Below are 121,896 nucleotides of genomic sequence, written 5' to 3' on the forward strand. Positions count from 1 at the left end.
AAGGATTTTAACTATTTCTATCCTCACCTAAAAGTATCTTGCAATTTCTTGGACAAGTTTCTATTCAATTCAATTCAATTCTATCTCAATAGAGAACAAGAATTTCAAAGCAACCCTAGATTCAATTCTTTTTGACTGAATGAACACATTAAATGCCTACTATAAAATACATTTCTGGGCACTAAGAAATCAGTGATTTTTTTAAAAAGACTTACTCTTTTCAAAAAGTTTATAGTCTACTAGGAATAGAGATACAATATGCACACAGACAAAAATGATATTAAGTAGAGCATGACAGGAACCAAGCAGATTTAAGAAAAGCACTTAACAAAAGACCTTCTTTGGGAAAAAAAAAAAAGATATAAACTGAATGGTAGTAAAATTAGTTGGATTTTGAACTGATTGACTGACAAGATTCAAAGACTAGTCATTAAGGGCTAAATGTCAACTTGGAAAGAGTTCTCCATTGGAGTTCTCCAGGCATCCATCTGGGCTTGACTCTGTGATACTGGGCATTTTTCTCAATGATAAAAGTGTAAAGGAAATGTTTGTCAAATTGTCAAATAACACACAGCTAAGAGGGAAAAGCTCTCATACTGAAAGATAGAATAAATTTCAGAAAGATCTTAAGAGGCTAGTATGTTGGGCTGAATTTGATAAGCTGAAGTTTCATAATGTCTAGTACATAGAAGGAACTTAATAAATGCTTACTGAATCAAAGGGGTTGTCAATGTCTTCTTTTGTAATTAGATAAGGTTCCTTTTTAACAGGAGACATGTTTTGTATCAGAACAATAGCAAATAAAAAGAGCTAGCATTTATATAATGCTTCAAGGTTTGCAAAGTACATTACAAATATGCCATTTTATCATTACAACAACCCTGGGAGATTATAGGTGTTACTCTTACAGATAATGACTTGTCCAGGTTACACAGCTAATTATCTGAGGCCAGATTTCAGTTCAGGTTGTCTGACTTCAGATCCAAAACCACTGTACTACCTGGCTAAAACAATGCAAACTGTTCAGATGCTAAAAAGTTTCTAAAAAAATTTTAGTTATAACTCCAAAGTTTCTCAGTCTTTTACCATGTTTTCTAAGGCAAAACAGGAGCATTATGTGGATTCTGTAGAGCTGCCCAACTTGCAATGTCAAGAATTTTGATTGTTCCTTTACAATGGATTTCTGGAAGAGGAAAGGAGAAACTGGTTTATCAACTATAATTCTGACATTATATTGTCCTGCCATTTTATAAGCCATTCAAGTATACCAAATGGAAAATGAGATTAAAGGTACTTTGCTTTGATTTGGCTAGAAAACAAAGACTGAATATCCAAGTTCCTGTATACAGGTCATTAGGCATAAACTTGACCCAAATCTCCACAGTAAAACAGAACTGACAAGGCAGTCTCTCAGATGTTCAATGAAAGGCAGTTTGGGGAATGAATTATTCAGAGAGTAACATCAGTTCTCCTTGAGAGAAAGAGAGAGAAGGAGTTTTGAGGAGGAAAGAGTCAGAGGGGAGAAGGAGAAGCAGTATGATATAATCGCTAGAGAGCTGATCTCTAAATCAAAAAGACATATGTGCAAATCTTGCCTTTGACATACTGCTTGTATGAGCCTGGATAAATCATTTTGCCTCTTTGTGCTCTGAGCAATTAATTCTAAGACTAAAAGCTGCAGAGAAGGTACCAACTTCTACAGTAGAAAGAGCTTCCTTATCTTTCTTATCTTGAAATCACAGGCGTAGCTCCTCTCCCTGTTCTTGCATAGTCCAAACATGGCTTAATTCCCTATATTCAATCTTTGGGCTGGTTTATTCAAGGCAACTTAACTTCATTCCACGAGATATAGGGTTCCCTAAAAAGGACCACCACCATATTGCTATGACTAAAACTTTTCTCTCAGGTTCCTAGGGGTGACAATGACATGGTGGCTCCTAAGCCCCTACCATTGTACTTCTGATTTATACACAATCAGTTATCATGATACCATTGATATCATGATAAAAATTAAAAATAACTTTTTATAAATATATTGTGTTCTTAGGTTGACAAGACTTCACTATGTATCCCATCCTTCTTTCTACAGAACTGTTCTTAATAATAAAAAAATTTTAAAGGAAAAAAGAGGAAGAAGAAAAAAAATCAGCGAAATAATCAATAGGCCTAATTTTATTTATAATGTTCTCCACCAGGGGAACCCATATCTCTACAAAGGATTAGGGAGAGATGTTTTGGGGACCAAGATTATTCTTTGTAATTTTTTAATATTCATTTTATATTATCTTGCAGTTTTTTTCCCATTCCCATTGGTGTTGTCATTATGATTATATTCATATTGGTTTTTTTGGCTCTACTTACTTTATTTTGCTATTATTTCATGTAGATCCTTGCATGTTTCTCTTCATTTATTATGTTTGTCACATTATAGTATTTTTTAAATCATTTACTATAATTTGTTTAGTCTCTCTCCACATGATAACTACTTACTTTGTTTCCAGTTCTTTGTTATGATAAAAAGTACTGAAATATATTTATGTAACCAGAATGTTTCTTTTTTTTTTTTTCAGTGACTTGGATATATGTCAAGCAACAGAATCTGTCAAAGAATATGAACATTTTTAGGCAATTTATTTGTATAATTCCAAATTGCTTTCTGGAATAGTTGTACTATTTCACAGTTCCATTGATAAACCATTAATGTCCCTGTCTTTCCATAATCTTTCCAACATTGAATGTTTCCATTTTTTGTCATCTTTGCTAATTTACTGATGCTATTGATTCAAATATGAAATGATTACTTAATAAGATAAAACAAGAATAATAACATAATTATTTAATATAAAGCAAATGAAGGAATGATCAAAATCTGCTTTCATCTTAAATCTTTTCCTTTTCCACTCTTTTTGTCTTCTGGCTGACTATATCTTTTTTATCTTCTTTGGGGGATCTTTCACCTGATCTTGAATGTCCTCCTCACCTAAGTCCTGAATTCTCTTTTCCCTCTATGCTACTTTACCTAATGAGCTCATCAGCTCCCATAGATTCAATTATTGCCTCTATGCAAATGATTCTCAAATCTAATTATCCAGCCTTAATATCTATACTGACCTCTATCTCATTTCCAACTGCCCATTAGAAATCTCAAACTGGATGCCCTGTAGACATCTCCAACTCATTTCCAAAAGTGAACTCATTAGCTTTCCTCTCCCACCACCACCCTTCTCTCTTCCTGATTTCTATATTACCATCAAGAGTACCACCTTCCTACTAATCACCTAGGCTTCTTTTTTGTCCCTTTCAACAGCCAAGCTCTTCAATATGAAAGGGATAAGATTTTATGCCTATAAATGCAGCATGTCATAATGGATAAGTTTGAATATAGGATGACCTGGTTTCAAATACTATCTCTGACTAACAAGATGTGTGACTCTTGGCCTATCATTTCACTGTTCTGTAGCTTAAAAGAAAATGCTGAGTAAATACAATAGGACAATACAATTATTTAAAGCACTTGTAGTTCTTTATGTTTTATAATTTAATTTGACCTCAATCCCTGTTGTATGACACAGACTTTTAAACATATGCTTAGAAGGTAAAATATTCTGAGTAATTAATAAAAGGAGAGTGAGGTGAGTCAGAATTTCCAATATCAACTCAACAGAGACATGTTTATCATTAAACAGATTATTTACAATAAAGCGAACAAGTAAGAGCAAGACAGCTTTATGGGGAGGGAGAGAGAGAGAGAGAGAGAGAGAAAGAGCTGGAAATAAGAGAAAGTACAAGTGATTTCAGTCAATGATAAATCATTATTAAAGTAGCCAATTCAACTCAACTTTTATTAAACATTTACTATGTGCAAAGCTTTGTGGAAGTTTCTGTAGTAACAGATAAAAATTAAACAGAAAAAAATCTAAAATTATCATCTATGTTAAGCTGCTTGACAATTTATCATACAAATCTTTTCTCCCTCCACTTCTCCCTAATCTGAAGTCCTAAACATTGCTGCATTTTAATAAAAGTTTCAAAGAGAATAAATCATTGCCCATATTTCCCAATAAGAAATAGGAATTAGGGGAATATTGGGAAAAGAGTTTTTCACCATCTAATTGATGACTAATCAGAAGCTGCTCTCCATTTGAGGAAATGCTTTCTGTACTGTCAAACAATTCAAATCATCACACCTTCTATAAGCCTATTTTTTTAAGTATATAGCTCACAGTTGCAATCACAGCCTCAACAAGACATTTCCTAAGAATTAATGACTACTAGATGTGGTTCTTTACCTTTTTTTATCATGGGAATCTTTGGTAATCTGGAAAATGCATAGTTTCCTTCTCAGAATAATGTTTTTAAATGCATAAAATAAAATGTAAATAATTATCCATAAAACTAACTATATCAAACTATTAAAAAATTTAATTTTTAGTTACAACTCCCAAGTTAAAAACCTCTGCTTTTAAACACACACTAAATCATAGAAGTTTTTCTTTGATAGTTACTTGATATTGCAATTTATTAATTTTATTTGAAATTAACATCAATACACCATTTTTAATTCACACCCAATTCAGATTTACAAGGGTACACAATCCATATGACTTCAGAGATTCAGAACATTTATACTTCAACAATTTTCAATTACTAAAAGTCAGATCTTGATATATCATCCCAGACTTAGAGTCAGAGTTCAAACTTAAGTTCAAATCTGGCCTCAAACTTTTATTAACTCTGGGTAAGGCACTGGATAAGTGCCTCAGTTTCTTCATCTATAAAATGGAAATAATATTAGCAACTATCTACTGGGGTGGTTATGAGGATATTTGTGAAGCATTTAGCATAGCATCTAGCACATAGTAGAGACCTTGTAAATATTATTTATTATTATTAAAAATAATTGAGAAAATGCTAATAATGCAGATTAAATTTTTTAAGTATGTTACACATATATTATTTGTCTGTTGTTGGGAAGAGCCATTTCTAAAACATTGCACAATACATATATTTCCCATAGAAATGGAATTGTAATCTTATTGGGCTATTTCAGATTTTCCTTTAATTTCCAAATAAGCTCCACCACCTCACCAATCGAAAAGTGATTCTCAAGAAGACATTATCTAATTGACTTCTATTTTTATCCTGGAATTAACTTCTGTTCAGGGTGGGTTCCTGAGCTAAAGCACAGTAATGCTCTCCACCTTTTCAGCCCATTTAATGGCAATTGGGAAAATGATGCTGCAGAATTATCTGATGGTGGGTCTCTATAGGTCACATGGGAACAATGAAGGGAGGTTTGGAGAACCACATGAAACCTAATGAGCTTGCTCAGTGGGTAGCTGGCCTCCATTTGCCAAGTTCCTTCCTGTGTCACTAGTCTTACACTGTTACTTGGGACTGGAGCACCTGTCACCCTGTGATTTCACTCTGAAGGGAGCAGAGGCTCAGGGAATGATCCATGTGTTTGAAGTCATCTGCCCTCCCACACTTGAGTTAAGGCAGGCGGCCCCACCATCCGAAGGCCAGAGATGACTGACAGAAAAGTCAAAGTCCCCAAGTTTCCAAAGTCGTTTTAAATTTCAGGGAAATAGCTGCGAGCTGTTAAGGAAATGCAGGGTGGCCAGACACCTGATGTGCAGCTGATCAGGCTTTCAAGAGCGTCATTGTGATGTGTCATCTAAGGAACAGTTCTGAAATAGCTAGACTCCCTGGAACCAGAGGGTCAGGTCCTAGCAGAATTAATGCAGTTTTCATCAGCATAAAAACTATAATCTTCTGAGCTCCCTTAAAGCTTTACATTCAAAGACCTTGTGGCTTGAGAGCAATTTATCTTATAGCAGATTTCTGAACTGAGACTTCCCTAATAATGTGTGCTGGCAATGGCTAGCCTTTATATAAGGTCCTGAGGTTTGCACCATTATCTCAATCTATAATATGCATGAGGCAGTCACTCAAATGTTATCCTATGAGTCAGGAAGATGAGAATTCAAATCTCTCCTCTGGCCCTAACCTTGTGACTATGGACAAATCATTTACTTCTCTGAGGATCAGTTTCCTTAACTGTAAAATGGTGATAATAGAACCTATAATTCCAACATCACTAGGTTGTTTTAAGACTCCAATGAGACCATGCATGGAAAATGTTAAGGTGCTCTAGAAATGTCAGTTATTTTTGTAACCCTATATCAGCATCATCACTGAGAGGAAAAATTCTTCCCCAGAATCCACCAACACCAACTTTATAAAATTAGGATTTCTGTGACTATTTCAGAGATTTCTGGGGAAAAGATACCAAAAGAAGAATGAGTCAGGTTAAAGTAGCAAAATCGTAGATAGAAGCTCCTGGATGGCATTGTGGAGAGAATTTGGGGTTTAAAATTAGCTGTGTGCCTCTAGGCAAACCATTTGAATTCTTTCAGACTCAATTTCTCCTATTGTAAAAGCAGCTAGATGGCATAATGGACAGAATTTTGGGTTTGAAGTGAGGCAGTCTTGAATTTGAAAACACTTACCAGCTGGATGCCCCTAGGCAAGCCATTTGACTTCTTTTTAATTTCTCTCAGTGTAAAATAGGCTTGGTATCCTGTTAGGGTATTCCCAACACTAAATTTATGATTCATGAACCTAGATTTGAAGGAGATACCCATCTTTTATTGCATTTTTATTATATCATGATTTCAGATATCTTCCTGAGTCCTTCACAGGACAAAGATTTGTCCTTCACTACAACAAAGATCCTTCACTAAGTTGCCCTTGAAGTGCTTACATGGTATGAAGGGGATCCTGGGTTCTTGAAGGCTGTGTGCAGCTTGAACTACTACCAGTAGTAGTTATAATGGCTGACTATGGCCGAGATAAATCGCCAGAATCACCAAGACAATAATAGTTTGAGCCATGGTACCTCATAAAGTCTATCTGTTAGGACAAAGAAAGATTGTATTATATGCATTAGGAAAGATAATAGTCTCACCAAAGAAATTCCAAATCCTCAAAGTATTAAACTACCCATTAACATATTGTATTTTTATACATTGTTTACCCAAATATTATTATATCTATTGTACGATGATAATGCTGAAAGATTATGACCAGGGGCAACTAGATGATGCAATGAATAGAGTACCCTGCCCTAGAGTCAGAAGGACTTGAGTCCAAATCCTGCCTGAAACATTTCATACTTCTTAACTTGGTGAACCTGGGTAATTCATTTAATTCCAATTGCAAGAGAAAAGAAGAAGAAGAAAAAGGAGGACAAGGAGGAGGAGGAGGAGGAGGAGGAGGAGAGGAAGGAAGGAAGGAAGGAAGGAAGGAAGGAAGGAAGGAAGGAAGGAAGGAAGGAAGGAAGGAAGGAAGGAAGGAAGGAAGGAAGGAAGGGAGAGGTTATGGCTTCTATGGCATCCCAAAGTGAAGAACAGAACAATAATGTTAATTTTAAAGTAATTTCTGTGCTGATAATGTAGAGAAAATTTGGGTTCCTCTAAATAGCATATTACAGGACATGGAACATCATTAACTAAATGCCCTTGACTGAATCCAAGACAGAGCCATCTTACATTGAATTTTCTAAATAGAGAAGACAATTTAAGTCTAGGATATACCAGAACTATATAACTAGAAGTTACCAGAAATGAGAGGTATCAGGATATAAGAATAACAAATAAGTTCACTATATATATAAAATATATATGTTTTATATATATATATATATATATATATATATATATATATATATAATGTCACTTTGCTAAAGTAGGAACAGTAATTATGGGCTATTTACACTAACCCCCTAATTTTATGGATAAGAAAACAGGTATAGAGAGGTTAAATTTATCACTTAAAGTCATATAGGCAGTAAGTGAAAGAGATGAAATTTGAACACAGATCCTCTGACTTTATATCTTAAAAATTTGAGGAGGAAAGAGTCTTTATTTCTAGTAAACATTCTTCTATACCTCTGTGATGCACCTATCATATATTTTATATTAGTACTCTTCTAGTTTATGACTTGTTTTCTTACATAGAATAAGCTCTATGAGAACAGGGTCTATATATTACATTTGCTTTATGTCTATTACACCACTCAGAGAACAATAGGTGTAAATATAAGTTGAATGAATGAATGGTAAGAATTTTTCTTGCTGAGAAATTAGGAAAAGATAGTTGGCAAGATGACAGAATAACAAAATGCTTCAAAACACAATTTCCAACCTTCTCCCCCTTGAAATAGCAAAGATCATTTCAAATAAAATAATATAAACAAAAGACAAGAAAAAAAGAAAAAAATTCTTACAACTTATAGGATATTTTCACACACACACACACACACACACACACACACACACAAAACCACATAAAGCCATATTACTAAATTACTCCAACAAACTTCACCATATGTATACCTCACACCATAAAACCCCACATCACCTCACTCCATAAGACCTCACACCACACAGGTCCCATATGACTGCTCTGCAATTTCTTCTTAGCATCTCCTCCCAAAAGTGATATATGCTTTCAGATCTGTCCATTCCTCATCAAATAGAAGGATCTTGAATTTGAATAATATTACCAGGATGGATATGAGTGCATATGTAAGGTAGAAGCCCCAAAATACATTCAATATCAATGATATCTCAGGCTCAAAGGATCATAGATATAAATCTGGAAGGGACTTTAAAGGTTAAGAAATCTAACCTGCTCATTTAACAGATGAGAAAACTATGCTTTGCAGGGTTTAGTAGCTAGTCTAAATTGATAAAAATAGTAAATGGTAAAGTTGGGATCAAAACCCATATTCTCCCACTCCTGATCTTTCTCACTATATCATGCTACCTTCCACTTAACAGGGCAAAGACTTCTGGCAGAAAGGCCAAATGAACAATTGGCTGTAAGTCCAGTCCTGTTTCTGTATCCCAAAAAAGCTGGAAGGGCACTATATAAATTAAAGAAAGAAAGAAAATTAGTAAAGGATGAGACTTCTTACAAAACGAGAAAAAGAAATAGCTGAAATCAGATCTTTTCTATCATTTAAAATAGAAATGAATGCTAATAATAACACAAAAGAACAAGTTCATTACAAGAAAACCAGCAGACTCTGATAACAAAATAAGTGGTAGCAAATATAATAAATATTGTCTGAATTAAAAGAAATAGACCCTTAAAAGACATGAGAAAAGGCAAAGTATTGAATCAGTGAAATCATTCAAAATGATAACTGAACAATTTATAAGAATGTATAGAATGTTTCAGATGCGCAATTAAAAATTGAAGCAAAAATTAATAATGTAATTATAGCTCACAAGGAAAAAATAAAAAGACAAGAAAATATGAACATTAGAATCAATATTGAAACCTTGCGTTCCTGATTGGCGAATTCGTAGGTTGAAAAAGGACCAAAAAATACAGAGAGAGAAAGAAAAAAATAAACAATTAAAATAATTTTGAGGAATTTGGGATTGAATAGGCTAATTGGTGGGATAGGGTATGGATTTTTTGAGAGGAAACCAGAGCATCAAAACAATATACAAAAATCAGATTTCAGAGATCACATACTGATTTTAAAAGAAGTAAAAAATAATGAGAAGCCAATGAAGGAAAACACAAACTAAAATTATAATTCTATATGAATGTTTTAAACTCTAAGTGAAAGAAAATAACAGAATGGATAAGAAAACTCAATAATTTGTAGCATATAGGAAATACATATAAAACATAAAGAAATACACAGTTTATAAATGAGGGGACAGTCCAAATGTATCAAATAATCTTTTTTAATCAGGGGTTACAATCATAATTTCAGATAAGGTCACAATAAAAATTAGTCATGTTAACAGAGATAAACATAGAAACTACTTTATGTTTAAGAGTATTATAAACAATTAAAGCATTACTTTAAATGTATATCAAATTGCAAATAGAAACTAACAGCAAGGCAATTGTTATAGGAGACTTTAATGTTTATCTTTCAGAACTAAAAAATTCTTATAAGGTAATCAAGAAGGAAAATATAGAGTCAAGTAGACTTGTAAAATTAATGTTTGAAATGCTTTGGTAATTATTGAATAGGAATAATAAAGAATTACTTATTTCTCAGGTATATCATTTACAAAATGATAATCATTTACAGGTATATATTTACAAAAATGTATCATGTTCTAGAGCATAAAGAAATCATAAAGGACACTTTTTAAAAATAATGTGTATGTTTATAAATAATAATTCTATAAAGTAATAACCAACATTGGAAACATTAGTAAAAGATATGGATACATGGAAATTAATAAAAAAGATGAATTCCCAAATAATAAATGAGTCAAAGAAAATATCCCAAATGTAATAAATAATTTCTTTAAGTAGATTTATAACAGTGAGAAAATCTTCCAAAGGTCATGGGAGGCTGCTAAACACTCCTGAAAGGGAAATATATGGCTTTTAAAACATATTCACAAAAAAGGAAGTTAATAAATTGAGTTGGAATTAGAAAAAAAAACAAATGAAAACAAGAACAAAAAAAAAGAAATTTGGAATATCGGAGGAGATTTGGATCAAATCAAGAGAAAATTTATTAGATGATTTTAAAAATACAAAGATGTGTCCTTTTAAAAGTCTAACAAGATCAATAAATTCAATTTGAATAAAAAAATAGAGAAAGATATCAAAAAAATCAAATTATCAAAATTTCATTAAGGAAAAAGTGACTTTTTAATATTTTCAAACTTTCTTCACATCTGTAAATACAGAAAATATAATTTTGTGAGCAAGCCAAATCAATTATTTTATGCTCCTAAGTGATAAAGAATTTTGTCTATAAAAAATACTAAAAAAATTAGTATTATTTATGTTTCAAACATTTCAACTATCAAAAAATCAATACTTAAGAAAATCAGATTATAGAAACTAAACATCTCACCATATAAACATATTAACACTATTCCAGAGAAATCATGAGCTGCTTTTCTATTCTAGAGTCTCTGATATCTTCATTTTATCATGTATTATCTATTGGGCAAATATTCCCTCTATAATTTAACTATATAGGCCCATATTCTACCTTAATATATTCTAAGAAATGGAAACAACCTTTATCCTTCCAAGCCTTTCAAATAGTTAATCACTAACTCTTTGTTATTCATTCATTTCAGTAGTATCTGATTCTTTTTTATGCCATTTTGGGGGTTTTTTTTTGACAAATATATTAAAGTGGTCTAGATGAGGACCGAGGGCAAACAAGGTTAATAGATTTGACCAGGGTCACACAATTGGTCAGTGAGTGAAGCCAAATCTGAACTCAAAAAGATGAGTCTTCCTAATTCCAAACCCAGTGCTCTATTCACTGTAGCAACACAATTAATGATAGAAGAAAATGTTGAATTTGAGTCTCAATAACAAAAAGAGTAATTTAACTATCCTTAAGCCATTCAAAACTCACAAGTAAATTCATAAAGTAATACATTCACATTAAATAATTTGTCAAGTTTTCTTTGGATATTTAGTGACCCTTGATAATCACAAACTAAATTAAGTAATTAATACAATTTCCCAGAAATGGTGACTTACTCTCAGATCAAAACTTATATACTTAGACTTGCTGACTCATCAAACTCAATATCCAGATAAGAAAAGATAGCAGAGCTCATCCAATCATGGCTAGTAAGTATAACTGGTACTCAAAGCCAGGTCATCTGTTTCCAGTTTCACTTGGAGAAATGGTAATAGTATTGAATATTAAAATATCACACTACCAAAAAAAAAATTCCCTCATGTTTTGTTTCCAGCTTTTCTAATTAAAAATACTTGTTTATTGACTCCAGGGCAATATGTCTCATTAAATCACTGTACAAAAACAAAGATCTAGCTCAATTGTGGAAAAAGCTAAAAACAGGAAATCTTATCCCTCTTGTCCACAGAAGTGGCTACATGTCAGCATTGTTAAAAAAAAAATTTTTTTTAATTAATTTTCCAGAGTACTTGAGCATCCTAAGGAACTTAAGTTCTTTAAGAAAAGAATTCTGATCATATAGAGCTGAGTATATTGCATCTCGTTTCTAAAATCAATTAAATTTTTTAAAATTTAATTACTTGAATTAGCTATTTATCTTTGATAGTGATAGATTTTTTTAAATAAGTTTTGGAGCCCAGGAGGAATTAAGCAAAGAAACTGTTGATTCTTCATTTATTTATTCAATAAATATTTATTGAATACCTACTATGTGCAAGACATTAGTGGTAAGTACTACTAAATAAATAGTAAAATAAATAAAGCAGTCTTGCCCTCAGGAAGTTTATATTTTACTAGGGAATATGGCATATACGCAGACATATACAAGGTAGTATGTAAGAGTTAAATATAAAAAACACAAATTAAGTGGTAATTAGGTATAGAACACTGCATTACTAAGGTTGAACTAGAACAAGGTCCTAGTGTTCATGGATTTTTTAATCAGGTAGAAACAATAAGCAATATACAAACCCTCTCCTCCCCCCAAGATACTTTAATACAAGTTAGAATTACTAAATATATACGAATCAAAAAATTATGCCATTTGAGAAGGAAATGATCGTTTCTTGAGGTGGAGATCATGGAAAGAAAAAGAAGATAAATTACAGAAGTCTTTACTGAGAAGGTAGCACTTTAGCTAGATCGTAAGACATAAAGCACAAAATCTTAGAGTTAGAAGGATGTCAGAGGTAATAAAGTTCAATTGTACCTATATAAAAATCCCATATACATCATCCTGGACATTCTCTGTTCAAAGTCCTCCAATGAAGGAAAATCAGTTTTGTTACAAGGTACCCCATCTCCTTTTGGATAGCTCTAATTGTTAGGCAGAATTTCCTTCTCTTCTCAGAGTTAATGTTTTCAAGTTCTTCCAACCAGCATGAGCTCAAGGTCATTAATTATCCTGCTCCATCCTACTGAATATCCATTAGCTTGTCAAGGGCATTTCTAAAATGTGATGCCTAAATCCAAGAAATGTTACAGAATTATGGAAATAGTACTGGTTTCAGAGATAGAAAACCTATGTTCAAATCCTGCTTTTGTCACTTACTTTATCTGTAATCTTGGGTAAATCATGTGACTTTATTTAGACTTTAGTTTCTTCATCTATAAAATGAAAAATTAGATTAAAAGGCATTCTTCTACTTCTAAATCTGTGACCCCATTATCCTTCCTTAACTGAAATCATATCCTCTCTTTTTCACTATTTGTTTGACCTTGACCAAATAAATTATTTCCTAGGCTTAAGTCTCAAATCATCTATAAAAAATGACCTTTAAATTCCCTTCCCTTTTGGAATCTATGATCTGATGAGCCAATGAACTGAATCTAATATTTTAAATGTGGGCTAATCAGGACAGAGCACAACTGGGTTATCACATCTACAATCCTAGACTCTATGCAACTTGGAGGCAGAATGTAAGGAACTCTGAATGTCATTGTAAATGGGTATTTCAGAGCTGCTCTGCCTGCTTTTGGCCAGTAGTGTGCTAGATCAGTACATGGACACTTTAGGGATAAAAAATTCCCTAGCTGCTTATAGCTGACCATATGTAATTTGTTGCTGAAGATGATAAACATCTTTGGTATGACAAAATAATCCTACTATTGTCTATTAAACAGGAAGAGCCCATGGGGTTTTTAATGAGGAGAATTACTCTTAAGTTTTGTTTTCTTTTCCTGGCCTGAATATTTGTAATAAATGATCCTTTCACCAAGGAAAAAGAAAATAAAAATATTCATCTAAATTAGAATCAGTCATTCACCTACTCAAAAATATTCAGTATCTCCCCATTCCCTTCAGGATAAAATACAATTCTTCAATTACCAACAATGTAGCTCTTATCATCCTTTCTAAGTCTTTTTCATATTCATATAAACATCTTCTATATGTTTCCCAAACATGATCCTATAACTCTTGCCTCTGTATACTACTCTCACATAGTTTCCCCCATGCCTGAAAGGAACCTTTTTTCTGTTCTCAGAATTCTTGTCTTCTTTTAATGCTCAGTTTGTCCTAATTTTTCTATGACTCTTTCCTTGATTTCCCATTTCAGATATTAATGCTCCTCTCTCTGAAGACGGCGTATTTTAAAATCAGCCGGAGTCAGGAATTCAGGTTAGGGGAAAATCGTCAGTCTTTATTCTCAGTGAAGAAAGATCGGAGGTGGAAGAGAATGGGCAATAGCAATGTGTGTAGCTGAGTCAAGAAGCTAGCTAGACCAGCAGCCACACGACCAGCAGCTAGGAGTATGGACCCAAGATCAATCTCTCCCAGCTTCTCTTCCTGTCTCTCTCTCTCTGCCTCCACCCACCAAAATCATCATTTCCTATACAACACATCAGGACTTGCACGGAGAGTGGGCAGGGACCATTCTTTATCCAATCATGTATATTAATGAGTATAGTCCAATTACTATTTAGTGAGGCTAAATAGCCCCAGTACTTGGGACCTCAGTGCATCAACTCAAACCTCAGCCCATTACACCTCTCCTCTCAATTTAAATTGTATTATACTTATACTTACTGCATTCATCTTTTAGCCTCTCAAGCAGAATATTGTTGAGGAGTGAGAAATGAGTGTTGAGAGATCCCCTGACAGCAGTGGGATCCCCCTGGCCAGTTGCAGGCTTTGAAAAAGAATTCACAAACCCCAATGAATACAGGCAAGAATGGATTTATTATGCTAAAAAGATAATTTTCTTAGTGGGCAAATTCCTATTAGGACTTTTGCTAAAATGGGTTTACACTGAGAAGCAACTTAGTGGGCATTCTTGATTAGGAATTAGCAGCGATGGATTGGCAGATCCCTGGTTATATAGGGTTTGTCTTGGCCTTGAGCTGGGGAGCAGTTCGAGGGAGTAATCTTCAACTCAATAGAAGACACTCACCACACTCCAGGCTGAAATTTCCAATTGAATGAGATTAATTATCTGGGAGTTTCCCCTATAGGAGGATGGGACTCCTCTCAGAAGCTGGGAGGGTTTGAGATTCAGGACCACCCTTCCCCCAAAGATTAAAGGGGACACAGTTTACATCGGGGACTTTCTGACCCTTCTCCCCAAATATCAGAGGGACAGTTTACATCATTCCCCCATCAAGCAGTCACCCCAAATTCATCTAGGGCAAAAGGACGAAGATCTCAGTCTTCTGTAACTGCTTCAAACTGACTAGATCATAGAGTTGACCCTATGTTCAAGGGAGGCTCAGACTAGGAAGGGAAGTGTGAGATCTGAAGATAGCAGCAGCTCAGACCAGGAGATATAGAATGTCCCATGATCTTCAAGCTGAAGGAGTAGTTAGAGGTTCGATTGGAGCCTGGAAAAGACAAATCTTAACGATCAGATTAAAAGTGGGGTGTCATCCAGGTTAGAGATGGTGACATTTGGAAATGGGGCCTTTGCAAATAATGCATCAGGTCCCATCTGTGGGCTGCCTTGAGGATGCTGATGGCCCATCCAACAATCCTTTACACCCTCACTGTCCATGGAGCTCCCTAGCTGAAAAGCTAAGGAGTTAACTACAGGCAGGGTCCATAGAATGACATTAAGAAAAACTGAAGTGAAAATGCTAGGAGCAAAGTTCTCATCTTTGGAGTGAGAAAGAGTTAGGAAGAAGAGTGAGTGAGACTCTGGCAATTTTACCCTTCTTTCTCCAGAGTGTTCACAGGAGTGCTCTGAAATATCTGAGATGTAAAAGCTGGACCATTTGTCGCTCTGCAAGGAGCTAGGCAGGCTTAAGCAAGGTATGATCTCTTTTAGAAAGCACCTTGATACCTCTTGAGCCTGCAGGGAAAAGCTTCTACCCAATTAGTAAAGGTGTCAACAAAGATCAAAAGCAACTTGAAAACAATCTCTCCTACTTATGTGCCCCTTCTCAGAACAGACTTCAGGAGAGGAGGAGGTTTAACAGCTAAAAGTTGGCTTGAGGGTGTCTGAAACCATCAGAAGAAAGTATTTGTTCTTATGGGCTATAAGAAGGGATTTAAAAATCAAGGAACTGGGAGGTTAAAGGTGCCATAGTCAGGGGTGAATCTTCTTTCTGGTGTCCTTTACAAAATATGACTGAAATCTCTCTAGGTGTATGGACAGCCTAGTGTTTTGTTTTTTTTTCAGTTGTTATTTTACTACATAAACTAATATTTATGCAACCAGAACAGAGGCTGTAGATGATTCATATTTTCAATTGGGTGGAAGCATTCTCTTGATCTTGGTAAGCCAACCTGTGAATATGACTTTCATTCGGAATCAGATGGAATTTGGAATCCTTATCCTTTCTGTTTCTCTCAAGATGCTTTTGAACAGCAACAGCTTTCTTGATCAAGTGATAAAGATCTTCAGAAAGGTCAGGGGCAAATCCCTTGGACTCTAGAATTCTCAAAATTTTGTTGCCAGTTACAAAGTTGTGCTGCACCATGAGAATCCCTAAGGAGCACACCAATCTAAGAGGGCATCAGGTTTTCCTGGCCAGCTTGTAGATCTGTTCCTTCCCTTCGTCCAAAATGAGCTTCAGCCACGTGGGCTGAATCCTTCTCCCCTAAAGGTTAAAGGGGACACAGTTTATATCAATATGACCTCCATGAGGAGCTGTTTTATAGGTTTTTTATTCTTTATTTCACCAGCATTCAACATAATGTCTTGTGCATGCTAGGTATTTATTCTGTTAAATTAAATGGAAAATTATAAAATTCTGATGCACATTTTCCCATAAATGAGCACATGGTGACATTTAGCAAATGTTATCAAAATTAAATGAATTGAATGGAATGAAATACAATCTGCCTAGAGCTGCTACCTGCTGCCATCCAAAATAGAGAATCAAGCAATCAAATAGGACTTTCAGAAAGCCTAGATGGCTCTACTCCCAGAAACTGTGCCCTTAAGCATTACGTTGACTTTGCAGGCCATGAGCCTTTCTGGGTGTTCACTTATCTGTCTTAGAACTTTTGTCATGTATAATATAACAAAGGCTAAAGAATAACTTTTCCATTTTGAATCCTTCAAAAAGAGCAATTAAAGGACCTATATCCCAGTTCTCTACTGTAAGACTAGAGTCTCAAAGTGTGCTTCTCAAAATTCCTTTCACTTATAGTGCCTGGCACATAGTAGGTACTTAATAAATGTTTATTGATTGATTGTTGTTGCCTTTTTGGTTTTTCCTTATTCTTACCTAAGATTAGAGAATCCCTGCTCATCCCTATCCCCACTTGACAAAATATTGAACCGAGGCCACTATGTCAATCATCCTGGTTTTCTTCTTTTCTGATTAAATACACAATTTGGAAGTGTTACCCTTCCAAAAGAAAACTGACACCTTGTTCAAATTATAATCTTTCTTAAGCAAGCTTTATAAAAAATGTTTTTATTTATCTAAAACAAATAGAAAATAGGAAAAGAAAAAAGGCAGAAAAAGAAAAAACATTGTCATGTACACAGCAGAACATAAGGCAGTATTCAAAATATGTAACAATAAATTCCATTTCAAGAAAACATACGTAAAAATATAAGACATTGTATTCAGAATTATCCATCTTTTCTTCCTTGTAGGGGTTTTTTTTTTGTTTCAGCTGTGTACTTTTTGCTTTATTCTTTTTTCCCCTTTCTTCCCTCACTCATCTCCATACAAAGAAGCTATAATTAAGCATATTTATGTGTATACATATAGATATAGATACATACACATGTCTATATATACCTATATATATATTCATACATATATATATATTTATAAAACATACTTCTAAAAATTAACATGGCTAATATATAATGTATATTTCTCTTGATTGAATTTTTTAACTTTGATTTTGTCTCAGATCAATGATTACTACCCTTATTTTTTTTAATTTCTAAAAATTCTACTCCTGATTGTTATTGTATTTGTATATATCTCATTTCCTATTCTAATTTTCTTCTATACATTAACTTGCCTTGCTATTATTTAACCTCCCTCTCCCCAAAGATCCCTCCCTTATCTCCTCCTGCATCTTTTCCCTTCCTCTTTATTCCACACCCATTAATCTACACACCTTATCCCACTTCTATTAATATACACATCTTATCCCACTCCCATTATTCTATACACCCTTCTGTACCTGATTTATCCTATTCCTTCCTCATCTTATTTCTTTATAGCTTTTGAAAGGTATATATATGTTGATTCCCCATTAATTCATTCCTGATGTGAGTATAATTCAGAACAATCAGCCTTTTTCCCCATCTAATTCCTTTGTATCAGTTTTTGCTCTTGGATGTCTTAAATATAGCATAATTAATGATTTTTACCATTTCCTACAGGGTTTTGCTTTTTAGAGTCACATCATACTCAGCACTATTCCAATCTTTCTTTTGGACTATTCAGTTACTAATAACAGCCTGAGACATGTGGTTTACATTTCCATATATAAAACATAAATAGTTTGTCCCTATTGAGTTCCTTATAATTATTCTTTGATGTTGGCTCTTCTATTGAATTCAGGTATGTTTGATATAAAATCCTGAAAATCTGATAGTTCATTAAATGTTTACTTTTTTTCATTCAGTACTATACTTAATTTTACTGGTATAATATTTTCACCCACACCCATAGTTCTTTTGTCAATACAAACTATTCCAGGACCTGTGGGGTTTTTTTTTATTGTAGGCACTGATAGATCTTGCTGCAATTCTAACTGCAATTGGAATTTTTTGCTACTTGTAAAATTTTCTCCTTGACTTGAGGGCTTCAAAACTTAACAGTGATATTCCTGTGTGTTTTCCTTTTTTTTCGGGTATTGATTGGTGGGGGTTTTTTTCTATTTCTACTTTCCCCTCTTGTTCCATCCATTTCAGGATGATTTTCTTTAATTATTTCTTCTATTATTGTGTTAAGATTCTTTTTTATCATAACTTTCAGGTCCAATTATTCTTATGTTTTCTCTTCTTGATCTGTTTTCCAGATTTATTATTTTTCTTATTCAATGTCTCACATTCTCTTCTATTTTTTCATTCTTTATATTTTATTTAAATGTTTCTTGGTCTCTTGATCTCTATAACCTCACTGACTTCCTCTTGCCCAATTTTAATTTTCAAAAGAGTCATTTTCTTCCTTAAGACTCTAGATCTTCTAATTGGTTGACTTTCTTTTTGTAAACTTCTTGGTTTTCTTGAATTGGATTTGCTTTTTGTTTTCATTTTTCCTTTATCTTTCTCATTTGATTTTTAAAGTCTTTTTTTAATTCTATGAATTCTTTTTGGGCAGGTAACCATTTAACATTACTCTTTGAGGTAGAAGAGACATTTAACTTCAGTATCCTCCTCTAAAGAGAAACTCTAGTCTTCCTTATTCCAGTAGTATCTTTTTATAGTTGGGTTCTTTCTCCTTTGCCTGCTTATTTTTTTTTTTAATAAGAGCTTGTTAATTAGTCATGCCTAGTCCTGGGGGTGGAGAAGTTAGAATTTTCTGACCTACTCTGACATCTTCCCAGAATCTTTCTTCTTAAAGTTTTAAAATACCAACTTTAACAACATAATCTTCTGTAGATAAATACTAGGAGTAACAAAAAAAAATTTCCAGAACCAAGCTCTAAGAGAAAACTGACTTCTCATATGCTAAAGTCTTTGGATCAATAACTCTAATGAAAGAAGTTGAATTGTTGCTGTTATTGTTGTTATTGTTCTTCTTCTTCTTCTTCTTAATGTTCCACATAATTCCAGAATCATTAATTCCAGAAATCAGTTAATATCATTAATAATGATGAATGAATAATGAAATTATGAATGAATATTATTATGAATGAATTATGAATTATGAATGAATAAATTATAAATTATGAATGAATAAATTATGAATGAATAATGAAATTCAAATAATGAAATCATTAATTCCAGAATCAGAAGAAACTCAAAGACAAAATTCATCTGTCTTGTTATTTTACCTGGTTTTTTTATGTATGTATTTATTTATTTACAACTTAAATACAGAATAGAAAAAGAAAAAATTGTGATTCAGAATATGAAACAAGTTTCCATTTTAAAAATGTATATAATAAATACTACACATTGTATCCAAAACAATCCAACTTTTCTTTGCTTCCTTGTGTTTGCTTTTGTTCTCTGTTGCACATTTTTTACTTTATTCTTTTTTTCTTCTTTACTCTTCCCCACTTCCCCCAGTTAAGCATGAATATATTCATATAAACATATATACATATATATGTATGAGTATACATCTTTCGTGTATATGTACACATATACATGTATGCATATGTGCATAAACATATGTTTGCTGTGTGTATACATATATATATATACGTATCCATAGAAGAGCTATTTCTAACAAGTACTTTTTGGGACCAGCTTGGTCATTGTATAGATTACTAGTGTCCATACTATAGAATCAAGCTACCTCAACTTATAAAAAACTAAAGAAACGCAAGTGAATTCCTAGACTCATAGGTATATTTTTAAATATTTGGGTTGATAATTTTGACTCCAGAAGATAGATAAGATAGCATATCTTCCATCTTTTGGTAGAAAGGAAGTAGATTCTAGTTGGAGATTATCGCATATACTGCCAGATATAATTGATTGTGTTGATTGATTTTGCTAAAATAAATTTCTTTGTTAAGATGAAAGTCTCTGTGAAATATAGGAATATATCAGGGAATAATAATGGTGAAATAGGGGGAAATACATTTTTTTATTAAAAAATTAAAAACATGAGTGGAAGGTTCCAGGGTAGGTAGTTCAGTAGTTGTAGAAAGAGTATTGGACCTTGAACCTCAGACACAAGCTGCATGATCCTAGGCAAATCCCTTAACTTTGGTCTGCCTCAGTTTCCTTAACTGTAAAAATTGGTACAATAATAATACCTAACCCAGGGTTACAATGAGAATTGTACAAAGAGAATGAGAAAACAGATTAACAAATGTAAAATGCTTTGCAAACTTCATAAATACTAGACTAGGAGAAGCCTCTATTATTCACCTATGAGCTTTCCCAGACCTTGTCTGCCTAAACAAGGAAGAAAAAAGGAGCTGAGCTTTAAAATGTTTTCCAGCCCCTTTCCTTCTATCTCACCTACTTTTCCCTAGATTTTCTCTCCAACATTAAAGCTTAATGCCTATTATGTGCAGGGTACTGTGGTAGTATTATGCCTGGAAAGCAATTCCCTCTTCCTCTCTATCTGATAGCATCCCAGTACCTCTTTCTACATGAAACCTTTTTTTGATCTCCCATACCACCAAGGCTCACTTTTCCAAATCACCTTGTATTTAACTGCCTAGTACTGATTTCTCTTTACATGTACTGTGTATATAATTATATGTGTACTTTCCCCCATTAGATCATAAACTCCTTAAGGTAAGGATTGCTTCATTTTTTATATCTGTATTCTTTGTGCCTGAGACATAGGCATTTAATAAATATCTATTAATTGATTGATGGTATGAATTTTATTTAACATATAGTTCCTGCCTTCATGTCTCTTACAATCTAGTGGGGGATATAACCCACAAAAAATAACAATAATATAAAATGACATATGACAAGTACATAAGAGAAGTATGAAAACATGAGATTCTTTCATGTTGCCCAAGAATAGAACATTGTTATTAACAAGGTGAATTGGGGAAGGCTTTGTGGACAAGGTAACTTTTGAATTGAGCTTTCAAATAAGGGTAGAAAAACAATAGGCAAAAAGATAATCTGGAAGAAGATTCCAGGTAAATTTAGCTGGATTAATTTATATGTAACAAGGCTCCTAAGCAAGTCACATGATGGCAAGTGATTTTTTGTAATAAGTAATTTAATAATAATAAAATTAATAACTTATTAAAGTGAAATCAAGAAGAAGATCAACACAACAGACTCCCACCATATGTCAGTGCAATTCAAGCTGTGGATACAGAAGTAAATCAAGCATATCACATTCCTCACCATGTGTACAATACAGTAAAATTGTTCATTCAAGAGACAAAGGGGGAAAAAAACATGGGCTTTGTATTAACTAGGTTTAGATTAACTATTTTTTTTAAAATTAAGGAATGATAGGGAACCTACTCATATGAGACACATCAATTACTTTGGACTGAACAAAGGAATATGATCATGGCATCAAATATCTACAAAATATTTGAGTGTAAGCATTGAATGATTGCTGAATGTCAAAAGGCTCCATGCAATGTAAAGATGTAGTTAGCTAGGAAATATTTACCAACCCCATTCAATAGATGAGTCCAGACTGGGCTTCTTAAACTTTTTTACACTCATAACCCCTTTTAGCCAAGAAATTTTACATGTCCCTGGCTATACAGGTTTATAAAATAGGTATACAAATCAAACATTTATTGATAATAAATCACAATTCAGTTATGAGACCCCATATGGAGTCACAAGCCACAGTTTAAGAAGCTGTGGTCTAGAGGATGTAAGGCAACAAAGAACATAAAAGTCAATTGATTTCCCCAAATTACTCAAAGTGAGTAACAGAGTCAGGGTCCCAGATTCAAAGTGAATAGCACTGATTTTTATTAACATAACTTTGATATGCTTCAGAATTCATCTGTACCTGGGATTAGAAATGTCTGCTGAGATTCTACTGTGCCAAAGTTTTCATTCCACTTTTCTCATTGGAATTGGCCACCTTGTCAATTTTTAGAAACTATACCTTTTGCTATCATTCATGTTCCATGTCCCCCTAGCCTTAATAATGATATAATAATTGTCATGAAAGACCATTTATATAAAAAAATTATGTAAATCCAACCTCCCACCTGTTCTTTGCCTTCAGCCAGAGAGCATAGCCCACTGTTTTCTGCACCACCAACAGCATTTTGTCCCATGGAACAATATGGGTAAAGGTGACCACAAGCAACTCTTTTACTGACTCACTTCAATGTATCCTATGCTATGAATGTAGGCTGATGTGCTGATAAATATTTAATAAACAGCTTTCCAAAAACAAAAAAATATATATTCAGAAGACACTTTTAAGTTGAATTTGTATTTTTAACATTTTCTCTATCATTTTCTTAAGTATTAGACAATCAATCCAACAATAAATCAAGCCCTGATTTGTAATTTTTATTGATTTCTTAAACACAAATGCTCAGTGAAAATTTCTTAATTAGCTCCATAAACTAGTTAAAACTAACTCCAACACAACACTGCTGCTTGCATGAATACAAAAAAATCTCAGTTTCATGTGATTCACTAGAATTAAACCCTAAATTTATATGACACAGGTAGACGGTGTTATTTATCTCTGTCTTTTGAAACCTTGTCCTCTCTCAGTGTTCAGCTCAAAGGTTTCATCTTTGGTGAAGTTTTCTTGTTCCCTCTAGTTGCTAGTATCCTCTCCCTTCTCAATTTACCTGTTTATTTTTTAAGTAGACTACAGCAGACTATTTGAAGGGAGAAAGAGGAATGGCTAACTATGATGGGAAGTAGGGGACATAGACCAGGAAGTTTCATGTTTTAATCTGCCTGCAAACCTGTTAAATTTCAAGTCCTTGTATACCCACTACTTTGTCTAATGACTATTCCCTGCTTATATAGCTTCAGTAGCATTGTGCTGCATCAAATAGGCATTAGCTTTGGAGTGAGAAAACCTGGGTACAAAGCTTCTAACAATGACAAGCAAGTCAATTAATCTCCCCAGGTCTCAATTTCCCTAGTTGTTAAGAACAAAAAATAAGGCTTTGGGCTTACATGCCTCCTACAAGGCCCCGTGATCTATGTTCCTGGGATCTTAAAATGAAACAGATAATGAAGATAGAGGAAATATTGAGGGTGCTGACCTTAAGAGGGTTTAAGAGTTGGAAATGATTCTGACTAGGAGGCAGTCCTAGATGAGACTTAAAGAGAAGTTTATATCCAGGCTCAGACAGCATGTAGGTATAGAAGAAATTCTGGAGCCCACTAATCCAGACCTTCATTTTACTAATGAGAAAATTAATTCACAGAGAGGAGAAATGGTTTCTCTCAGGGCAAATAAGTGACAAACAGCAGAGCCAGGATTATACCCAGATCTTTATACTCTAAATAATTAAATTTTCTACATTCACCATATCACATCTCTTCAAAATTCTCCTTTTAGGCCCTTCTTTCCCTTTCTTATACAGCCAATCTTAAGGGTCTTCACACTATACAGTACCACATTTCACTAGCTATGACCTTACTAGGCAGCAGTGATCCTAATCCTTCGCAAAAATATGTCTGTAATATATTCATTCTTTCAAGGCTTTAAGTTGTCATTCACCAAATAAACATTTATTAAACAACCACTCTGCCAGTTAAGATACAAAGACAAAAATGGAAATCTCTGCTCACATGGAGTTTACAGTCTGTCAGTGGAGACAAAATGTCCTCAAAGAAATATGCACAGGACATATACAAAATAAATACATGACTAAAAAAATTTAGAAGAAGGAGAATTATCTACTAGCAGGTCAGGAAACCCTTCATGTAAAAGGCAGTGAAAGAGCAGGTTTTTTGTTTGACTTGGGTTTTTTTCCCCTCAAGATCCTAACATGTTTGACTTTTCATTTTTAATAGTATTTTATTTTTTCTAATTCTATGTAAAAACAATTTTAACATTATTTTATAAGATTTTGAGTTCCAAATTTTCTTTTCCTTTTCCCTCCTCCTTAAGATGGTAGGCAATTTAATATGTTATATATGTGTAATCATTTAAACCATATTCGTGTTGTGAAAGAAAAATATAACAAAAAGTAAAAACCATAATTTAAAAATAAAGTGAAAATAGTATGCTTCAGGCTACATTTAGACTCCATCAATTCTCTTTCTGGATGGGAAGAGCATTTTCCATCATGAATCCTTTGGAACTATCTTGGATCATCATTGCATTGTTGAGAAAAGCGGTCAATCAAAGCTGATGATCTCACAATGTTGTTGTTACTGTATACAATATTCTCCTGGTTCTGCTTATTTTACTTAGCATCAGTTCATATAAGTCTTTCCAAGTTTTTCTGAAGTCTGAAGTTTGAAGGAAATGATGTATTCTAAAAGATAGAAGTAAAGATGCAGCATTTCTTAGGAACAGGGCACAAATTGAAAAACAAACCTGATAAACTAATTTACTAAGGTAGGGCATGGAGGGGAGGGAACCTTACTGTGCTTTTTCTCTCAGAAGTGGTTCAAGGAGCATGAAACGCAGAAAATCATCTTATCTACCCTCTTATTTTGCAAATTAGGCGACACAAACTTGTTTAAGAGATTTAGAAGCTTGTCCAAAACCACCTAAATTAATAGTTTGAAATAAAATTAGTAAGAAGGCTTCTACTTCAATCTGACAGATCTTTTTCTTCTCTTTAGATGGGAGATGTGGTAACAGAGAGAACATTGAACTGGGCATCAGACTGAAAGCCCAGATCTGATGATCATTAAAGCTGTGTGACCAAGAGCAAGTCTCCTTACCTCTCTAAATTTCATTTTCATCATTTCCAGAATGGAGATGATAATAATTGTAGCACCTCCTTCAGAGGGTGGTTTTGAGAAAAGAAAGTAGTTGGTAAGCACATCATCTTGAGTTAGACATTAGAGGTTATACTTGTTAGGACCTGTTCTATCACTCAGTTGCTGTGTGATCCTGGGCAAGTCACTTAACCTCTGTCCAACTTAGTTTACTTACCTATAAAAAGAGCAAATAACACCTACCACATAGGGTTATTTGAGGATAAAATGATAAAATATTTATAAAGTACTCTGAAAACCTTAAAGTATTATAAACATTCTATTATAATTCAGGAAAGCAAAAAATACACTAAAAAGGTACTTTTAAACTTTTGACATTTTTAACACTATTAAATTTATGCATCCAAGGGATTAAAAAAAGAAGAAAAGACCAAAAAAAATTTTTAAAGTATAAGAATGTTTATAACACCTCTTTTTGAAGTAGCAAGGAATGAAAATTGAAGGTAAGACCCCAATTGGGGATGGGTTAAACAAATTATATTATGTGAAAGTATTGTACTGTAAGAAATTATCAGTGGGACTGTTTCAGAGAAACCTGAAAGGAGTTGTATGAACTGATGAAAAATGATGTAAGAAGAGTCTGGAGATCAATTATCCAATAACAACACTGTAAAGATAATACAGCTTTGAAAGACAAGAATTCTGATCAATACAATCACAATTTCAGAGAACAAATGATGAAATAGGCAAGCTAAATCCTAACACAGAAGAACAGAGAGATGCATATGTATGTGCTTAAATATGCGTGTATATATATACAGATATTTGTATAATGCATGTGTATTATATATATATATGTATATTTTTATACATATATGTGTGTGTATGTATAAATGAATGAATGAAATAAGGGAGTCAGATTAGATCTTAGCAAAGTCCCTTTGAGGTCTGACATTCTTATTTTTTTTAGTTAATTCTGCTACATATTTCACACAATATGCAACCATCCTTAAAAGAAATATACTTCAATTGTAGCAATTTTTCCTATAATAAGTATAAGAATATCAATTATATTGGACAATATTGAAAGAATTTTTCTCATTATTAGTATTTTAAAGGGGTGAAGTAGAGGAGGAGAAAGAGGGAAATGTTTGTATTTATTTGTCACATTGTGCACTTTCCTATGCTAAGTCTTTAAGAAATATCTAAATAAATCATTATGTGTAAAAAATATATATATATTATCTATATAACATACATGTATATATAAATACACATGGGAATATGGGAATTTGTTTTAATAACATATTTGTTCCAGGATTATGTTTTTCTTTTTTTTTAGGAGAGAGGGGAAAGTCTGGGAGAGAGAGAAAATTGATACATTGAATGAAACCTTGAAAAAAAAAAGGAAAAAACCTTAAAAGAATACTCTGAAAACTAAGAAGTGCTCTAATAATATGAAGTATAGTAGTATTATTACCCCCATCTGCTTCAGACAGTAGCTATATCCCTCCCTTGTTGATATTCTTGTTCTCAAATAGCTTTAAAAGCCCCCTTTCTTCTTTTTGCCCAATATCATTCTGGCCTTCAGCCTTGCTGACACCACTTTTATAAGCGCTTGCCTCCAATTTCAATTTATTCTTAGTTACGCACCCCTCCTTCCATCTTTTGTTGGTATCCTAACAAAATCCATACTCAACAAAGGGCCCCTTGTGTGACCACATTGAGTTCTTAGATATCATCCCAATTTCTTGCTCAGTGAAGATATTTATAATTGTGTGTTCAGAACATTCTTTATTAGGGGCTTTCTATTCTTCTTTAGTTCCTTTTCAAGATCATGCATTTCTTTTCTCTGAACTTACTGAAACCCGCTTTCCTAAAGTCCTTAGCCTTCCTCTGACTATTCTTGCCTTCCTTTCCTATTAAGAACTCTAAGATGATATGATTTTTTTCCCCAAGATTTCTGTAACTTCATTATAACCAATAAATTCATCCTTCATCCCAGAAATAAATCCAGAACAGCAATTCTCTCAGGGTTTTTCCAATGTTGTGAAAACTTTCTTGTTAACAAGTCTGGAATTAATCATCTATTCTGCTTTGATCAGAATGAGATTTCCAACAGAGAATTAAATTGTTGAATTTTCCTATAATCATATCTTGCTTCTATCATAGACCCTTTGTAATATAAATTAATAATGATGAATATAAGTATAACCTGTGGTCCAGAACATGACTAATTCTTGAAGTTCAATTCTCTTAAAATTGTATCTTTCTGGTTCATCTTTTCCCCATTCAGATTTTCTTCTAGGAAATATAACTTGAATCTAACTTGTGCTTATTATCTCCAAAGATGTGGATAAAAAATTTTCCACACAAATATTCAATGTAACAAGATATATCAAGTACAGGATCATCTTTATTTCACTCCATGGAAAAGGACAGAAACATTTAGTTACAGTAGCCCATAAACAGTCAATATAATTGTCTTTGAACTCCAATGAATCCCATATTCCCCATAGGGTCCTAGACTCAAAATACCATCTAAACATTTGTATCCTTCACAAGGGAAATTACCTTGCATTGCTAAAATGCAAGCTCCCAATATTCTTGTGAGATCCACTTTCACCCCAGAGATGTATATAAGCCTCCAATTTCATAATATTATAATAAGTGCTTAGATTGAATATTGAAAGAAGGAAACTTGAGATTTCTAGAAAGGTAATCCTGCTTCCATGGGATCTATACTGTGTAAAGGATCACAACAGAAACAAAGGGTAATGCCTAGGTCTTTCAATACTTTGTATTTTGGCTGAGTCCCTTTCAAAAACTACTTCATAATCGTCATTTTCCTCAGGAGATTGAGGCTTCCAGGAACTCTCCCTTTACTCTTCTCTCCAAGACTCTACTACCCAAGAACTCTACATTCTTTCTAAAAAAATAGGCATTTTTAACATGGGATCCCCTATTAATGGTGAGTAGATACATTTCTACAGGGTCATAAACTTCAATTGAAAACAAGTACATCTTTTTTTCCATTATAAATTATTTATTTTGTAATCATACATATTTTCTTTCACACATTTAAAAGGACTCCGTGGACACACTCAGATAAGAACCTGTTCTAGAAGGATAAGTCCTCAAACTCCCCAGGAATCCACAAATGATCAAGAAATTCCTCTTTTATGCCTAAAGAAATAAATGATTGTCTTCTCTCATGAAAATGAATCCTACTTGTTTGTTATCTGGTAAAGTTTCTTTGATTATATTTGTATTTCTTTTAAAATAAAGAAGAAATACCTTGTCCAAAGCCTATTCTAGAGGACATAAATGTTGTTCAGTCATGTGTGACTTTGACCCGTTCTGAGGTTTTCTTGACAAAGATACTGGAGTGGTTTACCATTTCTTTCTTCAGATCATTTCACAGATGAGGAAACTGAGAAAAACGGGTTAAGTGAGTTGCCCTAGATCATACAGCTAGTAAGAATCTGAGATCAGATATAAACTTCTAACTCCAAACCCAGAAGTCTATCCACTGTGCCACCTCACTGACAAATGTAAATATACCCAGAATTACTTGCTTATATTTTTTAAATATGCCCAGAATTATTTGCTTATATTTTACCTAAAAGTAATTATCAGGAACAGGACAGGAATGACTATAAGATAGCATGATTTAGTAAATTCAGTACTTGGTTTAATAGATTACAATATCTGGAGGCAAAAAGACCTCAGTTTGTCCCACTTCTGATAGTCAATGTTAGTTATTTCTACACAAGATAAGGTATATTTTGATGTGTTTCATTAATCTAGAGAACAAGGAGTTTTCAGGTGTTCAGTAGATGAGAGCATTTAGGAAATAGACCTGAATGGAGGAGGTGATATAGAATTAATCAGGCAGGCAGCTTCAATCATAGGCCCAAATGGCAGGTCTTGATGTGTTGGTATGACCTAAATTAGAAAGAAGTTCCAAAGGAGAGCAAAAGAGTTAGGAAGAATTTAGGAGTTATGGAGATCTTGCTGTATAGATCAACAACACTTTTTCTACTTTGCTCCTCTAATTCTCTGTCTGACTGATGATGGGAGTGGAGGGTGAAGAGAGAGATTGGGAGTAAGGAATAAGTTAGTTAGCATATTATCAAATCCTCAACCTCTCACCTGGCCAATTTTTCTTTCTCAGCATTAGAATGGACCTGAGGCACTTAAAGCTCCTCCTAAAAAAATACTAAAATTTGGAAATAGATCAAAGTAATTATGTTCTCTTTGGACAATAGAGGTGGATGGCAGAGCAGAAAGCTTAGGGTTATTTAGCAACAAGACGTTTTTCTTACCCAGGAGGTAGGAGGGGAATAACCCAGCTGAAGAAAGAAAGTGAAGTCATTCTATTGGAGTTCAGAGATTACAGAGAAGAGACTAAACATGGATTTGCTAACATGCAGGATATCTCTGTGGAAGCAAAATGTTCACCCAGATAGAAAAGACAGTTGTCTGCCCAGTGATTATATCTATTAAATAAGTAGGAATACTTTGTTCTATTTAATGCAATATGACATAAATAAAACTAACAGAACTGGCCGAAAAAGTGTGCTGAAAAGAGTATCAGTCTGAGAGGATCTACCACTTGTCTCAGGCAAAGTGACCTAGATCATTTCATATACAAATGGAAAAACTCAGATAAAATAGTGTGTAAGACATCTTCTACCTCTAAAGTTTTATAATCATTTTAAATTGTTTTTATGATTTTGTTTTCAAGAATAATATTAATAGCCACAGTAGTTAACATTTATATAGAACTTTTTATATATGTATGTATGAGTGTATATATATATATATATATATATATATATATTTCTCAAGTACCATGCTAAAGATTCTAAATTAATATTCCATTTGATTTTCACAACAACTCTGAAAGATAGGTGCTCTTATTATTCTCCTTTTATAAATGAGAAAACTAAGGTAAATTGAGATTTAAGTGACTTAAGGTCACACAGCTAGTATGTATCTGAGACTATATTTGAACTCAAGTCCTCCAGACCCAAGAATTTATCCACTATGCTGCCCTGTTATCTCTATATCGCCAATGATTTCCTCTTGTATTTTATCCATTTCCCTCTTTAAGAGAGTCATCTCTTATAATCAATAATTTCTGAAAGAAAAAGAGGAGGAAGAAGAAGGTCTGTCCTTCTCATAGATTCACTTAACTGACTTTACAAAAGCTTTCTGTTTATAATCTACACATGCATCAGTGAAATACTTGTGGAAGGTCTGAGAAAGAAACAAACAGGTTTTTTCAAATTGTATTCTATATCATGCCACATTTTTGCAGTAATTCAATCGACTGAGGGAGTCAGAGACTTCACAATTCTACTGGCCTTACAGTTTGTTGATTATAAAGAATATTTGATTTTGGAGAGCAAAATAATACCTTAAGGGCCATTCCTCCTTTAAAGATGATTCTAACAAAATATTTCCTATGCATGTTTCATATAAAATCGTACAACTCTTACAGCAATGCAGATACTTGTTTGATATTCCTCTATGAATATTGAGCAAAACAATGGGGCATTTGATATTGGCCATTCTCATGGAAGATATCTAGTAAACAGCCAGTTAATAAATATTTGCATGCCATGTACCTGCCATTATGTTAATCTCTACAGATATAAATACGGTTTAAAAAGATAATTCCTGCTCTTAAGTACATTACAATCTAATAGGAGAGATTTCATTGGTATAGGGCATTTTCAATGAGAAAACTGCTCATCTTAATTTGGGGTGTTTAGTACAACAAAGGAGGACATGCTAGCCACACCCAGTCCAATACCCAGTCCCCCAAATATGTTCCCACTGATTAGTGAAAATTGATCTGGCTACCTTAAACAGCTCTCGGAACCCCATCCTTTATTATTATTATTATTATTATTATTATAGCTTATGTATTGGCAAACCATATGCATGGGTAATTTTTCAACAAGGACCCTTGCAAAAACTTCTGCTCCAAATTTTCCCCTCCTTCCCTCTACCACCTCCTCTAGATGGCAGGTAATCCCATACATATTAAATATTTTAAAGTATATGTTAAATGCAATATATGTATGCATATTTATACAGTTATCTTGCTACACAAGAAAAATCAGATTTAAAAAGAAGCTAAAAATAACCTGAGAAGAAAAACAAAAATGCAAGCAAACAATAACAGAAAGAGTAGAAATGCTACATTGTGGTCCACACTCATTTCGCAGTATTCTTTTGCTGGGTGTAGTTGGTTCTGTTCATTACTGATCAATTGAACCTGATTTGAATCCTCTCATTATTGAAGATAGCCACTTCCATCAGAATTGATCCTGATATAGTATTGTTGTTGAAGTGTATAATGATGTTCTGGCTCTGTTCATTTCACTTAGCATCAGTTCATGTAAGTCTCTCCAAGCCTCTCTGTATTCATCCTGCTGGTCATTTCTTACAGGACAATAATGTTCCATAACATTCATATACCACAATTTATTCAGCCATTTTCCAATTGATGGGCATCCATTCAATTTCCAATTTCTAGCCACTACGAAACAGGCTGCCACAAACATTTTTGCACATAAAGATCCTTTCCCTTCTTTAATATCTCTTTGGGATGTAAGCCCAGTAGTAACTGCTGGATCAAAGAGTATGCACAATTTGATAACTTTTTGAACATAGTTCCAAATTGCTCTCCAGAATGGTTGGATCCAGTCACAACTCGACCAACAATGCATCAGTATCCCAGTTTTCCCACATTCCCTCCAATATTTGTCATTATCTTTTCCTGTCATCTTAGCCAATCTGAGAGGTGTGTAGTGGTATCTCAGAGTTGTTTTAATTTGCATTTCTTTGATCAATAATAATTTGTAACACCTTTTCATATGACTAGAAATTGTTTCAATTTCTTCATCTGAAAATTGTCTTTTCATATTCTTTGACCATTTATCAATTGGAGAATGGCTTGATTTCTTATAAATTAGAGTCAATTCTCTATATATTTTGGAAATGAGGCCTTTATCAGAACCTTTAGTTGTAAAAATGTTTTCCTAGTTTATTGCTTCCCTTCTAATCTTGTCTGCATTAGTTTTGTTTGTACAAAAGCTTTTTAATTTGATCTAATCAAATTTTTCTATTTTGTGATCAATAATGACCTCTAGTTCTTCTTTGGTCACAAATTCTTTCCTCCTCCACAGGTCTGAGAGGTAAACTATCTTATGTTCTTCTAATTTATTTATAATCTTATTCTTTATGCCTAGATCATGAACCCATTTTGATCTTATCTTGGTGTACAGTGTTAAATGTGTGTCCATGCCTAGTTTCTGCCATACTGATTTCCAATTTACCCAGCAGTTTTTGTCAAACAGTGAATTCTTATCCCAAAAGCTGGGATCTTTGGGTTTGTCAAACACTAGATTGCTATGGTTATTGATTATTTTGTCCTGTAAACCGAACCTATTCCTCTGATCAACTGGTCTATTTCTTAGCCAGTACCAAATGGTTTGGTGACTCTGCTTTATAATATAGTTTTAGATCAGGTACAGTGAGGTTACCTTCATTTGATTTTTTTTTTCATTAATTCCCACTCCATCCTTGATTAGTGAAGACATATTTCCTGCACAAACAAGAGAAATTCAGAAAAGAGAGATGGCATCTGGCTCTCCTTAACCCCCAAAGGGACCCACTTTTATTCCGTTCATATCCATTAAGCTGTTTCTAAGAGATATGCCATTAAAGGATAGAAATAAGAATGCAGCTTGATAAAAACCAAATGTCAGATGGGCAAAGATTAGTAAGCTAATTGGGACCAGAAAAAAATTAGCAGTTGATTTTAATCTAACTTGTCTTTTATTCCCCAACCACCAAATAAACATACTTATTGGATCCAGTGACTCCCAGAAAAGGGCTTCTTAACACTAAAATTCAAAATAGAGTAACACCTCTTCTGAAGGAAGATATCTATGTGGGGAGCATGACTTTTAATGGTTTTCTCTTAGGGGACAATTTACATTTGATAAACTAATAAATTTCTCTCATGAATATACCTTTACGTTTCAAGATTATAACTAATATCTATGGAGAGGAGTATTTTTGGAACTGAGGGGGGTTGGGAGAGAGTGGGTGGAAGGACAGCTGGTGCTGGTGTGATATGGCAGGTATATTTCTTTGTTGCTATGTGGACTGTACTCTCCAGGCACTTAGATCTTACAGGAAATGGGGGCAATACTAAACACCAGATCTAAATGTGCTTTTTGAGACCTGTTTGTGACTACTGTATTTCTTGGAACACAGTGTTCTTTTAAATTCTCACCCCACCCACATCCCTACTTGACTGCATAAAACAATTCTTTCAGTCTTTGCCCTGAGCATACATTAGGCAATCAAACTCCTACAGCCAGGGAAAAAAAGCTGTGGCCAAAAAAAAAAGAGGAACAGAACAAACAAAAGAGGTGAACCCCCAAGAATGTCACTTGTGTGACCGGCTAAATGACAACCCAGCAGAGACATTTTTCACAGGACATTAACATCTAGCAAACCTCCTAATTGAAAAATGTTCATTTTTGAGAAGTATAAATGTCCATCTGTGGTTTGCCATTGAAACAGACTCTTATAAAGCTCTCCAAAAGGATTTGGTTTTAAATTTACAGAGCCATTAAATATTTTGGAGGACAACTATTTTGGTTAGTATCTTTCAAAATAAAAAACCTATTTCCAGAAAGCTGTACAATTGTCTGGAGCTCAATCTGTCAGTAAATGAAACCTTAGTTACTTCAATCTTATTAGGGAAATGGAGCTAGGGGCAGACAGAATGACAGCTGGCTCATTTCTTGCTTCCCCATGAATATCCAGTTTAAAATAGTATTAGCATAACTGGCACTGGCCCTAGCTTTCAAAGTGATGATTCTACCTAGCAGTGGGCCTAATTGGATAAACATATAGAATATTTCCATAATAGCATAGCATTATACCAAGTATTACAAGATTTCCAGAAGTACTATGGTGGAAAAAGTGCAGGAAAGGGAATAAGACAAATCTGATTATATTTCCAGCTCCATTACTTTGTGTTGGACACTCTGAGCAAGCTATTTAATCTCTTTGTTTCTGTGTTTCTGCATCTGGAAAATAATATCTGCCTGCCTATTCCACTCTATGCCTTTTTCACAGGTAGTTCTCCCCTCTGTGTAAATCAGTAAGTAAATTATGTATTAAGGTGAATTTTGCATACTGCAAAAATAACGTAATAAAAATAATGGACCTGAAAGATTTATTATACTTCCCTAAATCTATCCTAATAGTTGGTGTGAAATTGACTCTAATTCACCAATGTTATGTCCCTGGAACAAAAACTCTGACAGATCTCAATGAACCAAAAAGACTAATAGTATGGCTCAAGTGAAGGAATAAGCCAGAAGTTTCATATTCTGGGAAGTTCTGCCTGTAAAATTTCCAAAAGTTGGTGTGCTCACAAAATTTAAGAAGAGAACAAAGAATACAGAAGGGGATTGGCTCATAGCTAAGAATGGCTGAGGATGCAACACTTAAGCAGCTAGAAAACAAGAGGGTGAAATGGAAGATACAAGAGTGTTGTTTGCTCTTCAGTCCATTCCTCCAAGCTAGAATTGGCAAACAAGTAGTAAGGAATGATCAGGTCCTGTGCAATATAGATGAGGAGCCAATCTAGGAAACAGGCAAGAGATTTTAGCCAGTAATGAAGCAATGAGTGAGAAAAAGCCACAGAAGAATCGATTAAAACAAGGTTCTAAATCTCCTAAACTGGAACTCCCTAAATAGAAAAGCATTAGACATGCCTGCTGACTCAAAGAATGAATGACCAGGTAAGCATAAGCACCCAAACTGTGCTTCTGGAACTTCCAGATTTGAGATATGCCTCATAATGGCTCCCAATGTAGACAGAAAACGCCACAAGACACTTGTTCCAAGGATACTGTTAGGATGCCGATGAAAAATCAAATCTTTGATCCTTGGAAGTCAAGGACCTTGGAAGTCTGACCTATTAGTCAAAGGAGTATGTGAAGAGACTACAATACTTTTCTCCCTCTCTCACCCCAGATTTGGTCTAAGAGGCTTGGCTGAAAATGCTCCTCACCTCCTCCTACTCTTTTGAAGAAGCAGGTACCTGAGAATGGAACATTGCATATACATTCAGATTTTTTGAATGTCCTGAGTAGTTTTGCTTTTTTTTTCTCTCTCTCTTCTTTCTCTTTGGATTTTTAAGAATTATTGTTTTATAGAATGACTTTCTGGGAGAGGAGAAAAGGAAGAATACCAAGGAAAATTTAGATAATGTAACAACAGAAGATATCAAAAAAATTCTTAAAAAGAAAGAAAATCTAATAGAGGGATGAGGTACCTGAAGAATAATTGAAGCAAAAAAGTTCACTAATTTTCCAGGTTCATAGTAAATCATGGATTTTAATCTGGAAGGGCCCTTCAAGATCATCTGTCCTGGATAAAAGGTCTGATACCAGTCAGGCTGCTAAAATAGAGAAGCACCCAATGACATGCATGTCTAGAGTTAAAATGGCACTATTTCAACCTTTCTCTGGAATTGTTTTGATTGAATAATACAATATCATAATTATTAGTCCTAGCAGGATAAGTCTACCAGTTGTTAGGGGGAAAGAAAATACAAGTGGTACATAGGGAATTGTAGAGTTAGAGGAATAAAGTCATTTATTAGTTATTTATTAGTATTTAATAGAGGAAGAAGTCATTTGCCTAATCTACCTAATTTTATTGATCAGAAAATAGGCAATTGATCAGAGAAAGGCAATTTGTCCAAAGTCCCACAGGTAGAAATTGTCAAAATCGAAATTTGAACCCAGGGCTTTTAATTCCAAATTTAGCACTCTTTTTTTTAAACTACTTTAAATACTACACAATCTGCGTCTCTTATTCTTTGATTTTTAAGTCCCAGGAGTTACATATGGCTAAGGGGAGAAAAGGTAGCCTTTAGAAATAGGTAGAAAAGCCAAAAGGAGAGAATCACTAATTTTCTATACCATTCAATTAAATAAATGTTGACAATATTGAAATCATGGGCTAAAAGATTAAATGACCTTTGTCCCAGGACCTTTCTCATAGTTCATAGTCACACAGATAAGGTGAACATAATATGAAAAAAAAAAAAAGCACAGTGGAAAACCTACTTACCTCCATTATCTCTAGGATGAACTATTGAGTTGTCACAACATATCCCTTTATCATTTTCATTTTTCTACATATTACACATTACCGAGGCCTACTTGCTTGAACTGTCCATGCTTGCACTGGTTATAAATCCTAAAGGGAATGCTCCTTCCTCTTGGAATCCCTGACTTCCTTCAAAATTCAACTCTAGCCACCATCTTCCAAACGAAGTAGGGGGACTTCCCTGACTCCCTCATCCCCACTTCCAGATACAGCTGCTAATGCCTTATGCTCTCTAAAATTATTTTGAATAGTCTTTAAGTGGCATAGTGGATAGAGCATTGGGTCTGAGTTCTGAATTCAAATCTAGCCTAAGATACTTACTAGGTGATCCTTAGCAGGTTACTTAACTCTATTTGCTTCAGTTTCCTTGTCTATAAAATGGGCTGGAGATAGAATAGGAAAACGATTGTAGTATCTTTGCCAAGAAAACCCCAAGAGGGATTGTGAAGAGTATGATAGTGTCTACTTTGTATATATCTTCTATCTATTAATGCACACATTGTTGCCTACACTAGAATATAAACTCCTAGAGGACAGGAACAGTTTCACTTTTGTCTTAGAATCCCCAGGGCTAAGCACTTGAAAAACAAACAGTAAATGGGTATTGATTTCTTTCAAAAGTCATCTCAGAAGGGTGCAGACAAATTAGGAAGGAGGGGTGATGACAGGGGAATGGCAGTGTCCTGGAACCCTTGGAAGTGGTACAAGACTTTGATGAGGAGCTGCTAGGTGGCACAGTGGATAGAGCACTAGCCCTGAAGTCAGGAGGACCTGAGTTCAAATCTGACCTCAGACACTGAACACTTCCTGGCTGTGTGACCCTAGGTAAGTCACTTAACTCCAATTGCCTCAAGGGGGAAAAAAGACTAAAATGAAAAAAGGCTCCCCAGGAACCACCCCAGTTACCATCCCAGGCTGATTTAAAGCTTCTTCCTCTATAATTGTGAGGAACAATCTAACCTTTGAGACCCCTATGCATCTGCCCCAGAAAGCCAGTTTTGGCCTTTTAGAAACCGCATACCCAGGCTAGTTTCAAAGGCAGATATTTATTGAGTGACAGGAAATATGCTGGACTTGTGCCCTACCAGAAATGATTTTGGTATCATTTAGTCCCATTTATACCCTCACAAGATTATTCCCTCTACATCAGGCTCAACAAGTGGTCAAGCATAGTCTGCTTGAAGATCCAGCCAAAGGCAAACTAAGGGGTTTTCCCCTTCGCCCAAGCCTATATGGCTTTTATCACTTTATTCCAGAGTCTGACTTTCTTGAAATAAATCTATTCTCTCTTTCTCAGTCTGCTTCCATAGTTTGTACAAATTCCACTGAACTTCCTAGAGCCACGTCTGGTGCTGATGTTTCTCTTCCTCTCCACAACACAACCCAAACTAATCGCTTCCCTTCCCCTACCCAGTACAGGTAAAAATGGCAGCAATGAAATTCCCTGGTCTATGGAACCACTGTTGGCTGTTGTTCATCCTTCATGACATCATGAGTGAAGCCTTCACTTGCACGTGAATTAGATTTAAGCGAGGGAGGGTTGAACAAAATCATCAGCCTCTCTGGTTCTTCCTGAATCATTAAAGCCCAGCAATAGGACAAAAGTCAAGACATGGTGATGGTCCAAGGTACAATAGATGATCTTGTGTCACCAATGGGGCCAGGTCATTGGAACAAATTGATCTCATCTGTCCATTCTGCCATGGAAAGTCTTCACATGCTTGGAGTAGACATGGATCTGAGACCTATTAAGTACCCTCAGCCTGGTTTAGCCCATCTGTCAAGATGATTTACTAGGATGTGATTATTGTGCATACTTCTTGAAGTCACAGATTAAAGTTGGATGAAGGTGAGCACCAAAGAAGGATAAGCAGCCCTTAAATGGGCTCTGCAAGTCCTCACAGCAGAAGTACGAGTCCTTTCTGTAATTTTGTAAGCCCCAATTCTATTATCTTCCCATCTGTTAGTACTTGCCCCCCACCCAAAATAATTGTATATCTTTTTTGCTCTCCCCACATGCACCTCTCCATCCTCCCACTCCAACCCTAAATTTTAAGCTACAATAGGACCAGGATCAATTCACTGTTGATTTTATTTTCCTAGCACCTGGCATGGTACTCAACACTAGTAGGAGCTTAATAAAATCTTACTGTTTGTTTGATTGATTGATTAGGTTATCACTTAGTGCTATACCCAAGATTAAACCCATCATTTCTATCTAAACTGAAGCCACTTTTTGTCTTCCTGGTCTAGTTCATTACCTTCCAGTTCTATCTTCCTCTCCTTCCTTTTACTTTTAACCTAGGTCCTGAATTCCTTTATCTTAGGGAAATGCAAACTTCAGGACTAAGGATATCAAAGGTCTGTACAGAAATGTTTGTCTCTGATAATGAGACATGAGAATATTCATATGAAGAGTACATCTTTGTGCAAATACCAATGCATACATAAATGCCTTATTTTTTTTAATTTTTTTATTATAATAACTTTTTATTGACAGAACCCATGCCAGGATAATTTTTTACAACATTATCCTTTGCACTCACTTCTGTTTCAATTTTTCCCCTCTCTCCCTCCACCCCCTCTCCTAGATGGCAAGAAGTCCAATACATGTTAAATATATCACAGTATATCCTAGATACAATATATGTGTGCAGAACCAAACAGTTCTCTTGTTGCACAGGGAGAATTGGATTCAGAAGGTAAAAATAACCTGGGAAGAAAAACCAAAATGCAAACAGTTTACATTCATTTCCCAGTGTTCTTTCTTTGGGTGTAGCTGCTTCTGTCCATCACATAAATGCCTTATTAAGAGTATAAATGGGTATCCATGTATTTGCCTTCCAAGTCTGGTGGTCCACCACCAGTATCATAGATACGCAACTTCACCTCTTTCAAAAATTTTCAGAAAACAAGAAACAGTCTTAGCTTTATTGGGTATGTTATAGTCCTTCCTATTCTTACCTCTTAGAGTAGACTTCTTAGATACTGAGGTAGGGAGAGGGGAGGGAGACTGGGTGGGTTGGAGAGGTGTCAGTCAAAACCAGCCTCATGGGAGACTAACAAAAGAGTCTTAGGAGTTAGCAATCCAGCCAATTCCAAGATGGTGAGAACTCAAGAGCAGCCCCCCAGTGTGGGAAGTAAATACATCTGTGCTTCTGGATTCAACTCAAACATCCCCTTCTATAGGAAGCCTTTTCTGAAACTCCCCCTCTGCCTTCCGCTTCCCCCTCCAAATGACTGTATTTATTTTGCAAATATTTTGTATTCAGCTAGAGACTTATAAGCTGTCTGTCCCATAAAATGTGAGTTCCTTAAAGACAAAGGATGTCTTACTTTTTTCTTATATCCCTAGACAATTAGGCAATCCATTGGCAGCTAGGAAATGCTTTGATTGATATTTCTCAGATGCATTTCATAATTGTACCACAACAGAGAAATTCATGAGGCAGGGTGAAATAAAGGTTAGAGACCCACTTCTTGGAGTGAGGAAGGCCTGCATTAAGATCCTATCTATAACATATACTTTCTGTGTGATACTTAAGAAATTACTAAGGCAAATAGCTGGCATAGCAGACAGGGGACCTGACCTGAAATCAGGAAGACCAGTTTGAATTCTAAAAGACTTACTAATTGTGTGATCCTGGGCAAGATATTTTAACTTTTCTGGGACCTTCGTTTCCTCATGTGTAAAATGCACTTCAATGATGCCCTTACACTGGAACTCTGTCATGATCCTATGAAGGAGGGTTGGCAAGATGGCAAGGTCCCCAGTCTCAAAATACCTTCTCCATCCAAAAGTCACAGTGTCTATAATTGTGACCATCAGAGACCTATCCATTCACTCCAATGCAGTTTTTTTCCTCCTGAGAATCAATTCAAACAAATATCAAAATAGTGAGAATGAAGTTATTAGTTAGATGTAGAATCTATTCTTGAGGCAGCTAGATAATGCAACAGATAGAGAGCCTGGCCTGGAGTCAGCAAGATCTTAGTTGAAATCTGCCTCGGGTCACTTATGCGTATTAGTAGCTGTGTGGTCCTAGGTAACACTTAAACCTATTTGCCATGGAATTGTAGGTTCTGACAATCCTTTCCAGACTACAGAAGGTAATATATGAGTATGTGTATATATGTGGTTGTCACTCACAAAATGTGCAGACATTCACAGATGTGTGCCCACTTGTTGCAATCATTGTTTTCTTCTGTCTTCAAAGTGCAAATAGAGATGGGTATCTCACCCTTGGCCATAAAGAGAGTATTCTTAAGCCTCAACTGCTGAATGGTCTTTGTGACCTCAAGCATATTAGGACACTGACAGGAGGAAAAGGGGACACTCAAGTGTGGTTATAGAGGGCAGAATCTGCCATCTCTGAAGACCAAATACAATGAGGCTCACTAAGATAGCTTGGTGATCATCTTGTTCAGGGTTGTTTTACAGATGAGGAAACTGAGGCCTAGAGGAGGGAGGGACTTAATTTAAAATGACACAAGCAATTTGATGATAATTACAATGTCCTTTCCACTCCACCTTAGATTTGAATCCTTTTCCATCCCCACCCCCATTCCTATACATATACACTGGGGAGAAAACTAAGTCAGAAGTTAACCTTTATTGATGTCAGTTTGGTGAACTTAAGGACCAGATCAATGCTTTTAAAAATATAAAATAAAAAACACAAGAGTATAAAGGAAACCAATTATATTGAGATACTTTCTAAAAAATGGTTTTTTATGTGTTCATGGACTCCAGGTTAACCCCTGATCTTAATAAAAAATAATATTTCTATAGTGCAAATTTTCAAAATATTTTAATTAGAGTTTCACAACAAGCTTGGGAAATAGATACTACAGCTGTTATCTCCATTTTGCATATGAGAAGACTGAGGCTTTAGAAAGTTAAGAAGCTTGCCTTGTATTAAAAGTGAGCTTCAAATCCAGCTTATCATGGTTTGAAATACAATATTCAGACTACTTAATCTTAATCTTTTTTCCTCAGATATTCTTGTTCCAAAAGAATATCTGTGTGTGTGTGTGTGTGTGTGTGTGCGCGCGCGCGTATGTGTGTTCATGCTGAGTGCCTACATCCTGTGTTATTTGGTTCCCCTGTGGGCTAAATGATTTATTCACTTTATAAAAAAGGAGAGGGAGGAGGAGAAAGAGGACAAAGCTGTTTGCCTACGTCAGAACTTCAATTAATTGAAATCTTTTTTAAAATTTTTGATAAGTGGAGGACTCTCCTGCTGTTGATCATTGGAACCTTTCTGTTTTGTAGGGGACTTTTTTGTTTGTGGGCAGCTAGGTCTTGGGACTTGGTCACACTGAATGTGTTCTGGCTTTTAGCCCTTGCACTCCAATAGCCAGCTGTCCAACCCATAACTGGGAATTAACCAGGGGTTTTTTCACAGGTAACTTATTCATCTCTAGCTTAGATGAAGAAATTTTTTGGAAAGCCAAATGATAACATCTCTTTTTAGAAGCAAGAAAGATTTGCTCTTCCTGGATGAGGTTTAAAGACAGAAGAGACCTTTGGCCATATGGAATATTTGGCCAAGACACATATATCAATGAACCAGTTTAATGGAATGTCTATCCGAGTACATATTGCAAAAGTAGTTTTCCTCTATCTGATTTTCCTTGTACTGTCACCCATAAAAAGAATAGACATAGGAGAAAGACGTTATTAGCTCACAAAGAATCAAAGAGAACTTAGTGTTTCCCTAGTGCATGATCTTTAACTATTGGGTAGGGTCAATAACCATTGAAGTTGGTATGAGACTGACTGTTCCTGGTCCTTATTACTGAACAGGAAGAGGAAAGTACCCAGCAGAGTTACCTTGTATAGATATAATAAGATAAAGATATCCAGTTCTGAACATGAGCATAGCTAAGTTTGAAAAGAAAAAAAAAAGGTTCATCATAAAAAGCTGGATACCAAGTGACAAACTTTTTGATTAGAACAATACATGAAGACCATCTACTCAACCATGAAAAGTTGCAATCTGTGTCATTACAGTACCTATTCATCTTACTAAAACCATGGTACTTAAAATATTAATGTCTTACTTAAATGTAACTAAAGTATACCAACTAAAAATCCTTCCAGAACGTTAGAAAGAGCACATTACATTATGACATCAATAGAAATTACATTGAATATCTCCTAAAATAATTGTAAAGGTTTATCTGATCCAGTTATAAACAATTTTGATAATTCTAATATTATATGTACATAAACTAACTAGGAGGTATCATCCCACATATTCATGGAGAAGGTCATTTGGTTTGTTCAAACTGATCTAGCAACCAGAGGAGGTGGTTACGTTAACATTCACAAGGCCTGAGTTTCTATTAGCAATACTTGTCACACATCATCTCACAGTTGACACTTTCCATTCCAAACTGTTTATATTAACCAATCTATTTCTGTCCCCTTTTCTAAGGATCCAAAGAGCATTCATCTTTCCTGATCCAATCTTAGTAGAATTCTACTATAGGAGAAGGAAAGCCTAGATATAAATCTCAGTCTCCAGCAAAATTAGAGAGTAAGAAAGCTGGCTTCTTAATGACTAATTATAATCACTCCAATAGCATTTAAGACCACAATATAGCCTTTTTCAAATATGCACATACACACACACACACACACACACACACACACACACACAACTAAGCCTGAAGCCTTTAGAGGAAGAAGAATGAAAGGAAATGGAAAAAATTTCCAGACTGTTCCTCAAGCAGATTGGGTCCCACCCAATATTTCTTTGTGTAAGTCTGGGTGATGTGGGAAGGAGGGGGGAAGGGAGTAGAGAGGAAACAGCCAAATGCTCAAACCTTATGTTGTGGAAGTCAGTTGGTCTTAAGAATAACTAGTATTTGGAGAAAAAAACTCTTTTGAAGATATAGTCCAAGTTTTTCAAATTCAGAAAGCAGCTGAGTACACAAAGTACACTATTTTGATAACTTAAACGCCAGAGCAGTTCACAGTATTTGATACACAAAATAGAGTGGATACCTTTCAAAATTCCTTTGATTCCAGAGAAAATTCCTGGTCAAAATGCTTTAACACTTCATTGGACTTAGTGGGCAAAAATGAAAGCATAAAGTGATTATATTACAATAGGGAAGGGTTTTTGAGAATTATACCAGCCTTGAAATAATATTGGGGGAAGGGTGAGTTCATTCCACTGCTAATAACAAGGGGAAAATAAGAACAAAATGGGTATGATTCAAAACTAGCACCTTCCCAAGCCAGCCAAGCCCAGTGGTCTAGCCCATGCTCTTCTGATTACATCTAGCTGGAAAGAAGTTCTCAAAATGGCAGATTTGGAAAACATGAGAAGTTCCTTGAGTTAGGAAATCTACTGTGCTAAATGGGACTCCTGGAAGGCTCAATACTGTGAAAAAAAATTTGATCAGTGGACTCAAACAACTTTCATTTCTACCCCAATTTTAACACAAGACTAATCCTTTAATGATAGTGATCACATAAGTGTTCATTCATTTCTTACAGCAGCAGCCCCTAAATTACCTTAACTATGTGGATTTGAGAAGGAAATGAATGAAAGGAATTCACACCCAGGAAGCATTCCATCATGATAAAAGCTTTGCATTTGTTTTCTTTTCCTTTTAGTTTAGACCTGTGATTTCATTGGTTTAGGGAACTACCAGTGATGAAATTCCCCCAAGAGTTTCAGATGAGCACTTATTTTATAACATGGTCTTAGAGAATTGGCTGGGGCATTCAGAGATGAAGTAATTTGCCAAGAGTTGTAAAGCCAGTTGATCTTAAAGAAAGGAAAGGGACCTATATGTGCAAAAATGTTTGTGGAAGCCCTTTTTGTAGTAGTAAAAAACTGGAAACTGAGTGGATGCCCATCAGTTGGAGAACGGCTGAATAACTTATGGTATCTAAAATGGAATATTATTGTTCTATAAGAAACGATCAACAGGATGATTTTAGAAAGGCCTGGAGGAACTTATATGAACTGATGCTAAGTGAAATGAGCAAAACCAGGAGATTATAATACATAGCCACAAGATTATATGATGATCAATTCTGATGGATGTGGCTCTTTTCAACAATGAGAAGATTGAGGCCAGTTCCAATGATCTTGTGATGAAGAGAACCACCTACACCCAGAGAGAGGACCATGGGAACTGAGTGTCATTCACAACATAACATTTTCACTCTTTTTGTTGTTATTTGCTTGCATTTTGATTTTTTCTCATTTTTTCCCTTTTTGATCCAATTTTTCTTGTGCAGCAAGATAACTGTATAAATATGTACACATATATTGGATTTAACATATATTTTAACATGTTTAACATACGTAGGATTACTTTCTATCTAGAGAAGGGGATGAGGGGAAGGAGGGAAAACTTTGGAAAACAAGGTTTTTGCAAGGACTAATGTTGAAAAATCCATGTATATGTTTTGAAAATAAAAAAAACTTTAATAAAAAAATTTTTACAAGAAAGAGTTTGGACGAAAACAGCCTGAGAATTTAGGCAATTGTAAATATTTAACAAACAGCTCCCGGAGGAAGAAGGGGATGTATATATGACATGCATTTAAGTTCAATCTGCACAATCACCATTTCTCCATCATTTTTTAAAAGTCTAGACAATCAACTAAGCAATAAACCAAGCTCTAATTTGTAGCTATTATTGATATCTGAGGGGATGCTTGCACTATAGTAGTACAAGTTGAAAAATGAAAGATTCATATAAGTCTGACTTTGTGTATATCATATATAATTAATAAATCAAGAAATATTTATCACGCACTTAATATGTACCAGGCACTGTGCTAAGCACTGGAGATACAAAAAGAATTCTAATAAGGGAGAAAACATGCAAAAATGCAAAACAAGCAATAAAGGATAAATAGAAACTAATCAACAAAAGGAATGCACTAGAATTAAAAGGAGTTGGGAAAGGTTTCCAGTAAAAGATGGGATTTGAGCCTAGACTTTAAGGAAGCTAAGCAAGTCAGTAGGTGGAGTTGTATGATTGATTTGATATTTTCCCTTATAAAATTGGCAAGTTATTTGAAATGACCAGTTGCTTGGGCATCTTGTAAACACAATCTGAGAAAGTTTAGATCTTTACCAAAAAAAAGAAGAATAAGAAACCCACCATGTAGTTGACAACATATGCTGGAAAAAGCTAAAGAAAATTAACAAAAGTCCTTTTTTGACATTATCTCATTTGATCTCACAAGTCTTCGGAGGCAGATGAGGAAAATGAAGTTCAAGAGAAACTAAGGAACTTGTCCAGATTCACACAGATAGTAAATATCAAAAGTAGAATTTGAATTCAAGACATACCCAACTTTGAGACCAGTACTCTTATTATACCATATTATGATACTTCTTGGTATTGGCAGACCTCTAGACTGTCTTTTCGTTGTTTTTCGGAGATCTTACAACATTCTAATAGGAAATGCAACTTTGCATAAGATCCCAAAGAAAGTGATTACAAACTATTTTCAACCCTTATATTCAAATTAGTTTTTGTTTGTTTGTTTTAGGTTTGGGGTTTTGGGTTCAGACCTGTGTTTTCATCTGTGCTAGACTTGCCATTAAGAAAACTCTTCTAACTTACATGAACTGATGCTAAGTGAAATGAGCAGAACTAGAAGATCATTGTACACAGCAACAAGACTATGCAATGATCATTTCTGATGGACATGACTCTTCTCAATAATGAGATGATTCAGGCAGCTAGGTGGTGCAGTGGATAGAGCACCACCCTTGAAGTCAGGAGGACCTGAGTTCAAATCTTAATCTCAGTACTTCCTGGCTGTGTGACCCTGGGCAAGTCACTTAACCCCAATTGCTTCAGGGGAAAAAAATACAGTGAGATGGTTGAAACCAGTACCAATTGTTCAGTGAGGAAGAAAGCCATCTTCATCCAAAGAGAAGACCATGGGAACTGAATGTGGAACACAACATAGCATTCTCCCTCTCTCTGTTATTGTTTGCTTGCATTTTATTTCTTTCTCAGTTTTTTTTTTCTTCTTGATCCAATTTTTCTTGTGCAACAAGATGACTATAAATATGTATACATATATTGGATTTAACATATATTTTAACATATTTAACATGTTTTGGACTACCTGCCAGCTAGAGGTGGGAGTGGGGGAAGGAGGAGAAAATTTGAAACAGAAGGTTTTGCAAGTGTCAATGTTGAAAAATTACCCATGCATATGCTTTGTAAATAAAAAACTAATAAAACAAAAAAAAGAAAGAAAAGAAAAGAAAATTCCTCTGACCCACAGTGAGAATTAACTAGGCCAGAGTCACACAGTCAGTACATGTCAGGGAAAGGATTTGACCTCAGGCAGTTCTGATCCTAAGCTCATACCTACCTAGCACTCCAAATTTACTACTATTCTTAAACTATCATTAGCATAGAATATTTGGCTAAGCCCTTTAAATACATACATTTAGGCAAATGGATCACGACAATATTCATAAATGTAGAGCAGGAAGAGATCCTCGAATCCCTTTGGAATCCACTTCATTTTACATATTGGGAAACTGAGGTCCAAAGAAGTTAAGTGATTTAACCAATGTCAGAGATGGAAACTGAACTCACATCCTCTGACCCCAGAACCTGTGCTCTTTTTATGGTCAAAAAAAGCTGTAAGCTACAATCTAAACATTACAAATTAGTATTTTGACATGTCAAAGGTCTATGATTTGGTCAATGTGAAGGATTCTTCCAACAATACAGACTGTGAACCCTTCACCAACTTATTCTACTTTGCCTCAACCTAGCAATGAGCTGTCCCAACTTAGATGGGCTGATCCTCAGACAACAAATCCACAGGTTGACAAGAGACCTCTACTCATAGCCTTCTCAGCTTGGTTGGGCCTGCCAGAGCTTGCATTTAACTGGTATAGTCTTAAAGTACCCAGTCACTTCTACTCTACAAAGACACATATCCATAAGTCCTCAAATGAGTTTTATTTGGAGCACAGTGAATTTTATTTATTTATTTATTGGGGCAGACTTTAGTGAGATAGGAAGCTTTATTTATGAATAAGTAATGCATACATATTAAACCTATATCAAATTGCTTATTGACTTGGAGAGGAGGGAGGTAAGAAAGGAAAAGAGAAGAATTTAGAACACAAAGTCTTGCAGAAATTAATGCTGAAAATTATCTTTACATGTATTTGGAAAAGTAAAAGACTATTAAAAAATAACTAGATACCACATTAAATTTCACTATCGATAGACTTAGATTTTTTTTCTTATATTCATAACTTTTGCATATTCAGAGATTGTACCATGTTCTCTTTGTGGTGGAAGTGTCTATCGATAGTGAAATTTAATGTGTTATCTATTTATTTTCAATAGTTTTTTTACTTTTCCAAATACATATTATATATATATTTTTTCTACTAGAATCCAATAACATATAATCAAGAACTCAATGGAATTTATTTTTGAGTTAATATTATTCCATATACTAAAGATTACTAGTAAATCTGCAATTTCTTTAGATGGCCTTCAATATACTCATCTGAGATACTCTGTTAATGTTTCCTCTCAAGTACTTCAAGGATGAGGAACTGTTTTGACTTTAACTAAAACTAGCATTACCTACCTTGCACTTGGTTGTGAAGAGAATACTTAGAATATCTTAATGTATGTTGTAAGTTATAACTTAAATCATACACATTACAACATGCATTTAAGATAATATATAAGTACTCTCTTTGGTGAAAGCGAGAGAATAAAAGTCATGATAGGTATTTGAGCTCATATAGGAAACTGAGGTCCAAGATGCTAAATTACTTGCCCAAGATCACAAAGTTGTAGTAAATGGCAAATATCTAGAAAATAGAAATAGAGGAAAAAAAGAATCTTAGTTAAAGTCAAAACAGTTCCTCAATATTAGGGCCACAAAAAAAATGGATTTTTTTGGCCACAGCAACACTCTGAAACTGCCTACTAAATCCATAGAAAGGCTTTCTTTTTGCATTAGTGAAGAATATGTCCACACCAAGTGGACATCCTTGAAGTACTTGAGAGGAAACATTAACAGAGTATCTCAGATAAGTATACTGAAGTGCATCTAATGAAATTGCAGATTTACTAGTAATTAGTAATTTACTAGTAATCTTTAGTCTACAGAATAATATTAACTCAAGGATAAATTCCATTGAGTTCTAGATTATATGTTATTGGATTCTAGCCAAAAAAAGAAAGTAAAAGAAAAAAAAAGATATATATGTATTTAAACTTCCTTCTACCAAACCATCATTTGCGTCATGAAAATTTGTGAGGTATGATGACTATAATGATGTAAATGTAGAAGGGAAAAAAATTAAATAAAATAGATCATTGCATAATTGTGATCATTACAGAAAAGAGTTAAGAAAATGTATTTCCCTTCCCTCTTTGTAAAAAGAAGAGACCAGAGGCATGGGTTAATACATATACTAATTTGATGGTTTGTAGAAATTTTTTTCTTTTTAATCTTTGTTATATGAAATGTCACTGGGTAGGACATGGGAGATAATTTGAAAATGAAGCTGATCTTTAAAAAAATAAAAAGAATAGCAATAAAATGATTTGGGTGGGGGAAACAATATAGTATAAAATAATTGGAATGGACATTTTAAGAACTAAAGTCTACTCCATTATTCATTAATAAGGAGCTCTTTACTTTGAGGAAATAATTTATCTATGGGCCTCAGTTTCCTCATCTCACTCATGACAAGGTTAGAATAATTTCCAAGATAAATTTCACCTCTAAAATGTTATGAAACCCTTTTGTAGTGGAAAATTATAATATTAAAATAAAGGGAAAAAACCTGTTTGTAGTCATAAGCCATTATTAATAAATTCTATAAAATATGTTTCCATAAATAGAATAGATTTGAAGGTGATTTACATTTTATATACTCAAAAAGGTGATCTAGGGGATACTACAAAGTTTAACTACAAGTATGCTAATATTTTGGATTAGCAAAATAAAAGTAAAAATTCATAATTTTTTTTATTCTTATGAAAAGGATTCAGAAGTATAGTCTAAAAATGATAATATAATTAGGTGAAACTCCTCAAGAAGGTGGACTTAAAGAGTAGCCATTAATGCCTTAATATCAATTTAGAAGGAAGTTTTAGTGAAATGCTGCAGGCATCTATGCCTAATCCTGTTTTGTTTCACTTTTTTTTTTAATCACTGTTAATAGTAGCTATCATTTATATAGAGAGAACTTTAAATTTTCAAAAAGTTTTAAATATGTTATCTCATTTGATAAACAAAGGCATGTGCTGATTAAATTTGCATGTGATGTGAAGTTGGAAGGATTTCTAATACAGAGACACAGGATTCAAAAAGATCCTCACAGATGTTCATTAGGATAAAAAATAATTTAATAAGAATAAATGAAAAGTCTTACCTTCAATTTTTAAAAATCAGCTCCCTAAGTACAAAACTGGGGACATACATTTAGAAAGAGTTTGCATGAAAACAGCCTGAAAGTTTAGGGAATTGTAAATATTTAACAACATCTTGAGGGTAAGAAGGGAATGTATATATAACATACTTTTAAATTTAATCTGCACAATCACCATTTCTTCATCACTTTTTTTAAGGTCTAGACAAACAACCAAGTAATAAACCAAGCTCTAAATTGTAGCTTTTATTCGTATCTGAGGAATAGATACTCACACTGAAATTTAGCAATGAACTCTCACTAGATTGTTCTGGCACTAGTGCACCTGTAGCTGCAAAATCAATTTTAAAAACTAAAAGCTAATTCAACTTTGGACATTCAGTAAGAAAGTCATAATAATCAGAATAAGGACAGATCTAGGTAGTCTGGGGTTAATACTTAATATTTGTTGAATTAATTAATAAATGTGGTATGAAAAGGGTAATCAATCCAAAAGCATTTATTAAGTTCTTAAATACAGAGACAAATAGGAGAAACTAATCTTGTTCTTAAGAAACTTACATTCTTGATCCATCTATTCTGGAGAGCAATATGGAACTGTACTCAAAGGGCTATCAAACTATGCATATCCTTTGATCCAGCTGTTTCTCTACTGGACCTATATCCCAAAGAGATCATTAAAAAAAAGGGGAAAGGATCCACATGTGCAAAAATGTTTGTGTGACCTTTCATATCTGCAACTCATGACAAAAGCAGTCATTTAGTCCAGCTCATACTTAAATAAGAATTCCCTTTACAACAAACGATCATCCAACTTCAATAAAGACATGGAGGGAAGGGCAATCTACTAGCTAGCACCAGATAAATAAAGTCAGGAAGATCTGAATTCAAAAACAACCTCATACTCTTAAGAGTTATGTGACCCTGGACAAGTTGCTTAGCCAAATGAGTTAATAATTGTAAAGCATTTTGCAAATAATTTTCATATTCCTCATCATCATCAATACCCACATCTCAGAGTAATTGTTAGGGTCTAATGAGAATATTTATAATATACTTGACATATAGTAGACACTTAATAAATATTTATTTCCTTCTTTACTATTAATTCCCCCATTCATGGTAATTCCTCTCTTCCATATTCTATTTCCCTCACACAAGGTTCTACATTAACCATTGCTTCCAAATCTGCTGCACTTGTTGATTCTCTAACCTTTATATATCAATTCCGTCTTCTGCCTATATTATAAGACTTTAGTTTCTAAGAGGAGAGACCAGATTTGAAAAGTAAATTTTTTCCCTAGGAAAAGATCCAGCCCAGTCACTGGGCATCAGCCCATCTGTTCCTGGCAGTAATTATTTAAATCTGAGTCAGACATTGTCAGTAGCAAGCCTCTAGTATTTTATCTGAGCCAAGATTGAGAGGTGAAGAACTTCAACATTTTTGCAGGGAAGTTTTTCAAAAGTAAAGGTGCATCCCAATAGTAATCAAACTAAAGCTAACACTGCTGATTAGCTCACCCCAGAATTCCCTCCTTTGTGATATCTGAGCACAAATAACCTAAATCCTGCTTGTCATTTCAGAAACATTTCACCTCCATCCAATGCAAAGGGAAGCAAGTAATTTGAATGAAACAAATAATCTTAGCAAAGTGACTGGGACTTAGGAAGAACTTAATAAATACTTTTTGATTTGACTTGAATGACAAGGATTGTTGTCATTTTCACCTTGTAAATTGAACCTAGGTATCATTCAACCAAACATATAATGATGAGGTAGATAATTAGAGTTTACTTCATCTAAAAATAATTAAGGAGGTGGTAGGAAAATGAAAACAGATATAAGCCTACTTGAAAGTTCTCAGGCTCTACTTTAACCCAAGAGAGTTTCAGCACACCTACTTTATTATTTTTTTTTTTTTGTTTACCTTGGAGAGAAAGGGTGAGCATCTATATGAAATTTCTGATGGAGCCAGCTGTAAACTTTCTCATCCCTCTTCTGGAGGCTCATCCTTTCGTCATTCATGACTGAAGAGGTGAAAACAGAAACCAGTCCTACAGCTGAAAGTGCCCTTCTTGAGGTAGTTTCAGGATAGACCTACACTGTAAAATCCAAGAAATAATGGGTGTTGGTTTTGGAGGTTCAACCCACACTGAGCATTGATGAGAAGCCAATTCCAGAATAGTGTGTCTTAACTTTCTGACTTTTCTGTGACTTAGACCCAAGTTCATATCTAGCATCTAAAAACAAAAGAAAAACAAAGACAACAAAACTACTTCAAAATGACTGTAGTAATAAAATTTTCTACTAACAGAAAATGCTGTTAAAAGATGCTCCTAATCCTGACCACATAATCCTGACCAAATCACTTAACTTTCTTGATCCCTAGTTTTCTCCTCTGTAAATTAAGGAGTGGGTGAGATAGGGGTTTGGACTCTTCTGAAATCCCTCCTAGCTCTAAATCTCTGCTCACGAGGCAATGTGGAGCAATGATGGGATTCAATGTCCTCCTCAGACCAGCTTGCTGGCTCCATGACGGAGCAACTCACATGCCATTATTAACATCCCCATTTTATAGATGAGGAAACCTGAGTCGGAGAGAGGTTAGATGTCTTTGCCAAGGATCACACAGATAGTAAGTGTCTGAGAGAGGATTAGAACTCACCTCTTCTTGCTCCAGTATCAGCACTCTATCGCGGGCCATCCTACCTCATTTATGATAATTTAGGGGAGAAAGGGCAGGCTTCTGCTAACTGCATAAATACAAGGGAAGCACCCATTGGGGTCTGTGGGAGAGAAAAAGCCAAAACAGTTTTGGTTGTGCCATTCCAGAGGGGGGGTAATCAGTAGTTGGGTAAGGAATAGTTAATCAGAAAAGTGCCTCTCTCACTGTGCACATTACAACAAAGGGCTGGCAGCTCCCTGAAGGAAAAGGGCTTGTGTTCTGCCGTTCAAACTTGTCAGTCAGCTCGTGCCCAGCACCCCGTGCGTCTGCCTCCCCAGCACACCCTCATTCCATGTGTGTGTCTGGCCTGCTCTGTTCTTCTGTTCAGAGACGCTCCCGACAACTCCGGATTTTTGCGCTTTTTCGCTTGCTGTGGAATTAGAGGAGATCCATTACAGCTTATTTTCTGTCACCCTCCCCCGCCCCCCTACTGCCACCGCCACCACACCCCATCAGACAAGAAGGAGGAGGAGGAGGAGAAAGAAGAAGAAGTAGAAGAGGAAGAGGGGGCTTCTTACTTTATGGTAGCTTCACATTTAAGGTTCCCCCAACCTTGATCTCTAGAATGGAAGAGTCTGAACTGGTGAAGGAGAGACTCCAAGCCATCACAGTAAGTGCTCACAGTTATAAGTCATTACGGTGGTTGCTTAGGGGAAAAACAGAACAGTCATGGCTTGCCCTAAGTGCCGAGCTGGTGGAAGTAAATGAGCAGAACTGTCACATGTAACTAACAGTTAGGGGCTCTGTCGGGCTCTGTCAACTGCTGTTACTCGGGGCTCCGGGAGCCACAGGCACAGGGCAAAGACTTTTTTCCTCGTGCTGACATTGTGCCTTTAAGTAAATATTTTCAAGGCAGGTTGCTTAGCTATTATTTTTCTTCTTCCAGGTTAAAAAAAAAACACCCATTCTCTTCTTAAATTGTTTGAAGGACAGTGGGACAAAAGAAAAAAAGAATTGATCCCTTAATTAGGAAATTTCTTTAGACAATAAGGGAATAAGGTGGGGGAGGGATATGGGGCTGGGGGGGGCGGTATATAAGGGGAGGAGTAAAAACATTTGTTTTAATTTTAAATGACAGAAAAATATACAGGAGATCTGTAACTTTTTTTCTTTTATGACACAATAGACTTTGGAGAAACCTCATGGATTTCACACCAATTTTACCAGCCTTAAACTTGGCATTAAGCAAGAAAAGGGAAAGTTTTGTTTTTTTAAAATATATCAAGTGAATTCAAAGCTATCAGTTTTCAGTAGTGGCTGCAAGCTGGATAAGAATTCGAATAAAGGAATGTAGTCCACGCAATGGATTTTGGAAAAATGGTTTCATTATTATCAGGAAAGAAATTAGTTTGTATTTTAAAGTTTTTTCTTAAGGAAGGTTCATTACAAGAAGTATGAGTCTTATAAGCGTGCCAACTTAATTAGTTTTATTAAACTTTATATTCCGTACTAACTTTAGGAAAATGTGGAGGAATCATTTATCATTAGTTAGTCTACTATTTAATAAAGAGGTGTATTGGAGTGGAGAGGTATGAGAATTAATACTCTAAATTCTTTAACATTTTAGTACATTGAAATTAGTTGTCAAAAATGAACATTTTTTAAAACATTAATGCTAAGTCCCTCCTTAGGTGAAAAAATTTTCTTTTACTCTCTGAATTTCCATATAGATATTCAGGTTCTTGAGCTAGTTCAAAATCAGGATTTTCATTAAGTGGTTATAATAATCCAAACCAACAATGAAAGTATTCCATGAATTGAAATCAATTGTCTAAATAATATTAAAGCAACAGGAGTCCACAGACCAAGGTAACATATAAGTGGGTAATGGTTATTGCTGCATACATTGGTCATTTGCCTTTCTTCAGAAATGTTCTTTGGAATTCGGGTTGTTTTGTTTTGCTTTGGTGGAGTTTTGTTATTGTTTTGTCTTGTTCAAAACTAGTGACAGTTTCAGCTGTCCCACTTTAAGGGACTCAGCTTTGCTCCTGTTGTTTTTGGCCCAAGCCTCATGGATTTCAGCTGCTAGCTAAAGGTTATTTCATTCACCCTTGTTTGAAGGGGGGGGGGGGAGGAGAGAGAAAGACCTTCTCTTTTCCCAATATTCTTCTTTCTTAAGTGAAATAGTTTATCCACTAAAAAAAGGCCTCTCTTTTAACTTTTTTTTAAACTTAATCATTCACTTTCTCAAACCTGGATGTGCTCTGTTGTTTCCCACTTCCCTTTCACATGGTATAGCGCCAGTTTCAAAACTAAAGCTTAGAACACAGTAATTCAGAAAAGGGAAAAAAGATTAGGGACTTGTAGTGGAATATAAGTATGAAATTAGGGAAAAGAGCTATCCTGCCTAAAGAACAAAGAAGAAAGCTGAATATGCAATGGTACGTTAGTAAATGGTTTGGTGAGAAGTACTAAACATATTTTAGGATATTATTCCTTTAGTTTGACAGTATCCCATCAGAAAGAATTTAACTCTTCCCCAAAGTAAGATCTACAGGTAATACTGTCTTAGAAAAATTGTATTGCTAAGAGTAAAACAAGCATAGTGTTCTTTCAAAACCCACCCACAACCTTTAATAATGACATCCAATCATATTGGTCATCCTCAACCTTCAAATCATCTCCTTCAATTCCACCCCAACCCCAAGGAAGGTGGCAACAGTGATCTATCCATAATATATCCAATGTCCATATCCCCCCCCCTCCTTTTCCCCATCAGAGAATGATCAGCTTTATTCTACCCATTTTACCCCTTGCCCTCTCCAAACAGGCACCTCAGCTATTCCCCTTCCCCATGGGGAAAATAAAATCACAAATTTAGAACTGGAAGAGATCCTCAAGTTCACTGAGTGCAACTTCCTCATCTTCCAAGTGAGAAAACTGAATCCCAAAGAGATTAAATGACTGACCTAGAGTCAAATTTCAGAAGTATGTGATATAGAATTTGAATCCAGATCTTTAAGAATCCAAGTCCAGTGCTGTTTTCACTACACTGTATCACCTCTCTAAAGAAACCAAATAGGAGTTAGTATTCCCATTTAACAAATGGACCTCGATTTTCTCATCAGGAAAATGAGAGGGTCCCATTAGATGATGTCTAATATATTTTTCAGTTCCAAATTTCATGACATCTTGCTTTGCAGGTCAGGTCTGGTGCCATAAAATACAAGAATCTTTTGAAACTCCACCCTGACTGCTAATCAATAGAAAAATAATATGAATTTTGAAGAGATTACTCTTTTTTTTTCCTTCCCTAGAATCCTCCTTCCTCTTGTTACCGAGCAATTTGGCCATATGGAATATAGATATAAAATGATTTAAACATCTTAATTTGGCACATGGACACAATCTCTGTCATAGTGTACAACATTGTATACATTAGATCATTCTATTAAAAACCCTGTTCTTCCTGTTACTTGCAAGAAATAAATTTGATTATTGTTCCACTTGGTTAAGAAAATCAAAAATAGCACTATTTTCATAGCAAAAAAAATTTTTTGGAAGGATACTCGCCAATGGACAAGACTGGTTCTACTCACTTGGCTTCTCAAATGAATTTATCCTTGACTATAGTCATTGAACAATGGTATCAAATTATTATAATACAGGTTTCTCTTTGCATCTGATGAAAATTAAAGGCATACCAAAGTTATCCAAGGAATCAATGAGAACAAAGAACAATGGACAGAAGGTTGGTTCTGTAGTCAGAGTAGGCATGTTTTAAGACAATACTTAGCTTTTTTAAAGATAAGACTTAGCTTTAAATAATGTAGTACACCTTAAGAGCAATGGGTTTAAATTCAAAATCCAGATTCCAGTTCTAGCTCTATCACTTACTACCTATGGATCTTGCAAAAGTGACTTAATCACTTTGAACTTCATTTTCCACATAAGTGAACATCCCCATCAAAATGTGAAGATTGACCTAACTTCTAAAGTCCCTGCCAACTCAAGATATAGAAACACTTAATAATCCATTCTCTAATTAAAACCCATAAAAAAAGTTGCTTTAAAAAGGGAATTTTCTAGGGAATGGGGTAATGGAGATCTATTCTCATGAACTTTACATAAAGCTAACAATATTTTAAAGGGAAGAATTTTACCATATCACTAATTTATATGTCCTTGCTTTAGCTCTCCATTCCATGGATCAGTTCCAAACCATCTTTGATTTAGCTGGAATACAATCTCCCATTGCCATGAGCACTTTTAAAACTATCATTTAAAATAATCAAATATGAAGCAAAGCTCTCAAAAATGTTTTGTGTTAATACATATAATTTATAACTGAGGGATTACATACCATTTTACAAACAGGGAGAAATGGGGAGATGGAATGTGTCATTGGAATTTCATTATTATTTATTGAGAGGCAAAAAAACTACTGAATAGAACATACTCAAGTTGGAATCAGGAAAACCTGGATTTAAATCCTGCCTCTGACACATCTTAGCTATATGATCCTAGGAAAGTCACTTGATCTCTGAGACTCTGTTTCCTTAGCAATAAAATGTGGATAATAGCTAATAAAAGTAATAGCTAGAATTTATTTATGACAACTTAAGGTTTACAAAGCATTTTACAAATATTAACTCATTCTAACCTCATAGGACCAGGAGGAGTCACTATTATTATTTTTATTATTATTATTATTATCCTCATTTTACAGATAAGAAAACTGAAGTAGACAGAAGTTAAGTTCCCTTAGTGCAGGGTCACATAGCCAATAAGCATCTGAGAGATTCAAATATTCAAATTCAACTTCTTGACTCTGAGTCTCACTCTCAACTGCACCACCTAGCTGCCTAATAAAAATCCCTATAGTACTCACCTAAGATAGTGTTCTTGAAGTGCTTTGCAAACATTAAAGTAGTATGCAGCTGCATTATTATTTATTAGGTTTCAAGGGCCATGGTTTTTTTTTAGTGATTCTAGAAAGAGTAAAGTGAAAGGGTGTCCATTAATGATATGTCCTCCAATAGTTTATTTTCTAAAAGCCAGTATAGTCTAAGATGAAGAACAGTTAAAAGAACCAGATGAATTCCTCTTAGAAGCACTAATTTTCCCTTAGGATGAGTGATAATTCATAAGCTCCAACTCTTGACGTACCTCTCCACACTGAGCACATTGTTTTACGACAATCACCATGGTGACATTAGGAAATACAGTTATTAACACCAACGGGAAAGTTCAAAGCCAGGAGACGCCCAGGCTTTAAGCTGGCTAGAGATCACAGACTCAGCACCTTTTTGGAATGAATTCAGGAAGAATTCAGGAGGTTGGAGTCAACTTGGGGAGACAAGCAGTCCTAGATGGTTAAAACAAGGAAAGCAAACCACTGCTGCTTTTCTGTTCTTGTTCCACAGTACCTTTGAATTCAGGGATACATGTGGTGGAAGCTAAAAACAACAGAAGGATGGAATGGGTTAGAAGTAAGGGGTGGGGAAAGAGGATACCAAGGCTTTGCTTTCCCATTATCTTTTAAGTCACATTTCTTAAGTTCAAAGCTAGAAGAATTCTTAAAAAGAATATATTGGTGGTTTTTAATATATTAAAACAAAATTTAGAATCAAGTTATATTTCCAGACTTCTTCCTTTGAATGTATCCTTCATATTCTTAACTGTTTTTTAATTTAACAAGTATTTTACCAGGTGTGTTTTGTAAACTCAACATTCTGATGCTACAGACAGGATTTCTTAACTTGGGGTCCACCATTTTTTTTTCAATAGTTTGACAAATATATTTCAATATAATTGGTTTCCTTTCAAATTCTATACATTTTATTTCATGCATTTAACATTCAACAAAGGGATCCATAAACTTTGCTCCAAAGAGTTCCATGATACAGGGAAATTGGGACTCCTTGCTTTAAAGGGATTCAACCAAACTGACTTCCTTGCTCTTCTCAGAACATGCTAATCCTGTTCTCATCCCAGGAATAGTCTCTCCCTTCCCTCCACCCTTGTAATCCCTAGCTTTCTTCACAGCTCAGTATAAACTCTACCTCCTACGTGGAGTTTTTCTGAAAACTCCAGTTGTTATATTCTATATTTCTTACTTATGTACATGTTGTTCTTCCTCAACCCCCTGCTAGAATCTAATCTTTAAGAAGGCAGAGATTGGACTGGGAAATAGACATGTAATTTTATTAATATAAAGAACTCTCAGAACAGGAAACTCCCTGTACCAACAAAGGTCAACACTTTCTCTGTAACTTGTAGTCTTTTTAAAATAAGTTTTTATTGATATGTCTTGGTTTTATAACATCATAGTTTTTCCAAATATCCCTACTCCTCTGCCTCCCAGAAAATTATCTCACAGGGCAAATAGAGGAAAGGAAAAAGTAAGGGAGGGAAGGGAAAGGAAGGGAAGACAAGGGAAAGAGAAAGGGAAAAGGAAAGAGAAAAAGAAAAGGAAAAGGGAGGAAAGGAAAAAGAAATTTAAAAACCAGCACAACCAATCAAAAGTCTGAAAACACATACACACACACACACACACACACACACATATATATATATATATATATATAATATGTATATATAATAAATTATCTGTGGCCTTTGAACCTCTACAAAAGTGTGAACTGAGTCTTCTTATATCTCTTCATTTGAGTCATGTTTTATAATTTCATTACATACACTTTTGATTTTGATGTGTTTGGTTGGCTTTTCATTTGTATTGTAATCATTGTATATATTGTTTTCTTGGCTCTGCTTAATACATTCTGCATCAGTTCATACAAGTTTTTTCCTGCTTCTCTTTATTCATCACCATCATTTCTTATAGCACAGCAATATTTCATTACATTTATCTAGCACAATTTGTTTATACATTTCCCAGTTAATGGGCGTATGCTTTGTTTCCAATATTTTTCTATCACAAAAAGTGATATATCGTAACTATCACTATGATAAAGATTTTTCTATATGTAATGGGGTCTCTGGTTCAAAGACATTTTAGCCACTTTATTTGCATAATTACAAATGGCTTTCCAAAACAGTTATACCATTCCACAGCTCCATCAACAATATATTAGTATGATTATCATTCTACAATTCCTCCAGCATTCACTACTGTCATTTTGCCACCTTTGCTAATTTGTAAGGTATGAGATAAAAATTCAGATGCAACTTATTCTCTTAAAGGTTTGCCTAAACTACTGAGATTTTGCCATACACACAGACAATATGTGTCCTACACAGGAGTTAAATTCTGGTTTTCCTTTGAGATTGACTCTGTCTACCATGCCATACCGACTCTTGAGAATTGTGACTATTCCATTTTGTCTTTGAAACCTAAGGACATATTAGAGTATTCTTTTGCTTCCTAGCAGTGCCTAGTACGCCAGACACTAAATGAATGCTTTTGATTGGAATAATTTTTTGAATGGTCCTTGATCTCAAGAAGCTTACATTCTGATTGGGAAACTAAACTCAAAGAATCACAAAACATCACAGAAAAATAACCTAAAAATCATTCAATAAAATGTACTCAATTTACATATAAGCTGAGATTTTGAGAGATGAAATGACTTGTCTGTGATTATGCAATAAATGAGTGGCAGAGCTGGGTCTTCAACATAGGTCTTCTTAGCCTAAACTCAAGGAGTTTGAAACTATATATTGATTTCAGAGCAAAATATAAGATTCGTAGATTAGTAGATATACATAAATATACACTATAATATTCTAATTATAATATAATTATAATTTATATGTTTATATATAATTTACATAATTATATAAATATAATCAAAATATAATATTCTAGAGCTTTAGAATTTCAAAGAAATGTCAGTAAGGGCTAGAACAGTCAGATAAAGATAGAGAAGAAGTTATTCTGAGAAGTTAAAGATAATTAGAATTTGAATGGACCATAGATTGAGATGCTAGGGGAAGGAGGATATGGAAAAGATGTGTTTTAGGAAGAAGTGAAAAGATATTTTGCAAAATGTGCCTGTCTGAAAATTAGAATAAACATTGGAGAACACCTTGGAAATAAGAGTATGACAGACTTTGGAGGACCTTGAATGAATGAATAAATGAATGCATGAACAAATGAATGAATGAAAAGGCATTTATTAAGTACTTATTATATACCAAGCACTGTGCTAAGCAATGAGGATAAAAACAGAAAAGCCATTTAGTCCCTGCTCTCAAAGTCACATTGTTATTGGGAGAGACAATATACACACAACAATACCAATTCATCCTACACATAATATAGACCATATCACTGCTCAAAATACACAGGAGGATTCAATGTCAGGCCAGAGGGAATGGCCCAGAAGTCCACTGAGTCCAATAGCAGGGGAATCGCCACACAGAGAGACCTTTGAGATATATCAGCAGGCTAGTGGCAATGCCTGAGGGTCTGAATGTGGCCCTTTTTGAGTAACTTCCATTTATTCTGCATTGATCTTGTATGTACTAATTTATGTGTGTTGTCTCCACAATTAGAATGTAAGTTATTTGAGAGAAAGTACTATTTTCACTTTTTTTTTGTATCCCCAGCATAGTGCCAAGCATACAGTAAGCACTTAATAAATACTTCTTGATTGATTGCTTGATTGATTAGAGTGTAGGGCAAATAGGTAACTACCAGAAAGACAGGTAGAAGGGATTATATTTAATTTTCTATGAGCCACACATTTAAGGACTTCTTTGTAAAAGTCTAGTCTCACAGCAGTATGTATGATACATTAAAGGGAAGTGAACATGGAACAGTAAGAACAATTAGAAAGAAAACTCTTAAAGTGATCCAGGAATAACATAATGAAGGCCTAGACCAGTGACAATGAAAATGGAAAGGATAACCATGAAAGAGATTTCAAAATAAAAATCAACAGGACATGGCATCTGGCTGAAGGAAGCAGATAAAGGAGATGGTTGAGTCCAAAATATGTTAATTCCTTTTTTTGGTAACTGGATTTAAGGGATAAAGGAGAAGTATGTTAAAAGTCCTCCCTTTCACACTATGTAAAGAAAGACTAAAGAAAGTTAAAGTGTTGATGGCCTAAAGAAAGAATAGACAAAAGGGATGTGTTTGCTGTTTTCAGATACTTGAAGGGTTCTTATGTGGAAAAAAAGGATGACATGTTTTGTTTAGCCCCAAAAAATCAAGAAGTAGAAGGTGTAAAAAAGTAAATGTAGGCCTAATATAAAGAGGGAAACTTCCTAGTAATTATTAGAGTTATCTAAAAGTATAATTGCATGACAAATATGGAAATATGTTTAAAATATTATACATGTATAATCTATATCAGATTGCTTAGTTTCTTGCGGAAGGGGCAAGTAAAGGAGAGAGGGAGAAAAAAATTTGGAACACAAAATCTTACAAAAATAAATGTTGAAAACTATCTTTACATGTATTTGGAAAAATAAAATATTATTGAGAAATAAATGAATGAATGAATAAATATACAAATAAATAAAGTACAAAAGCTGCCTTGGAAAATGGTAGGCTCTCCCCCTTACTGCAGCCTTGCTGCACAATCTGTGATTGTGTTATATAGGGTATAGGGTTTGTTTTCAGATTGAAATCAGACTAGATGGACTTTGAGGTCCCTTCCAACTCCGAGTCTGATTCCATAAAAATGAATTGTATCTGGGAGCTTCAGTAAGAATAACATAACAACAGGAAAGTGAGGAGAAGGATGAGGTATCAAAAGTGGGGAGGTAAGAGAAAGAAGGGGAGGATATGATGTGCTTCATTTGGAATATAAGTACAAATGGAAGAAGTGAGAGGAGGTGACTAGAGATTTATATTGAGAATCATCATAAAGTTGAAAGTTGAAAATACAAGAATGATGAGGAAAAAACTATAAAGAGAAAAGAGACAATTACAATAGTCTCTTAAACGGTCTCCTGCTTCTAACCACTCCTGTCCAATTCATCCTATACATAATATAGACCATATTACTTCACTGCTCAAAATTCTAACTGACTCCCTATTACCTTGAGGATAAAATTCAAACACTGCAGCCTAGATTTAAAACTCAGCACAGTTTGATTTCTGCCTACTTTTCCAAACATTCATTACTCTTTTTCATTCATTCTCCATTCCACTTAAACCAGCCTACATCCTCTGAACTTGACAATGCATATCTCATCTTCCCCCCTTAGAAAGGTTTGTCTCTCACCTCTGAGACATACCTACTCATCACTTCTACTTCTTTACTTCCTTCAAAGGTCAAGATATGTGCCTTCTCCTATTTGAAGGTTTTCTCCTGATCCTACTTCATGGTGATTTCTCTGCCATCACAATACCTTGTTATTTCTTCTCTGTAAACATGTTGTATCCCTCTAATTTTGCCTTTGTATTCTCAGTGTCTAACAGTGTGTGTCTTCAATATGTTAGGCATTTATTAATGCTTTATTAAAATGAATTCAGACAAATAATTTTAAACTTGGAAAGAATCTTTAAAAAACACTCAAGTAAGTGCCCACCCAATGTAAGAATACTTTTTACAATACTTTTGGCAGATAGTCATCTAGCCTCTGATTAATTCCAGTAATTAATGGAATTTATTCCATTAATTAATTCCATGAATTTAGGAAAAGTGATATGCATTTCACTTGGAATCTTTGTAGCAGATTATAGTAACTCATAGTAAAATAATAATGATTACCTCCTTCCTTCTAAAAAAAGTAGAATATCTCTACCTTACATCCCAATTAAGTTTATATTTCCCTATATCTCTATAGTCCTTAGCACATAAAAATTGCTTAATATAAATGTTTTTTTCAGTCATACATTCCTCCCTACTTCCCTTCTCCTACCTATGCATATATCCACTTAGTTCAATAGATCCTTGATCCTATCTACCCATATGGGTACTCCCTTTATCCAGCGTAACTTTTAATCCCTTTGTGCTTTTTTATCCTTTGCAATTCCCATATTCACAGAATTTCAGAGGGACATCAGTGTCCATTGAGTCGTAATGCATTCCAAAAAAAGAAAATGTTCTACAACATACCAAGCAAAGAGACACCTAATGTTTTACTAAAGACTTTTGGTGAAGAAGGTGTGGGGTGAACCATAGGCTCTAGCTTAAATAATTTTTTTGTAGTTTACACTCATTTTTCCTTGTTCTTACTTCTGGGGCCAAGCAGAACAAATCTAAACCCTATTCCATATGACAGCTCTTCAAATACTTCAAAAGTTTTCCCATTCCCTTCAAGTCTCAGCTCTAGACTGAACACCCCCAGTCCTAGTCCAAATCTTTCAATAAATACTCCATAGACAATCCAATCAACAGACTAGGGGCTTTCTTGATTTTTTAGATACTGTGTAAACGGTTTTGCATGGCAAGGGCATGCGAGTATGGCTGGATGTTGAGTTAAGTTATAAAATCAAGCTGCAATCCTTCACGAGCTCACAAGGATAGTCGCATAGAGGATGGCACATTGAGTTATAAGAGTTATATAAAAGAGGAAAGCATTTTCTAATAATCAAGCCATCATCCTCTACTGGATTTTCCATCATGCTTTACTGAGATTAAACTTTTCCTTTGGAAAGAGAACAGTTTCTTCAGACGAGCGTTCTGTGCTATATGTCTTTGCCAAACACAATAGCCCACCCAGAAATGGAACTGTTAACTGAATTACGGTTATTAATTTTTGATGGATCATTAAGGAAATGGGATCTTGGATAACGAAAGAAGTTTTTCCAGCATGATACACAATAATAATGTAGCTTTGTAAAGCTAACAGGCAAGGCCCATTGTGTACTTTTTTAGTGTTAGTTCATCAGAACAAGGGTTATCTAGCCCATAGTTTCTTAAACTGTGGTTCACAACCTGTATAACTGAATGTGGGGATTATGAAAAATTTGGCAACAGTAAAGAGTTGCTAGACACAATGACCAAAAATTAATTCAAAACCAAATGTGTAATGAATCCAAGGGCCTTTCTGGCAGTGCTTGCCCATGTTGCATTGCATGACTTCACTATAACCTTGGTTCTGAACATACAACATGCATACTTTACATTGTGCATGCACAAACACTGCCAGAAATACCTCATCTCAGACTCAAAATGGGGTCACATAAAAATTTCTCAAGCAAAAAGTGGGTCATACGTGGAAAAAGTTTAAGAAACCTTGATTTAGTCTAACCTCTGCATTTTATAGATGAGGAAATATAGACCCAGAGAGATTGTCATGCAGATAATAAATGATAAAACCAGGATTCAAAACCAAGTTAATAGACAAAGGGAAGAACATCTGCACTGGGACCTGTGAGTATAGCCTGGAAATATTGATATATAGAGGAATTCAATGCCGCACTAAGCAGCAGTATCTATATTTCCTTGTTATCCATCTCTTGATGCTCCAATAGATTCGTGATTGCATTGGTACATACATTCTCTGCAGCAGGGCAAATTGCAGCTCTCCTACTTTCTCATCTTGTTCAATTCCCAAAAATGTCATTCTGTAAATCATCCATGGACGATTGAACCAAGATGCAAGAGGTCTCCCTTTGGTTCTTTAATGTAGCCAATAAAACTATAAGGTTGTTCATCTTTTGTCTCTCCTACTATTGGACCAGCCATCTCCTTTTCTGGACAAGCCTGTTTTTGATAAGGTTTTTTTATGCTCCTTCCCATGCTCATGTCACCATATATTTATATCCATCAAGAATCTTTATCTTACCTTTTGGCTTCCTTCTGATATATATCTACCTGAGACCATCTTGTCCCAAGATTACCAACCATAATGCTACACTGAGAAAACACTATCCTAAAAAAAGGGATTTTTGTGGTAGTGAGCATTTTCAAACATTATAATTGATTTTATTTTTAATGTTTTTAATTTTAAAACATATGTAGAAGATACTTCATTTCAACATATACAATATATCATTGTTGGTCCCACCTTGAAGCCACATTTCTCTCTTTAAGAAATGTTTCAACTGATTAAGAAGACTTTTTGTAAACAGTAGAATGAATTTAAATTCTTGAATTAATTTAAATTAATATTTCATTATGGCCTTTCCAGAACTTAGGTTGTCATTTCCCAGGAATTTCCAGATGAAGTCAGGAAGGACTTTCTGAGAGCATTAGCTTTCTCTGACACCCCAACACCAGATGGGATTGTTTAGGTTGTTGCTACACCTATGCTTCTCAGGAAAAGGACCAATTATTAATGGGAATAAATCAGCCACTTAGGACATAAAACTAAGTTGTCTTTTTAAACAACAGATGTAATTCAAGACTAGCTCCTGTTCTAAGCTCCCAGATGCCAAAAGGCAGCTGTAACAGTGATCATTATCCTACAGAGGCTTAGCATAGCTTCATAAAGCACATTAAAATGAGTTATTGTAGTCATACAAAATTAGCCTACAAGCAGTTCTTGGCTCCATTACTTACTAGGTGACTTTGGACAATTCATTTCATTTCTCTGGGACTTGAGTAGCTCATAAAACTAGGTGATCTGTAAATTTCTTCTGTAATTTTATGATTCAGTTGAATTCAGCAAGAATTTACTAAGCATCTACTTATGACACTAAGCAAGGATCTAGAAATGCAAGAACAAAAATAAAAAATCATGCAGTCCCTTCCCTAAAAGGGCTTATGTTATACTAAAGGGGAAGGGATGCACTTATTATTTAAATAAATAATAAATATAAAAGAAAGAGGGCATGATGGAATCAAAGAAAAGGTCCAACCCAATGTCTGAGGATAATGTCTGGGCAAGAAAAGGACACATGTCAGGGAGAAAGCATAAACCTAAGATGAAACTAGATGAAATTGTGAACAAACCTTGTCAAGTTATTTTTCAAGTTATAGACTGATGTTGATATGTAGAGGAATTCAGTGCTGATCTAAGAAGCAGTACCTATATTTCCTTATTATTCATCTCTTGATAACTCTAATACATCTGTTATTGCACTGGTACGTGTATTCTCTCCAGCAAGGCAAATCACAACTTTCCTACTTTCTCATCATGTTTTTTTTTTTTTATTTTAAGCAGATTTTCATATGAAGACCAGAATATGCTATGATTCTAAACTAAATTCAAGTTCTGAAATAATTTTTTCTAAGATAAAAGAATATTGAACTTTTTAGGAATTAAATTGTTATTAAATACATTAAATATTCATCTAAGCAACTTGCCTTGTTTATTAACTATTTACATCTAAACTAAATTTCAATACAAAATTTAAATAGCATGTTTTTGTTCTTTTCCCCCTAAGTCCCATCAAGCATCAACAAGCAACAAGTATTTATTAAACTTGTACCATATGCCAAGAATTCTATGAGTATGTAACACTTCAGATAATATCACACTTTTTAAATGTATTGGTTAGCTTTTATGAACTTTTTTTTTTTATTCTTCGTTATAAGGGATGACTCTCTGGCCAAAGAAGACATTATAAAATTCAAATAACATAAAAATGAAAGAAATCAACAAAATTTTTTTAAAAAACAGATACAAGATAATTGGGGATAAAACGAAGAGGTATTAGTAACCAGGTGGATCAAAAAAGTCTTAATGTAGAAGGTGTGGCTTGATAATAATAATGGCTTCCATTTATATAGCGCTTTTAGGCTTGCAAGTTACTTTATAATTATCAATTTTATCCTGACAACCACCCTGGGAAATAGGTACTAATATTATCCCCATTTTACAATGGGGGAACTGAAATACACTGAACTTAAGTGACTTGCCCAGAGTCACACTACTGGTCAGCATCTGAGGCTGCCTTTGACCCCATGTCTTCCTGACTTGAGTTCCTCTACTCTCTCCACCATATAAACAAGCTATGTATTTTTCTCTATAATGTTGTTGCCATTGTACAGATTGTTCTCCTGGTACTTCTCACTCACTTTATATCAGTTCATAGAGGTCTTCCCGGTTTCCTCTGAAATTATCCATTTAATAATTTCTTATGGCACAATAATATTCCATTATATTCATATATCTCAATTTCTTTAGTTCTTATCCCAAAACCTCCTTCTTGTAGTTCTGTCATTCCAGTTATGTCCAACTTTTCACAACCCCATTTGAGTTTTTCTTGGCAAAGATACTAGAGTGGTTAGCCATTTCCTTCTATACGTCATTTTACAGATGAGGAAATTGAGGCAAAAGTATTAAGTGACTCACATAGGATCACACAGCTAGTAAGAGTCTGAAGTCAATTTTTCCTGATCCTGTGCTCTATCCATTGTCCCATCTACTTAATCAATTTTTGGCTACCACATAAAAAGAGCTATTGCAAATTTTTTGTTCAAGTAGATTCTTTTCATCTTACTTTGATTTTATGGGATACAAGCTATTAATAGTATAGCTGAATCAAAAGTTATGGATTGTTTGCTAACTTTCTGGACAAAGTTCCAAAATGCTTTCCAGAATGGCAGGACCAATTCATAACTACATACTAGTGTACCTATTTTCCTACAACCACACACACATTTGTCAGTCCTACTTAAGAAAAATCACTTTGGCACCTATGTGCAGGATGGATTGGAATAGGGACAGATTTGAGGTGAAGAGATTAGGTAGGAGGTAGTCCAGGCAAGATTCTTTGTCCATTAGCTCCTCAATCACATTTGCTCATGATCACAGACAATGTATGCTCTATTCTTCTTATTCTTTTTTTCAGCTTGTATCATTTCACATAAAAAAAATTGTCAAAATTTCTCTGTATTCCTCTTACTTATCCATTTAAATTACATCCCTTACATTAGAGTGTGACCTTTTCCCTATCATTGGACATTTAAGTAGCTTCCAGTTTGGTATGTTGGTTTTGTTTTAGGTTATTTTTAATAAACCCCAAAACCACAATCCAAAGCACAAGTTTTGAACTTCCTCCAGTTACTGTTGCTCATTCTCAAGACTCCCATGACTAGAAAAGAAGAAAACCAATAACTATAATGGCTCTCTGGCCAACTCTTACCACATTCTCCCCAGACCTAACCACAGAGTCATAAAAACTTAGATTTGAAAGAGACCTCAGAGGTTGTCTCAAGCAACTCCCCATTCAAACAATAACCCTCTTTTACTCTCCAGACAGAACCTCCCCAGGCTGAAACTCTAAGGAAGGGTAGGAAAAGAAGGAAAGTTGAAAGACAAAGGAAGGCAGAAATAATGTTCGCTATAATTTGCTCCTTCCCTAAATCAAAGGAACAGAACTAAAGTAGACAGACAGAAATGCAGAATATCACTAGGTAGTACTAGTGGATAGAATGCTGAGCCTTGGAAACCAACCTCAGATGCTTATTAGTTGTATGATCTGGGGCAAATCACTTTAACACTGCCTCAGTTTCCTCAACTGTGAAATGGGGATAATAATAAATAGTACCTACATCATATGGCTAAGAATCAAATGAGGTAATAATTGTGAGATACCAAGAGCGGTGACTGACACATAGTAGATCCTTAATAAATATTTATTCCATCCATTCATCCACCCAATATTGGTTCCCTACCTTTTGTTCACCTTCATTCCTACAAATGAGACAAATAAAGGCAATGAGTATGTCTTAATCTCCTAGCGTTTAGCAGGATCTTATACATTGTGGATACTCCATAAATATTAAATGCATGAATGGAGGGAAAGAAAGAGGGAGAAAAGGAGGGCTGGATTAATCAATAAAATGTCTCTCTAAAGGGAAAATCAATCATCATTTTTCAGATTGAGGATTTCACCCCATTTCACCCCACTGATTTCAAGTTTGAGTCAATGTAAGTCTATGCTAGTAAATCAGAGGTCATTCTTTTATCTTATCCTTACGTTTTCAATCAGTCAGTTAACAAGCATCTATTAAACACTTGATATATGCCAGGGACTATGTGAACTGTTGGGACACAAAAGAATTTTTCAGGGACTAAGGATACAATCTGTCCAGGCTTCCTCTCCCCCATTTCATGATACTTTGATCAGTTACCTGTTTTCTAGGACTTCCACCAAAGAATAAGCCAGGAAATAAAAGGAACCAAAATTCAAAATAATGAGTTTTTGCTAGTATTAGATCCAATGCTAGTTTGAGAGGAAAGGATCATGAAATTATCTTCTGAAATGTGGTTTGAATAAGTACAAATTAACGCTTCACTCTACCCTATTTCCTACTCTATGGATAACAGAAAGTTAGGATGTTGCAGAACCCAATGCAAATATGATCCAAGAATTAGAAATTACTGCTATGGTTTCTTTCAATTCCATATTTTTATTTCTCTGTCTTTTCCATTAAATCTTTCTTTTGAAAAAGGAAGTTCTGTTCCTTTGCCATCTTCCAGTCACAAGTCACTTCTAATCACATCTATTATAGAAACGAATGGTTGACCCAGAAAAGCATATTGCACCAGCTCATTGTTTTGTCTCGTCAACTCATGTATTATAGACACTAGAGCTCTGTATGCTACTAAATTGTCTCGCTGTTGCTATTTGGAATTTTAAAAAATACACAGGACCCTAAATGTCATTTCTATAAATATTCACATGTAATAAGCAGATGAGGTGATACATGGGATGAAATATTTATACATATGATACAGATTGTATTCATCATATTACTTGATGTAATGCAATGGTGTGTAACAAATTTTTTGTGGTTAGAATCACATTGATATTCCTCATACTTAATTTTTAAAGAAAAAGGAGGCATCTTTCTAGAGAAGAGGACCTTTGGAGGATTGACTGCTAGGCTGGATAGAGCCAGAAAGTCAGAAAACTATGTAATTGTTCAAAAATTTTTTGAAGGAATAATAATGATTTGACTTGTTTATAGTCAACATTGATAATATGTGATAACATTGATAAAGTTATTCAATAAGTATATTAAATATTAATATTAAAATTAAATGTCATTTGATTTAATAAAATTTTTAAAATATACAGTATGATGTTATGGAACGAACCTTGGGCTTATGAACTGACTTCATCATGTGTGACCTTAGCCAAGTCATTTAACCTCTTTAAACCTTCATTTCCTCATCTGAAAAATGGGAATGATAGTCTAATTCACAAGATTATAAAATGCAAATGAGATACCATATGTAAAATACTTTGTAAACCATAAGGAGCTTCAATAAATGCCAACTATCATTGTTATTGTTATTTGTAGTGCTAATAATATAATTAGATTAGTGGCTCAATGTTTCAATAGAAGTACTCTATTTCCTGAAGACATCTTGGGGATAGAGATAATTGAATATACTGAAGTCTGTGTTTCAAATCAGCCCCCTGTTGTTTTATAACTGGCTGACTGTTGTACATATTGTTTGAAGGAATTAAATGATTTTATGAAATTTGGTACACTACTAATGAAAATTAACACATTTTAAATATTCTTGGTGCTATTTCTTCCATTTGAAAATGTGAGGCCAATGGCTTTCAAATGAACACATCTATAATTTTAACAGACTTCAATGACTTTTTATTTTAATTTTGCTTTGTTTTTATATATCTTCATTACTGAATATATCCCTTTCCCTCGCTCTTACCTCCTATATAGTCGTCTACCCACCGCAACAAAAATTTTGGAAGTAAAAAGTCACTCAATAAAACTAAACAACAATCTTGATAATATATGAAGCGTTTCATACAGAAACCCACCTGTGTAAATATAGGAGAGACATGCATTTTCTGACTTCATGTGAAATGTGATCCTTTGGTAGAAAGAAACAGCTTATGATGAAAATATATTTTAAAACAAAATGTCACATTCCCCAAACATTTACCATATATTTTGGGGACTGAAGTGAAGAATCTTACCCATTCTTATTGATGCATAATATTCACCACTTTAGTCTCTAGTTGCTAGATACAATAACAGCATCAGGATGAGTCTACTGGTCCCAAAATATCTGTGTTCCTTCCTCCCACTTCTATCCATATCCATTGCCTTTCATAAAAGTTTGCTGACCCCATGCTGCCATTTTCCAAACAATCCTATTTGCTGCAGAAAACTTATAGTGCTCTATATGACACAAACACTTCATCTTCTCAACCATTTCACTTGTTTATCACACATGGATATCTACGTTGGTAGCATTCAGGGTCCTAATGGTATAAAAGGAAGAATAAAGAAACTATCATAGAATCAAAATCTGGAACTAGAAGGTCCTCAAGAAGCCAGCTAGTTCAACCCCCTCATTCTATTTATAAGATTTCTATCTATAAGATAGAAAACTGAATATTTAATCTAAGGTTCCAGAGGTGGTATTAAGAGTGAGATCTGAATCCAAGTCCTCAAAGGATAGAGCTAATATTCTTTCCACTGTATCAAACTGTCTTCCTCAAAATTATCAGCCTTCACCATTTTTATTTTTGCTTTTTACAATCTAGGTTTAAGGAAAGATTCTATATTGTTTGAAGGATGTCTCAAAAGGGAACTGACATAGTTTTCAAAGAAGTCTTAGTTCTTTTTAGTCTTCTTTCAGGAATACAGTTGTAAAGAAGTCCTTAAACCTTGTGCTTTAAAATAGAAGCAGGTAATACTTCCCATAGATAATACTGATAAAATTCCTTGCCTTCTTACACATAGTGAGTATGGTGCTTAAAACTGAAGAATAACATACTCATTCACAAAGCCACCTTGGAAGGTTGTATACTTCTTTCAAAAGGCTGATCCTTTTCAAGATGTTTTTGGAATCTTTTTTGAGGGTCTTCAGTATAAGTAACACAACACTGATCTTATTTCTCTGCGATTATGGAAAAATCATATATTTGGGAACAAAACAGTATTCCCCACCTTGCCCTTCTACTTTATTTGCAAACCTTGGATCAAACTCACTTCTGATTGTTAATAAAAATCAAATAACCCCACAAAAATTTAAAATATGCCATCAGGAGGGTAGAGGAGATAGAAACAAGAGTCAGGAATATCTGAATCTGAATCATATCCCATTTCAGATACTAATTATCTGTATGGCTTTAAGTTAAGTCATTTAGTCCATCTGAGCCTTGGTTCCTTCAAGCTTAGATATGTAAAACGGGACTAATAACAGTACCAATGTCAAAGAGTTGTTATGGGGAATCAACCGAAGTGCTCTCTATAAAGTTTTTTGCAAACCTGAAAGTGCTATATACTTAAATAACAATTCCCTCCATCACAACTCCTTCCCCAAAAGCAAATTTAAAGACTTTCAGGGCAAGTACCATTTTAGATCTCTTTATATTCCCTTGATTGTAGTATAAACACATTGAATTTAATTTAACTGATTGGGCTCTGAAGATAGTTGCCAAAAAGGTGCTGAGAATTATTGGAACAATAATAGAATTATTGAACAATTGTAGGTTCTATATTAATAAAAACTTTGAAGCACCTCTGATATTTTTTCCAAAATTTTATCTCCCTACTTTATAATCACATCTCATATTTAGTGAGACTGTGATAGAAATGTGATCTTAAGGACTAAAGTACCATTATTGAATCCATTCACCTTTACTTCTGCACAGAAACCAATTTCAATATTAATACACCTTATTAATACATCTTATCTCTGTCCTTTTTTTCCTGTTAGCAATGCAATCCTGCCAAAAAGGAGATTAACCAAGTTTCTAAGCTTCTCTATCTAAACCTCAACAATTTTCCCTTCTTATTCCCTATGCCCCAGCTGTCCTTTTCCCTAAGAGCTTCCTTGTTCTTTTCCATCTACTCATTGTTCCATGTAATTTCTCCTGCCAATTTTTTTTCTCATTTGATGCTACTGTCTCTGTTTTAAAATTGTCTCCTTGAAATGTTTTCATCCAGTAAGACATTCAATCCCATATATTCAGGCTAAAGATTCTCTATATTAGGCTAAAAGAGAACAAAAAAGGAAGAGAAGACTGACTGGAGAGATAAATAAAATATTTATTTTAATGAATTTTTAAATGGAATATTGTGTTTCTCTCAAGAGTTTTTCTTAATCTCATTTTACTTTCTTTTGTCTTAAAATATGTATCCCCAAAGCATCCTGTAGTGCTTTGACCCAAGCCAACAGCATGCAATGGTCTATCTGTTCTTATACTGACATCAACAGCAGGGTGAGATATTAAAGTTTATTGTAAAAAAAAAACAAATTATGGATTTTTTTTCCATTTCAGGACAAAAGGAAATTACAAGAAGAAATCTCACAAAAGCGCCTGAAAGTAGAGGAAGAAAAGTTAAAACATCAGCATTTGAAGGTAACTTTGGACTTTCATTTCAATGTGATTTTATTTGTTTCTTCTGATGGTACTAACAATTCAACATAAAATCTCCTTTGAGGGAAGAAAAGAAACTATGTTGCTCTATTAACTCTCATATAAATGTAAGGAATGTCCACATGCCAGTAATATTTACATATGAGGCTAATGTCTTGTGGACACCAGGAAATAGGTTTAAAATATATTCTCCTCTATCATTTCTGAATTTCTCAATATTTGTTGGGTAACCTTGAGAATATGGCCTTGAGGATTTCACCCTTGACGTTCTTGGCCAAATCCCATAGAGATCTAATCCTGGCAAGAAGTTCCTTTTGAAATCAATGAGAGCCCAGAGGTATGGAACAGGCAAGCATTTATTCCACTCAAGGATGAGTGTATTTCAAAACTTAGTGTGCTGTTGTCTGAACATGGTTTGAGCTTTTTAAGGATTGTTCTGTTTTAATCAAACATGAGATCATAGACAGAAATAAATTTCAATTCAAAAATCAGACTTTACATCTTCCACTGGGTGTGTTTCCTTAATAATTGGAGTACACTAGGTTTCAACATTTCATTATGTAGCTTGGTAACAGGATGCAACCAAACGACAAACAATACCTCCTTGTGAACAGCCTCAGGCAGGAGACTGTATTTAGCTGGCAAGACTTCTATATGTCTTGCCCCCAGATGTCAAATTAAACCTATGTGAAGAGGGGCCAGATACATCCAGAAAAAAAGCATGTACTTTAAACAAAAAGATGAAATATCAGCAAGTTGTGGGATAACTATTACATGGAAAAGGGATTAAATTTGTCCTGCTTGATCCCAAAAGGAAAAATTAAGACCAATGAGTTGCAATTTGTAAAGGGATAAGTTTGGAATTGATGTTAGAAAAAAACTTCCTAACAACTAGCATTCTTAAAGAAAAAACTGGGTGACTTCAGTAGGAAGTAGTTTCCCCATCACTGGAGGGGAGACTCCAGTCTTTTTTAGAAGAAATGGAGGGAAACTCTTTTCAGATCTGAATTAGACTAGAGGTCCTACCCAACTGAGATTTTGTACTTCTAGGACATGAATTGAGTTCAAGATATATCATATCATAGAGCAGGACAGGCCCATTTGACCCTTCCTGTTCCAAATATCATAATTCAATAACACTCTTGCATTCTGCCAGGGATTAGATCTCTGACTAGGATAAAAATGGGCATCTTGGAATGCTTTCAATGAACTCATGTACCACCATTAAGTAAATGGGATCCTAATGCACTAGCTAACTTATATAGGCAACACCCAATTTACTCATGAACTGTATTTTAAAAGTGGTTGTGTTCTAAAAATTGTTTGGAATTCAGAATTTTCTCATAAAAGCACTGCCTTTCATAGTTCTTCTATTCCTAACTTATAGAAGCCTGCTTCATTCTACACTTTACTAATATAGAATTCTATATTCTACACTAATGCTAAATTAGAATTCTACACTAATACTAATCACCAATAGTAGAATTTAATAACCATGGGCAATGATATTTTTATGGGAAAATATCTTCAAAGTTCCAACTTGGGATTCCAGAAATCTATATTGCCTTTCCCCTAAAGTGAAAGGAAGATGATCTTTACCCTGCTGTCAACCCACTCCAAAACAGAGATGCCAGGGACTTCAGCAAGGCAGGGGTGAGGCTCAGAGGTAGACTAGCTTAGGTCATGTACTACTGCTGCTAATAGAGAGTCCCCCTGCTCCAAGGAAAGCATCTAATAAACTTAATATTCAACAGTACCTTCTTTTCTTCCACAGCTGGCTTGCTTTCTTTCCTATCTGCTAGTGATTCTAACCTGGGTTTCTCTTCCTCCTACATAGTCCTTTAAAGGTTTTTCTAAAGAAATTTTTGCTGTTAGGAAACAAAGGAGAAATCCCCAAGGAATAAAAGCAAGATGCCTTGATCCTCTCTCTCTCCCTTTCAGCCCCTATTTCCCCTTTCCCCCAAATTCAAATGTGCCATCTCTCCTTCCCTCTCCCTCTTCTCTCTCTTCTTTTCCCTCTTCTTCATCTTCCTTCATTTGTAATCTCTCTCTCCAACTTATGCCCTGAAAAAAAGAAGAAATTATATATGAATACATTATATTTTTCAAAACAAAAAACAACATAGTCTGACAAAAGATTTTTCTTTTGAAAAAGTCTAATTGAGGGTGCAAGTTCTTTTCCTAAAATGTGAATACTTATTATATTCTATCTGAATGAGTGGCCAAAGTGCTGTATGTACTGAATTATAGGTCTTTATCTGCCAAAAAAAAACTGTGAAGTAATCTTCATCTTAATTTCAAAAGAAAGTCACCCTTGGAAGAGTTTAGGTATTCTATCACAGGAGAAGCATAGGAGTACAAGGCTGTGGGTTGAAAAAATGATGGGTCCTCTCAGTAAAAATAAGGAAGAAGAAATATGTACATAGGCTAAGGCCATGGACAAGCAGATCTTTTTAATATCTCTCACATCTATCAATTATTCAACTCAAATTTACTAATTATTTTGTCACATCCTGGGCACTTTAGAAATTTGTACTCCTATGCTTCTCCTGTGATAGAATACCTAAGCTCTTCCAAGGGTGACTTTCTTTTGAAATTAAGATGAAGATTACTTCACATGTTTTTTTGGCAGATAAAGACCTATAATTCAGTACATACAGTACAATTGCTCAGATCTAATCCTGTCACCCTACTGCCCAAGAATCTTCAGTGGTTCCATATTGCCCACTAAATAAAATTCAAATTCAAACCTAATCCTCAAAATTAGGTGAATCTTATATGCTTATTGAATTGAATTTCAACAACTGGGATTAAATCAATAACTCTTAAGATGTGATATCTAGATCCTTTTGCAAATTTTAGAAGGTATCTTAACATTTCTCAATCTTTTATCCCTAAATATTCTTTAGCCAATTCATATTTATGGTCCCTAATCAGAGTGTATACTTTGGAAATAGAATCCTGAGCTTCCTTTAAAGCATAGCACAGATGTCTTCTCCTACACACAAGACTTTTGGTGATTCCCCCCAAATGGCAGTATATTCCCCCTCTTGAAAGTGTCCACAATATATTTCATGTTTGCTTATTTTTTTTGCATAGTGTGGCCAATAAATATCTCCCCAATATAATGTAAGCTCTTAGAAGGCAAAAATTGTTTCTTTCTTGTCTTTATATGTTAGCATCTGGCACATACTGGGCAACTAACATATACCTGTTCAAGTTAGAGAGAAACAAGATAAGATAGTAGACTTAGCCCTAGAGGAACAGAGGACCGAAGTTTGAAGAGTGAATGAAAAAAATAAACATTAATTAAACAGTTACTATAAGCAAAGTACTGGGCTATTAATTCACAGATCTGTTAATCCCAGACTTACTTCTTTCTTGTATAACTTTGGCAAATCATCTTACTTCTGTGGGTTTCACTTTTCTCATCTATAAAATCATTCATTCAGTTCTAAATCTACAATCCTATGAAGTGAATAGAATTAGGAATCTAAGGAGTCATCGAATCCAATCTGTGCAGAATGGAAATTCCTTCCACAAATAATCAAAGATAATGAAGTATTTCAAATCCATTAAACCATATTAAGCTGACCCCTCCCCCTTCCCTAGTGATTAGTGTGTCTAGTACTTGGCATTTTTTTTTTTTTTTGCTCCAAGGCCAATTTCCCCTGGAATAATGAATTTCCTAATATACAGATAACATCTGTAGCACAATGACATCAGTGGAAGCTTTATATGTGGGAGGGAAGGGAAAGATTTATGTCTCAGAGAACTAAGGTCTCATTCAGTGGTGAAATGGAAAAAGTGTCAGAAGGGGCATCAAAAACCCTGATTCTAGTCTCAGGTATACTTCTACCAAGGTAGAGCAAATTCCTTAATCTCCCTGCACCTCAGTTTCTTTATCCGTAAAGTGCATGAGTGGGATGAGGTAAGATACAGTAAGATTTCGACTTGGACTATTTCATCTCTAAGTTCTCCCTCTATTCTAGGATTCTATGATCTGTATTATTATCACTATTTAAGAGAAAGGCAGAAGAACCTTCAGAGTTTTAACTTACACCACTTCTTACTAATTCAATGCATCGCATCCTTGAGCCAATATAGAGAATCATTAACTATCCAAAACTCTTTTCTTTTACTTGACAGTTGAATTAGGTATAGAATAGTTCAAGTGATCCAAGAATCTTCAGTTCCACAAAAACACTTACCAACTCACAAGTCTCTATTGGTTCCATTCACATTTCCCAGTCTTACTGTCATCTAGCCTTTCACTCCTTCATCCTTATTTATAGTTCATCAACTCTTGCCTTCACCATTTCCCCTGATTGCTATACGTTTCAGTAGGCTGAAACAATATAATACCTATCTAAAAAGTTATCCTCTATCTAAACCCAAAACCAAAATCACCTCTTAGAAGTTTGTCATTGTTGTCTTTGTGTAGATTTTTTTCAGTGGTATTTTATTTTTCCAAATACATGTCAAGACAGTTTTTAACATTCATTTTCTTTTTTGCTGAGGTAATTGGGGTTCAGTGACTCGCCCAGAGTCACAGCTAGGAAGTGTTAAGTGTCTAAGATCAGATCTGAACTCAGGTCCTCCTGACTCACTGTGCCACCTAGTTGCCCCCTGAGGAAAGATTTAAACAGAAGATGAATCTTTCTGACTCCAGGTCTGGCACTCTATACACTGAGTCACCTAACTGCCCTAATTCATAATGCTAAAGATCATTTAATACCTGAAATCTACTGTTACTATAATCTTAGATGAATTACTTTAAGTATTTTAGTTAAGTTTTTTAAAAGCATTTTTCTCTAGAAAAGACAAAATATTTTTTTCTTATCTGCCTTATATTTATTTTAATTTTATATATTATTTCAGACTTATTATATTTATTTCCCATAGTGATAGGATTATAAAGGAGTACCAACAATTCATTGTGATACGTTCAGTGAAAGCTGTAATGCATATAATGCTATACCCTCCGAGTTTTAATAGAATAGTGGTAAGTACTATTGAGCTTGCAACTGGAGCTTCAACATATGTTTTTAAGTAGTCATAGGTGAAGCCCATAAAACAGTGTTTTAGCTATAAATGTTAAAATGACATAAACTGTGAATGTCTTAAAGAAAAAAAATTATGCATTATTCTAAGTTATTCCAAACTAATCTATTTTACATTTTACATGCTAATCTATAAGCAGTATGAAAGTAAAATGAAAATTTTTATTCAATGAAATGTATATTAATTTTTTTTGGCAAACTGTCAGGCACTCTGTAAAAATAAATTATTGCTATTATTTCTGCCTAACCCAAGCAGTCATCATGATCTCTTTAGGATCAAAGGAGAAAATGTATGTAAAACACTTTGCAAACTTTAAATGCCCTATGAAAATGAGTCATTTTTATCTAATATGATAAATATAAAACAAAGACAACTCTTGTGGTATTTGTATCAGGTCTCTATATTGAAGGTTCATGAGATCATAGATTTACAAGGCCATCTAGTCCAACTTCCTTATTTTATAGATGAGGAAACTGAGACTCAGGGAGGTTATATAACTTGCCCGAGATCACACAGATATAAATGGCAAAGCTATAATTCAAATCCATATCAATCAATGAGCTTCAATTAAATACCTACTATTCACCAGACACCACTTTAGATGGTGGAGACATAAATACAACAATAAAGTACCCCCACTTACTCTACTGGCAGGAATAATGTACACACACACACACACACACACACACACGTTTATAAAAAATGTACAAAATAGGGGCAGCTAGCTGATGCAGTAGACAGAGCACCAGCCCTAAAGACTTGAGTTCAAATCTGGTCTCAGACACTTAACACTCCTAACTGTGTGACCCTGGACAAGTCACTTAACCCCAACTGCCTCAGCAAATACATATATATTTGCTGAGGCAAAATGATTTGGGCAGGCTCACACAGCCAGCATGTATCACAAGTGGAATTTGAATCTAAGTCGTCCTGATTTCAGAATCAGGTCACAATACCTCCTATTGCTAAGATTAAGGATAGAAGCAATTAGTAGTAGATTTTATATCTTTTTTTTTTTTACTAAAAAAAAAAAAAAGACAGGAATAGCAGTTATGCAAAGTTGGTTTAGATCTTTACATCAAGCCTAATTAGGGTGGTTAGTATTTCATGGTTATATATAAACATATATATTTTATATATATACATATAAAGTAAATACAAGTTAATTCACGGGGAGGCATTAGCAAGTGTAGGGAGAAGGGAATCCCCAGGTGTTGTCATTGAACAATAAAGAACATTAAATTTCTGAGTCTGGGTTTCAATAGCAGCTCTGTCCTAAGAATGGTGAAATATTATTTTGATTGCCATATACAAGTGGATGTGTTTAAGTTCGGGAGATTTTTCCTCCTTAAGTAAATGTCATTTTATGAAACATGATCCTGAAGTTATACCACTTGGAGTTCACATCAATCTAAAGTCCGAATTCCCTTTGTTCTTTGCCAGGTTATATGAATGTGACTCCAAATTAACCAGGATATGCCACAAGAAGCTTGCTCACTACTATATTATGAATCAACATCCCTGAGCAGACAACTTACTACCTGAGTCTTAGTGATAGTTATGTGGATGTAATTGGCTGAAATTGTCCCTAACTTGTTTGGGAGGACTGTAATTTATTTTGATAGCACCACCTATTCTTGTTTCACAATATTAAATACCTACAGTTTCCATCAAATGAAAACGAATAAGTCAACAAGAAGAGTACTACAATTATTAGCATATTTCACAGACTCTGAGAGCTCAATTTTGGCCTTCATGAGTAAAATTAACCAGGTCTGGTAGAAAACCTTCTTGCAAATAGCAGAGCAATTATAATTAAGGATTGAGATAATTCTGATGACAAAAATCATTTATTTGTGCATAAATCAACTATAAAGTGTTCAGACTGATTGTGGGACACTACATTCATTTTCTGTGCTGACATAAGCAAGGTATAACCATTTCTACATGGTTAAGCATAGGTGTAGGTTTGGGAGTCAGGAAGGCCTAACACATATATAGTTCTCCCTTACACATCATTACTTTCCCTGTTACAGTTTCAATATATTAATATATTTCAATATATTACAGTTTCAATATATTTAAGAAATCAAATGGAAATTTTGGGGGAATTTTGTGGAAGCCACAGATGACACTCAAAGGCCAACAGACAATACAAACCTTATGACCAAGTATTTAACCCCAATTTTACAATAAGGTGCTATAAACACTGAATAAAAGAAAAAGAAGAAATTCAGACTTCTCTGATACAAAGGCAGGGCCAAAAGACTTTTTCTAGGTTTCAGGGACACTTTGTCCAATCATGTGGAAGAAATAACGGTAGCTGTGTGATTGTGGACAAGTCACTGAAATTTTCAGTTCACAGGCAACTCTAAGACTGATTATTACTGGGACTTATTGATCTGCATCAGTAAAGGGAATGGACATTTGTGTGGGGGAATTTTACACACAAAGGATGTCACTGATCTAGATCAAAAGGAAAAACAAACAAACAAAAAGACTTTGATAAGGTCCAGAATGTTATAATGTCCAGAAAGGAGCAATTAATTAATCTACCTGGCTCTATCACTTGATTGTCACAGGTAAAACTAAACTTTTATAACCCTTACCTTCCTGATCTAAATAAGAGGCAAAATAATATTCTTACATCCTACTTCATAGGGTTGTTGTCAAAATAAAGTGATATAATATGTGTTGAGAGCTTTACAAAACACAAAAGACTATTTTTTCTTAATTACCACCTGGCCCAAACAGCTAGCTCTTTGGTAACCATGAAATACTAACCACCCTAATTAGGCTTGATGTAAAGATCAAAATGATGTAAAACCAACTTTGCACAACTTCTTTTCCTGACATCGTTTTTTTTTAGTAAAAAAAGATATAAAACTACTACTAATTGCTTCTATTCTTAATCTTAGCAATAAGAGGCATTATGACCTGATTTTGAAATCAGGAAGGCTTAGATTCAAATTCCACTTGTGATACATCCTGGCTGTGTGATCATGCTCAAATCATTTTACCCTTCAGTTCCCTAGACAAATCTTTATGACCAGAATTTGCAAAGAATATGCTAACCTTATAATGATAGAGGAAGTTTTCTCAGCAGCCATTTCTTTAGTCCAGTGAAATCACATACCTAGTGTCTTTTCCCTGTGACAGTGAAATCCGACGGAGAAAAGAAGTTTCTGCTTCTAATTTCTTATAATTTAATCATTAATTATCTAGATAGGTAGAACTGCCCCCACACAAAAGCACTTTTCTATAGAAGTATCCTGAACTAGCTTTTAGCAAAAATACAAATTGCCTTGGTTGGCATTCAAATTTCACTTTTTTGGCTCTGACTTACCTTTCCAAATTTGTTTCATTCTTCAAGAACTCTGTGTTTTGGTTTGGTTTCTCCAAAATCTCCCATCTCTAATCATTTCCCCTTCCTATCATTCATGCCTGGAAAGCCCACTTTCCTCATCAATTAATCCCCAGATGGTTCTGGAGGGGAAAGTAAAGCAGATGATTTCCCAAAGCCCTCCTTCACTTAATTCTAATTCACTTGCATGTCATGACATCACTTCCCTGATCTCATGGTCCTGTTAAAGAAAGCACAGAAACAACAATCAATCAACAAGCATTTATTAAGTGCCTACTATGTGCGACACACTGTAGTAAGCACAGGGGGTGCAAGTACAATAGATATAAAAATCCCTACTCTTTTAATGGAAGGAAACAAAAAAGTATTCATAACTATATATAGATTTCTCATCTCTTCCTTCTCTCTATTTAAGCTTCAATTCAAAAGTCACATTCTTGGTAAAAAACCTTTCCTGATCAGCTTACCTTCCCCTCACCTACTATCCTCATCCCTATCCTAGCTGAAAGCATAATCTTTATCCTTAAGTAGTCCTATCTTAGATCTCCTTTGCCCCATCACTCTTTACCTTTTATTTCACTAATATGCTTTATTCAACAAAGAATTCCTTAAAGTCAGAGACCTTATTGTATTTTTTTTTTCATTTTTGTATTTCCAAACGAGAATGGTTGAATTGTATTGAGTTGAAATGCAATTAAATATTAATATCAGAATGATTATTTATTATTTTCCTGGTATTATAGATCTAAAACTTGAAGAGATCCAAGAGGCCCTCTAATCCAACCTCCCCACCCATTTTACACATAACTTTCTAGAGTCATACAAGTAGTATCAAAAGTGGACTTTGAACTACTTTGAACTCTAGTGGATTAAAACAAAGATTCAGTGATTTTCCCAGGGTCACCCAGCTAAATAAGTATTTGAGACCAGATCAAAATTAGACCTTCCTAACTCCAAGTACTCTGACTCTTAAGAAAACTCTCTCATACCGCATCACCTATATATTCTACTCAAGTGTTTGCTATTTCCTTCTCCAGTGGATTAAGACAAAGAGTCACAAAGCTAAGAAGTATTTGAGGTTAAATTTGAACTCAGAACTTCCTAACTCCAGGCCCAGTACTCTACCCACTGAGTCATCTCCATTTAAACCTGGCCTTGGATGGCTGTGGACCCTGAACAATTGCTTATTTTGTTGTTATTTAACAAAGCCTGCTCCCATTTGAATTCATCTCCTTTTATCCTAAATCCAGGGCCATTGTGTGCCATCATGAAATTTTAATTTTTTGGTACGTTTTAAAATCTATTTTAAACTTAAACACAAAATAAGAAAAGAAAAAATTGCCTTGTATACAGCAGAACAAGAGAGGATTCACTATAAAACAATAAATTTCCATTTCAAGAAAACCTGCATAATAAATACTATACATTGTTTTCAAAGCTGTCCCTTCTTTTTTAGCTTCCTTAGGGGTTTTCTTTTTTTCTCTGCTCCTCTACTTTTTATTTTATTCCCACATATACATATATATACATGAATACATGTGCCTATATATGTATGCACACATATATAAAATATCTATAAATATATACATACATATACTTATAGACATATGCAAGACCATACTATGTTTATTTCCATTTATCACCTGTTTCTCTGAAGGTGAATAGCATCTTTCTTCATGAGTCCAAGTTTCTCCATATTTTTCTAAATCAACTAGCTCATTATTCCTTATACCATAGCAATATTCCAAGCCAATAAAATTCTGTCTCAAAAATTGTCTATGAAAATTTTTTTCCAACTTTCTGCATTCCTTTTAGTCTCAGTTGAATGCATTTATTTATATATTTTATTTATACAATTTTAATTTAAAATGATCAAAATTATCCATTTTATACTTCAACAATGCTCTCATCTTATAAAATAATTTAATGTCTAGAACTACTGAATCTGAGTTCTTTACATCTTTTTTCCCTTGGTTTCTTTGAAACTCCTGACCTTTTCTTTCAAATGAATTTTTGTATTATTTTTTCTAACTCAGTAAGATAATTTTTAAAAATTTAATTAGTATGATATTACATAAATAGGTTATTTAGACAAAATCATTATTTTTATTATATTAGTTTTACCTATCCATGAAAAATAAATATTATTTCAATTATTTAGATGTTTTTATTTATATAAAAAGTGTTTGATATTTATATTTGTTCCTGTCTCTGTTTTGGCAGGTATACTCTCAGATATTTTGTACTGTTTAATTATTTTAGGTGGTTTTAAACAATATTAAATAATATGACTGACACATACTATAATATAATTTCCCTATTTTATCTTTAACTTTCTCTGAGATCATGATTATTACCCCTACTTTTTTTAAATAATAAATTTAAGCTTGACCTTTATTTTATGTTTGTATGTATCTCATTTTTATAGAATTTCCAGAAAACAACATATTGTTGAAATCAAATTATTAATCTGCTATCAGTTTCTATTTTACATGTAAATTCATCCCATTTACATTCTAAGTTATAATTACATACAAATACATACATTCCTCCTCTTTTCCTCATTCTTCTTCTTACCTTAATCCTATCCTTCTTCATTCCTCTACTTTACTTCTATCTTCTACCTTGCCCTATTCCTTAACTTACTTCCCCCATCATAGAGTCTCTCCCTTATCCTCTCCCCCACACCTGCCCTCTTATTTCTTTCTGAATTTAGATTTTATACCTTTCTAGATATATATATATATATATATATATATATATATATATATATTTATGTTGTTCCCTCATTAACCTATTCTCTATAAGAGTAAAGTTTCAGCACTACCTACTCTTCCCAGACTAGTTTCTTCTCTATCAATTTTGCCTTTTATGTTTCATTTGTATGAGATAATTGCTCCTTTTTATCTCTCCCTGCATTATTTTTTAGAATCACCCCATCTACTCAGCTCAGCCTAATTCTTCCTTTCAAGCTACCTAAATAAAAATGACAGTCATAAAACAACTGATGCTATATAGAAACATATATAGAAAAAGCAAACAATTTGACCTTAATTGGTACTTAATGTTTATTTTATATTTCTCCTGGATGTTATAAGTCAAATTTGCCCTTCAGTTCTGTTGGTTTTCTTACAAACACCTGAAAGTCTTTTAGTTCAATAAATATCTTTTTTTCTTTATTCAGGATTATACTTAACTTTGTTGGGTAAATTACCCTTTGTTGTAATCCCAGCTCTTTTGCTCTATAAAATACACTATTCTAAGACCTACAGTTCTTCACCATAGTAACTGCTAAGTCTTGTGTAATCCTGATTTTGTAGGTCCATATTTAAATTGTTTTTTTTAAACTTGTTTCTTCCAAAATTTTCTCCTTAACCTAGGAGTTTTGAAACTTAGCTATATTTCTCTAATTTTTCCCTTTGAGATCTTTTTCAAATGGTAATTGATGGACTTTTTTTCTATTTTTGTTTTGCCTTCTTATTCTAGAACTTCAGGGAAATTTTCCTGGATAATTTTTTGTAATACTGTATCAATATTCTTTTTTAATCATAATTTTCAAGTAGCTTAACTATTCTTATATTATTTTTCCTCAATCTGTTCTCCAGATCAGTTGTTTTTCTGAGATGTTTCACATTCTCTTCTATATTTTCATTCTTTCAATTTTATTTTATGATTTCTTAGTGTTTTAGAATGTCATTGGCTTTCCTTTGCCCAATTCTAATTTTCAAGGAAAAATTTTCTTCCTTATGTTTTTGATTATCTGTTTTAAGTTGTTTGACATTCTTTACAAAATTGTATTGATTTTCTTGAATTAGTGTTTTTTTCCTAATTTTTCCTGGATTGCTCTTATTTGATTTTTAAAGTCCTTTTTAAGTTCTTCTAACAATTTTTTTTTTTGTGTACTTGGGATCATTTGATGTTTGTCATCAAAAAAAGAGTGACTTTTTAAAACTCCATTATCTTCCTCTAAATATGAACCAGATCTTATCTATCCTCATAGCAATTATCTATGATTGCTTACTATTTTTTTTGTTTTATTTTCTTTTTAGCAGTTATTAATGTAATCAAGAGGTAATCACAAGGTATGGGCAATGATGCTCCAAGCCTCAGGTCCTTCTTACTATTATTTCTAAGGTCTGTCTCCAGGTCCAGGCTTGAACTCTCCACTCCTAAGCCTTGGTTGAAGCCCCGCATCACACTATCCTGCAAATCACCTTGCTCCCTATTGTCCCACTGGTGGTGATAACCTACAGGAGTCCTCCCTGACTGGTAACTGAAACCAAGGACTCTGCTCTTAAGCTGGTGCCCACAGCTAGCAGAACCCCTACCCCTCTGGTACCACACTCACCAGTTGTGTGCTAGCTCCTTCTCCCCGACAGCAGCAGTCCAACCCTGACACATCTGGTCAGCACAGCTGTACTTCAGTCTTCTCCTATTCAGTCATCAGATCCTCAACACATAAGATTAAAGTTTCTGAGAGTAAAGCTGTTTCCCAAGCCCAGCATCTCCCAGGGCTTGTTGTTTTTTTATTCTGCAGAATTGATCTGAAGGTGTTTGCACTTCACTTAGGCTCAAAGTCTGCCCTTGGAGGTCAGGTCTTTCCTGGGGTCTTCTTAAGTTGTCTTAGAAGAAGAAATGTTTTTGTTTATTTCTGCTGCTCTACATTCTCTCCGAAGCAATGTTTTGTCTTTTTCTGCGGAGAAAATTTGTAGAGTTGAAAGTTTTCTGGCCTATTCTGCTATCTTCCCAGAATCCTCTTATGAAATTGTAATGTGTTTAAGGAAATGTTTTGGATCTCATTTTTGTCTTTCTTCTCTGGTATCAGAAAAAAGCCTTGAGAGAGAAATGGCTCCTGGATGGAATAAACAGTGGAAAAGAACAGGAGGAAATGCAGAAGCAAAATCAACAAGACCAACACCAAACCAAAGTTCTAGAACAAAGCATCTTGAGGTATGGCTAACTTTTTAGTAGATTTCTCATATTCACAGTAAGGAAAGAACCAAGCTCTTTAAGAGCCTAGTGTGTATGAGGAACTATGTTTAGCACTTTAACATAAGGTTGTAAGGTTCCTTTAAGAACTGTCTTTTGCCTCTTTTTGCATCCCCAGGGCTTACTTAGCACAGTGTCTGGCACATAGTAAGTGCTTAATAAATGTTTATTAAATTGAATTCAAAATATTACTTTATTTGTCTCTCACAACAGCCCTAAGTGCTATTGTTATCTCCATTTTACAGTTGAAGAAACTGAGGCTAACATATGTTAAGTAACCCAGACACACAACTACTGTCAGAGGCTGGAGTTGAATTCAAGTTTTCCTTGCTCCAAGTCCAGTGTTCTTTCCATTGCATCACTTAGCTACCTCTTGGACCATAAGATCATAGATTTAGAGATAAAAGAAAATGAAGTCTATTTAGTCCAACTTTCTTATTTTGCAGATGAAGAAAGCAAGGATTTAGATAACTAGAACCCTTTCCCAAAGTCACACAGGTTATAAAAAGCTTAGGTAGAATTCAAATCCAGGTCCTCTCCATCCAAATACAGTGTTCTTTCCACTGTACTGCCCAGGAGGCACAACCAAGCTACAGCAAGGAAAATGTGAACCCAAACTTTATCTGAACCTTACAAGTGAAATGAAAAATGGCTTACCTCTCTCCATTGCAAAGACAGGAATCTATCACAATAAAGGCTTTTGTGCCCACATATCTCTCCTATAGACTGTCCAGTCACCACGTTAATGACAAGATGACTTTCGCTGATTACATCCCCTTAGCCATCCATGGCTTTCTGGAATACTTAGCCAATCAATATTTATCCCATTCTGAATAGTCTGTTCCTAAATTAGTAAAACAACTGCTACCAGTCAGTCACTCTCAGGTATGACAGACTCATCTTTAGAAAGATGTTTAAGTGAGGAGCTCTTGGGGACTGGGGGCCATCAGGCTGCTGAAGGAGAAGAGTAAAAAAAGGTCTAGATTGTAAATAGACCAGGTAAAATTTCTCATGCCTGTCAGTAGTGCAACTGGGTAACCATACGTTTCCAAATTAGGTGATACAAAGAAGAAAGTTGGAGAATCAGGAATACATTGTAGACAATAACAGCAAGAATATATGATCAACTAAGAAAGACTTGGCTCTTCTCAGGGGTTCAGTGATGCAAAGCAATCTCCATAGACTTTGGACAGAAAATGCCATCTGCATCCAGAAAAAGATCTAAGGAGATTGGACGTAAATCAACACATGCTATGTTCATTTCATTTTTCTGGGGGTTTTTTATCTCTCCCATGTTTTTTTTCTTTTGCTCTAATTTTTCTTTCCCAACATGATTTATAAAGCAATGTGTATTAAAAAAGAAATAATCTTAGAAGAAAGAGGAAGAGAAGGAAGAGAAGGAAATTGAAGGAGGAAAGGAACAAAGAGGAAGGAAAAGGAAGGAAGAAGGGATGAGAAGAAAGGGGAAGAGGAAGACAGGAGTAGAAAAGAGGGGAATGGAAAAGGGAAGGACAGAAAAGGGGGGAAATATTGCATGCATTAATTTAAAATGAGGCTGGAGATAGAAAAGTATTTTGAAAAGCTAAAATGGAAGGTAGGATATTAATAGCATCATTTAAAAGGGCCATTCTCACAGGCACCAAATTAAAATGTAAAGTAGTCTTCCATACCAGATTGTCACCCATTTAAGTATTTCAAAAAGCATGGATTTCACTAAATCTGAGTTCTCCTTTAACTTATGCAGATTGAAATCTCTCTATGAAATCCCAATGAATGGTGTCTGACAATTATATGTCCAAAAAATTGAAGGAAGAGGGAAAGAAAGTAGACACATTCTCACATATATTCGAGGAAAAGAAATAGCAAAGTAAAGTACTCAAGCTCTTTTGTCACAAAGTGGCCAACATAAAGATTGGGTCAACACATGCATGCTTTCTTCCAAATCTAAATCCATACTTTATATTTCTGTATTATTGCCATTCCACTTCTTCATCACTTATCACCTCTCAACGTGAAAGCAGAGATGTTGAGTACAAAGTTGCAACTCCCCAATATCATCTTTGGTAAGGACTATATAAAAGATGTGTAAAAAAAAAAAAAAAAAAAAAGGATGTACAAAGGAGCATAAGAAAAAAAATATTTATACTATCTTCTGCATTTTAAGCACATCCGGCAGAAATTATTTTATGAATCTAATATTATTCTAAGATCAAGTATTTCTCATTTAAAGAGAAAAATGTCTAAAATTACATGTCTTCCCATAACCTCAGATAACTCACTCACACATGACAATTTTAATTAACATTTATAGCCATTTTGAAGAAAGAAAAGGTCATAGAAAGATAGGACATAATTTGGGGTTAACATCCTATTTCAACTAATAGAGCAATTATCATTTAATTTTTCTAAAAACTCCTGAAGTAAATCCTTTTAATACCACCCATCTCTCTTTGTCCACTTCTCTGAAAGGCTTTCTCCTTTTATCCTCAAAGTAGTCCCTGATGAGCTACAGTAGAGGGCTTCCTCTCTCTGATCAATAACCAAACCCATCTGAAAGGAACAGAGGTCACAGCCCTTAGGTGACTCTATGAGGCAATGATCCTAACTAGATAACAGGTACCTTTTGCCCTAAATTTACCACTTTTAAAATCCCTATTTCCTTTCTTAGGGAAAGGTCTAGAAAATATTTTAAACAAGGAAAAAATACTTTTTGATATCCTCAAAAGTTTTTGATGTTTCCACAAAAGCAACCAGGTCATAAAGAATCTTAAGTCAAGGTTATAGGGAGGTGAGTCAAAAGTAGAAATAATCAGTCTGGAGAAATGATTAGCTCAAGGGCTATTGTGATAGCTGTCTTCAGTTATCTTATGACTTGTCATTTAGATTAGCTTGATTCTATTTGGATACAGAAGACAGAACCAAAACAGTGGGGGAAAGGTACAGAGAAGCAGATTCTGCCTTGATGGTAGGAAAAACTTCCAAGGATTAGAGCTGTCCAAAAGTGAGGCACTCTGCCTTTGGAGGCAGTGAATTCCCATTCATTGAGGTTTTTGAGCAGATGCTAAATGATCATTTGTCTGGTATGTTGAAGAAGGGATTCTTTTGGGGAATGAGCAAGACTAAGTCCCTTCACAAATTTGAAATGTTATGATTCTGAATTATACAAAAGTTATCTAAGCAGCTGGGTACAAGGTAGTGGATAGTAAAAGCTAAGTTCAAGTCCTGTGCCAGACACATATTAGCTGGGTGATCCTAGGCAGGTCATTTAACCTCTCCATGACTCAGTTTCCTCATTTGTAAAATGGAAATAATCCACTTATCTAAGAATTGTGGTCAAATATCAGATGAGATAATATATATGTAAATTATTTTACAAACCTAAGTGCTATGCAAATATTAGTCAATAATAATGAAGACTAATATCTAGATATCTATATTTTTTCAGATCTTTTTAAAAAATCATGATTATTTTGATGTTTGGTGCAGGATAGTGCAGATAGTGCATGCCTCATGCCTCAGGAGGCATGTATTCATGAACAGGATCTCCCTAAAATCACCATCTGGTAGCCAAACTTCTGGTGAGAGACCTTTCTAATCTTAGTGAGGCTGGCTCTCAGACAATAAGCAGAAACAATCACTAGGTCAATAGTCAAAGCTTTTCCAGGTGGACAAAATCTACCAAATTTTATGATTTATTCCCACAGCCATTAAGAACTCACTGTCATATTCAGCCAGGATCAATTAATCAATAAACGTATTAATTGGTTACTGTGTCCCAGACCCTGTGCAAAGCACTAAGGTCCTTCCTGAAGAGGACCAAAATGACATCACTCTATTAGAGCCAAGTTACAGGGAATCCAGTTATGGCTGATCAGTCCAATATGAGTTTGCAATGCTCTGTCCCACACAAACAGTCCTGTGAATATTTGGGATGACTCTGCTAACTTTGTATATCTCACATTTCTTCTGAGCTAATTCAATTCTGTTTTTCTCATAGAGCACAGTGCCTTCTCTAATGCAGGCTCATCATACTGGGCAGTCCTATACCAATGTCTCTCATGTCATACAATCAGTTCTAAGGTTCTTGAGAGACCTCGAGAGTGTCCTTATATGGCTTGTTGTGACCAACTTATGAGCACTTGCCCAATGACTAAGGATACAAAATGATGCAAAAGACAGAGAAATATAGATGCGCATAATACATAAAAATGGACTGTTATTTTCTCATTTAAAATTTATGAGGTTCAGTTCTATCAACTTTAAAAAGCATTTGTAAATGTAATTTCTAGAAAACTTAGATGATTTTAACATTTTCCAGTTCAACAGTTTTTAAGAGATTCTACCATATGAATAAAAGTAAACAATGACTACCTATTTTTTTAAAAATGAACATTTAGAAATAACTGCACTTCTGTGGCTGCTGAGCTACTCATTAATAATAATAAGTGATAATAGCTAACACTTAAAGAGTGCATTAAGGTTTGTAAAGCATTTTACAGTTATCCCATTTGATCCTCACAATGACCCTATGAAGGAAGTGTTAGTAATCTGATTTTCTAGATGAGTAACCTGTGACTAAAAGAAGTTAAAAGCTTGCCTACTTCACACAGTTCCTAAGGGAGGATTCAGCTTCAGGTCTCCTGATTCCACGTCCAGAACTCTAGCCATTAGGCCATCCCTACGACTTATAGTAGGGAGTCACTGCCCCAGTTCTTCTAGCCTGGGGATTCTCTTCCATTATGTTCTCTAGCTCAGCGTTGAGGTCATTGAGGGAGCCTAAATTAAATGCTTCAATAAACTCCTAAAAGTGAAGATACTCTCTGCTTTCCTTTCACAGCTTTCCTTTTTTGACTTCCTCTAGATTCAGCAATTTTTTCCCCAAAGCTGCTACAATTCACTAAAGTACATTAACAGGTTTGAACAAGGCTGAGAATAAGCCTCATGCTTTTTATTCAGACCCAGGATTGCTTTTAGCATTTACTTAAATACTCCTATGTTTCAAATTTCATTGCTAATGGCTTAGGGCACCTATTTACCCCCAAGGGTGGGGCTCACATCAGAGTAAACAGCAACTTCTCTGGAGCCAAACAAGGTTTTCCTGTGTAGAAGACCTTTGAAGTACTGTCTGCTTCCCTACCCCCTTCCGACCAAGTCACTCCCATTACTAGAGGTGTTCCTCCCCATCTATTCTAAGTAATCAGTGTTTTATTTATCACTTTTCCTCTTTCATTTTAGAAGATTTAGTAGCCTTCTAGTGAAGACTGAAGTTATCCATTTCCAACACTTTCATAAGGACAGAGGATTTAAAATGTAAAATTTAAAATTTTTCCATTTAAATTACATCCCTAGAATACCTTATGCCTAAAATGAGTCTGAGTCCCAGTTATATTGTTGTCAAATAAGTCTCTTTGTTATATTCTGTCTTTGTAAACTTAGTGCCTAGCATAGTACCTTTTCATGGTAAGCACTTAATAAATGCTCATTGAATAGAGTTAAATTGACTCTGTTTATTAAGAGCTTATTATGTGCCAGATACCATATTAGACCATGGGACTAAAAAAGATAAAAGAGAAAAAAATTATCCTCTACTGAAAAGGCTTAAATTATCTCCAGAGATATTATATATGTATGTATATGTGTGTATGTATATATGCATATATCTATTCTGTGTTCATATGCTATATATACACATAACTATATATACTGTATTTATAGGTATATATGTATACTGATTTTATATACATATATATATATACACACACACACACATCTGTGTGGATATTGCACACACACACACACACACACACACACACACACAGTGACTTCAAGAGAGACTTGTCCTAACTGCTGAAGGAATAAAAAAGATCCCACATTGAAAGTAAAACTAGTTGAATTTTGCAGGAAGCTAGAGATTCTAAGAATTAAAGAGAGGAAACTGTATTCTGGACATGGGGAATAATTTGTGCAAAGTCAAAGGGATGAGAGATAGAGTGAGTGCCATGAATGTAGAGCAAGAGGGCTAGATTGAAAAGTGAATTGAAGAAAGTAAAAAAAAAAAAGAAAAAAAAACTTTAAAAAAATAGAAAGTAATTTATAATGTGGCTGGAAAAGTCAACTGGTGTTAGGTAGTATAGAGCTTTAAAAACCAAATGAAGATGTTTGTATTGACAGTAGAAATAATGGGGAATCATTGGGATTTATTGAATAGCAGGGCAACATGGTCAGGTATGCTATTTAGAAAAATTATTTTGGCAGTTGTGTAGAGAAGATAGATTGCAGATCAAAGAGACCTGAACCAGGTACAGCAATTAGGAGACGATTGCAATATTGGAGGAGGCTTGAATTGGTAAAAATAACTAGTCGTCAAAGGCCTCATAAGTGGATTTTTCCAGTCAAGAACTGTTTTACTGGGAACAGAACATGCAGCATAACAGAGTCAAAAATGCCTTTGCCTGAGACCTCTAAGCAGCTCTTGTGTTACTCAGTAGGGTAGGAGTCACATTGCCAAAGCAGCTTTTCCTGATAATTGAACTTATTCTTCTCAGATAATATTTCTAAAACTGCTAAAGAATGTGATTTGGAGAATTCAATCTTTCTCCTAGGCATCAACCCACCCTACTTAAAAGGCTTTTATTACAACTTTAATGAAGTATAATTTCTATGGGGCTTTGAATAGCAAAAGACTGATTGAAGAAAAGAAATATCCCTCCCCATCTTAAACACAAAACCCTAACCACAACTTGTCTCCTGACTACTTGAGTGTAACATTTGCTCTCTGCCAGGTCTCTCAGCTAAGAGATAAGCCTCAAAATAGCACCTTTGATACTACCTCAGAGTCTGTACCATGTGTCAAATTTTCACTCACCTGACTTTTCAGTACTTGAACTCATTTATCTTAACGGGTAAAAAATGAGCCTAGATTCAGGAAGACTTGGATTCAAATTCTACCTTTGACACTAGAAGCATGACCATGGTGAGCAAATTAATCGAATGTATACATATATAGGAAAATCTGGGGAGTTATAATAATTGTAAAATAAGAGGGAAAGTATAAGTATTAAGAAGGAGAAAAAGGTTTCTTGCAAAAGGTGCAATTTGGCTAATGGGTAGTGTCAGGAGGTAGACATGAGGAAGAAGAGTACTATAAGATGAGATACAGCCAATGAAAATGATAGTCAATAACGTGAAAATACGATTGATATAATTGTACATTATACCCTATATCAAATTGCTTGCTGTCTTGGAAAGAGGGGAAGGGAGAAAAATTTGGAATTCAGGATTTTATGAAGGTGAATGTTGAAAATTATCTTGACATGTAATTGGAAAAAATGAAATACTATTAAGTGGAGTGGAGAAAAAACACAATTGTACATGTATAATCTGTTTCAAATTGTTTGCTCTCTTGGGGAGGAATGTGGCAGGGTAAGGGAGGCAGAAAATTCTGGAACTCAAAATCTTATAAAAATGAATGTTGAAAACTATCTTTTCATGTAATTGGAAAAATTAAAATATTATTAAGTGAATATATATACAGTCAAAAAACAAACTATCCTGTGTGAAGAACAGGAAGGATGAAGAACATTATTGGATTTTAGAGGATATAGAGAGGAATAAAACATAAGGAGAAAGGGAAGGTAGGAAGCTATCAGATTATGAAGGACTTTTTGCCAAAGGATTTTATATTTGATTCTGGAGATAATTGGAAATCACTAGAGTTTATAGACTAGGGCATGACATGGTCAGTCTTGAAGTTTAGGAAGATCAATTTCAAAGGCAAGTAAAGAATGGGCTAGAGTGGGAAACTTGAAACAAGAAGACCAATCAGCAAACTATTATAGTATCATCCAGATGTAGTGATGAGTGCCTGAACTAGGCTTGGTGACAGTGTCAGAGGAGAGAAGAGGGAATATATATGACATGTTACAAAGGCAGAATTTACAGCACCTGGAAACTGATTAAATATGAAAAGTTTAAGGTAATAAGGAGTAGAAGTTGGCACCTAGGTTTCAAGTAGGATAACTGGAAGATTAGGAAGAAGGTAGGGTTTTTATTTAATGAAAGAATGAATGAATCTGTCCAGGGCAATGATTACCAACCTGGAGATCCTGGACTCTGTAGAGCAGAAAGTGAAAATTTATTTCAAGGAACCTCCAGATCTCCACTTGTACTTGTTGCAATAAAACAAACAAGCTAGGATTTGGAAATAGATTTTAAGTTGAAGTCTTTCTAACCTGAGACAAGATTTTCCATCCCTGAAAGCTACAAAAACGACCTCAGGAATCTCATTAAGTGATTCAGCATAATATGCCAACAGATCTCTTGTAGACTGAATTAATTTCTCACATATATATATATATATATGCAAATGCTATTGTGATTAATAAAAATAAATTCATTTTGTGTCACTGAATTCAGAATAGTCTTTGGTCAATTATGTATTTTCTTTTCAATCAAAGGATTATAGCAATACAGCTATTCCCTCATTGGGATGAGGTGAGGGGACTGTGAAATATTCTGAATGTAAAGTATGACTCTCCTACTAAAAGACTGGAAACCACTGGTCTAGAATGCTTCAAGTGTCAATACTGTGAAAGCTGTGGGAAGTTAGAGAATATATTATGTAGAGGTCACCTCCAACCCTATAGGTCCATGATTAAAGGACATAGGAATGAAAAGACTAATGAATTAACCCTGCAAAGTAAGTCAGATTTTTAAATGAAAGATTTTCAAATATAATAACTTATCTGAATTAAATAATAGAACTATCATTTATCTATAACACATGAAAGATTTAAGAATATGGCTGTGCTACGACACATACAGAGAACATTTATGATAGTAGCTGCCTTAAGCACTGCCCTTTATTGCAGTATCTGTTCCAAACCATGACATAGTTCTATTTTTATTTGTGTCACTTCTTGCATACATTCACATGAAATTTCAGCATGGTAAATGTTTTAACGGGGACTTCTGACTCACATATAACCTTTAAAAAAAAAAAGCTGTTCTGTTTACTCATCATCTCCTCTCTTTCAAGGACAGGTACTATTTCAGAAAATGGTTTCCATGGTTCCCAGAGTTCAATTACTGTCCCCAGTATATTATTAAGTATTTTGTTAGGTGTCTTGGTTATCATATTAAATATATGATATCATTATATTAAATATATGATAAAAATTTTATATTAAATATAAAAATCCCTATATGGAAAATTTTACTGAAAACATACCTTGGACCAATGTTTTTTAAGTGTTTTTAACCTTCCCAATATACCCTAAGATTCAGCAAATATTGGTAATTCATTCATTTAAGTATTTATTAAACAACTACTATATACCATACACTATTTTAGTACATATATAAAGACAAAAAAACATACCCAAAGCACCTAATCCAAAATTTTGTATATGATTCACAGGTATCAATTAAATTAGCAGATTAAGTAAATAAATCAATCAACAAGTGTATGAACTGTACCAGGCATTGTGCTATGTACCCACATGCAAAAATAAAATAAGGAATTTTGCTTTTAAGGAGTTTATATTCTCATGACCAGAAGTAACGTGTTTATATGTTTTTTAAAAAACCATCAAAAATGCACAAAGTAAATACAGGGTAATTTATGGGAGGGTCAAAACTTCTAACTAATAGATAGGTGGCACTGTGGATAAAGTACTGGGCATGGAGTCAAAAAGACTCATCTTCCAGAGTTCAAATCCAGCCTTAGACACTTACTAGCTATGTCACCTAAGGTAAACCACTTATCCTTGTTTGCCTCTATTTCCTCATCAGTAAAATGAGCTGGAGAAGAAAATGGCAAACTACTCCAGTATCTTTGCCAAGGAAACTCCAAATGAGGTCTCGAAGAATAGGACACCATTGAACCAATTGAACAACTACTGAGCCACTACATTCATTTACTCTGATACAAAGTTGCTTCATGATCCCATCGCCCATTCAATTCAGTTCCAGGGGTCTACTTTGAAACTAGCTTAAAGTGATCCTTGCACTCATTCATCAATCAAATAGCAAAAAAGTATCTGAATTGGTTTAACCAGTGACCTGGAAAACTCCAGAGTATCATAGTTATAACTGTCTTCTGCTTCTGCCCATGGTTTCCGTGAGTGACCCAGCTGCATTTTTGTTCATTATGACCTTCCCTTGACAAACTGCCCTGCATCAAACTCTCCCCCTCTAGACACTTCCCTTCTTGATATCTATCCAAAGACCTCTGGCTCTAATTGGAGCTCAGACAGTGCCTGACATAAATGTCATGGGCATAAAACGCAAAAGGTTAGCTGCCAAGGAGAATGATGTAAATACACTGTATTCCTTTTTAGGAGGATAATCTACTTATGATTAAGTGTTCCCAAGTAAGAATTTTTTAAACTATGCCAAAGTACCTTTCAGCTACTTTGTCTCTCAGCAAAATTCCTTTTGCTCCAGGTTGAAAAGGGCTTTCTACAGACACCTATGTTAAACAAAGATTCATATAGAGCTACAAATTTAAATGTGAATGAATAGTACAAAGGAATGAAGCCTCAGAATAAGCTGTGATAGTGAGTGATTGCAAACCACTCATATTTCATAGAATTCAAGGAATATCCTTCCTTCAAAATGAGATGGAAATATTTAATAGTCTGGAAAAGGAATTTAGCCCAAAGAGTGTGCAAAAGCATTTTCTTCTCCCAAAACTATAAAGATAACAAGAGAGTTTTCATTTCAAAAAGGTGTCTAAGAGCAATGAGATGAAAATCTAGGGAGGTTAAATAGTATTTGTTTATGTTTTTAAAAGTTGAGCTGATTACATTTTTCCATTATAGTCCCTACTTCATAATCTTAGCCATTATTACAGGTCAGAATTATATCTGAAATGAAACTTGTTATAACTCATGCAAGCATATTCCATGAAAAATGTCAAGTTTCAACTATGGCCTTCCTGTTCTTCTTTACCTGATCAAATATCCCACTAAGCTTTGCTAGTATCTGGGGACAGAAAACATATTATTGGGAGCATGAAGTTACTCAACTTACTGTGTGTGAAACAACCTCCCTTAATCTCAGTTTCCCCTAGCAATAAAATGAGGATGGCTAAATGGCTCCTGAGTTTTCTTCCAGCTCTATAGATATGATTCTATGTATAATATATTTGTTGTTCATCACCCATACTCTATTAGTTGACTTATCAGATTTTCATCATTTCTTGCTTGATTAGCATTTGTGATTATTTTTTTGTACTGTGTCCAAGCAGAGCTAACCAAAAAAAAAAAAAAAAAAAAAAAAAAAAAAGCCACCTAGAATTTTTCTAATCCTAGCAGTCTTTGAAAACACTACTCTCCAAAGGCCCATTTTTTACTTTTAAAAAATCCTCTTCTCCTTCTCTTCTTCTTCTCCTCCTCCTCTTCTTCTCCTCCTTCTCTTCTCCTCCCTCTCTTCTCCTTCTCCTCCTCTTCTTTCTCCACTTCCTCCTCCTCCTATTTCTTCTTTTCTTCTCCATGTTTGCCAGTAATACATCCAGAATTTTTTAACCCCATTGATGCTAACCTTAAAAGGATGAGAATATCCGATATAAGTGAAGTTTTGTATTCAGTAAGAAAATAGATTTTTCATCTCTGGTCCATGTAGAGAGACAGGAAATTCTAGAAACGGGGACTCTTTGAAATAAATATATTTTTATCTGATTTTGTATTTCTAAAATCATTTTTACTTTTTTTACTTTTTTTCATTGTAATTATCTTTATTCTATCCAGCCTTTTAAAATTCAAATCTTGGGACTATTTGAAGAAAAGCCCAAAATATGCTTAAATGATATCAAGTCAAATGAGAGTTTACTAACTCCTTTGTATTTTAGTGAATAGCAAAACAGCCAAAGAGACTAAGCTTCCTTCGAGTTGTCATCTCAAAAGCTGTTCATATTAGAAGTATTTTGACCATATGTCTCTGTGTTGTAGTCATTCATATGTCTCCCCAAGGTAAGGTAACCTTTGAAACTAACTTTACCCTCTCGCAAAATAAATTGTTTTTCTGGATAGTTTCTTCGTCCACCCAATAGTAACCCCTAATACAATATGAGTTGTTGGTTATATCATAAAAGTTTCCATCTGAACTCCTGGTCTAGATCAACTGGTTGATGGCCCCATCATTTGTCATTAAATAATTGAGCTCTGTTCTTGATAACAAAGTAAACAATTAACAGAGTTGAACATGGAAGAGAGATCAGATAGTCTTTGGCACTAACCATTTTACAAGGTAGGGGCATATGTTAGGGGTTACAGGGAACCAAACCAGTCATTTCTCAATCAAGAGCCAATACTTTTGCTGACTTACTTTACATTGACTGTTTTGCCATTTCACTGCATAATTATATGTAATTTATTCACTGTAAAATTCTTTACTCTAAAACATTTAAAATGAACAAAATACTTCCCTAACCCTGGGTAATAGCGTCTCCAGTTAATTTACCTTATTTTTTTCTATAATATTTGAAGGTCACGAGAATTATGTACCACCTAGGTAGAGGTAAAATTGAATGATCATTACAATCATTTAATATATATTAAGTGCTCAGCATGCACTAGCATTCCCAAGAACATAATTTGCAATCACATGTTCACCCTCTATCCAGTCAGAACACAAAGATGTCCACAACTAATCAATTTACTATGCCTTCTACTAGCTTCCAGAGTTAACCTCCCATAATTTCTAAATTAAATTTGAAATTTATAAATGATAGAAATTAGTTCTGTGAAGATCAATTTGGTTTCAAGTATTTAATTTGAAATGAAATGCTTTGGTTTTTTTTAACCATCTCTGTGTTAAAAGAATGAAGAGATTTTTAATCTCTTTAAGTCATCCTTTGAGTATCTCAACCTATCTTATTGTTGTAGTTTGTAATCATCATAGAATGCTTTACCTTTAATATGGAAATTATTACTTATTTGGTTACCATGAATTAGGAGATAAACTCATGCAAAAACAATTTGTTCACTCTATATTATATATATACATATATGTATGTACATATATGTATGTGTGTACACACACACACATACACACACACACACATAGAAAAAGAGAGAGAGATTTCCCAATTGGCAAAGCAAGTCAACACCTATTTCTGATATCACTGTTGATTCTTTTTGTGTCTTTAGTTGTCTTAAAGTTGCATTCTATTGCTCTCCCTACTCATCCATGTTATGCTTGATTGACAACAACTATCTAGGGCTAATTTCTAGACAATGCAAAATGGTGCGATTCAAGTATTGTCTTGCCCATTCTCTATCATTCCACCACCAGCAATGAAGAAATAGAATGGGCTTGCATGACTCTTTTTTGCATTTTCTTATGTTCGGCCAAAGAATTCCTCACCAATTAACCAACTTGCTAATGATAAGCTTTTCCATACTTAGGAAAGTTCATTTTTTAAAAAACATGTCTGTTGCTTGGAACATACTTGAATCCTTTGTAGCATAGTAGAAAATTCCAGAGTTTATGTGCAATTAACATTGCCTTTAACAATAATAACATCAGTAATAATTACAACTTGTATTTGCTTAGCACTTTAAAATTTTCTAAGTATTTTACAAATGTCATTATTAACCAACCTCTACATTACAATAAGATATCAGAAGAGACCTTTGTAGAGGCATTTAAAAAGTATGAATTCTAATCCTTGCACTATTTATCTCACAAGATTGTGGTAAGGATCATAGAAAATAATGAATATGAAGCATTTTACAAATTTGACCATTCCAGATGAATAATACCTGTTATTATTGTTAGGCACTCATCACTACAGGATTGACTATCTCCTAAGGAATAATTTTGGGCACAGCAAAACATTCTTTGAAGATATGGAGAGGTTGCTGTCAGCATCAGTTGAAGCATTTGCCATATTGTAGGAATTATATATCCTTTACTATAAGTATTGTAAGTAAAATACAAACTTTAGGTATTGAAAAATAATTTTATTGAATTAATCAAAATATTAATGAAAGTGCTACACTTTTTAAAAAGATAATAAATAATATATTTCCCTAATACCATCAGCATCAGTCACAAAGTTTATATATTATAAAAGAAATACAATTTTTACCCTTGGTCAATCCTAAATTATTACTAGCTAAAGCTCACAGAGAAGTCTAACTATAAAGTTTTCCTATATACAATATGGCCATATGTGACAGGAAATTAGTATAGCATGGGTCCTCCACTAAATTAACATTCTAGTGCCTTACAATAATGTGGCTTCTCAAAGTTAAACTATCAGAGCACAAGTTCTGACAGGTCCCACAAACTTGGAAAGACCATGAGTACAAGGTAAATGAGTTATTGTCTATCTGTCCTCTCCTGACCAATCTGACTAAATTAATGTTGCAGGGTATGACTAAGATTGAATATGCTTTTCCTCACAGTGACTTATGACATAGTTTACTAAGTCATGGAAGGGTTCTGATCTGCATCAGTGATGGACTTACTCATAATGACTAAAACATTATTGTGACTATGGTGGTTGTTTTTATCTTAATCGCTAAAACTAAAAAAAATATTCCTAGAATGTCACTATTCTTACTAAGATGCCCTTATATTTAGTGTTCTGCCAGCTATTTTATTGACAGATTAAATAATTTTTTTAGAGTTGGGCAAAAGCGTTAGAATATAAGCTCATCAGGGCAGCTAGGTGATACAGTGGATAGAGCACCAGCCCTGAAGTCAGGAGGACCTGAGTCCTTACCCCCAATTGCCTCAGACCACAAAATGCCTCAAAAAAAAAAAAAAAAAAAATATATATATATATATATATATATATATATATATATATATTCATCTTCTTTAGGCTCACTGAAAGTATCCCTGATACAACTCCAGTAGCAGAAAATATGGCAGAGATGCTATGTATCTCTTGCTGTTCTCATATGAATTTTATCTCCTTGTTCACGTTTCTATACTTCAAAAGCTTTTTGTTCCATATTTTGTTTGAAGATTGAATATTTGAGATAGTGGCACTAATGAAAAATATGGTTTTTAAGTTTTTCTGATTCATTGCTATGTTAGGGTCAACGAATAAATCAAATATTTGTTAAGTGCCAACTAGGCAACTAGGTGACACAGTAGATAAAGCTAGAATCAGGAAGACATCTTCCTGAGTTCAAAACTGGCCTCAGAAACTTACTAGCTGTGTGGCCCTGGGCAGTCACTTAACCCTGTTTGCCTCAGTTTACTCATCTGTAACGTGAACTGGAGAAGAAAATGGCAAAACCACTTCTTTGCTAAAAAAAAAAAAAAAAAATCCCAAATAAGGTCACAAAGATGAATGAAAAAAATGACTTAATAGCAAGAACAACAGCAACAACAAGCACTGCTATGTGTGTATGGGTGTACAAAAAGAGGCAAAAGACAATCCTCGTCCAACAAGCTTATAATCTAATGGACCAGTTCAAAAATGGTTTATTGGTTGAATTCTCCAGAATATTTTTAGTTCTGTACTCATAATATGAAAATATATTGTCTGTTTATGAAGGTAATAACCTTCATATCATGTAACTGGATTATAATTATAACCACTGGGTAAAATCTTGCTAGGAGGTGCTAAACTTTTACAGTATTATATGTCTACACATTTCCTAGCATAATTCTACATTGATCATTGTGTTGGCTTCTGGTGGCCATGATCTAATCTTGAATTGCTACTATAAATCTCTCCATTTCCAACAATAAATTTGTATTACTCAGCCATTTGTTTACCTCTTCCTTGTCAACATAATGCTAACTGAATTTATGCAAACACTGCCCACAGAAGACCTTCTGTTAGTATTCTTGGAACTTAGTCATTTCATAGAGTCCATTGAGAGCTAAGTTACATTTGGCTATATTTTGCAAATCTATTGATTATATGCTTGATACCATTTTTTTATGAAGTCCAAACTGTAATCTAAATTAACTTGTTCCTTCCACTAAGACTGCACATGAATAATATCCATTGCATTGCTAGATCCCACATTCTAGTAGTTACTGTTAGATGTAAAGTTAGTAATATATTTCTTTTCCACATGACTCACATATAGCTTGTGACCCTAAGCAAGTCACCTAACCTCTGACAGGCTGTTTTCTCATCTGTAAAATGTAAATAATAATAGCATCTGTCTCACAGAATTATTGCGAGAAGTATGAGATGACATTTTACAGACCTTAAAGTGTTAAATAAATGTTAGCTATTATTACTATTATTAATAATAATTTTGAATAGTTCAATATTAACTATATAATTCCAATATCGACCAGTTGTGACTATAACTGTTGTTATTTAGAAACTTTTTAACTATAAAACCATAAATAAGAACTTAAATATTACAAACTTTGATAAATTGTTTACTTATTCTTCTTATTTTCCTCTGTTTATGTACTAGTCTTGTGCTTCCTCATGGATTTTTTCTTTCAATTATGACCTAAAATATATGCCAGATCTAATGTAATCCAATCCAATAAACATTTCTTAAGTACAAGGGTGTTTCAAGAGATACAAGGGGCAGATTCAAGGCAAACGAAACTATATCTGTTATATAGATATATAAATATATATATATATATACACACACACACACACACACAGAGTTCCTGCCCTCGTGGAACTTACTATCTACTTGTGATTTGCCTTTTTTCTAAGGAGTCCAACTTACCTAAGTTTGAAGAACATTAACACAAGAAAGTGAGCAACCAAATAATAAAATTTTCATCCACAGAAACTCTCAAAGTTCTGCTAAATTATGAGAGGTTATAGTTTATATCAATGGAGGGTTTATCTACACCAATTATATAATAGATCCTTAAAGTATGAGATTACTTGAGCCCTAGGGGTAGGTAAATTAATCTGAAAATTGGTTTTCATATAAATACATACATATATATATGTATATGTGCCTATGAATGAATGGATAGATAAATAGATCTGAATAAGTTTGTCATGCTAAGTTTCCTTGCCAGAAAATAAAATAAATTGAATAGGTCTCTACTAGCTTGGGGCTAGCCATGCATTCAGCAAATACAAATTGACTGTTATGTATTATCCATAAATAATATATGTGGTATTTGTATGTATGTGTGTGTGCCTACACACATTTGACTCCAATGATAATGCAATGTTATTGCCTTCTGAGACCTCATCTCAATAAATACAGTATTCAAAAATAAGAATGGGTTCCCCAGAGCAACATTCCTACTATATTCTAAAAACCGCCATTGTAATTAAGGATCAGGATTCATATGAGGATCTTCACATAGGCTAAGTAAATAGCTAGTTCCATTATGCATTTTCCTAATTGGAACCACTGTCACAAGGATGAATGAGCAATTCGTAGTATTAGCCCCCAAATGTGTTTCAGGAGCATCATCTTTATACAGCAAGGGCAACACATATACAGATCTGACACCTGCCTTTACCATTCTTATTTAAGAGGAAAGAATAAAACCTACAGTTATTCTGATGAGCGAAGTGAATACTGTGTTGTAAAGACAATTATACTGGGGTGGCAAAGTGGTTCAGTGAATAGAGCATTAGTCCTGAAGTCAGGGAGACCTGAGTTCAACTCAGACCTTAGCACTTACTAGCTATGTGATCCTGGACAAGTCACCTAACCTCAATTGCGTCCTCAACACAAAAAGATTTTGAAAAGAAAAATAAAGACAGCCATACAGATTTACTCTTTTTAAATTCCTCATAGAGCTTATAAAAAATAAAATTATAAAATATAGATTTGGAAGTGACCTTAGAAGTCCTCAAATACAATACCTTTATTTTAAAGATAAGATGAGGATCCTAAGGCTTCAAAAGCTTAAACAACTCATTCAAAGTCACACAAGGAGCAAGTAGGAAAGCCAGGATTCAAATCCATCTTCTAACTCCAATTCAGTGTTCTTCCCCCTACACAACACTGCTTCATAGAAAAACCTCAGGGAACATTTATTCACTGATGAAATCATCACTTCTGCAATATTTCTAACAAGTGGTTATCCAGTCTCTGAGGCTTGAAGACATCTCAGTATGAAGGAATTTATTACTACCCAAAGCAGCCCATCCTAATAGTTCTGATTATTAGGAAATCTTTGCTTATATAAAGCAACATAATTGGGCCCATTAAAAATAAAATTCATCCCTATCAAAATACTTGACAACTGCTCAGTACTTTCAGTGCTTTTTTTTTTAAACAATTAGGCAACAGTTGGGGGAAGAGCTGGCATATAGAACTCTTGGGTTCCTGGAAGTTTATTAAGACCCCTCCTGAGTTCCAATCTGTTTTTCTGATAATAATAAATTCCACCTGACCATGATTCTTTCTTAATACTACCAAAATCTGAAAGAGACAAATGGATTCTCAGCAGCCAAAAAATTGCTTTCTGAAATAGCCAGTGCTTAAAATACCTGAAGTTTATGTTCAATCCTTTTTGTAAGAGAACAAATTGCTGTTGGGATTGAATTCAGGGAATTATCCCTTGGTGATGAAGGGGGTTATTACCAAAACTTTGGAAGAACTGAAAGATATTTTCTAGAGCTTGCTAAGTAAAAGTAAGTATCCCTCCCCCACTACTTCCTCAGTGAAACGAGCAGGCAGAAGAAAGATTCCAATAATGGATAGCATTTACAACTCCTCTTTCATGTACTCTGCTTATCTAAATTGGCACTCAGGTACCTGCCCACCAACTACCAGTAACTCTAAGAGGCATTAGCATCCATCAGGTCCTCTGTCACAGTCAGGGAGGCTCCAAAAAGGGTATTTGTCTTATTGCAAAGCCTGTTTCTTTCATACTGAATCAGCATTTCCACGAGTCCAATGCCTTTTCTGAAAGGCAATACCTACCAGAGAAGGAAATGACAGTACTTATGGAAATGCTGAACCATCAGGGTGAGTGAGATACAGCAGAAGGTGAGAAGGATTTTCAAAAGAATCTCCAAAGAGTTTTCAGAATAGGAGGGGGGTGGAAAGAGAAAAGTATCCTCTTTTCTCCCACCTTCACTTGATAGTTCATTTTTTGCTACTGAAAGCCCTCTGCCAACAAAAGATACCAAGAAGGTACCAATTGAAGCCCTGTTCTTTGTTGCTTTAAATCGAGGCTGGCAAATCATTTTTATATACTGAGAGACAAGTGGGTCAGGAGGAAGGATATGCATATAAAATTTAAAAAAATAACTTAATTTGGGGTGTTTTTTGAAATTAAGATCAAGGAATAAAACTATGTAAAGTACAAATTATACATTATAAATTATTTCAATAAATGTAACCAACATTGCATGTGTATATATTTATAGTTCTAAATTATGATCAATTAAAAATAAGTGATAGGTAGTAAAACAGTAGAAGAAAATGAAGCGGAAGACAGAGAAAGAAGCAAAAATACTCTTGAGGAAATACATTGAGAAAGACAAAAGTTGCAGGGACTAACACATATTGAGAGAAATACAGAGAGAGAACAAAGCATCCACAGATACAGAAAGAGCATGACTTTCTTGAAGCAATACCCCCATCTTGTGTTTTAAAGATATGTTGCTTTTTGTTGCTATGGACAAAAATTGAGATATCTGCCTTTGTCCCACAGGCTAAAGAAATTAAATACAAAACCTGATCTGATAATCCCAAAAACCAAAGATTCTCCACCCCTGTTTTAAATGAATTCTTTTTAAAGGAGCCAATAGACTTTTTAGAAAGTAAAATCCCTCTCTGTGTCATGTGGCAATTTATTCAATATTCAGCACTAGCATCCAGCAATATTCATTACACTGTGACCCATGAAGAGAGCCTTGGGTTAAATTCCTGCCTCAGAAACTTACTATAAGTAAAAGTCATTTAACATTCCTAAGCCTCAGCCTCCTCATCTTTAAAATGGGAATTAATAATTCTATCTCAAAAAGTTGTTCTGAGTATCAAACAAAATAATATTTTGAAAATGCTTTGCAAAGTTTAAAGTACTCTATAAATGTAAGCTGTTATTAAATCTCCAAAACTCTGGGATACAGTTATCTAGTTACAAGATAACTAAAATCCTTTTTTCTTGATAGTTATTGCCCAAAGTAACAATGTACTGTCCAATTCAGCATTTTCAAATATAGATTTCTCAGTTCAAATACCATTCTGATCTAGCCAGCTTTTTTGGTTCCTTAAAATAGCAGAATCCTGGCCATTTATTTACCAGTGATACTTCTATGTCTTAGAGGCAATGTGGCATAATGGATAAAGTTCTATCCATTGAAGTTAGGAAGAACTGGATTAAAATTTCAGTCTAATACCACATAACTGATCAAGTCACTCAACACAGTCTGTGCTTCAGACAATTCTCTAGAATTTACCTGTTAAATAAGAGAGTACTCTCTCTGTCTCATTTCTATGGTAGCATTCAGAGTCCCCCCATTGAAAGTTTCCCACACTATGGAGTCACAGATCCTTCATATATGTATGTAGTTTCCATATTCCTGCTATCCATATTGATAGTATTTTCTGTGGGGTTACATCCATTTATAAAGTGTTAACAAATATCCATTCCTACATATTATAAGTTTAAATAGAAAATAAATATTTCATTATTTCAATAAAAATTTTGATAAAATATTATTAATTAATGATCTGTTGGCAGTCTGTGATTTTAAATAATCCATGTCAAAAAATTCCAAATTAACAATAATTGTCATTTATATAGTATTTTAAGTTTTGCAAAGTGTCTAAAACATTATATCATTGATCTTTACAATCATCATACAGAATAAGTACTAAAAATATAATTATCCCCATTTTATCAATGAGGAAACTAAGTGACTTGGCAAAGTCTTAAAGCTAGAAAATTTTTAAGGTGGAATTTGAACTCGGACCTTTCTGCCTTTCACATCCAATGGTCTTTCAGTTACACCATAAAAACTCTATATAAATGAAGAGTTGGCTATAGCCAAATGATTGTAGATAGTTTCTGAATATTTCAGTAAGTGATATTCGTCTTTGGCCTAACATATAACTTTCATCTGGGTATCTGAGAGACCCTTAGAAACATTAATTATTATGGCTCTTTGAGAAATTGTAGCATATTCATCATCAGTACTAGATTTTTATATAAACTTATTTATGGACATGTTATAAATCCTGTTAGAATAAAAGTAGGGACCACTTATTTTGTTTTGATTTTTTGTCTTTGTGTCCAAAGTGCTTTGAACAGTACCTAGAACGGAAGCAGTACTTAATAAATTTTTGTTGATTGATTAAATATTGCTGTTTTATTTCTAAGGAAACTGAAGTTACAGAGAGGTCAAGTAGCAGACTTGAGATGAAATGATTAATAAGAGAGCCACGCCTAGAACTAATTTTTAGTATTATGTTCTTTCTAGAAGATAACACTAGCCGATAGTATTTCACCATCATCACTGAACAATGAGTATGCTATGACCCTACTTAGGGGCAGAGGAGAGGCAGCTACATGGCACAGTGGATGGAGCACTGACTTATGGAGTCAGGAGGACCTGAATTCAAATCTGGATTTAGACACTTACTACTCGTGTCACTTTGGGCAAATCATTAATCCTGGTCATTTGTATCCTCATCTGAAAAATGAACTGAAGAAGGAAATAGCAAAACACTCCATTATCTTTGCAGGAAAATCCCAAATGGGATCACAAAAAATCAGGCACAACTGAAAATAACTGAAAGGAGGCAGGGGAAATCCTAAGGAAATAATAAACATTCTTCAGGAACTTATATGAAGTTTAAAGTATATAAATTAAATGTGGGGGTTGAAGAAAATACAACGAACCTACTCAAATGTAATATGGAAATCATACTGTTAGGGTAAGAGGACATGGAATCAGAACCTTTAAAAATAGTCTTTGAACTTGATGTGCCTCAGATAACTCACTAGGTTTTACCTACAGGTAAATAAATGGGTTATTCTCTACAATGGCAATTTCTATTAATAGCATAACTTTAATTTTAGTATAGATAGAGAAATGGTTGCTTAGCCATCCCCTGACAGAAGAAAACAGATCCAAATGTGCACACAAATATACCATATGTTGAATCATACCTCTATCATCTTATACTTGTGGTATTGATTTTTTGAATCCAAGTGTAAGACTTTACATTTCTCTTTACTAAATTTCATGATATTAGCTTTAGTCCCACGTATTAAGATCATCTTGCATCCTGACTATATTATATGTGTGTTAATGATCTATGCCAACTTGCTAATTTAGAACAATATTGGTAAAAATGTTAAAAAGCACCAGACCAAAGATATTGTCATACCCAAAATCTTCCAACATGTTAGAAGTTATTAGAGCTTTTCTTTTCTTGGAAGAGTCTTTGAGAACTGTAGATCATCTTCCCAACACAAAAAGACATGCAGAAAAGGAGGTTTTTTAGTGAACAAATGGTTCCCAATTCCAAACGAATTACTCAGTCCTCTCTTTTAAGTAATACTACTCTAAGTGGATATTTGGCAACCAATATTTTATAGTATCAGCCCTTACCAACTCTGTAAACTTTTGTTCTCAGACTTGAGAAAGAGATTGAAGAGCTTGAAAAAGCAGAATTGAAAATCTCAGCTCATGAAGAGGCAATTTTAAAGAAACTAAAATCAGTTGAGAGAACAGCAGAAGACATTATAAAGGTAAGTAGGCAACAAGGAATTTAAAAATTATTCCTTCACAGAAGTATTCCTTTAAAAAAAAAAACCATCCAATACTACTAAAATTTAGTTTATATTTTGAAATAATTTTCAAAAACTGCAATAATTACATATTTTCTCTTTATAGTCTGTGAAGGTGGAAAAGACAGAAAAACCAGAAGGTATGTATAGTTTGAGGTAGTATGGCTCTTAGAAAATGAAGATATTTTTAATAAGCTTGCTTGCAATTTTTTCATTGCTGAAAACATTCTAAACTTAGATTGCCTTTCTCTCAATTTCACAGAGACCATTGAAGACATTTACGCCAATATTCCTGATCTTCCAAAATCGTATATACCATCTAGATTAAGGAGGGAAAGAGATGAAGGAATAGAAGAGGATGAGCAAAATAGAAAAGGTATCCCATCAATTTATCATATTGGCATCATATCGTATTATATTTAGAATTTGCATTTTGAAATTTTCAAAATTTGTTTATGAATATAACTAGGGGTGAAGGAGGTATTTCTATAACATACCTTATGAACATAAATAGGGATGAGGGAGGTTGTATAATCTAAGAAATTTTTTCTCATGGTCCACCTTGAGCCTAATAAACCATTCCTCTGGGCAGGTGAACCTCCAAAAAACATGGAGTTTGCAATATTCAGCTAGACCAGAAACAGGTATCTAGTATTTCTTAACCCTGAGAATATCTGTCATATAAGTTCTAACAATAATAAGCATCCAGCATAGGTCACCGATTTGATGTATGTCAAATTTTTTAAAAATCTGTCTAAATGTAGGGAAAACATGCTTGATAAGGGCACCAAATTCAGGATCTTATGGAGATTTCAGGAAACAGAGCCTAGATTCTAGTAAAGGGCAATAGGCAGAGCAGGCAGTTTATTAATTGTCTCAAACATGTAAAGACCAGAATATCAAAATCCTGTAGAAGAGGGAAGGGTAAAACTTGAAAGTCAGGGCAGATAGTCTGAAGCCAGGGAGAAAACCTTGGGAGGCCAGAAGAAAAGAATTTCAGACAGAAAGTAAAAGCATTATTTCCTCATGTCAATCAATTAATTGACAAGCATTTATTAAGCATTTACTATGTACCAGAAAATATACTGAGCATCAGGAATGCAGTGACAAAAATGAAATGGTTCCTGCCCTCAAAAAGCTTACATTCTGTCAGAATTCTCCTTTATATATTTTTCAGTAACATAGTTGTAAATTCTTGTTTAAAAAGAGAACTATGTACTATATTCAGGGAGCAGAGTCAATCATTTAATAAACTTTTATTCAACACTTTGTATGTGTTACAAATACTGTACTAGATTTACAAAGAAATGTAAAAGACAATCTCCTCTTTCAAGTAGACCACAGTTTAATGGAGTAAACAACATAAAATACAAACAAGACCAAGGGGATAAGGGAAAGGCAAAAGTCTATATTCACGCTTGCAAGTTAACCCTTTCTTAGTGGGAAACAATCCAGAGAGGAGAGATGGTGATTAATCTATAGAAAGGCAACAACACATCAAATATAGAGTCCTTCTATTCTTCTTTTAATTACCTTATTTTCTTTTTATCCTCTATTTTAGATTCTAAGCTTTTTTGTCTTTCTCTGACCTAGAATATGAGTTTGCATATAACAAAAATCCAATAAATATTTATTGAATGAATGTTAAATCAAAAATGAACTTTCTCTCTCTCTCTCTCTCTCTCTCAATAGCTTTGTACACCATGGAAATTAAAGTTGAAAAAGACATGAAGACTGGAGAGAGCACAGTATTATCTTCAATACCTCTCCCATCTGATGACTTTAAAGGTACAGGTGTAAAAGTTTATGATGATGGCCGAAAATCCATCTATGCAGTCAGCTCCAATCACCATGTTGCACATAATGGCACTGATGATCTAGCACCCATTGAGGTGGAGGAACTTTTAAGACAAGCCTCAGAGAGAAACTCTAAATCACCAACCGAATACCATGAGCCTGTATACGCCAACCAGTTTTGTAGACCTTTAACCCCACAGAAAGAAGGTGTAACCACTGGACCAAATGTTCCAGAAAGGATGCACATTCAAGCTAATGGACTAGGCAGTAGTTTAAATGGTTCTTCACACAGCTTGGGAAATGGCTTTCAGAAGGATAATCATCTCAGCACCACGAGACCAATACCACGCCCCAGATCAATGGTTCAGCAGACAGAGGATAGCCTTTGTACCCATCCAAAGATGATGCCGTCTTGGGAAGAAACAAATGTGATGCAGGAAGAATGTGTACCCTCATCCAAGGCAAGAGAGAGCCCCCAAGGGTCATCCATTAGGAAATCAGTATACCCATGTTCTTCACCAACTTTCCAGGAAAATGAGGAAGACATCAAATACAATGTTGTTCAATCCATGCCTTGTAATGTAGATGACTCAAAACCTGTTACCATGATTTTCATGGGGTATCAGCAAGCAGAGGAGGGTGATGAAGAAGGAAAAAAGCTCCTAACAGGGTATGATGGAATCATCCATGCCGAGCTGGTGGTGATTGATGATGATGAAGAAGAGGAAGGAGAAGCTGAAAAACCGTCCTATCATCCAGTGGGCCACTACAGTAAGGTTTACCAACCTGCTAAGCCAACACCACTCCCCAGGAAGAGATCAGAAATCAATCCACATGAAAATTCAAGCCATCAATCACCTCAAAAAAAGTCCATAGCCTTGAATGAACAAAAGGAAAGCTTAAATCATCCTATCCACCATCCTAACCTTGATGGCCACAGAGCTGGAGATGGGACAGAGGATCCTTCCCTTACAGGTAATAAAAAAGACAAAGCATGTCAATGCTGTTCAGTCATGTGACGAATAGCTTCCTTAAGCTGCTCCTTCTGATTAATAAGCCTTCTTGCTTAGCACTTCTTCGATCATCAGAGAAACTAATATGGAATGATTATTTTCAGAATTGTTCATCTGAATTGTCATTATGCATCTCGTTTATTAACTCACATTTCTTCTTAATCATAAGGTTAACTTTGGCATATCCAATGTTAAAGTGGGTAATTTTGCAAGGATAGCCCTAAAAAAGGCTTTGTTAAGAAGGAATATAGGATGGACAAAGATTGTAGTCATACTTGTATGTTGCATTATTTTATCTTAGTTATTTTAAGTTCCTCTTCAGACATGTTATTTTATGTGAGGAGAACTGAATCCTTTTTATATTAGGTAACTGACAGTATTTTTTTTCCTGCACATATCAAACACTTCAAAATTATTTGTCTATCATCTAACATAAGCCTTAACTTTTCAAGAAAAGCCAAGCAAACAGACTTTATTTTCCTGGTATTTTTCCTACCTTGCCTTCACTGAGTTTTTTGTATTTTAATAACTTGATTATCTATTTCCTTATGTTTTTCTATATTTTAATAGGAGTAACATGAGTTTTCCTAATGCTTGTGTTTATCTTTTAATTCTGCATTCCTTTTTCCAGTTCAGAAGATTTATTTTTCAACAGATTTATTATACAAATACATGCATTTCTCATAGTATCAATTTTTATAACAGAACATGAATAGGAAATCATCTTTGACATTTTTTCTATAAAAATGATAACTCATCTTTTTTTAGATTTATTGCATCTCAGTCACCAGGACACAGGCAGAATTATTGATTTCCAGTTCACGTTTGTAAAGAAAAAAAAAAAAAAAAAGGCATATCATAATAAATTAGAATGACTATATTAACTGATAAGGAAGCCATGGCGTGGAATATTAAATGCAGAGTTTGGAGTCAAGAAGACTGAAGTTCAAATACCTCCTGTGTCTCAAGGAGAATTGTGAACTCAATTATAAACAGTTTGTAATGTGTTGGTAGGAATTCCCATACTGGGAATTTCCCATAACCTTCTTCAACTTTGACTATTTAAACATAAGAATCAGAGGCACTAAGAATTATAAAAAATGAAAGAATTTCTAAAGCTTATATTTTAAAGTTAATTTTATTGAAAACCAAAGGTTTTGAAATGCCAATTAATTCAAAACATTTTAAAAGTATGATTGTTCTTGCATTCTCAAAAAAAGTGTCTTCCTAGGCGATTTAGTGTCCTTAAGGCTACACTCCTCCTGACAAACAGTTGAGTTCCATCCCATTCATTTAGCTAATTAAGTTAAATGTGCCAATTCCAAACCTAGTTTAGTTATTTGCAGAAACTTTTGGCTTCCCAGAGAGAGTGCCCTCAAATTCCCTTCTGGATCAGAAAGGAAAAGATGGGACTTCACAAAAGCAAGCCTGAGCCCCCACCAGCTTTCCTTTCTTTTCCAACAATGAGCTTTGTTTAATCTTTAAACCTTTCAGCTTAATTTCAGCTAAGAAAACAATTTGGGAGACTTTGAAAAGAATAATGAACCATTTATGATCAACAAAGACTGCATTACATATCTTAAAACCTCCCCCTTCTTGAACTTGGAAATTAACCAGCTCTCTTCAACATCCTCATTTCTTCTGCTCTAACAGTGTCAACACATTTGCAAAGTGGATAAAGGCAGGAAGTGACTAACTTTTTCAGACAACACTAATCACGGCCACTGAGCTAAAATAATCAAAACAGGAAAACCTTTTCCAGACAAAGTAACGACAAAGTAACAATTCAAAGGGTTCTATTATCATTGAAAGTTACTTGTAAGATAAAATACTCTGAATTCACTACCTCTCCCACTAAATTGTTTCAGACTACTGTTTTCTTATTTAGACTATGAATTACAGATCTAAGATAAAACTTTAGTCAGGAAAATGGTCTAACATACATATCTGAGTCTGCAGGCTCGGCCTTACACAGGTGGAGCAAGTAACTACCTATGGAAATAGATTTCAAAGGCATCAGAAGCTCCATCATTCCTCCTTTTCCCAGCATAAAAAAAAAAAAAAATGTATTACTCCAATCTCTTGTGATTTCTACCACTGCATTCAACTGCATTCTTCTGACTGGATTTCTTAAGAGTTCAGTTAAAATGGAAATTATCTTGTGAGAAGTGATATTGAAGATCTTATCAATAATTTGCATGTAACAGATTATTTCCTGATAACTAGTTTTTAGAGGAGGAAGGACTAAGTTAAGAGTATGAGAACCTTATTTGACCTTGGGGAGAAGGATGGTTTTAGAAGCAGGGTTTCTTAGTCTAAGGAAATTGGATACACTGAAGCCAAAATATGCCAACTTCATAGATCTGAGAAGTAGCATCAAGAACACCAATTAAGATTTTAGACTGTGATTTTAATCTGAATCTCAAGACACCTCAGTGCTAAATATAGATGTTATTGGATTATTAAATGGTCCTGCTGATTCTCTATTTGAAAAAAAAAAAATCACAGAATTTCAATATGGGAAGGAACCACAAAGGTCTTTTAGTCAAGCCCAATTACAAACAACAATTTCTCCCTTTCACTCCCCCACCCCACAAAAATCCCACTTCTCTCTCTCTCTCTCTCTCTCTCTCTCTCTCTCTCTCTCTCTCTCTCTCTCTCTCTCTCTCTCTCTCTCTCTCTCTCTCTCTCTCTCTCTCCCCCCCCAACTTCCATTTCCTTTATTCCTCTTTGTCTCCTCTAGCTATCCCTAGGTCATGTGAAACCTGTTGACTCTGTTAATAGCAATTAGAGCAACCACAAAAAGGGGAAAGTCGTACTGAAAATTGCCTCTGGGAGGCTAAGCACTTAAACATGAGTCATCCAGACCAATGACTTTATCTAGTCATATTTTGAATCCAAGAAAAGTGAAAAGGAAACCTAGATATAGTTGTCATTTAGAGATCTTTCTGTCCCCAGTGTTCTCTAACCCCAAGGAGCTACTCTTCCTTGCTGTGCCATGATCCTGTAAAATAGAAAGAAAAAATTCATAAGCATTTAATCTTCATCATATCTTTATATAAGAACTAGACAGTTGTACTCAAGAGACCTTTAAAACATGTAACCCATGAAATAGGATACTTGTGACCTTAGCCCTCAGGTTTAATGTGCCATTTTTAAAACTTGAATAAACATCTCTCTACACTGTCCACAGCATGGACAAAAACATTTTCCTCCTCCCTAGGAAAGCACAAATTATAGTGTGAGACGAAAAGAATAGAGAAAATTACAGGAAAAAACCCCACAAAATACAATTTTCCTTCCAATCCTTACCTCCTGCTTTGGCATTGTTTGCTCATTCTGTAGTTTAATTCCCTGGCCAAGAGTGAAGGGGTAGCTAGTCTTCCAATAGTCTTCGAGTAGACTAAATTTATATATTTAGGAAATATATATAGGAAAAAAAGTAAGATTCTCTTCTCATACTTTAAAAATTATTTTCTGCAGAGCAGGCTGAGGCAGCTAGACTTTGTCCCAGGATGGAAAATGTAGAAGACATTCATAGCATCTTTCTAAGAAAATATTTTTACCCTGCCTAACTCAAGCCCTATCAATTAAGTATGTTTCTTCCCCTTAGTAGATAAACGTTTGTAAAAGCAGAAACCTTGGAATTTTCCCAACATGCCCACAATGGGTATGGTATAGAGCCCAACTTCTTAATCTGTGGTTTGCATTCCCATATGGGTGTCTCATAACTGAATGCGGGGGTCATGTATTTGTGATTTATTATTAGTATACTTATTTTATATACCTATATACTCAGAGTTACACAAAAAAAAAATTCTCTAGTGAAAAGGATTTGCAAGAGGAAAAAGTTCAAAAAGAACTTAAAGAAGAGTTCCCCCCTGTATCTCTAGTGCTACTTGCCTTGAGTGAAAATAATGCTAATTGCAATTTTGATATTCTGAGGTACTTTTAACTCTTTTTATTCAAAGACAGATGTGAACCATAGGAGTCAACTAGCCCAAATGCTTCATTTTACAGTTGAGGAAACTGAGGGCCAGAGAGGTTGACTTATTTGTCTAAGGCAGTGGTTCTCAAAGTATGGTCTAGAGAATCCTGGGGATCTCTGAAACCCTTTTAGAGAGATTACAAATTCAAAAATAGTTTTTTATTTCCAATATGGTAAATGTCTATAAATATAATCCAGATAAACAAAAATGTTTTGGAGAGATCCTCAATAATTTTTAATAGGATAAAGATATTGAAAACAAAAATTTGAGAATCACTGGTCTAAGGTAATAAGTAACAGACTATCTTCCCTATGAGCCTAAAGACTCCTGAGTTCTGTCTCTGATGCCTAACATAGTGCTTGGCATAAAATAGGTCCATAATAAACATTGGTCAAATTAAATGAGCTCTTTAGCAATCCCCTTGCAACTGGGAGCTTCTATGATTCTCTGAAATAAATTTTGATCTATCAATATCAGGATCACCCAGTAAGCCCGGTGTTTATATAGATTCAAATGGGGGGAAAGCTTTTTAAACCCAGGTTTCATACAACAACTGCTTAGATACCTTCTGTAGGATAGAAATATGCACACTTACTAACCTTTATGTACTTAACTACATTTAATATTATCTTTACTGCACTAATTGGATATTTGCTATACAAATCCAGCACTCATTTTTCTAATCATTGTAATAATAGGTTCCTTCTATTTCTAAACATGCTTCTGTTTTAAGTTAACCACCGCTTATTTCTACTATCTTTTCGTGTGTAAATCAATGCTTACGGTGTTGGACCAAACCATTGGAGGTATGTTGCTTGCTTCCCATTTTTTCTTATCCAAAAGATATTTGGAGTTAAATCAGGCAGTCTGGCATGAGTTAACATATTTTTATTCTGTCTCTCATTCACAGCACTAAGGATGAGAATGGCAAAACTGGGGAAAAAGGTGATCTGACAGATGCTTATGTACATAACTAAGCATCTCTGAAAGAAGAAATTGAAGAAAGTCCTCACATTCTCTTCTGGATAGTTTTGCTTTTTTTCTTCCCTTGAATTCCATACCCAAAATGGCATGATGTATGTATAAAAACATACACATGTTATGTACATAGATTCAATATAATACATGCATATAATGCCATGCATTCATGGTCACCATTATTTGTTAAAAAATATGGATATCTGGAACAAACAAATGTTCACCTGTTGCAGTTAAATGATATGCTTTAAATGGGAAAATTCCAGCATATTTTTATTGAATTGATACCAAAGCATTTCTAATAAGAGCTTGTAAAAGTTAAAAATAAAGTTATTTAAAATAGAAATTCAATTGAGTAACTCTGTTACTAATTGGTACTGTCATTTTTTAGTTGGAGGATATATCATCCTCCTGTGGTTTCATCTATGTCAAGATCTCCTTCTGTGGAAAGTCTCTTTCCCTACACAGTTCAGCTACCCATCTACGACTTTTAAAGATTGCCTAAGGACATTGAGAGTTTAAGTGACTTGCTCAGGGTTACACAACTAGTAGATAACAGAAATAGGAGTTGAACCCAGATCTCCCTAACTCCATAATCAGACCCTCTCCAACACTAAACTCTCATTTTGCTCATGTGAAAACTGGAGTCCTGTGTTCTTTTTACAAGAAATCTATACACTTAGTCTTTGGAAATATGGAAATCACCTTGAATTAGTAAAATCATAAGGAAACTGGGGCTACTTCCAGAAGACTAACTGGCCCAGTTTGTTAGAGATCTGTACCCTAAAGGCACAGACAAGATCTGTCCTAGAGATAGGACATGACTTTACCAAACATAATTTGACATTTTCTTCTAACTCGAGTCATCATCCTTTCATGCACACTCTCAAAAAAATACAAAGATTGTCCAAGCACAACTGGAATATTTGATTCTGTTTCAAGAAATGGGTCTTAAATTCCTAGATCCCCAAAATAATGAAGGATACAACAAACAGCTAATGATTGTTTTAATTAGGTTTAGACAAATTCAAATGAATAAACCTCAAACAGCCAAAGTTATGAAAAACCAGAACAAACATAGGGATGACTTGTATACCAATGTCAAAAATTTCAAATTCCATTGTAACAGAATTGCACAAATAAATAAATTGCATTTTTCTTTACCTGGGACAACTTCACAGAGGTCAGTTTGCATATGTACATTAATTTAGTCTTTATAAACTTCTTCAAGATTTTTATGCAAAAGACATAGTTTCTAGGTTACCTGGAAGGTTCTAAGTCAGGCCTAATAATTGGAGCAGCAATGAATGCATTCACAATGTTTCTGATTGTTGTACATGTATAGTATATATTTACAGATACATGTATGTATAAGTACATATATGATATATACATATTTATACAAGCATTTCTATGCCTATGTATATATGTGTATATGTATCAATCATCAGGCATGATAAGAGATACAGAGACACAGAGACAGAGACACAGAGAGAGAGAGAGAGGGAGAGAGAGTCACAACTGCTTATTGATAGATATAGAATTGTGTATATATAATGTGGGATGATACTGGGGACAAAATGAATGTCATATGCCGATATGAAAGGCCTGATTATTGACAGATATAAATGTAGATATAGAATTGTGTATAGCCGTATTTATTTATTTTTATTTTCTCCTTCTACCATTAAGTAAATAAAGAAACAGAATGGCATTCTGGATTCAAGTCCCATCCCTTACCCATGTTACCTTTTTGACTCAAAAGAAATGTTGTTTAATGATAGGGCTTTAGACTTGGAGTCACAAAGACATAAGTTCAAATTTTATCTTAGACACTGTGTGACCTTGGACAAGTCATTTTATTTATATCAGCTTCCTTTTCTATAAAATGAGAGACTTAGACTCTAAGGTCCTGTCCACCCCTAATCCAGTGATCAGTGTCCCTAAAACTGAATTTCAAGTGTCAATCTGTAATGGTAGAAGGCATTTCCTTCAAAAACAAACAAACCAAAAAAATTTAAACAGGGTAAAATGCAAATGACATTTCTCCTAAATTATTATTGTATGTAGGGTTCTTTAAGTGAAGGGTAATATAAATAGAGCTAGCACAAGTCCAAGATACTGGACTTAAATTTGTGCAATGAATTTGGGAGCTTTGTATTCATCCATTCTTAGACTAGTTTCTTTAGAACAGTAAATTTGCCCCTTCCTCTTCCCCCCCCTCCCTCAACTCCTTAGGTCTCTGCCCCTCCCTTCCCTTCATCTAAAGTATCCTGTTATAATCTGAGCAAGACAAATAAAATGTGCTACTGATTTAAGAAGACCAGGAGTCCTCCTTGGGGAACCCAGTTACTCTAAAATGTCATGGCATCACCTGCCAGTGGCCCACCCCTTTAAAGCAAATCCTAGCTGATGGTGGACAGCAGCTGCTCTATGTTATAGCCAGAAGGTCTCCTCTGGTCTATTCCCTGTAGCCTAAGTGTTTTCTCCTTATTAAAACTCAAATTCACATCCAAGGCACGGAGGAGTCATGACATTTTAGTCATTACCAGTGTCTGTCTTAAAGGGAAAGTCATTTCACAAAGGGGGTTGTGACAATAAGCAGTGACTTTGAAGAGTACATGAGATGTACTCTTAATTTTGTAAAATAAGAGAATCTCCAAACTTTTTTTCTTTTGCAATTCATATTTGCATGAGATGTGAACTTATCTAAAGCTACAACTTTTGGCATTCATACTGTCCCTAGTCTCATCCCATATTCCTCCATCATTCCTAAAATGCACTCCCTCCTCTCTGCCTGTGGAAAATCTGTCTCTTTCTTCAAATCTTGGTAGAGGTGCCATCTGTCCATGGAACACACAGAAAGAACACCAAGTTAAAGATCAGAGGATTTGAATGTGAACCTGGATCACTCACCTACTAGCTGTGTGATCCTGGCAAATTATTTAGCTCCTCTGGGCCTCTATTCCTCATCTGTAAAATGAGAGGATTGGACTAGTTGATATAAATCATCTCTTCTAGTCTAGATCTATGATCCCATGGTTCCCAAAATTACCTTCTCAAATTTCTAGGTACAATGTCTCCTTTGTCCCATCATATCCCACCCTTCAATTATATTTGTATACCTTTGCATCATATCCCCAAGGTAGGAACTATTATATTTCATCTATGTATCTGCAGTGCATTGAAACTTACTCCTTTTCTCCTCTTCCTTCTTCATCTTTTTCTTCTCCTCTTCCTCTTCTTTCTTTTTTCTTCTTCTTTCTTCTTTCTGTTTCTACACCTTACTATGTCTCTCACCTAATACTTAAGAAACATTTGTGGGTTGCTGAGTTCCTGTACTGGACACTATACTAGTTGCTTCTGGACAAACCAGTACAAAGAATGAAACAATCCTTACCTAGCACATGCTTGCATTCTAATGGGGTAGACCCGTATATATAAACATCTGTATAGTATAAATATAAAAATACACACATGTGCACACATGCGTGTGTGTGTATGTGTATACTTTGGAAGGGAGTACACTAGCTGTTGGATAGAATCAAGAAAGGCTTCATGTAGAAAATGGTGTCTAAGATGCAACTTGGAAGGAGAGAGACTGTGTGTATTGTGAGGAGCTAAAAGAAAGCCAATTTAGTGAGATTACAGAGTTTAGGAGGAAGAATAATATCCAAGAAGGCTGAAAAGGTAGGTTGGGGGGTAGATTACATAGGACAGTAAAAGTTCATAGAGAAATTTGTTTTATGCAAAAGCAAAGGTTCTTGTCTCTTTTGTGTCATCAATCCTTTTGGCAGTCTGGTGAAACCTATGGAAGCACAGAATAATGTTTAGAATGTATAGAATAAAATATATAAGGTCACAAAGGAAATTGAAATTAAAATGAAATATGGCTAAAGAAATTTTTAAACCAAATTCCCAGAGCACAGTTTGAGAATCCCTGTATTCTAGAAGCAATAAGAGGAGCCATTGGTTGAGTAAAGTCAGATTTGCCCTTAGGGAAGATTTCTTTAGCCACAGCATGTAGAAGAGACTAGAATAGGGACAAACTTGAAAGAGACTCATTTTGAATCTGTTGTAGTAATTTAGACAAGAGATGATAAGAGCCTGGA

At 34.6% G+C, this 121,896-nt stretch overlaps 1 protein-coding gene across 1 annotated transcript; it reads left to right on the forward strand.

Moving 5' to 3' along the window:
- Positions 1–52,733: 52,733 nt before the first annotated feature.
- On the forward strand, positions 52,734–119,098 carry PALMD (palmdelphin). Its single transcript, XM_031967132.1, has 8 exons — positions 52,734–53,393; positions 73,818–73,898; positions 87,170–87,294; positions 109,854–109,968; positions 110,114–110,147; positions 110,270–110,383; positions 111,700–112,779; positions 117,717–119,098. Exons 1-8 carry the CDS (start codon positions 53,349–53,351, stop codon positions 117,758–117,760), a joined length of 1,638 nt encoding a protein of 545 aa, XP_031822992.1. The 5' UTR covers positions 52,734–53,348; the 3' UTR covers positions 117,761–119,098.
- The last annotated feature ends 2,798 nt before the right edge of the window (positions 119,099–121,896 follow it).

The sequence above is a fragment of the Sarcophilus harrisii genome, chromosome 4 (genome assembly GCF_902635505.1).
Source record: "Sarcophilus harrisii chromosome 4, mSarHar1.11, whole genome shotgun sequence".
Taxonomy (NCBI): Eukaryota; Metazoa; Chordata; class Mammalia; order Dasyuromorphia; family Dasyuridae; genus Sarcophilus; species Sarcophilus harrisii.

Coding starts and splice junctions, on each gene's coding strand:
- PALMD (XM_031967132.1), top strand. CDS start 53,349: ATGGAAGAGTCTGAACTGGTGAAGGAGAGACTCCAAGCCATCACA. Junction 73,899..87,169: donor TAAAACATCAGCATTTGAAG/GTAACTTTGGAC, acceptor CTCTGGTATCAG/AAAAAAGCCTTGAGAGAGAA. Junction 112,780..117,716: donor AGAGGATCCTTCCCTTACAG/GTAATAAAAAAG, acceptor TCTCATTCACAG/CACTAAGGATGAGAATGGCA.